At 43.0% G+C, this 143833-nt stretch overlaps 3 protein-coding genes across 4 annotated transcripts; all 3 read left to right on the plus strand.

Annotated features, from left to right (window-relative positions):
* The first annotated feature begins 11672 nt into the window (after positions 1–11672).
* On the plus strand, positions 11673–92688 carry MTHFD2L (methylenetetrahydrofolate dehydrogenase (NADP+ dependent) 2 like). 2 transcript variants are annotated; one of them, XM_074905347.1, is made up of 11 exons: positions 11673–11841; positions 20188–20372; positions 21674–21796; positions 26933–27085; positions 27845–27952; positions 33547–33639; positions 40101–40226; positions 90230–90313; positions 90767–90890; positions 91475–91621; positions 92628–92688. In XM_074905347.1, exons 1-11 carry the CDS (start codon positions 11690–11692, stop codon positions 92686–92688), a joined length of 1356 nt encoding a protein of 451 aa, XP_074761448.1. In that variant the 5' UTR covers positions 11673–11689. The 2 variants fall into 2 exon arrangements, with proteins under 2 accessions (XP_074761448.1, XP_074761449.1); XM_074905348.1 differs by lacking the exons at positions 90230–90313; positions 90767–90890; positions 91475–91621; positions 92628–92688 and adding an exon at positions 48451–50405.
* Positions 51801–62069, plus strand: EPGN (epithelial mitogen). Its single transcript, XM_074905349.1, has 5 exons — positions 51801–52460; positions 52971–53060; positions 58701–58821; positions 59574–59726; positions 60029–62069. The coding sequence occupies exons 1-5, from the start codon at positions 52424–52426 to the stop codon at positions 60081–60083; spliced, it is 456 nt and encodes a 151-aa protein (XP_074761450.1). The 5' UTR covers positions 51801–52423; the 3' UTR covers positions 60084–62069.
* Positions 92689–110242: 17554 nt separating the features above from the next.
* On the plus strand, positions 110243–117896 carry AREG (amphiregulin). The gene is made up of 6 exons (XM_074903950.1): positions 110243–110325; positions 110456–110623; positions 113203–113386; positions 113833–113991; positions 115741–115843; positions 116751–117896. Exons 1-5 carry the CDS (start codon positions 110283–110285, stop codon positions 115826–115828), a joined length of 642 nt encoding a protein of 213 aa, XP_074760051.1. The 5' UTR covers positions 110243–110282; the 3' UTR covers positions 115829–115843; positions 116751–117896.
* Positions 117897–143833: the final 25937 nt, after the last annotated feature.

Raw genomic sequence — 143833 nt, forward strand, 5'->3', positions numbered from 1 at the left:
GATAATGAAACAAACAAGTTTTAAAATATCAAGAAAAGCGTGCCAGTTATAGCGTACCTAGCTGGTGCTGAACACTGTTTAGGTGATCGATACCTGTGTTTTTTGGAAATACCCACTGTGGTCAGATTGTGTAAATCAGGTTGGTAATTTCAGAGTGTCTCTAACTCATTCTCAGAAGGCATTTAAAATAAATGTCTCATGTTCCCTCCACAAGTAATATTTTTAAATCACACAGAGAAGGCACACCCATGTAAATGTGCCTGTTCCTTATTTTTTATGCAAACTTATTAACCTTTATGAATATGAATTCTGCTGAGTTTAGTTAATCTACCCCAATATGCAACCTTGCCCCAAATTTACCATTACCATTCATATTTCTTAGTGGTTTTAGGCCTCAGTTTCGAAAATCCCAGCACTTCATATTTAAGCCCACAAATGGCACCAGATCACATGGTTCACCTTAATAGTACAGGTAACTCCTTCCCTGTATAGCAGGAACAGTCTTTAAGGAGTTCAGCCAGTCTCCACAGCAAATTCCCTGCTGTATTTGATGGATTATTCCCACCCACACAAGTCAGTAACCACAGACAGCAAAAGATCCAGATAACTGCTTATATCCAAATACAGTCAAATAATTTGTCAACATCCTTTGTAATAAAAAAAATTAAAATTTCATAATTCTGTTTTCCACCTCACACCAAGACTCAAACTTAGAACAGGCTAACATGACTTATGTTCTAACTTTTGCCTCAACAACCATTTTTATCCTTGACATTCATATGGTATAAGTTTGTAGCAGTGACAAAGTATCCTGGCTTAAGTTCTATGCATATCTCACAAATCTTTCTTCATAAACAGGCAGTAGCTAAGTCTGTATGGTTCACATATTTCAACATCAGCTGTCTATGAAATGGCATCTAATAATACCATCAGATTACAGGCTGCCATTGATTAGGAAATCATTATTTAAACTAAAACCATGACAGTATGTTTTTAGAACCACAGCTTTATTACCCTGTCTGCTCACCCTTCACCTACAGCACTGAGGTGAGGACGGAGGTACAATCCTAGAGCACAGAACTGGCTCCCTATGAATAACACCAATATTTTCGAAAAAGCTGACTATCCATCAGTTCTTTCCGAAGTCATAAGAATCATGTGAGAGCCAATATTCAGGCATGTCACTTCAAACCTTGGCTGAAGTGACAAACGCTCTTTAAAATTTAACAGGCCCTCCGCATTTTGAACATATTTCAGAGATAAAATCAGGACAAGATGAGCATTAAGGCAAGTTCCTCCTGCTGAACAGCTAGAAGGGCTACTCTATAGTTCATTCAAAATCAGGCTTTCCTCAATCCAAATGCAGCACATCTGACTGACACTGGCATGAGGGGATATACAGGCAGAGTTGCTTAGGACTGCTCCTCTCACAGCATCTTCACTAGATGAAAACACTTCAGCAGTAAAAAGGAAGAACCCACTTCCTCAGCATATTAGTATTTGAACATTATTGCACAGAAACATAATCAGAGGACTTTTTTATAATGTTAACAGGGTCACTTCCCTATTCTGTCCCATTTGTCTACTCCAAAGTGGCTTGATTTATACACAGAATGTCCAGCAGATGTGGTTGCACACCAATTGCACACACCCTAGGTTAAACAGACATAATGAAACAGAACAGGCCCCATTGCTCTAACTGGACAGTGCCAGTTGCATCATTACTAACTCCACTGAATCCTGATATCTTCATGTGTGGTGTTATGTGGTTATGACAAATAGAATATAGAAACAATAACAAAATAAAATATAGGCTCCTACTCTTTGTGTATCCTGCTATTGACTTATTTTTCATTTGCTTTGCCCTTGAGTGGTTTGCTTGAAGGTATTTGAGGTGTAATACAGCTAATTTTTTCCACATGGATTTACTATGATAGGGGCTCCACAGGGCATGCCAGAGGGGAATGTCCTCTCAGTTTATCATCTGAGGGGCAGAAAGGCCCAAAATCCAGCACTATAAACTAGAGTGACAAATAAGGCTCTCCTGGGTGAGCATTGTGACACTCCTAAGAGACAGGAGAAGGAAGTGCATCCTATTTAGAGCAATGCTACATGAAGGTATCTATCTGAAAAGCCACTACACTAAGTGACCCACATTTAATCTCTTGCATGTTGATGCCTCAGCAAACAGGCTGGAAACCAAAAGCGGGTGGTTAATCACGTAACTTATAGCTAAGTCATAGCAAAGGATGTTGTAAATATTAGGAGCTTGCAAGAGTTTCCTAGAGATAATGTGAAGAGATATGGAAAAAATCCCAAGACTGTTGCCTAACTCAGGCAGTCCATGAAACACAAATCCCTGGCAGCACAGGAGCAATTCTGGGAAACTACTGCCAAGTGACCAGTCTGGTTTTGTCTTCTTTCCTAGAAATAAGTTTTTGGCTACCGTCCAGGACAGGAAGCTGTGCTAGATGGATCTTCAGTCTCATCTGGAGTGGCTGTTCTTATGAAAGCCACATGTACTTCACTCTGCAGTCTACCACTATTAGGAGAAGTTGGATTTATCCCTTACCCTCCTCATCTCTCTTGTGGAAAATAGGCACATAAATGGGTCATGACTTACTGCATTGCAATGACAAAGCACTCTGCATTCTGATGAACCAGGACAGGGCAAACTAAGATATATGGAAAACTGTCTCCTTCACTAGCACTAGGCAATTGCTGTAGGTAACCAACCTCCATCCCCGACCTTGGCAGTGCCAAAACACACCCATGGATAGATGGGTTCCCTTTCCCTCCTGCCATTCCCTTCCTGCCATTTACAGGTGACCTGAAAGGGCTGCTCCCTCTCTACAACCTTGAGAAAGTCCTGCCTGCACTGGCCACCACTCAACAGACTTTAGTCCATCTGTACACATAATAGTTTTCCTCCAGGGGATGGTGTCTGTCAGAAACCACTGTCAGCGCATTGTCCTGTTGCAATATGTCTGTCTAGGGAATAGCATGGATTCCAGAAAGAGCTACATCCAGCTTCATTTGATCAAAGCAGCAGATATTTGCAAAATCCCAAGTCTCCAAGGCAGAATTTTCACTCTCCTTGCCCAGTGCACACCAAAGACTGGGACTAAAAGACGGACAGCTACCAGCTTCCCTCAAGAGCTGAAAGACATAAATTATCTCATGGAAGAAATGTCTATTCTATATGTTATTTCTGCAAACTGTGGATCGGTGAAGATTGTTACAAAATTCTTCCCTCCTGTTCTATGTCATGTATGTCTTCAGATACAAGTTAATCTACTAAAACAGCAATGGAAACATCTTCTTGCGCAACTCTGGGTTTTTGCCTCCCACCCAGTTTTCAGCATGGAAGTATATTGCCCAACAAGAAATGCTAGTAAAACAAGACATATTAAAAGCCTCTTATTTTTTAAAAGTCCTCATGGGACTTAGGACTTTTTGTCATTGGTTCTTTGAAATTCTTAAAATGCTAAGAATGAAGAAAGTTAAGCCTGACAGTACCCTAAGAGCTTCACATAGATGCCTACAGATAGTCAAATGTACGCAGTCACATTAAGCCTATAGTTGCAACTTAAAACTGGATTTAACCCTTGGAACTATTTTTCTTGGCATAAAAAGTGAACCGGAAAGAAGGTTTCCATGTAAAGGTGCAGCTTTGAGCAATTAGCATAATAGCCTTTGTGCTGTATTGTAATAAACTTGACAAACTGAACACAGATATTTAGAGAAATGTCTAGGAAATTGCTTTGTTCTCCATAGCTGCAGACTGTGGAAATGGAATGCTTTCATGGAGAAATTATAAACTGCTTACTCTACAAGGGTACTCAAAGATGATGCCTATTACCATCTGAATAACATGTTAGTTGTTTGCAGTGACCTCTGTAGGGAACCAGGAGAATGTCTTGAAAAGTATACTTCGTTTAGCATTAAAAATAGAGGAACACCTACTTCAGCAAAGACACAACCAAACGTCTTGCTCCATGGATACAAGTTCACTATCGTCTTCCATACAGAAAGAGTGCACTAAGAAATTCACTTGCCAAGCTTGCAACAATTATTATGATTATAGGGTTTGGGAGATTTTTTTTGCCAGTACTATTTGAATAAAGGAGTTGAACACATTTGTCAGTGAAGGTACTGTATTTCAAAGGGTTTCCATATTCAGACTAAAAAACCGCAAGTTCTTATGCCCTGTGTAGAAATACCTTTGCACAAAAAAATAAATGGCATACAGATTTTTCATGTGAAACATCTGGAATCATAAATAAAGCTCACCTACTGACTTAAGAGATTTATCCTAAAGATAAATTTGTCCTTATGATTCCTAACTTGCATGTCAGCATAAGTTTGACTCGTCACCTCTGCCCAGAATTTCCTTTGTATTCTTACCTGCTAGCAGCACATCTTCACTTCTAAGATGCTGTACTTGGTACCTACATTTGATGCTCCTCTTCAATGGATTGTTGATATCTCCATATATAGTTCTATATACTCTCCATATATACTTCTGTAACTTTTATTATATTAGTGACCTTTCAATAAAGTGCTGATTTCCAGTCAGTTTCCAGAATAACTGTTTCTGTAACACCCAGACAATAAACATAATACACCCCATAGCAATTATTTTTATTTCAACAAGCTTGCTAGTCCCATCTTTCTCATTCAATATTACCTTTAAATTCCATCTGTAATTATATCCAAATTACAGTTGCGAAGAGTCCACCTTGCACAGCAAAGAAAATATAATTTTGTTAATGAAGTTTTTAAAAACTACAAGGAAAGCAAACAAATTCAGATCCAGAGAAATGCATTCAGCACAGGTTTGCTTTTAAAAGGCCTATTTTTTCTTTGTCAGACTATGTTTATGTAACATACCAGATTTTCCTAACTTTTAGCTGCACTTTCATTTTGACCAGCATCTTCTGCTTTCCAGGAACACTGCACTCCTCATCATAAGGGTCTTCTTAAACTATATTTTTACTACTACACCATCATGTAAAATGAACACTTTTTCTTTCTACACTTAAAACAAACTACAACATTTTGAGACATTTCTTTATAATTTTTGTCCAGTGCCATTCTCTCCAAGAAACAAGGCCCAAGATCAACTACACATTTTAACAGATTCATTTAAGTGTTTTTTCTGTAATTTCTCTGCTGATCCTAGGCAGTTGCCAGCACACAGGCTCTCCAAGAGTGACACACCCAAATCCCTTAGACCCTGGATACCAATTTACCAACCCTCATCAGAACATAAAGGTGCCTTCCAAAAAGGAGTGCTCAGAGCATCCTAATGCAAACCTACCTCTCTGTCTTTCAGCAGCCCCAGCCCACCATGGTATTTGTAGCTTTTCCCCAGGTGACTTTCAGCCCTTTACAGCCCTGCTTATAATGTTCAATCAGCTGCTCACCTCAACCATAAATGCCACTGTTTGCTCAGACCGAAACACCTCTTCCGCTCGCAAAACAAAAACTTGGGTAGGAACCATCTGTCCTTGCCTGAAATAAAAAACACAGAACAAAAAGTCAGTAATGAAAAGGTAGAGAATTTCAACTCTCTATTGCACAGAAATTTTGTGCTGTAAAAAAAAAAAAACGAAACCAGATATGAAGAGATGGGAACTTTGCACCAGTGGTACATTACTGCTGCTGTGTCTCTAATTCCCCACAAAAAAGGATGATGAAATTGTGAAGATATATAAGGGAATAGCAACTGTAATATGTAGATGACAGCTATTTTGGAACCTACATAACTCAGGAAGACTTGGGACAATATACATGTTTTCGATAAAGACAATGCCACGAGCTTAGAGTCTCATACACGGAACATTAGCAATACAACATCTTTTCTGAATTTTTAACATGAAAACCATATTGAAAATTGTGAGCTGACTTTATATAATTTCCTTTTTTTTTCAGTTATGTGAATGAACTGGAGAGAAATTACTTTCTGGGGTAGTCTATAAATGAGGGTTTTACAAAAAAATTTCAGTCATCTCATGAGTAGATCTATCAAAAACAAAGACAGCCAAAGAACAGTTTGGCAAGTGACAAGAATGAAGATAACTAGTATAGGTTGGCTGGGAACTTCAATGTGGATTTACTTTGTTTTAAACTCCTTAAGACATCTGCTGATTTCAGTAGCAGTGCTGATTGTATCTGCATACCAAAGTAAAAGCAACATAAAATGCTGGTTTTATGTTTTGCTGATGTATGTTATCAGAAAAATAATTTAGTTTGTGGTTTTCTTTTTTTTAACAGAATAAGCTTTAACATAAGATCCACAGGTAGATCCCTTTATCAGACATAATTTGCAATGTGTGGTTAAACTATATGCTAAAAGTCTCGGCACTGTTTATAATTCTTAATGATTATTGTAGAATAACCTAAGAGAGAATATAAATGCAATTAAGGTATGTCAATCAAGCTTAAGAAAAGCTTTCCCAGGCTGAAAATCCATGTTCCCTGCTGTGTACCCATAACAAAGAGCTCAGGCACCAACTAGATATCTCATTTTCACATGTGCAGAGTTCTATGAGTCACAATATTCAAAAAGAGTCGTGGCAGAGCAAATAGACCTACTACAAATTTAACTCATCTAAACTCGACTGGGAAATGAGGTACTTTGAGTAGAATCTGCTTAAACTTACAGCACATTTTACATTCCTTGCAATTCAAATAGACTACTTTGTTTGTTTGACTCATAATGAAAAATAATGAAAAAGTCAAAATATTACATACTTTTGCAAATGTATTACGGAATTTGGAGCTTGTTACTGTTTAGGAATAGCTGTCACTATTAGTAATAGTAATAGTCATTACTGTCTACCAATGATTTTGTAATAACATAAACTTGTTTCATTTAAAATCAAATCAAAATAATTTCCTTGTTTCTCCAAGAAAACGTGCATTTAAAGGATCCAATAATATTTGTGAAAAGCATTATAAATGTTTATTGCTGTGGTTAATGATTCCTATTTTACTTATTTTTAAAAATAATACCAGAAACTTTGCTCCAAGTTCAATCCCGTAGCAATGATGGAATTTTCTTTTTTCACATAAAAAGGCACTTCTGTGGATTCTACTGTAAGGTTCTTCAGCGTGAAATAGTAAGACAGGGTGCAGAGAAAACGGAAATCTTAATTTAATTTAGTTGTGCTAGAGAAAGCCAAGAAGAAAACACGTTCAATATTTAGGACCTCTATAGAATTACAATGCACTGGTACTGAATGCCACAATCTACCTAAATTGCATCAGTGCTTCCAATATTGTGCTCACTTAGACATTTCAGAGTAAGAGCATGCCAGACATGCAACTAGCATAAATGTTAGTTATTAATCAAAAATGTATCTATCTATAAACGTTAGCGCTCCAAAAGCGTTGATTTACTGTCTTGACATCAGTTGAAAGGGATGCCAAAATAACTAAGATTAAAAACTCTCATTAAAATAGACTTGGCTGGGTATTTATTTCTTCAGTTCATGCCTTAAAACTGCATATTTGAGCCAGGATTTTTCTAAACATACAGTGCTGACTACCGGTAGCCTAAGGACTCCTAATAGTTGTATGAAAAGCACAGGAAAAGTGTTTTTAAGTTTGCCTGTGCTTTGATGTATATCTTTCTCTTCAAGATCCTAAATATGAATTTCCATCTTGAATCTAGTTCTCTTTCACTTGCTACAGAACCATTTAATATGTGCTTTCCATTTCAGCTGACAGCTACAGTGAACAGAACTTGTGCTCCTGTTTGTCTCTGTTTCCTTGACACCATCATCCAGGAGCTGGTCCTAAGGGAAAATACTATATTAAAACGGGTGAAGTGACTGGAGGCTCTTATTTTCTGTTTCAGAATAATGACTACACAGTAATAGATGTAGTTAAGGCCATCACTAATGATCGTGATGACATTTAAACCGAACCGTGGCTTCCCAAATAGTTCATTTCCGAAGACGGCAGCAGGAAGGATCAGTGTAAGGCGAGACGTAACATGTGGGCTGAGTACCTCCTGGTGGCTTGCTTCCCATATGGCATCGCTAACCAGGGAAGGCAAACCCTTGCCTCTACAATTATCCTAATATAGTCACAGACTTTCTGTATAAACACAAGGTGAAGGTACAGTCTGGATCATCAGTGTGCACTTTAAGAGAGTCACAGTCCATGGTAACACATATGCACACACAGACACAATCCCAAACGTACTGATAAAGGAAAACCCCTCAGGCCTTAAGCACTGTTCTGGCCTGCCTTCTGTTCCTTCTTGGGAACCAGGGCTTTGGAACAAAAGTTGAGTGAGGTTGGACCAAGGTGCAAGATATGTATCTGTTAAAGAAATCAGTAACACATCTTTTCCCTTTTGTGTATCTTCCAGCTCCAGCAGTAGCTGTGACTCTCACTTTTGCTCACATTCCAGAAATTCCCAGCATCTTGCTGCCAGGGCCCAGGTTTTATACACAATTTGTTGCTGTAGAAAGCAGACTCTGCAGCAGGTGCTGAAAGTGCCAGATCATGGGATCATGAACAGAGTTTCTTAAAATACAGTAACGTGTTCATCCCAAATACTATGTTCATCACCAGTACTAGTGTCCTTTAAAAACAGAGGCTGTAGGTAGGGTGGGGGACTGCTAGAAAGAAAAAAGGCCAGCAAAACAATTTTCTTAAAATACAAAGCTTCACAAGGGTAACAAGTTTTTTTCTTCAACTCAATTTTTCTCAAACTAGTTTTCTCCCTAAACTAAGATTAATTTTTTCCTTAAACTAAGACTGCAAAATATGAGGTGGTTCACCTGTCTTCTCAACCTCTTTTGTCTCATACAAATGTACACCTTCCAGCAGCTAGGAAGGCAAAACAAAGAAGAAAAAAGTGGAGAAGGGGGCAGAAAGACATAATATTCTTCCAGGATATAAAAAGAAATTTTTAAAAAAATTTCCTGATACAGGTTTTCACAAGGTGAGAGAACCACACCTCTTACCAAACAAGCATCTTTGACTTCATCTTCACACACAAATAATTATTAAGATATAATTTTAAGTTGATGGGATTGTTAATGCCCAAGAGAGTATTTTGTAACTAGTCCTTTATAAATAAAAGTACTCCATTTATAAAAGACTCTGAAACATGTTAAGAATACCCACCTTCTTCACAGCTGTCAATGCCTAACTCTGCTTTAACTGTTATGAAAACCAAATTGCATCTTTTCAGCTTTATCCTTTGTACCAATTTCATCAGTGCATTTTTGTGGATCATATGCATACTGTTAATTATTACTGTACTATTTTCATAAGATTTTCTATATAATGTATTCAGCAGATCTTGCACAATAGTAATGTGTTCACTTTTTGTAGGCTATGTTCTGCAAACTATTAATCATAAATATTATTATAGCACCGGTGAGCTTTCAGATTTATCTTTTTCAGGAGTGATATGATTAGGCAGTACTTCATTTTGGTGTGAACAACTGATATTGGTAGCATTTTTGTGTATGTGCATTACTACATGTAGGTTCAAGGTCAAACCAGAGATTGCCAGTATGGGGCAATTTGGTTGGTGTGAAAGTTAATTTAAAATGTTGTGGTGTTTTGCTTTTCTAAAAAGTTGTGAATTTTAATTTCCAAACTCGAATGGGATCTAAAACCTAAGCAGTTAACTTAGGTCAAGAAAATAGGTTTCATCCTCGTGTTACTGAAAACCTGGTTTTATTTGTCTGTAGGGATCAGTATGAACAACAGGAATCCAATTGGTACAAAAGGTTAATTTGCATAAAAGATAATGGGTAAGGTTGGTTTTTTTTAATGTGTTCAGCATCACTGACTGTAAAAATATGTTCACCTACATTTGTTAAACATAACTGATGTACTTTTGAAGTAAAGCAGTTCTTCAGTCACAATTTGCATAGCAAACTTCATTGAAAGCCTTTATAATATAACTGTTTTTTTCTAGTATACTAATTCGGTAGAAAAATCTGTGGTGGACGTTCCATTTGTGGAAAATTTTATCAACAGCAATTCAAAGATTACTACTCAAGTATACAAACCTTGCATAAAAAAACATTAGTGGACCACCTTTTTCATCCTAGAAAAAAAGAAACTTTTGGTGGAATTCTCTTTTCTGTAAAACCAATTTTTAGCACTACTGATATTTTTTTCATTTTCCCATCGTGTTTTTTGTTATCCTTTTCAGCTTTTACTTCTTTTAGTATCTTGCCTGTTCTTTGTGATATATATATATACCTCCTTCAAGCAACCTACTCCCATTTTTAGGATTACTTGCAATTCATTTTTCCACCACCACATAAACTGTCAGCCTATCCATATTTGAACATCTGTTCTTATAGAACAATTGATATGATTTTTTTTAAAAAATAGCATACAGAAAATGGCTAGATTTTATACAAACAAGCTTAAATATTAAATTTACATTCATAATCTTCAGTTCTTTAGAAGCTGGATAGGGTCGATTAACATTTGAAGATCTTTGTTCTATCTTAAAGATCTTACCTGTTCAGGACTGTAAATTTTCACAGGGCTTCCTATATCCTCACGTGTTCATTTTTTGCCGAATAGGATAGTAAGAGGAAATAATCATGGGAGTAAGAATGTATGTAACTGTGTCAGTGAAACTTGGGTAAGTGTCCTTCTTTATAAAAAGTTTATAATTAATGCAGTATGTACATGCTAGACAGGGTGTAAATTTTGGTGTTGCTACTGTTTATAAAATAAGAGATGGCAACCGAAAGGAGATTTACATAGTATCTATAATACTGAAAGACAGATTCTAGGAAGACAAGTTATTAAAAAACAGTACACACACTGTTTGTGGAAGCACCTGAGTCATGTTCCTTAAGTAAACAACATGCCAGTACCATAGCAGTAAATGGCAGCCTCGGTAATCCGTTGCATCTTTTCAAAGCTTTGCCAGATTCATAAAGGAATTTGCCGGCTGTCAGTACGCTCAGTATTGCAGGTAAGGCTGCCGTTATTATTTTGGCATGCTTTGTATATGTTATTTCCGATCTCCTTTTGTTTTCTTCATCCCCTCTGCACAAACGATTTTCCCACGCTTCTTAGTGAAAAATCTGCCACAGAACATGACAGGAATCACTTATATGTGAGTTGTAAGAAAGTCCACGAGACTTCCCCTGGGAAAACACGAGAGTGCAGCTGAGAATTACGAAGGGCATCAATGCTTGTCTGCGTAGATCTGACTCGGTGTCGGCTTTCCCCAGAACACATTTTGGCGGGAAGAGGAGTTGATACGAACCACAGGATGCGAAGGAAGGCCGCCTTTTGCACCATCGTCTGCAGAGGTTCCTGCCACCACCCGCGAAGCACTGCAGGCTGGCGGGGGCAGGGGAGAAGGGCATAGGGGCTGTGCCTCGTCCTCTCAGCACACAATCGCGGCGGGTTTGCCAGCGCCGGGCCATCGCAGGGTGGCGGCCTGCCCACGGGAGTGCCTTCCCCGGAGGCGCTGCCGCCGCCCTTCCACCTCTGCCGATCGGCGGATCCGTCTCCCCCGCCCATGCCCGCTCTTCCCGCCACGGCGACTGGCGGCACCTCCGCCCGGCCTTCAGCGACGCGCCCCGCCCCGCCCCGCCGCGGCCCCGGGCCCGCTACTTGCCCTGGCTCCTCCTCTCGTCGCTTGGTTGCGGCAGCGCTTCCGTCCGTCGGGACCGATATGGCGGCGGCGGCGGCAGCCGCAGCAGCGACAGCCTTCTCCTCCTCCGTGCTGCGCCTGGGCTTGGCGTCGCTGAGGCGATGGCGGGTTCTCTCTCGGCCGGCGTCCCGGGCCGCCTCCAGCACCAGCAGCTCCCCTCGTAGCGCCGCCAGGTACGCCGCGCCCCTCGGGGCATCTTCATCTTCACCTCCTCCCCTACCTCCTCCCGGTACGGCGGGAACGTTCGGGGGAGCTGCGGATCGAGCGGGCACCAACCGCCTGAGGAGAGGAGACGGGACAAGGGCAGCCCGGCTCGTCTCCCTCGTCCGTCGCCTCCGGGGTGGCTGCGCCAGACCCCCGGCTGAGTGGTAGCTCTCCCCGGGAAAGTGGGGCTCCGCGGGGCCTGTGCCAGCCGGTGGGGTGGGGTACCGGGCTGCGGCTCCGGCGGTGCTGTCCGGTGGGGGTCAAAGGGTGCGCTGAAATGGGGGAGCCCTTGCGGTGCGGCCTTCCCGGCCTCCTCTCCCGGAGGAATCGGGCTGTTCAACGTTTGTTTGCACAGAATTACTACGTGTATGTGAATTTTCTGGCATCTGCGGTTATTTTTGCTGATGCCTGGTATTTTAATCTTTGCCGAAGAATATTGCTGCCTGTATGAAGGGACGTGATGGTGACGGCCCATCCCATGACATCTCACTGCCCTCAGAAAGGCAGGTGGTGTCATACCGTGGTGCTCCTTTGTTCTTGAATAAATAAATAATTAAACGCATAATTTTAAAAATAAAATAAATAAACAAAGCCCGTGTGGTCGCACTGTGTCTCATGTAGCACTGCAGTGGGCAGGGGTCTGCTGGTGTTTGCTGAAGGCCTGGATCACTAGGGCCAGCAGGACTCACTCCCAACGCAGCGAGGACAGGTTTCCTGACAGTTGTTACCCCGTGTGTTTCATTTAATGTGCTGGCTGCGCTGAGACTCTCGTGTTGGTGTTGCGGCACAGCAACTGCGAGCACTTGTCTGGGTGTGGATGGGAGGGTTTCGGCTCAGCTCTTGCTTGCCAGGCTTTTTATTTATACTGGAATCGTTTTAAATACTGACCTGAAAGTTGCTCATTTCGTTAGGTCACAAGTGGCCCACACTGAAAGCATTGTCTTTGCTTTGTGTTTGCAAACATGAAAAGATTAGTAAGCTCTACTGTGACAACTGAAATAAGCATCTGACCTTCTAGATACTCTATATCCTCTACAACAGAGGATTCAGTTCTGCCGGTTTTGGCACAGACAGCTGTATTTCTGGAACAGTGCATACCTACTTCTGTTCTCTGCTGCTAGTAACTGTTTTTTCCAGTTCTGCAAAAAGGAGAAGCTCCTGCAATAATGATTTTACAGAGGTTTTCATGTGGTATGTGTGGGATTGAGAAGATCCCATTGTGATGCCCCATATGATTTTGGGCTTTTAGTGTATAGGTTGATCTGAAATAGCCGCTGCTGTTTCTGTAATGTCCTGCGAGTCACTGGATGCACTAACAAGAAAGATTCAGTATGTGAGTTGTTCTGTTGTAAACTCACCTAGGGTTCAGAATAAGAGTATCCATGAGTGAGTAGGATGATAGCGGAACAGGATGGCATAGTAACACGTAATAAATTGGTCATTAGACGTGGTCAAGTTTTTAATGTGGTAAAATTTAAAATAATAATTCACTTCTTTGTTTCAGTGTCTTGAATAGCTTGCTGCAGTGTAACCTTCCTGTACAGCTGATGCTCTACTTTTTCATGTGGTTCCTGTATAGTATTTCCATCACAGGACTTAAACCATCTAGATTCTAAACCTGAGAAACATCAACATGTTATAATATTTGCTATTTTCATGTTTGGTAGTTGTGGAGAATTTTCTTGTTGAAAAGACTGTGTACAACTTTCTCAAGTAAAGAAAAGACTTGGAAAAGCATTACAGTGCAACTAAGGAAAATGACAAGGTATTAGAAGTTTCTCCTTAGCTATATATGTAAAACTTGCTTTTTTTTCTCCTGTGAGAATTAATTTTTTAACTGGGTGTTTTTGCTGAGACAAAGTTCCGAATGTCAAAATAAATAATATGATAGTATTTACTGAGCTGTATTAATATTTTCTTCTTGATATTTATTTCGTGTATGAAATACTAGTTGATGCATAGAAGGCAAGTGAAAGTTGAATTCAGGAAGTCACAGATGTTTTCAAGGTGACCTTTGTTTTACTTAAATTTGTTGCTCAAGAGGTTGCTAGAATTGGAAGGTGAGCTGCATATTTTATGCAGCAGGTGTGTATGTGTATGCCGCTGCTTCATCTTTCCCTGATAAACTCTCAGCACCTTATGTATCACACCTAGAGAAACGCTCGAAGTTTTAATGGTTCCTGAGTAAATCCAGAGTCTTTTAAAATGTGGTATGAATAGATGGTGACTATGTAGCAGAAAGCAGGTCCTTGAAGAATTGTACTTTGTAAAAATGAAACAGCTATGTTACATAAAAGGGGATGTTAATGCAACTGTTTTCTTACTTTTGGGAGGGTAATTTCTGGAGTCATGAAGGTCAGAATAATCTTGGAAGGAGGAGAACTAGAAACTTCTCCATTTGGAATGATAAATGACAACACATTGTCGCCTGATTTGTTTCCTTTTTAGTATTTGCCTTTAAACCCAGGAATGGTTTTTGCTTTTTAGCCACTGACACTTAAACAAGTCTCAGTAACTTCCTAGGTAGTAACAAGAATACCATGTTGTTGCTTTGGGTGCAGCTAAAATGTATAGACACTTGGGTTTTTCTCCAGAAGAGCTGGCAGCAGCTGTTTCTAAATATGATCATATTTAAGCAAAGAGTTCAAGAGATGGATGAACTGTGTTATGGGTGGGATGATGATCCTGGGAGTTTGTTTGTGCTTCTAGGATTACTTTTTTTTTTTTTTTCCCATCTTAAAGAATTTCTTCCATATGCTGTTGGGGTGATATTTTAAAATCCTTAATGTTCTACCATCCATGTGTCTTAAAGTTTCAGCAAGTGTCTCTGAAGAAATATGGTGTCTGCTGGCTTTTAGAGATATTCCCCATGTGTTGAATTGTTAAACATTTCTCATGTTTGAGTATGCTGATAAACACAACAACATACATTTTATTAATATAACAAAACATTAATCATATGTTATTTTATTCCAACTGTGTAGTTTCTTATAGTAAAGACAGAGTGCAAAACTGGTTTTAGACCGTCTCAGAAAGCGTGGGGTTTTTTTTCCTGAGTGTTATTCTAGGTGCAGACTTGTTAATACCCCAGAACATGGTACAGAAAAAAACGCAACTGATTGGACTTGCAGCACTTTGAAAACCAGTCCAATTTTAACATAAAACCAGAATGATATATTGTTTTTGCAAATGACTTTGCACTACTTTCATCATGGCAAACTGTCTCAGCTTGTATAAAACATCAATGTTAAACGCATTTGTGTACAGATATACATGGAAAGCTTCAAGCCTATGTATTTGCAGAGGATGTTGAAATGGTTTAGTTCTGGATGTTCAGGGTAGTCAGGCACAGAAAAAATTACTGCCGAAGGGTGTCAAGCTTTTATTCTCTTAATACCTAATCAAACATATTTTAATCTACTAGGGCTTCTTTTTTTCTCGCTTTGTTTTTTTTCCTCCTTCCCAGGGGAAGTTTCTTTGGAACTAAAATCATGCTTCTGTTAACACAATAGATTATACATGTTTCCATGTTATATTGAATTTGTACCATTGTCTTAAAAATCTAGGTGAAATTGTAAATGCACTAAACTAACAGTGATTAAGAGAAATAATAAATACTGCTGTCTTCCTAGAAAATAGAGGTAAATTACCATAACATACTTTGCTTATTTTATGTGTCAAGGGAAGTTCAAGCAACAGAAGTTGACATAGCCAAATACTAGGTCTAAGAATAAAACAATTAATTATGGTGATTAAATAGAAATATTAAAATCTTTCCTAGGAAGAACAGTATGTTGTGTTGCTGTAATGATGACCAGCTGAGTTAAATTGTCATCAAGACTGAAATAATTCATTTTAGGACGTTTCTAGATAGTCTTCACTTGTACCACCTATTGAAGTGCTGAGGTTTCAATTTGTGTAACTGAAATGTGTATGGTTAAGTGTAAACACTAAGTGTTCTTTTTATTATTGTTATTTAATGAAGTAGAGCAGCAGAATGGTAATGCAGGAGTAGCTGCTGATTTTCAAATATCTAATCATGTAAAATAACATAATCTTTATATTCCCAATAATTTAATGTTTGATTTACCCTTGTTTTTTGCCTTGGACTTGTAAAAATTTAGGTACTGGCTGATTTAGGGCAAAATTATTTGCTATATATGAAGGTGACATAAGCTTTCAAATCTATTTGAGAACTTCTGCTAGGAAACATATAAGAAATAATGAACATTTCAACCTAAGTGGTGGTTCTTTGAGTAGCAATATTGACAGCTCGGTTACAGTGGTGGCATTTTCAATGCATAGTTAACCTAGTGGATATGTGGAGTGCTTTTTAATAGCTCATTACTGGTTTCTGAACCATTATAAAAATTGTTAGCTGTCTTCCGAAAAAGATTTGCATTAGTGGCATCTGTAACATGACAGGCTCTTTATCTATAACTCTGTAAGATACAAAGCTGGCCTTTCACACTCCTTTCTGATAATTTGGTAATTTCAGTTGCTCGGTGGGTCATAGTCAGTCTCCAAAGCAAAGGCTGAAAGTTTTACCTAAAGATTTCTTTTTCCAGTACTTTGTCCTCATTGAGATTCTCCTTGAGACCTGGAGTCACTTTCATAAACATTTGCCACAAATGTACATGACATTTACCATCTCCCTTCCCAGCACCTTTAAGTTACGAATGTAAAAAATCGAACTACTTTTGGCATTGACACCTTCCTTAACTTCTTCAAAGTATCCATGTAGCTGTTGGAATGTCAAAAGAGGGTTTTTAAAGTAGAGCCATCCCATAACTTCTTGCTAAGATGTAATTGTACTTGTTTTTTTCCGTGTATGTGAACTCACCTGGAATCATTTTGATTTTCTATACCTTGGCTGCCCCAGAGTATTAATTTTTCAGAGTAGTGTTAACTTGAAACATTTCTGTTTTTCAAGCAATTTTTTGTCTTTTACAATTGACTTTCACTGAGGCTTGTAGAACTTACTGTTTGTTGTCTTCAGAAAGATCCAGGTGTTGAAGAAGAGCCTTATCACAGTGCCTCCCGCCTAGGATATAATTACATGCATTTTCTCCTAGATTATAATGTGTGTGAGGATTTTTTTCTTTTGTGTGTGTGTGTGTTCATGGTTTTGCATTTTTAGCACTGGTTTTCTGTTCATTTGTTTTGGTTTTGATCCTTGGATGACTGACTGAGCTTGATGGGGTGAGAATGGTCAGATTTAGTGAGTCTGTGGCTAGATTTTAAGGAAAAGACATGCACTTATAAATTCGTTTGCTTAAAGATTAGGAAAACTTATAATTTAGAGTAAGAATAGCATAGAAATGCAATACAAATTCAATATGGATTGAAAATAATTTTTGGCCCCAAAATATTGTTAAGTCCTTGTATTCTTAAATGTATATGGTATTGCTACGCAGGCAAGTATTAATTATTTATTTGGCATAATGAGTACATGGAAAGAACTGTCTTGTGCCAAAGGCATGTGTAGCTAAAACATAAATAATGAAGATGAGAGGAAGACATCTATGAAAATGAGCACATACAGAGCAGGCCATACAGGAAAAGAATAAAACCACATCTGTTGGCTTAATTATTTTTCTTTATATATATTTAAGTCAAACAGTACAGAAACTTGTATTTGAGAAGCAGCTAAGTCTGAGGTAACCCTGTGTAGTTGAGAACTGTCGGTGTTAGGTGGGTGGACTAGATGATCTTCAAGGTCTTTTCCAGCCTTGATGATTCTGTGAAGGAAACAAGTTATTAATATTTTTAATGTGCTAAGAATGTTTCTAATACTTTACTTTCTTGACAAACAGCTGGATAAATTGTTCTCAGCTGAGTAAGGTGGGGGTTTTTTTTAATACTAGGCACTATTAATTTTTTTAAAAAAAAATGATTTTTTTTTTTTTTTTAAGTTATAGGGACACCAACAATATGTCATTATAACCCATCTGGAGTCCTTGTTAAAGTATGTCAGTTAGAAATGGTAGTCATGTTGAATTAATTTATTCAATTCAGAGCAGGGGTTACAATCTTTGTGTGTGTTTTTGTGTGTATGTGTAAAGCTCTTCAGACAAGGAAGTGGAGGATGTTTGCAGAGGGGAAACCCTCTCCTGCTCAGGCTTACTTTCTAGTAAGATCAAGTAATGAGTCAGCAGTCTTTGGTTAGCAGCTGATGAACCAGGAGCATGTTTTTTCTTACAGTGCTGCACAGTTGTGCTCATTAGGAGAGGAGTGAACTTGTCCACTAGTAACTTCAACTCTGTGTCTGTGTTGGTAGCTTTGCTTCTGGGGAGTTGGTGTTATTTTACTGCATCTTTACAGATGTATCACATGATTGTGCCAAGAAACACTGTTAACTGTATGTATCATGTTGGGCTTCCTAGAGTTTCTTTGAGAAGATGAGAGATTCAAATAATGAAGGAGGTAGTGTAGATAAAAGCTTGAGCTGCGGTGGAATATGTTCCATGGACACATACAAGGTGAGGAGTACCTATGCTTGCTCACAGCGAGCAGACAGACAGGAAGATGGAGAAGACTCCATAAACAAGAACAACCAAGGTAAGATAAAGCTGACACTTAAAAGATCTGAATGAAATAGTACTTGAGGAAGTGCTGGTTAGTCGAGATGCACTTAATCTTTGAGCAGTTAGCTGGTGAGGTGAGCATGGGAAGTTGATAAGTGACATTAAGAGCTCTACCAGAGGATAAGCCTTAATATTATTGTCACCAAAATGTCATTCGAGGGTGGGGCTAGGGCTTGTAAGATTAAGTAAGGAATTTGACTTCTGTTCCATTCTGCCATACCTCTAGAACACTGTTAAGGTTTACCTTGCATGTCATTTGAAATAAACTTGTATTTTTAAATACATTTTGGGAGTTGTCATGTTACTGCTCACAAGTTGTTCATTTTTCTGGAGGGCGTGAGCAGTAGTAGAAGTCAGAAAGTTGGGTACTGTTATTTCCAATCCAGAAAAATGTATTTTCAGTTACATTTCTCTTCCCTATGTATCAGGGTCCTCATAGAACAGTTCTTCAGTAACCTAAAATGTAGACTGGATTTCTTCATCTATCAGTCAGATATGGAGGTTAAGTTTGGATGATTTCTTTCTGTAAAACCATAGATAGTCTGTGATTTTGTGTGGTCTTGTGGTTGTCCTGTCTTGTGTGGTTGTGGTGTCGCTGCTGCTGTTCCCTCCCCCACCTTCCTTTTTCCACACCCTTGTGCATTCAGCTTCTCTGATCATGAAGATTTTCTAAGAATGATTGAAACTGCACAGATTTCTGAAATGAGTAAAATGCAACTTGATCTTTTGTCTGCTTAAAGTTATGGTTTTCAATCTTATGGAATACCATGTTTTAAACCAGATCAGTGATGTAGTTTCTTGCTCTATAGCTTTCTTTCTCTTCCTGCTTTCTCCCCTTTAAGCACCACCACCACCAAGCAGTAAAGTCAGTATTTAAAGGCTGCTTCTCTGGTAGAAGAGGTATTAACATCTTAGCATCTGAAAGTTATACATGCTGGAGGTTTCTTGTTTATTGGGGTGGGGGGGGTGGGGATTTTCCACATCCTTGGTTGGGGTGGTGATCACAGCAATGACAAAGAGCGGGGCTGAGAAGTTCTGGGACAAGTTAAAGGCACAAGACTTTCAGTTTTCCTTTGCTTTTCTACATCGGTAGGGCAATGGTTGTGGGCCCTTTACCCAAGGAGGATATATGTCTGCTGTAGTGCTGGTTGAGGGGCAGAGGGAGGTTACTGGAAGGACTGGGAATTGAAAGGACAAAAGCAGAGAGGGCATGTCAGGCTCCTGAGTTAGTCACCACTGGCTTACATGAATTAAGTCCTGTGAAAGCTGGGAAATAGCATCCTCTAGCCTTGGACAAAAGAGGTATGAATAATCCCATACCAAATAGATTCTTTGAAGGAAATTTGGGAAGGGAAGTGGGTAAAAATCTCTTAAAACAGAAAAACTTAAGGGCATACAAACTCTCATGTTCTGTTCCCAAATGCAGGAGTTGGTAAATACATTCAACCTGGCTGGTGTTGTGTGTTGGGAAGGTGGGTTGTGGCAGGTGAGCTCTTCTTCTGTATGCACTGATGGCACATTCCTGTTCTTCAATTAAGAGAGTGGGGAAGCACTTCTTTCCACAGGTGGATTTGTAGCGCGGTAGTGTTTTTCAAAAAATATTTTAAATACTAGCAAATTAACTAATCAAAGGATTTGCAGGTATTTAACGTGGTAGATCACACACTTAGAAGTATCTTGTTGATGAAATTTTAGACCTAAATATTGTGTATCTTTTTGTCTCTATAGTGATGAAGCAACCATTATCTCAGGGGCAAAGCTTGCTAAACAAGTTTTGAAAGAAGTTCAAAGGGATGTAGAATCGTGGATATCCTCTGGAAACAAGAGACCTCATCTCACTGTCATATTAGTAGGAGACAATCCAGCTAGTCATATCTATGTCAGAAACAAGATAAAAGCAGCTGCAGCTGTAGGTATGTGGTACATAGTATGATGATCCTTTGGTAAGCACAAGATACTGTTATTTAAAAACAACAAATAAAAAAAGGGGGACAGATGGGCCCCTTTGTGTCTGAATTTAATTTTGCACTGTTTTCTTCCTTCTCTGATGAAATTAAAGAAGTTGCATTGACGTGAAGCAAGTAGCTTTAATGACACATGACTGGTAGATTTAAGATCAATTAGGTGTCTTAAGATGTTGTTAAGAAACAGTTTGCATCCTTAGTGCTAGAAATTGGAAACTAAAGGAGAACATTGGGAAAGCTTTTTGGCAGTTAAATGTCTTAACTGGCTTTGAGAGGCTTGGTGAATAACGATAATCAGAGAAAATACATCCGTTTGTAGTTGTTTCTGCAACTTCTGATTACTTTTGAATGTGAAATATTTGCTTAAAAGCTTGCCTCCTCAGTACCTGTTAGATTCCTGCCTTTATATGTGAATTTTTCAGCCCACCTCCAACTGTGGTAGCAAATCCTACTACCCCAGAATTGATGTGAACAGTGATTAAGTAACTGGCTTCACAGAAAGATGCGGAGAAAGAGCCTTTTTCTTCATAATGTCAATAATTTCTTCATGATGTCAATCTTCATGTGCATCTGCTGTATCTCATGGAATATCTTTCCTGATGAATGCTTTAGGTCCACAGTAGAGCCAGGCAAGCCAATCCAAAACTAAGTCCTCACAGTTCTGAGTATGAAGGGCAAAATTTCAGACACAATGAAATCAAACAATAAAGCTAAGTGACTGAGTATCCAGGGTAAAGCCCAGTCACTACAACATCTCATCTCCAAATGAGAGAGGATCATAGCCTAAACAGGGAACTTAAATCTTGTTGCTGTCAGTGAAACTGCAATCTTGTGACGTAACTTGAAAAATTTTCCTTTCTAATAATGAGTTTTGTTCCACAGAAGTAGAAGAGCTCTCAAATAAAATGCCAGTAGTGCTCATTTAGCTTTATCTGTTTAGTTTTAGTTGTAATTCTCAAGAACACATTTGTAGAAAAGTTACATTCTTTATTTTCCAAATATTTGGAGCTACTATGCCCAACTATAGATTTATATTTTTTTTTCTTGTATGTTTCATTGTAAGATTGTATTTGACTTCTAGAAATACAGCATTAAAGACCAGGCAACGAAAGCATAATTTTTAGCAGGTCCTACATGATTATTTAAGACAGTTGTTAATCATCGGACAGATTTTTAGTCAAAATTGCTAAGCTGTCCATAGATAAATTTCCTGATACTAATATATGTCTTCTGGTTTTGATTTTTATCAGGCATTTCTAGTGAGATCATACTGAGGCCTAAAGATGTTTCTCAGGAAGAACTCTTAGATATGACGGTAAAACTGAACAAGGATTCAACAGTTACTGGTTTATTAGTTCAGCTACCTCTCCCAGGTAGGTGACATCTTTTGTCCCAATCCTCATGTACAGTCAATGTACAAGGAACGAGTTTGACAGTTTTGGGTTGCAAGTATATCTTAGTGACATCAGAAGCTCTTGAAAGTGGACATACACAAAAAAGGCTTAGTTGAGATGTTAAAATCTTTGTTGTATGTTAGCCTGCAGTTCATTTTAAAACAAAATGCAAACTAAATCATGAGAATCATTTCATATTGTCAACCTTGCCTTTTTTATAAAAGTCAGAATGCTATTTCGAGGAATTTCCCTCCAGGCACACACTTTATCCAGTTGATTTCTCTTTTTTATTTTGTTTTTTTTTAACATGTGGCACTATTTTGCCTTGAACTCCAAGACCTTTGCCATATTTTCACCTCCTATATCATGCCAAGTTATGTTATCTAACCTACGATGCTGCGGCCTTTTTCCCTGTGATTCAAAGTTTTGCCTATATACATTTGTTCATGTTTTCTATGCTGTCCCTAATGTTCCAGGTGAGCTTTCTGTTAAGGTCCTCTACTCTTGTTTGTTATTTCCCTTATCCTAATTTGCAATAAAATCTCACTATCACTTGGCAGTAGCTGACAAAATGCTATTTTGGCAGTGATAAAACTTGCAGTTTTCATCTAAATCTATGTAAGTCAACTTAGTTAAACCACTGTATGTTTCCTAGTGAGGAGGTGCCTCAATTACTAGAGTCATTGTAGTAAATTGACTGGCATGTTGGGTTTCCCCTGTCTCTGTGTTTCCAAACATTGTCTTTTAACATACATTTATCCTGTATGCTGTGAAGGGCAGGAGCTGTCTTTTTGACATGTACAGGCATGATTTCTAGCACTAGCTGAGACTCCAGGGGTTACTGTTTATAAGTGTCTCTGATGATAATGAAGTTGAAGCTTTGTTTCTAGCTAAGCTCTTTGTTTTTCCACTCTTATTCCTAGTCTTGGTCCTCACTTTCAGACAGTTCTTGCTAGGTTTATTTTGTGTTTGTGAAACAGCAAAAATTGGGGCAGGTGCTGACTGTTATAGAGGAAGAGATTCTTGGTATTTTTAATAAACATCAGTGTTTATTAAACTTCGTATTATGTGAAAGCTAACTGAAATCGGCCACTTACTGAAATATATTGGCCACAAGGTGGAAGTATAACACAGGTAAGGAGAGTGAAATCTCGGACACCAATGGAGGAACTCTGGCAGCTGATAGAATGTGATCGGTTTACTTTGAACAAACATCTCTTCCACTAAGAACAGATTAGGGTAACAGGTAATGTAACAAATTTTCATTTCAGTAGTAAGAACTCATGCAAAAGATGGAGTACTGACAGCCTAGGGATGGAGATCTTTGTTAAATACTTCAGACAAAGGAAACAGACTCATCCACTGGACTCCCAATCCGTTGTTGTGTTCCCCAGAAATAAGGTGTCATGCGTCACTTGTCTTGCTTGTGTGTGTACTCGGTAAAATTTTTAGGTACTGCTTGCGGTAATGCATTTTTTTGAGGAGGATATAAGATCATTACTGTCTGGTCTTGAGCTGTCTGCCTTTGTCAATACATAGTTCAACAACAGACTTAAGTCTTGAAACTTAGTGAATTTAAACCTGTTTAACTTCTAAACAGAAAAAAACTCTGATGATAATTCTAGCTGTGTCAATTCAAACGTCTGATGCTAGTACACTGAAGTAATTGGTTGAAGATCCTTCTCAAGAACTTCGGTATCTCAAGAACTACCTGAAGACGAATTAGCTGCCTTCTAAACTATAAAACTTGTAGTTTGAGGCCTGGCTCTTTCCTGCTTTAGTAAAAACTTTAGAGTAATTTAATCATTAGCAGAACATTTTCAATATTACATTGTCTTTATAGTAAAGTTAAATACTCAAGTTATCATGAACTGAAAATGTTCAGGAAGTTCTTTCCATAATAGATGTCAGATACAACTGATTACTGAATTATTTTTTTTGTCTCACAAAAGAACTTCAGACACAGACAGAAAGCTGTGAGCTCATTTTTCAAAATACTTTTGATTTGCATTGTAATGTAAGAAGACAAAACCTAGAAGTTGTGAAAACTTTATCAGTGGAGGCTGTTTATTCCAGAGTTGAGGTTGTTGTGTGGGGTTCTAGGTTTTTTGTAGTGAACCACACACAGGTGTGGCTTTTGATCAACATTGGGATAAAAATAGAATCAGAAAACAGCTTTGTTCTCTTTCACTTTTGTGAGCTGGAGCAACTTAACTTTGAGGATTGTCATCTTTGCCTGAGGAAAACTTCCTTTCTATGCACCTTTTGAGTGCATTACATCTGATGTGGTAAGGGTTTTGTAGAGAGTTTCGTGTATCTTTTTTTTTAATTGCCTGGAAGATAGCTATGAAATGTTAGGTATTTATTTGAGATAGACTATGAAAACCTCAAAATTTTCTTAGTTGTAAGCAGCAAAGGAATATGAGACACATGAGCACAAACATGATATCCTTCTGTTGTGAAAGTCTGTGCCAGCCTAAGTGCAGCCTGCTTTGGTGGAACTGACTTACACTGAGACACTGCTGTCATTTTAGCTTCTCAAAGTTAATTCCAGGGAGCTCATTGCTGCTGCTCAACAGCTTCCTTCTTGCTCTGTGTCTGTATTTTTTGATGTATATGACATGTTTTTGAATCCCTTTTGTGCTATGTTTTTATTTTCATCAGTCTCCCCTTTTGAAAATCAGCCTTTAGTTTTTGTATGTCAAGGTTAGAGGCACATGTGTATTGCGTAAACAAGAGTTTACATGTGTGTATGTCAGAGTAGCTGGGCAAGTGATGCCTGGTGTCATCTTGCAAGTTTGGTTAACAAGTGAAAGATGAGTGCAGAGAGGAGCTTGGAATCACAGCAAGTATGGTTATCAGTTGAGAGGAGGTTAAGCATGTTCTATGAGACTGACAGTACCATACTTAAGAAATTACTTTGTTCTTCTGGAAAGAAATGAGGCTACCTGCAGTCAAGTGGAAACAAACCAAGAAAATACATTTCTTGAGGCAAATAAAATCTACTCATTAAGGAACATAATAACTGTCTATACAGTTTGAATTGCTTTTGTTTGTTTGTTTGTGGGTGGCCTGCCCAAGATAGTGTTTTAAAGTGTCTCTGATGAGGAAGGGAAAGTGTCCATATCCTCTTTTCTCAGGCCCATGTCAGCCTACTTCTCCCACATACAGCTATGCAGCTGCATTTCTTTCCAGTACTGTGTGCCCTTTTCTGAAATGCTGCAAATCAGTTTTGAGTGTGTGGGGAAATCCATGTAAAGCATGATTTCTTTCCCTTTTACATTAATGTATGTACTATCTGTCTATTTCTGGGAAGCTGAAGACAGACAGCAATGAGGAGGTGTATGTCAGAGCAGTGTTCTGTCCTATCCTAGGCACAAGGAAAAACACAGCTGCCAAGTTTTTGTTTGATGAACAAACAACTTGCCTAAGGTTAACAAGTTTTCTTCTGCAAAAACTGTTCAATAGGTTACTGCAAATTTCTTTCTTGGTTTTTTTATTCCACAAGTTGACATAAAAACAAAATTATGGTTGCCCTCAATCTGGATTAGGCTAGTTTGACTTCTAAGAGACTCTTTCATCAATGTACTTAACATCTTAATTCCACAGACCTTTCTCATTAGGATTCAGAGGGAAACCTTCTCCCATCAGAAAATGGAGAATTAAATCGTAAATCATGACAGTCTGATTTAACTCTAGGGGGGTTTTTTAATTAAAAATCTTTTAACAAGAGATTACCACGTTTTAGGTTTTATAACATGCATAATATCTTTTAATTAACTAGCTCCTTTTAATGCAAAATCACAAAATACTCCAGTAGAGCTAGTTGACTACTAAATTCAGAGATCCAATATAGGTCTATAAAATATTTTTACTGGGAATGTCTGAATTTTGTCATCAACATTCATTTCCCTTTATTTGACTTTTCAAAATACGCTGTTACGCTCCCTGAATTGGACTTTGCGATATATTGCCTTACAGTTGCAGAGTTCTGTTAGGGATCTAGCCTAGAATAAGCATTGTATCAGTATATAAAAGATGCAAAAGCCAGTAATTCTGGGATGGAAGTAAAGCTGGAAGTGTAATCCTGGAAGCGGTTTGGGACTTTATTAAACAATGAGGCAATAGACTAAAATGTCCCTGCTCGTTGCAGAGGGGTTAGACTAGATGATCTCTCTCAAGGTCTCTTCTAACCCAAGCTATTTTATGAGTTAAAAATTATGACTGAGGTACCACTGGGTAAATATATGTATTAAACAAAAGTTTGCTTTCTGGGTCAGTATGGGGACGTTTTGTAGACCTATCCCCCTGGACTGTCTTGGGTTTGTAACTTTTGCTGAGCTAGGACTGGCTAATGCTTTTTTTTTTTTCTCATAATCAGTAGCAGTGTTTATGCAGTATAAGCTTTAAGTAGTTGCAGACCTATCTCATACCAATAGTGCATATGAAAAATGTTCATTGCAAATAGATATAAATAATAAATTATGTGCAGGCTATTGTCATTTAAGCCAGTCTTAATGTTTTGAGCTCATCAATATCAAACAGTTTTATGCATTCTCAGAGTTTTCTGATTAAGTAGTATACGTTTTGGCCCTACTGATTCAAAGATTACTAGAAACAAGTTGTATTGTTGGAAAATGGAAGATAGACCTGCAAAATTATTTCAGCTTAGGGTTTCCATACACTTGTTTAAAACTTAGGTCACGTATCCTTTGTGATCTGAGACAGGTAACATGCACAATAACTTTTCTTCTATGATTTTTTTTTTTTAACCACTTGATAATTAACACTTCCACAATGCAGAAGTGACTCTGAAGTGTCTTGCTTAAACATTTATTTTTATAGTTACTAAGTCATCTTTCTCAGCTGAGTATTGGCCTCTCATATTTTGGCTGAATCTGTCACAAACGGAATAATTTAATTTTCAGTATATGACTTTAAAAAGTGAGGTTGTAACTGCTGCCTTTAGAGGGGGAGTGTAGTTTACTCATAGTGAATACTAATAATTACCCTGGCTAGACCAAACTTGTGTGTTTCTCTGTGTAATGATTCAGATAGTATTGATGACACCTGACAAGTGAAAGAACTGTAATTTGAAAGCAATGTGTTTCCTAGATCACATAGATGAACGAACAGTTTGTAATGCTATCGCACCTGAAAAGGATGTGGATGGATTTCATATTATGAATATCGGACGTCTGTGTCTTGATCAGCCTTCTATAATACCTGCCACTGCTGCTGCCGTGTGGGAAATGATAAAAAGGACAGGTAAGAAACTGAACTGTATTGAAACTCTTTTTATCTTGGAAGATGAATGAAGGATAGTCAGGTGTGAGTTAAAAGGTTTGGGTTATCTAAATGTATTGGGCTGACTGAATTTAAAGGATTAAATAAAAAGGACGTGCCAAATAGATGAGATCTTTTGCCAGTAACATAGCTATTAATTAAGTGTAGACAGTAGTCCACATAGAATACTTGGCGAAACACTTTGGTAACCTATTTTTGGCATTTCATAGTGTTGCAAGGAACTCTCTGTGATATTGCTGATCCCCTCCCGATCGTTTATCAAATAGAAGATTGGAATGCATAAATTCTTATGGGGGAAGGGAAGAAACAAGAACAAAAATGGGAACATTTAATTCCATACTAGAAGAGGAAAAGAATGCATATGTATTTCATACTTGTCATTTTATAAGTATAATGCACATGTTCTTATTGGTGGATATAAGAGCTTCTATTTCCCTTTCTGGTCAGAGAAAACAAATTAAGTCCCTCTGGATGGTGATTCAGATGACCTGAATGAGTTGCCAATTTTGTTTCTCTAAGGTGAAAGCTGAAAGTTGTTTTGTGGATTCATCCTTCAAGTTAAGCCTTGTGGATTTTCAAGTCATGTTGAAGTCAGCAGCCCACAACAGCAAATAATTATATCTGAGGGACTGAGAAGAAGGGTTTAGGGATACAGAAATAGCGGCATACTTTTTTTTTTATAGTTTGGTTTTGTTTGCTGCTTTTTTTTTCCCCTATAAGGAATACAAACATTTGGAAAAAATGTTGTTGTAGCTGGAAGATCTAAGAATGTTGGAATGCCTATTTCAATGCTTTTACATACTGATGGAGAGCATGAAAGGCCTGGAGGTAAGTCAAAGTATGTTGTTTTAATGTTTCCATTTGTGAAATCATTAAAATAAAGCTGACCAGAGGATTCAGATAAAAAGGGAAAGCTTTTGTCTCTTGTACAATATTGGCAACCAGAGGAAGGAAAAACTTGCTATATGTAGTTCCTGATGTGTTCTCAGGAGAGCAGTTTCTGGGCTTGACAACTTCTGGTGTGTTGTCATCATTTTGTCCTCCATTGAACAGCTACTCTTTAAACACAATTATCACTGAATGATGTGGCCTTAAAGAGCTACAGAGGTTCATGTGATGTTTATACAAAGTAATATAGCTATATGCCTTATACTCATGTTTATGTAATATTAATTTAAAGTTTTTCATACACAAACACACGCACACACATATATATATACCTACACATATATATATATACACACATATATAAATATATTACACTATTTCTGTGTTGTGCTGCATTATTTAGATGGTGACTATGAAAATATCCAAATGGCCAACAAGTAACTTTTCAGAGTGTGAGCTCTATGATATTACATGTTGGCCTGGGGGATTTTTTTGCAGTGCAGTTTCCCCCTGGAAATTGGGTGTTGTAATGAAAATATTTTAAAGTAATTCTAATTATAGAAGCATGCATGTGCTGCTGTAATTGTGCTGTAGAAAGAAAAACAAATATAATTTCAATAGAATACTGTCCTTCTGCAACTTCATTTTGATGTTAGAAACTGCCACAGTGATGTGCGCAAATGAGGTAAACATGAATGTTTAGTCCCAGGCTTATTTAATAGGAGTGGAGTGAAATCTGTTATTAATATAATAAAACACTAAAAGCTTCTTACTAATCATAGAGTTGGTTTTTCCATTCAGCCTCTGTGGGAAAGTTGCTATTTGAAATTTCTCTCAGTGCTGGAATTGTAATTACCATCAGTGCATAGTTCTGGTCTCTTCCCCATTCCCATGAAAATTAGTAGCATTTTTGCAATTTGCTGCAAATAGTGGGTTATATATATTACTGGCAGTGCAGTTTGGTGTTTGAAATAGGCTTTATACAACACAGAGTTATGTTGCAAACTACTTGCATGTTTCTCAGTTGGAAATGAGGAGACTTAGTGACCCATGATTCTTTCATCAACTTATTACAAAATTCATAGTAGTTGCATGGATGGTTTTTAGCTGTAACTAAATACTGTTTTGTAGCTTTAAGCTTTTCAGTTAGTTGGATTCGTGGCTAAGTTTTGTTCACTTGCATCCTGGGTTTGTAGTTCTTATCTGACTGCTTGGCAGTATGACTTGTTTTGGGGGGCTAGTCCATGAGTTCGTTGGCCTGTGAAGGAACTTTGTGCTTCACAATCAAGTGTGTATGCTCAGATTCCTGACATACTACGCGTTACTTCACTGGCAGCACTATTTACTGGCATTGTTATTGATGCTACGTTATGTCAAGTACTGTACGTAGGGACAGAATATCGTTTGGATATTCGCTTACTGACAATGATGCTGGAATCTAGATGTAGAAAGAGCTGCCTCATTGAAGTTGTCTTTGCTTATTCTGAAGAAAGGGATTTATTTTTAAAGTTATTTTTCTTGTTTTCCAATCTGCCAAGTGGCAGTATACACTATAAAGCAGTGGGCAATGAGGGAAAAAAAGAGGAACATTTGCCTTTCTTTCACAATAAATTATCATTAAGTATGTATTTGTCATGTGCATGGTGAAAAATGCTTTCATCGTTGTGGTAGTCAAGTATAGTTTTTATTCCTGACTCACAGATTGGGCTGTCCTTTAAGATCTGGTTGGCCTTCTGTAGTTCGCTTTCTGCTCTGCTCTGCTCTGAGCAACAAGAGGCTGGCCTGGACAGCATGTGGAAGGGAAGGCAGGCTAGGCGATGGCTTCAGCTTTACCTCAATGCTATCAGAATTTCTGAATGTATTATGACAGAAGAAACTGAAGGCAGTTGAGAAAGCTGAGATAGACAGTGAAAGAGAAATCATAAAGCTAAAGTATAAGAAGATAAAGGAGGTGGAACTAAAGAAAATGTGAACATAATAAAAATAATAGCTTAAATTGAATACTTTTTTCCACCTGTTTTCTTAGCAGGTAATAGCAGGGCAAAAATTGTGCATTATGATCAGAGACAGGAGTCAGGAGGAGTCAGGTAAGGTAGCTTTGCCAGGTGTGATAAGGTTCTAGGTGAAGTGTGTTTTGGAGTTGAAAATCACATGTCAGAGTTGCTAATTTTATATTTTACCAAACAAAGGCAGGCTTTCATCTTGAGCAAGTGTTTAGAACAATTTTAACCAGTTAATACAAATGAAGGATTTATTCTTTCTTTTTAGACAAGACCTACAGTTAAGTGCTGAAAAAGAACTTTTTCAGGTTATCAGTCAGAATAGGGTTTTATCAGCAACTGGGTTGATGTGATTAAATAACTTCTATTGAGAAGTGATTCAAGGTGTGTGTGTGTGGGTGTGATACTATTTTTTTTCTTTTGTTTTTGGTGTAGGTTTTTAGGTTTAGTTGGTATTTTACGGATTATGAACAAAACTGGAAAACTGTCGTTTGTCTTAATCTGTGATGTATGTAGAAACTGTAATGTCCTGCAGGTGGCAATATCTGATCAGATAGGAAGCTAACTGAACTCTTCCAAAACAAATTGTTTTGTGTAGGCAGGTCAAGAGACTATCTCTGTTTTATAAGCTAGTGAATTGACTCAGCAGTATCATGCAGAATCTTAATTGCTAAATATATTCCTCTTCTTTCAGCAGAAGTAACAGTGTAAAAATAGTTGTTTGTTTTCTGTTTTGGCATGATCACAAATAAATGGAAAACCTTCCTTTTTTGAGGTGTCTGTAAGCTTCTGGACTGCTATTCTGAAGGTAGGGGTTTTGTTTGTTTTGGTTTGTTTTTTTTTCCTCTTCCGTTTTGGTAGTGAGAGCAATTACTTGGTTTCAGGAGCTGACTACAGACACATTCCAATCTTGATGGGAAAATAACACTGATTTTATTTCTCAGAAGGTGTGAATATTTCTAACTTTGAGTTTTATCCATTGGTTTTTCTCAGCCTCTCTGTTGTGAACAGCATAAGAGGTCAAAAGAATCTCATTATGTGTATGTTTTTGGAAGTAATGGTTGTGATTTTGGGCAAGACATCCTTCTTTTGCTTAAAATAGATATCAGAAGACTCCTCTATTTTATTCAAGCCTTTCTTTCCAGAATCCAGTGATAAGTCTATTTGCCCTTCATGTGTGAAGGATGGCCCTTCAGAGAATCCCTAAGTTTTAGTATGACTGATAGAGCATTAGCCTAGAAAAGGAAGGTTTGTCACATCAAAGAATGGGCATGGTTCTTCTGCAGGGGGCAAAGTGATTTGTTAATAATATAATTATTAATATAATTTGGAGAATGAGGACTCCAAAGAAAGAAAAATCTGACCATCTGTACAGCCTGTATGCTGCTCACTCGAGTATGTACGTGGCCTACATACAAACGAATCAGCAGCTGAAGAAGACATGCTGCTTTAGATTAGCAAAATGAGGAGTATCAATGAGTGATACTTAGGTCCTGTCCCAATTATTTTGTCTGAGTTGTTATTTCATGATCCCAAAGGTATTCAAGGAAGGAAGCTGAAGGAATCTTGACATGCAGGCTTTATGTATTGGCTGGGGTGTTGCTGTCACAAGAAGGGTTACTGTGGAGAAGTTTTTAAGACTATTAGCTGTCTAAGCTCTTAAATTCATGGGAAGTTGGTGAGAGACTTCTAACTTCTGGCAATTCCCGTTATTTCATGGAATTGCTTATGCATATCTCTTCTGTTCTCATTATGTGAAAATGTCTTGATCTGCCTCTCTTTAGGAGACGATGTGCGCTGTAGATACTGAAGGAGATGAGGGAAAAGAGCAGAGAAATGAGAGCACAGACAGGTTGAAGATGAGATGCTTGAAGAAGAGAGTTAATGCGATGAGGGGCACAGATTAGATCAGTCAGTCACATTCCAGAAGGAGAAGCAGATGTGGTGATAACGTCTGAGATGGCAAATACTTTGAGTTTAATGATTAATAATGTGGTTTAGGAGTCTATGATGAGTGGAAGGTGAAGATGGGGGGATGTAACACCTGAACACTGTACAGTACAATAGTTGACGGTGAGAGTGTTGTGAGGAATCTCCTTTGATAGCTGTTATCATTGCTGTTTTCTCGGGCAGTCCTTGAGGGATCACCACACTTGCTGTTAGATGCAGTATGAGACTTCAGTCCCTATCCCCAATTCATTTTGTGTGTAGTGGTCTCTCCTCGGTATCTCCATCAAACAGCACAAGGTTTTTCATGTCTTACTAGGAGGGTTTATTTGTAGGTTCTTGCCAAGAAATATAGATACATGCAGCAGCAGGTCCCAGATCTTTTGAGTTTGCCCAAAAGGATGTGTGCATCTATTTGTGATAACTTCAAACACTTCCTACTCTGGTGTGAAGTAAGGCTTCAGCTGGTTTTATCTTATTGGGTGATACAAGAGATAGTAGGACACCTGCAAAAATTTGAGTACCTTTTTGTCCAGTCTTTTCCATTCCTGTTGTTGCACTTGAGCTACATAAAGCGATGACTTGGAACGCTTTGAGTGTGTGGAAAAGTATATGCATTGGATGTATTGATTCCTTAGGTGGCTACGATGATAAACCTTTTCAGATCCATTCAGTTGGAATTTTGTAAATACTGATGCTGCTGTTGATTGTTCCATATGTCTGTTCCAAAATGCCTCTCCTTGATGAAATCTGGTAGTGTTCCAGTCAAGAGAGGGATTTTGCTGTCTGACCCTTGCATGCAGTTATGGCAGGGTTTCTAAGCAAGACCCTTGGCCTAGGAGTATCCTTGTTTTCCTACACTCATTCCCTACACAGTCAGGCCCTACAAAGAGCTTCAGTTGTTGTCATCTCTTGTTGGCCAGATTATCAGCAGTGTTAATTCTTGAGAGAGGGAATATCAGTAAGAAATAGTGCCACTTCACTGAACTTAATTACCCGTTCTTCTTGAGTACTCAAAATCTTTCACAAACACAGGCCAAAGACTAAACTTTGACTTGAGGGAAACGTGGTCAGGTCACAGGTGCAGGGAAGGCTGTGGTCTTCCTTCCTGTCTAGACAACAGAATGTCAAGGGAAGCATCTAGGAAGCTTCAGGACAGATGAATAACAAATGTGGTTGAGGACAGAGATCCGAACGTTGTGATCTTGTACTTGAAACTTTAGTTTGTGACAGACATCTGAATCTTACGGCACAGTACACAAATCATGCTTAATAAGGTAGATGCTGGATTCCATGCTGGGTTTACTCTGTGTAATTCCACTAAATGTAATGAAGTCAATTAAGGAATAAGTCCATAGTGTATAAATTAATTCATCCTGTGAGAATTTTTAAGAATAAACATTTTTCATATGTGTGAACAGCATTATGAGTGTTTTGCCTATGCTGAAATAAATGATGCATCCCAATACAAATCTGATGATAATCTGTACTGTTGTTAATGTACCAAATTAATTCATTTTTGCCTGAAAGTAAATGCTATACAGGTGTTGTATACATGACAATTAATTGATAATCTCTTACTTTCAGGTGATGCTACGGTGACCATTACTCACAGATACACACCAAAAGAGCAGCTCAAGATCCATACACAACTTGCTGACATTGTAATAGTAGCTGCAGGTAATACCAGTTGTTGTTAATACAACATTTAAAACCTAAAAAGTAGACTTTGGTGTCTGTTGGTGGCTTGACTAGCTATTTCACGTTTCACCAAATAATTGGTGCTCATGCTTGCTGAGGGTGTTGCATTAAGTAGGGTTTCTTGTTGTAAGAAGGGCAGGTGATTTGGCTCTTTGTTCTTGCCCTTCACATTTGCAGACTCATAAACTGTTTCTCGTCACATGTGACACCTTTCCCTTAGGGAGACTTTAGAGTGAACTCAAGATTGGGAACCAGTCAGTGCATAGTTTATACAGGTATAATTATGTAAATTAAAACATTCTCTATGCAGTTCAAAAATCATGAGTCATTTAAATTTTGACAGGAGGGTTTCTTTAAATCAGCTGGAGGCTGCATTCATAAAACAATGCTATCATTCCCTCACTGTTGGAATTAAGGGCAACCTTGCCAAATGAAGTTTTAGTAGCATGTTATTAATGGATGAATTTTTCTTTTCTTTTTTTTCTTTTACAGTTGTCATGTAAAGAGGAAGAGAATGGTAATTGCCTAGAGGAGGGGGGTCTGAAAGATCAGTGTCTATATTCTTAAAGCAATGTAGAGTGAAATACTTGCAGTTTGACTAGTCTAGAACAAAGAAACAAGCAGAATTCTGCTTCTGAGCAACCTCTGATTTTTGTTTACAGATATTATAAATAGAAATATAAGTTAAAAAGAAAATAAAACAATCCAACATACAAAAAACTTTGGTAAAATTCTGTGTCCCCTCACAGCTCAGGATATCCTCATTCTCTCATAGCGTTTTGGAGGGGTACAAGAAGATTGTGTCTTTCCTCCTTTCTCCTCTCTTCCTCCCTCTTCATGATCCTCAAGGCCAGAGTCTTGCTTACTGATTCTCTAGGTGAAAACAGATAGGTACCTGTCTAAAGCTCATCACTTCCTGCTGAAGTGAGATGTCCTTTGCTTAAGGGCTTAAATGCACTATCTCATTCTCATGCCAGGTCAGGAACAAGGAACAGCTCAGTTGTCCCACATGTGATTACTCAGCTGCGGGCCTGACCAGAATTCATGCACTGTGAATGAAAGATAATAATGTGAGTGCTAACTGGCAATAAACTCATGACTTTTCATCCAAATTCACAGCTTCCAATTTAATCATCACTTCTGATTTTTCTGCTGAACATAGTTTGTCATCACTTATGCTTGTAGTTAAACGGTTCAGTAGCAATTCAGCCGTGTTTGTTCTTCACATTATTTTCCTCGTGTCATTTGTAACAAGAGCATGATAAAACACTCATTACACAACATGAGATATACTTGGAATGATGAAAAAACCTAGGGCTAGATTGTGCAAACAGTATGCAGCCCTGCCCCAGTGGATGCTCTGGGGAAGATTATCCTTCAGAAAGGTGGAATCCCTTCAAGTTTCCTCTTGTTACTTGAGAACTGTGCACATTGTACCTTTGGGATCACGGATTGCCTGGAAATGTGTGACCTGTTCAGTGAGTGTTGCAAAAAAAGGTAACTTGTACCCTGCCAGGTAGAAACAGCTACTGTCAGAGGCCACTGTGCAAGATGTGCAGATGGAAAACAGCTTTTTGTGTGTGTCTGCATATAAGAGCAAGATTTCTGTTCTCATTCTCCTCTTCCCATGTAATATGTCGAGAAGAGCCATCTGCATTCTGGCTCCTGGTTTGGTGACTTGTTGCAGTGAGTCTCTTCATTCTGATGTGGTACTCTGTTTCTGAGGAGTTTTCTGTTCACTTGCATTCATGGCTTTTGTAATGCTTCAAATCAGATGCTTGTGGTTTTACTCTTGAATTTGAGAATACCCATCTTCATATGTTGTCTCACATTCACCCCCAGCCTTGGGACCCCAGTTTTCCTGTTTACATGGATTGCAACTATCTGTGCAGTTTATTCCTTCACACTTGTTTGCTCCCACTTTCTTGCATCATAAGTTCCAACAATGCTGCTCTTGTCCAGCCTACCTCTCCCTAAAAATCTCTCTCTCTGCTTCCAGGTGGAGCTTCCTAAACTCTTTCAATACCATGCAGCTTTTTCATTTCTAGCCAGAGCATAATGTTTCCTCCTAAGCTCACCCAGCACTTTGTATCCCATGGTAGGCTTTCCTATCTTTGCCCACCATCCCTGCCTATACAGACATCCCACGGAGTCTGTTCTCCTTGTCATTGGCCCAGACCCGTAGTACAAGAATAAGTGCAACTTTATCTGTGGTTCTTGTGTAGCCACCACAGTACTTCCAGGGCAGTGATGGAGGCAGTAGGCAGTCTTTGACTAGTCAACCTGCTGCTTCTGCTGTCTTTTGGCTTACCAGTCTGCCTTGAGAGAGAAGACTCATCTTCATGCTAGGTTTGGAGAGGTGGCAAAGAGGAGAAGGAACGGGGGGTGCCAAATGCCAGATGAAATTATTCTGGGACTGCTTGTGCTGTCCCTTGGCATGTGATCTGTGGTCCTCTTGTATAGGAATTGCTGATTTTTCAGACCATTTTAGCTGGTTAGCTTTCTCGGGAGTTGGCTATTTTACGGTCCTTGTAACTAAGATGGGACTAGATAGGGTTTTGTTTCTGTTTTGGTTAAAGCATGATTCGTCATTTGTTACAAAAATTACCAGTGAAAGGTTTTCCCACATTCTTCAGTCAGTGCATTTTAGGAATAGTTGCTCTAACGCTTATCTCTTCCTACTTGGCATGTAAAGTAGGCTTAAGTAAATAGATCTGCTCATTTGGTTTGGGGGTTAGTTTATTTGTTGCTATTAAGTATTTGGCCTATTATCAAACCGTTTTACAAAGGGTGTAACTGTGCAGCTTCCGTTAATATGCTTCCATCCCTATCACACACAGATCATTTACCCCCATAAGGCTGGGGCATTATCCAATTACCAGCCAGCTTGCAACTGATTGCGTAAGAGTATGATGAAGTAGACGCAGCCAGATGTTATCAAGTGGCATAGGAAAGAATTTGAGGTCTTGGCTTGCTTAACATTAGAAGCAGAGTTTCAAGCTTGTGTCCTATGGGGGAGTGAGAAATGGCGAGCAAAGAAGGTTCTTGTATTGCCTGTATCTAAATGACTAAACAGGCTGACATCCAGCACTTTAAATGGAGCCAAAGCCCTTGTATACCAGCGCTTGCCTCCAGTAAAACTACAGTCTCGAGTGATATGAATTTGATTTCTTTACCTTTTTTTTATTCTCTCCACTGGAGAGAAAGCTGCTTTGGTGGGGAAGAGGGGAGCATAGATTCCCTCTTTGGAGATACTCTGTTACTAGGATGAACATTCCTCAGGAAACATAGAACTGACAGAATTGCTTAAGAAATAAGGTGAATTGTAATCTTAAAGTTGGAATTTCTTGTCACTCAAAAGTGGAGGTTGCATGGTAAGAAAGAAATTTAGGTCATTTAAAGTGAACACAGAGGAAAGATTGTTGCAGTAAAGGTATGATAGGCTAATGCACATGATGGGCAAGGACTTGATATTCTTGTCTCTCGGAGAGCATGCGTTGACTTTGGTCTCAGATACTGCTTTGCGTTAATATTCCAGAGACACTTCCTTTGTTGTGACTGTCCAGACATAAACTTTTGGTCATCTGGTCACACATGGTGCCTCTGTAAAGCAGTACTAGTACATTTGTTCTAAAAGATAGCATCTCCTGTAATTAAAATTGCTCTCTGCAAAGAGGGATCCTGCTGAACTCCTGTTTTCGAAAAGGTCTTCTCTGTGCATCAAGTTGGAGCTGTTGGCATGCCATAGAAATTTTACCTCTAGCTTCAGCGCATTGGGTAAGCTAGATGAGACTGATCTCTTTCAAGTAAATGTGTGGTGCTACCTGCAGTGTGAAATCCCATGCAGCAGTGATCTTTACAAAGTCAAAGGCATGTACTGTTCAGGACTACTGCTTTACAAAATGGTGTTTTGCCACACCCTTTGGTAAGACAGGTCAGATTTTGTGTGTAATTCAGTTGTCATTTTTGTACTTAAGTTCTTCCAATACCTAAATAACTGGTTTGGTGTCTCTTGCTATGTATGTAGATAGCTCAGCTGTGCTGAATGGAAACAGATAGCCATTGACTCAGCCATTTATCTGGAACTTGAAGTGACCTTTTAGGTTTTCTGGGTCCTGACAGTTGAACATCTTTGTGATGAATATCAAAATGCTTTACATTTAAAAGTGCTGAAGGAATATTGTGTACGTGAAAGAGCTGAGGCAGCTTGATGCAGCACTCTGTTTTAGCTGGGGATTCTTATAGCAAAAAAATTGTATCCCAAGACGCTACACAGATGTGGCCCACTGAACGATGATGAAGGTGTGTAGTGCTGAGGCCAGGCCCTCTTTGGTCAAGCAGGGGAGGTCTCCCAATTTGCTATAAATAGCAGGACACCGTGTTTTGTAGAAGCTCCCCTGTGAAAAGTCACTGTCACGCACTAGGGTTACCAGTAGCACAGTTAAAACTGCCTATTAGTCAAGTCTGTTTCTTGAACCAAAACCAATCCCATTGCACAGTTTTTGGTTTGGGTTGTTGGTTTGTTTTGGTTTTTTTTTCTGTAGTAGTGCTAAAAACTAACATAGAAAAGCCTCAGCTGTTCCAGATTCAGTCTCAGACTGCCATTCTCCACCCTTGAACAAATTTTGGTAGATGTGTTTGCCAAGTGTCAGTGGCCTCATTATCTAAGTAGTACAAGAGACAGAGCAGTGTCTTCTGTGCATCAGTAATGTTTGAATGTAGGAGGTTTCCCTGGTTCCCTTTTGCTATGTTTTATGTGGAAATGGTAGAAAAGCAGGGTGAGAATGGTCTTCTGAAAGCCCATCTAGTCGGTACTAGTGCACCAAAAGTGTTATTTTGTACATATTAGTTCAGTCTGCTTTTTCAGGCTTCCTTATTCTCTGCACACTCTCTGCTTCAATGTTTCTCTGTTCTTGTGGTTAAAAAGTTCTTGACAGTGCAGCAAGGGAATCAAATTTAAGTCTATTATTTTTTGTCACATTGACCATGGACATGGAAAAAAAAGCATTCTTGTGCCAAAAGTTTTTAATATCCCTGAAGGCTGTCATGAGATCTAAAAGATTAATTCTTTGCAAAATTTCCTTGTAATCCTCATTGTGCTTCGTATTTTATACAGATGTGAACAGGCAGATCAGAGAAGTCTAGCACCCACAGTGAGAATATGGTATCCCAGCTGATGTCATATGTTGAAGAGATTAGGGCTTCTACATGTGTTTTACAGTAGCATGATTGTGTCTGTTGGTGTTCAGTTGATCTAATCCCAAATTCTTTTTCTAAAACATTACTGCCTAACCAGTCATTTGCTGTCTTGTCTTTGTGAGCGGTAATTCTGTGTACATAAATGTGGTATCTTTCCTTCCTCCCTGTTGAATGTCAAATGATTTTTGCTTTACTCCTTTTTTCCAGTGGCACTTGAAATCTAAGCTAATCTGTTTCAAGTTCTTTCCAGCTTTGTGTCATCTGCACTTTGTGCCACTATTAAATAATAAGTGTTCTCTACTACAGCACTAGTGATATATAAACAAACACCTGGCCCTTCTGGTACTCCCTCTACACACGCTTTCATTTTCATAAAGTACCATTGGAGCCTCTTACCTGGGTACAACTACCTGATTTGTTTTCCATCCAGTATGCTTTTCTTGCACACTTATGAGAAGATTAGGTGGATAAAGTTTTACTTGAAAGTCAGTTGCTTCTCTCCTACAGATTGAGCTGATGTTGTTTATGATGGTTAAATCTGAGCTCTCCATTTTATTTTTTCTTGTTGTCTATCTGTGGCTTATAATTGACAGGAATCAAAACCAAGGTGGCAGGATAGATCAGATTCTCTCACCATGCTAGTTTTTTGGTTTGGTTTTTGGTTTGTTTGGGGTTTTTTTGTAGCAGTGGTATTTCATGTAGTTCACATTCATTATTTAAGTAACTGCTTGAAATGGTGAAGCTAACAAGTAAAGTATATGAGAAATCAGAGATGCTGAGTAACACAAATCCAATACGGGTATTAAAAAAGCAAAGATTAAAGAAAATACTGTGCAGGTCATATGCCTGGCTTGCTTCAGCAGTTGATAGTGCTTCTGGATCAGCAGACCTCTGACAACACTAAGGTTTCTTGTGGCTTGCAGAGCATCTTTATTGTCCAGCTTTTCTTTGGAAATGCTATGAAAGGGATTTACTGCCACAAACCAGCAAGTTCTTCCTTCATAGAGATCATGTTGACCATGTCTGTGACATCAGGTTTAGCTGAAAACATTAGTCAAAATGAACAAATATCACCTTTCCTTCTCATAATTACAAACAGTATGAAATTGAGAAAAATTCAAGTGAAAGAATTATCTTCTTTGTGCATATATACACGTGCCTTCACACCCCTTGATATAATTTGAAACTGATGACCTAAGACTACGTAGCCATGTTAACCAAATCTATCTTGATGATTCCAGGTATCCCAAAGCTGATTACAACTGAAATGGTCAAAGAAGGTGCAGCTGTGATTGATGTAGGCATCAACTATATCCACGATCCTCTCACAGGAAAGACCAAATTAGTTGGGGATGTGGACTTTGAAGGTTAGTGAAACATTCTTTATATGAACCTCTCAGATAAATATTTTGAAGTTTGTGGGCTTCATTCCTCAGAAATACTTGGAATAGCCAGTGTGTCAAATGAGATTACACTTGCAGGAATTTTTTTGTAATTTACTTAAATAAGAAAACAAAGTATATGTTCATGTATCTGCTCTTAAGAAAGGGTATGTTATTTAAGAGAGGAAGTGTTACTTTTAATTATACATACCAGCAACTTTTAAGAGATGCAGATAAGCTCTTATGGCAGTGTGGTGGCAGAAGATGCTTGTCTCCAAGTTTCTTTAATCATTTTTGAGTCTCTGAAGTGTTTTAAGAGTAAGCAATAAAAACAGTTTCTGCTCTTTCACAAGTCTAGGGTCTCCCACCATTCATAGCATGTATTATTATACCACAGTTTCTCAAGCCTTTTACACTCTCACTCTACAATTGTATGTGAAAATGTTAACTTGTGCTTTAAAAGTATCCTTTATGCTCAGGTTTAATGTGGGGTTCATCTTAAGCTGTTGAAAGTCTTGATCCAGGCAAGCCTAACAGGTGAAAATTGGTGTTACATATTGATCTTTTTATGTTTAATGTGTTGCAGGGCAAGTTCACAATGTAATTTGATTAAATATCTCTGCTCTGGAGGAGCTCCAGACTGGAATAGCAGGATTGTTGGAGTTGAAAATTAAAGCTTATTGGCAGAGTTGAGTGTGGGAAGCTTAGACAGCATTTACCCACATTATTAATGGTTCTCAACAGTTCCTTATTTTGATAAGTATGAAAATCACCCACAGGTTTTTTTCACAGCTATTAACATCTTGGCTGGCATAATGTCTCAAAGCTTAATTATATTCAAAATGTTTCTAGCCAGCTGTGTGTATTTGTAATTACATCACTCCCTTAGTTCCTGCTTCTTTTACTCATCACATACATGATACCTGTCTGTTAAAGTCAATTAAATTACCTGCACGAGTGTAGCTAAGCAATTGTCTTGGCTTGCGTTTGGAAATGTATAACTGTATGTGTGCAATAGAGCTCCAGTAGAAAAATAATTTTAGAGTACAACTTGAATTTTTTTTTTTGTTTTGTTATCCTGCTTGCACTATCACAAGTAAAAGGTTGTATTTTCTATTTTCAGAACTAAAGTACAAGGAATTTTCAGGAGTTTTTTGTTTGCTTTAGCAGGTACAGGAGGAAAAAAGCTATAAGTTTGAGAAACATAAAGTTGCATCCTTTTTGTTTGTTTTTCTTAAATGTGAGACCTTCTGAATGTAATATAGGTGTAGATTCAATGGCAAGGCCATGATTCAGAGTTTCAGCAATGCACTGTATATGTCTCATCATGTCTGCTGTGGGTTGTTCTCAGGATTTTACCTGGGGGGAGGGAAGATCCAAAAAAGAGGGAGGAACTTCAACTTGGATTATGCCATTACAGTTGCAAGTAGCATTTCACTGTGCATTGCCAAAGGGAAATTGTTGTTGGTTCATTGGTATCGGTGAAAGTTTCACTAAATCTCTAACAACAAAAAAACCCATCCCAATGTATACAGTTCTAAATACTAACAAGTAAATCACCCTTGCCAAGTATTTGACTTGGCAGTTAGGAAATGGATCAAGCTAGTGTACTCATGTAGCAAATAATTTTATCCTTTTCCTCCATTTGATCACTTGACTGAATTAATATTTAAGCCTAAATAAAAATTATTTTTGCAGGTTAAGGCCAGGTGCATAAATGGCTGGCACGATGTACAGCACCTGTTTAACATCATGTAGCCCACCAATATCTATTGTCTTATCATCCACTTCTTTAAGCAGAAAAATGTGGCTGTGGGGAGAGCAGAGATTTAACTGAGCAGTCACGGGTTAAATTTGATTTATAAGAAATAGATTAAAATTACTTACTTCACCCAGTCATCTGAGAGAAAATCTCCCATAGTGGAAATTAAGTTTATTAGATGGGTGGAAATTGTTTTGATTCAGCTGTCATCTCCTAGCAATACTTGCATGCCATCCTTTGATCTCTAGGGGTTAGGTTAGAGACTAAAAGTTTATTTTTATTTCTTTTAACAACAAAATAATGCCACTTGCATTTCTTTCTTTTTTTTTTTTAATGTTGTTCATTATTAAATTCAGTGTAAGAAATGCCTGGAGGAAAAAAATACTTATCGCAGGCCAAGAGAATTTGGTAGTTGCTCAAAAAAGTTAGTTTTGAAGTTTTGAGATCTCTTCTAATATCTGCGTTTGAGTCATGTCTGCTTCTCCTGAAGGCATCAGAGTTGCCTAGTCACCCACAGCCAGAGCACTTGCCCTTGACAGCACTTCCCACAGTGGACTGAGGACTGACTGCTGGTGTATGTGCGTACATGCTCTCAAGCCAAGGAACACACTGCGACTCTTCTTTAAATTCTGATAGATGACGAGGACCAACAAGATTGTTTAGTTTACTTACAAAAATTTAACAGTATCAAACTTGTGCATATCACTATTACTGCTGCTATAATGATTGGCTTGGTAGTGATGCCATCGGGGTACCTCTGTGCCTGTCAGGCTTAACCATTTATTTTGGGCAAAAATCCCAGGCTATATTGTGGAATGTCTTTAAACAGTATTTGTGATTTTCCCCATCTCCATATGTCTTTATTTTGACACTCCAAATTGTTTCCACATCAAAAAAGGGATTTATTTTTTTTTTTGTCCAGAGTAGTTTACTATGCAGTTCCAAGGTATCTGAAAGAACAAGACAGGAAAACACTGCATGTGGAGGTCAACGGCGAAGCATGCTGAGGTACTTAGCCTGATATTGCTAGGATATCTTAAACTGCGTGTGCATCTCTCCATATATAACCAGCACAGCACTTTCAGTGTACCCCTATGTATGTTAATAATTTGCTAAAATAAGTGGTCCAGGGAGGGGATGTTCTGTAGCTTCTGGGAGCCAAAAGAGAGAGGATGAAGTGACAGAGAGGAAGAGAAGCGGTGGCATCCTTAGATTATTGCCAGCACCATTTAGTTAATTTTGTGCAGCAAGTTTCAGTCGCAGAAAGGGAGATCTGTTTCTGTGAATGGGGTAATGCTTGTGTGGGTGTACTTGGCCCCATTTTATAGGGCTTTTGTTGCCACAGCAGTAATACTAAGGGGGGAGGAGGGCTACAAGGACCAGGAACATGAAATAAAGCAACAACTTACACAGAGCATTTAACTGGAACGACTTTTTTGGGTGGAGCACCATTTCCAGGAGTGACTGGTAGAGCAGGGTAGTAACACACTGATGTAGTAGCTAGCCTATGAAACTGGAACTGGAAATGCCCATGAAACCAAAGTGTACAGACATGTGGGATTTGCTCTAAATGCTGCCTGTATTTCTTTATGATTCCTCCCATATCTTTGACAAGCAGATGGTAATGCTGGTTTTTGAGTCTTTATTGTATAAGTGTATAGGAAAGAAATCCTTTATGCAAGATAGGTGGTATAGTCATGGTATCAGTGAAGGGGTTTATAAATGAATGTTGTTCTCCTGACCCATCTGTTTTACACAGCCTAGGTGACATAAAGGAGATTCTGGAAAAAGGGTGCCACTAGGAGCATAGAGACGTTCCCAGTACTGAATAGCAGAAAAGAGTGCCTCAACAAATGATCAATATGGTGAAGGGTGATGGGCATGTGTTACAAATTTTCTTTGAATGATAGATAATTGTACATAGTAAATGCAGGGAAACCAGGGAAATCATGTTGAATACTATTAAGATGGAGAATGGACCAGGTTCACATATTACTTCTGGATAGAGTAAGTGTACAAAAGGAAAGAATCAGTTGAATGAAAACCAGGGAAATGTATCCCACCTGCATCAGCTACAGGACTAATGAGAACAAAGTAATTGGGCAAGTTGACAGGTTTCTTGAAACTTCTTCATGTAGCTTAAGAGATTTACCACAATAATCTTGGAACCTGATTTCTTAATGAAAATGGTGGTCCTGCAGTTGTATCTTAGCTACAGTTTGCAGGAAACTCAGGCTTTGTGACAGCAGTCGCTTCTGACAGTCGTTTGCTGCCGCTTTGCGTTCATTGTGTTACCTTCCAGGCTGTAGACTTCTCTTCATATTATTGAATCCTTTCCAAATTATCTCTCTGTGTTGCTTTTCCAAACAGTGGTCGTGAAGAATGTAGACGTTCCAGCTGCTTTTGCTATAGCTTTATTTAGTTAATTTTTCAGTTGATCCTGAGCACCTGGCATTCATTCTGCAATTAATAGAAGTCCCATCTGTGTAATCGTGTCACCATATTGCTGCTCTACAAAAATCGGGGGAAGCGTTGCCTGTTGTTATGCTCCACTAGTGCAAGAAATAAATAAGAATGTTAGCACCAGGCTGTGACTGCCAGAAGGCCAGACTGACTGATTGCTCACTGGTGACAGAAGGGTGCTGGATGGACAAGTCTAGGTACTCCTCTGTAGAAGAGTGTCGTAAAGGGGTCGAAGTAAGTCATCTTTGGTATTTTGCATTTCTGCTGCTACTGCTTATTATCCCAAGGCTACAGCAATGTCCCATTCACCTGCCCATCCTCATTACCTGAATGCAAAGAAGCTGTTGTGCATAATTTTACATTGGATTATTTCCAAGGTGCCTCTGTTGCTTGGCTTTTAGAGGTACTGGAGGAGGAAAGGTATATGCACTATTAGAGTTACAGTAATGGACCATAATTCTTTGGTTTTCTTTTATATTGCTGTTAAAGTAGCTGCAGTAAGAGAAATAGGGATAACATGAAAAAGGAGGAACTGTGAGAAATGAGGTAGGTGCTTGCTGGTTGGTATCCCACAGTAAGAAGCATAGTAAGAAGAATCCCAGAATGTGTAGAGCAGAACATGGGATATGTACTGTGATTGCTAAGCACGTGATTCACACTTATGCAGTACTGCAGGGATGCAGTGATCCAGAGTAGCTTTACAGGGACTAATAAAGCTGTGTGGAAACAGTGCTTAGGCAGGAATTACTCTGCATCACTTAACACAGATGCACAAGACCCAGAACTGCCTTCAGGTTGAGACTTGCCCTTGGTTTGTGTGATTAACCCTATTAGGTGTCTGATGTCCTTAGCTTTAAAGGAACCTAGGAATGAAGGGCTGTTTCCAAAGCAGTGGATCCTGTTTTTCAAGGAAACAATCTACATTTCATTTCTTCTGAAGAATCAAAGGAAGATTTTAAGGTTCTACAGAAGCTGCAAACTAGCAGCTCCTCCCCCATAGGCACCTAATTTGCATACCAACATTTTCCACACTGGCAGAGAAATGCCTGGGAGAACAGCATGCATGTCGAGAAAGCAGAGTTAAAGGTAGGGATGAAGTTTATGCTATTACTGAGGAGCAGAAACAAGACCTTTTGAAGGAACCGACAGTGCAGCACCTTACTTCCCAAACTGAGGTCGGTCACACTGAAGTGCTGTCTTGGAACTGTACTTTGGCCTACTGCACTTGACAAGGGCAGGAAAACCTATTTACATTGTTGAGGCCCAAGTTATTTTTCCCCCTTTGGTCGCTGGCATTCATCTTGGAAAATTGCATTCACCATATCTGTATTTACCCTTACAGATGGAAATTTATCAGATGGTAGTTTCCCCAACATAGACACCGGTTGTGCATTTAAAAATCTGGATCAGCTTTTGTGAATAAGCTATCCAGGTGGTTTTATGCTAACTGATACAAAATATGTCTTCTGCCACACTGACCTACAGGGATTTTCATAATGATAGAGTATGGGTAGAGAAATTCCCCAACAACTTGTGAAAACAGTGTACTGTGTGTTTATTGCTGTGTTAACTGGTGAGTTACTAACACTAGAGGCAATGAATGTTGTACATGATATTCATTAGAAGGCTTTCTGTAGGTAAGGCATGGTCCGGTTGTGGATTGTACCTCTTTGTAAGTAAGATAGGAGTAGTTTGAATAATACCACAAAAAAAGGGATATAACATTGCCATGGAAACAAACTTCATTTTAAAATGCCTAAAATATTTTCTGTGTTAATTACTGTGTTTACTTCAGATGTGGGTACATTTCAATAATTATGACATTAATCTGGGAATTTGTAGCAACTGTATTAACTGTAAACACCATCTCAAATGGTAGGTAGTTCAAAATAGTATCATTATTAAAAAGACTAATTATTTGTGTTTGAGAATATTAAGAATAACTGTCGTATGAGATCTTAATTCATTTGTTACAATTTACATGTGAAAAAACCACGTTGCAATTTGTTTACCTATCCCAATATTTTAACAGTATATCTGGTGGTACCAGTCAACTGAGTAATTAAAACCCTCCCAGTTGTAATTACCATCTGTCCTTAATGGGGCTTAATCTTCTGTTCTTCACTTCAGTCAGATATTCACCATTAAATTCTCTGAATGCTCTGAGTGGGTCCCTGCCTTGAGGATTTCAGACAGTTTTTATTTCACTTACCATCCCCGCTTAAAATCTAATAAATATTCTGTCAAAAAAACCCAATATCCAGCTTCTCAAATTCTCTTGTAACATTTTTTTTTGTGAGACTTTGTTATTCTCAACAGTAAAGCACCACATACATTCAAGAGGAATACACTTAAAGCAGAAGCAAGTTATCTTTGTTCCAAAGTCATGGTGCCTAGTTTTCTGTCCATTGATCTATTCTTATAGTCAGGTATAGATTCTGCTCTGTAGTGACTTCACTGGGAATGTATGTGGTTGTGTCAGGGTTGTGCTTGTTCAGTTTTCTCCTGTGTATCTGTGTGTGCCTTTTTAAAAACAATACTTTTAAAAGTGGGGTGTGAGTTTCCAAGAAGTTATTTCTAAGCAAGCAAAAAAACCCCAAACTAACAAACAAAAAACCTCTCACAGTGGCACTTAAGAAAAAAAACTCTGTAGTAATCAGGTTAGTAATATGCTATTTAGACTAACCATTATTAGCAAATAACTGCTCATTACAGTTTGTCATGCAATGAATTCCCAGTCAGTTGTATAATTCCTTTGCAGGTAACCTACAACTCCAGTTGATTGTGTTTTGCACAGTAGATATCAATTCAGGATTTATTGCTAGGTTATATTAACTCTTTGTACAAGAGATTAACTTGACAGATGTTATTTTAAATGCTGAAAAAAAAATGTAATCCATATGTATTTACCTCGACATAAGTATTCAAGGTGTATACTAACTTTGGATAGTCTGATGTGGTTCATGGTTGGAGTTAATTCAGCTGTAACAGTTTCTCTTCTGTTTGAGACTTCAGGAAGATCTGTGCCTCTGGATTCAAGTTCAGTATAAGCACCTTGGTAACACTAGTTTAAAAAGTCTTTTCTGGAGGAGCTGTGTTTATGGCTGAAGTTGCAATGGTAATTTTGCCACTAGAATCTTTTCCTTGAAGACAGCTCTTGATTTTGTTCTTTTGTCCATATTGTGAAGTGGAAAAACATATCAACTAGGGAACTGTACTTTCTCCTTCTCTGTGGTTTTAAGTTCACTGTTGTGATCATAGAATGTCTCTGTTAGAATGTGCAAGCCAGAGTGGGGGAAAGAGGCTGAAAAGGCAACTTTAACTGCTGAAAGTGTTCTGCTGTCGATTTTGATAGTTACAGCAGAGTCCTGCTCTGCATTCTGCTCCTCAGGAACGCACACTGTTTGGGGGGGTCATCTTTTTACCTACAAAATGAGAACCCCACCTTCCATAGCTCTCGTGGATACTGAAGGTGCAGTATCGCCCTTGACAGATGGGGGTGATGTGAGTCCGTGCTGCCCTCTTGGCATCATCCTGCCCTCATGTCACCCAGACATTCCTGGGCCAGCTGGTCAGCCAGGTCAAACAGTCAAAAACTGCCACTTACCAAAAAGTTTTGCAGGATTAACTTTCCATCTGTCTAATCACAGGCTGCATGAATGTATGTTGCTCCCATGAGGAAAGGACAGCCTGCTGCAGGTGGATCAATTCGAACAGGTTCTGAAACCATGCCCCAGAACTAGCCCCTGGGTAATAATATTCAGCTGAAGAAAACTACCTTTCAGCCCTGGTCCTGACTGTGTTCTGTCACTATCATGACTGTAATAAGACTTCTGCCTTAACTTTTCTCGTATTCTGCAGTACTTGTCAAGTCTAAGTCCTTTATGCTCATTGCCAGTTAGGCATATGAGGGCAATTGAAGGAAGAAAAAAAAAAAAAGTGTTTGGAAACATTCAGTCAATACCTCTTTCTCTTTTCTCTTAGAAGTGAAGAAGAAGGCTGGCTTTATCACTCCAGTGCCAGGAGGGGTAGGACCTATGACTGTTGCAATGCTTCTGAAGAACACACTTATAGTTGCTAAAAAGCTCATTTACTAGAGCAAGTGGTCTACCTTGGAAGAAGAATCCAAGTTGTTCTATTTATTGATACACAAAACATTTATTTTTTACTACAAAGATATTTATTTCTACATTGTATTTATTTTTTCATGTAAAATACACTGAACCCAATAGTTTACAAAATGTTTAAATACTTTGTGTTACCTCCTACTGACTTATTGCGAGCAAAAATGAATTGGAGAATGCAGCCTATGCAGATAATTGACCACCAACAATGTTATGTGTGTGAAAATGAAGAATGAAGCATGAATTACAAATACACCTGCGTATCTGGGATGATGTGCAATTACCGAGATCTTCCAAGCACTTGGGACCTGTAATTTTGATCAAACAATATGAAAACTTAAGTTTCAACATGCTAGATATCTTTTTAAAAATATGGTTTGAATTCTAAGGTTATGGAGCACTCTGGGTGTAGTTTGAAGTCTTGAAATTAGTTTTCTTAAACCCTTGGAGATAGCAGCAGAAATCTTGAATCTGAAAGGAGTGAAAGACTGAAAATTTTTTTTCAGCTGCCAGGCAGTTATGTTGACATGAATGCAAATGTTCAGTACATGTTTTAAAACGATTGAGTAAACTTGAATGCTGGTGAATTTCTGACCTTAAGCATATGCAAGAGGTATGTATGAATAAGTAGCTAGAATTGAGGCCAGAATTATTTTCTTTCCGTGTCTGGATTTGTTTGACAAAGTGTTTTGGTGCATAATGCCCTCATCCCACAAAAAAAAACCCTGAATGGATGACTGGGCTGGATCAGACTTTAATTAGGTAGAATGTAGTTAAAACTGCTATGTATGTACATGATGTATAAGGGGGGCAGGGAAGAAGAGGATGAGAAAAGGAAAAGTTTATCCCTGATGAAATATTTCTGTTGGAATTTTAAGCCATTTAACTATTCTCTTTAATTTTCTGAAACTGCATGAAGGGGTTTTCTTTAGTCCATGATGTAAGGCTCAGCCCTGTGAATCCTTGGCTACAATGTTTTGCTGCTTAGAGAGGACTATATGGGATAATAAGATCAGTGTGTTTCTATTCCCAAAAATTTTAATTCCAAGATAGATCTAGAACAGTATCATACAATGTAAAAGTTGGAGTGGAGTTGCTGCTGAGATACCAGTTGAACTGAGTGTGTGCACTATTGAGATGAAGAATCTAACCCAATTTCCACTGAAGTCAGTGGGAGCCACTTGGGAATTTTATCTTCATGTTTTTATCTCAGTTGGGATAACTTTGATTTCATTGCATCAAGAGCCTTAGGTGTTTGCAAGTAGAATATAGATAACTTGAAAGGGGAATTTAAAAAAGAGTTGTGGCTAAATACTACTGCCATTAAACAAAAAAATGTGCTTACTGTAATAAAAGAAACAAGATGGAGCATCATTTCTGTGCTGATTGTTCTTGTGATGGACTTGCTGAGAGTTTTGTTTAATGCAGTGTTCAAAAAAGAGGTTGATAGAATCATTACTAAATACGTAGTGCAAATAGTGCAGACACTTAATTATCTCTTTAAAATTAAGTGGTAGTATAAATGTTAGGAGGATCAAGGTGCCTATGGAGATAATACTTAGACTGATCAACCCATCATTGACTAAGATGGAATAAAACTTGTTCACTGTTATGTTGGTCTTGGTGAAAAATGTTAATACAGTTTTGGGGGTGGTTGTGGTTTTTTATCAGTGTGTCAAGAGTGGAGCCAATGGATGACTTTTGCATGTTTAGTCATTAATTTTCTTCATCTGCTTACATTGCTGTCTGTTTTCTTTGATTTAACTATTTTTATTTTTTTTTTTGGCAGAATAACAATTTATGGCATTTTGCTTATGTCGCTTGAGTGAGTCTGCCTCTTATGTCCTACAAACAGTTTATTGTGCATCTTAAGCTTTTTCTTTTTCCACCTATGGTAAATGGGTTAGTGTTACACAAAAGCCAGTGAGACCGAGGTTTTGTGCAACGGCATACTATTTTCAGACCTGCCAGACACATCTGTGAGAGCATTCTCCACTGGGAGAACATCCAGAAGGAGCATCCAGAGGGAAGGGCCTATTAACCACCCCAGAAAGCATGCTCGTGTGCCAGACCTGGTCAAGTCTGGTCCAAGCACAAATGCCCTGTGGCAGACAGAGGCACGGCCTTATCCACCAAAGCCTTCTCACAGGCCTACCACACCCAGCTGTATTGCCTAATGACAAAGCCACCTCTCCGATTCAAGCTGGATTAAGCTCCCATTGTGTAGATGGGTGTAGAAAGCAAGGCTCATGAGACTTAGCCCTGCTCGGGACTGATTGCAGAGGTTATCCAGGTAGGCATAAACACTCCTGTCGATCTGAGGAGTGCGCAAGCTACACTCGATCAGCGTGCAGGCATGCAGCAATACAGGATAGCGAAGGAAGGGAAAAGCCTCCTGGAATGCAGTCCATGAGCAGGAGAACGCATAATTAAAATGTGCATAACTAGCTTGTGTTTTTCCCTTTACATGTGAAGTGGTTAGATTTAATCCTACCGATCACTGAGGAGAGTGCAGCATAGGGGGAGAACTGGAGCTGACTGGACTTATTAGAGCATTTATCACAAGGGTTTTGGTTTTAAAATGTAAAAATTGTGAAATGTTTTTGTTGCTTGGAGGTTACAGTTGAGAAAGCGAGAGTTGTTGTTGGGGTGAAGTGTGTAACTCTCCTTTGGTGAGAGTCGGGTTGTTGATGTGTGTGTACGTTATTGAACTGGGCCTTTCTGATGATCTGCTCCAGTATGTTTGGCTACATAAGTACCCTTCAGAGAGACCAGTCCTACTTGTTCCAAGCTGCCCGTGACCAAGGACCTTGGACTGCATCTGAGGCTCTGGAGACTGGTTTAGTATAAGAAATGTGTATGGCAGGTATGTCTCGGAGACCTACAAACACTTTATGTAAAAAAGTATGATTGTTCTCATTATGCATACCTATTTTCCTAAAAAGGTGGAGATGAGCTTTTATGGCAGTATAGTGGCAGTAGTAGTGAAGTGATCACCTAATACAGGAGGCAACAGCTTTCCTGCTCTTTAGGTGATTTCTCAGAGCCTGTGGTTTGCCAGCTTTCGACTTGTGCCCCGCACAACCATGCAGAGCTCCAGCCAGCAGTCTCAGGGTTTTGCGGGGCTGGTGGCCTGCCTTGCTTCAGTGTTGTGCACGTGGGAAGGCTGAACATAAAGTGATTAGCATGCCTCTCAGCTCACCAGATCAAAGGCCTCTTGCTGGCAGTCACTGATGGAGAACATCATCCATTATCTTTATGTCTGATCACTTCCTAATCTTGGCACTAACTGTTCTCCCAGTTTCTCTTCTGGATGACAGGGAAGGACCAAAGAAGGAACACGGGTAAAGCAGGGACTGATCTCTGGACCCTGAACTCCAGAGTAGCATCCTGAATGCCTAACCGTCAGTCCTCCTGGAAGTAACATAAGACCTACATTGCTAAGGGAAAGAAAGATCAAGTTTTTCACAATATGTCATTTTTCATTTTTCTCACCTTTGCTTTGCTGTATTTCGTGTATCTGCTCTGGCAGATACCAGGTCTCTCTTTAAAACTGTATCTTTGCATGCACAATTGTGCCCACAGGTAATAGGAAACCAGGGTTTCAAAAGAAAACCTGATCCCATTGCCAGATAATAGCAGTTTCCTAAATAAATGTGTGGTTGCCCTGGGGGTTGAGGTTGTTGCCAGATGCACCTTTTTTTGATTGGTGAGAACAGCAGATGACGCTTCATGGCATATAAGTGCAAGAGAAAACACGGGAGCACAGATAAGCAGAGCAAGCCAGCCATCTGGAAAGAAGAGTTGAGAAGGTGTTAAAGCAACTGCTTGCCATGGCATTTGGAATGCTAATCTATATTTTGCTGAAAGGTAGGTTTGGAGGAGGCTTTTCAATGTTGTAAAATACAAAGCTTTGTTGAACAATAGTTTGCTCTTTCTGAAAGTAGCAGTAGGGGTGGGAAGCATACAAAGACATTGCAAAGCAGAATTACTTTAGCAATTTTAAACCTGTCTGAAATTTTAACTGATAGGGTGTAATTTAGACTCTTTGAAGAGAAGCTACTTAGACTGGTAAATAGGTGTAACATTGTAGTATATTACAGGTATCTGTGTCGTAAACTGTGTAAGATAGTAGAATGGAGAAGAACAAGAGCAGAATGGATATGTATTTTGGAAATTTGCAAACAATTGTTTCCCCACAACCATAATTATGCTGTGGCAAAAGGAAGTTTGAGGCAAGAATGTTTTAAATCAATTGTTATTATACTGCTGCATTGTATAGAATTGTGTTAAGTGGCTACGTGTTTTCTGGATGAAATGGACCTTGAATAGATATACTGAGTTTTTCTGTTACAGTAAGCATCTATTTGCATTACACAGCAATGGGGGCATTGAGTGAAGAGTCAGCTATTACTGTTTCATCCCTCAGCACAGACTTATGGAATAATTGGACAAAAAACCACGCTGAAGGTATTTCTTTTTTGTTCTGTTTCTTTCTATTCATCTGTCACTTAAAACCAAACCAAAACAAAAACCAACAAAAAAACAACCAAACAACCCAAACCCCAAAAGAAAAAAAAAAAAGAAAAAAAACCCAAAAAACCACAAGCCAGCAAAATGTATTAGCTGCTATAATGCTCCTGTTAGGTGGAAACTGGTGAATTTTGTGTGTCGTATTTGTGAGATGAGCTGCTTTCTTCATGAACCTCTCTAAAGGTTCCACTGCCACTTAGCTGGGGTAGGCTTACGTTGACCAGCTAGAGGATCATTTATCCAAATTCAGTTATAATTTTAAGAAGATATTTTAAGACTGATTGGGATAGATGATCTGCATTTCTGATGGCAATTTCTGTTACTTTTAACTAGTGCTTGGTTTCTAGGTGTCTTCAGTGTGAATCTTTATGCTCACAAGTGGGAATGCAGCAAGCATAACTTCAAGTGATGCCTCTCATTACTGTTACTCAGTAGTTTCTTTCTTTGTTGCAGTTTTGCTCTCGGCTATCACAGCTTCCACAACCCTTCTCAGAGTGCTAGCTCTCTCCTTTCTTTTTCTTTTCTGACTGAAATGTGAACTCAAGCTATTTCCCTGCCAACATGAGACCAGAGCGCGGTGTTTATCCTGCAAGCTGCATTTTGATGTTACTTCAGGTGCTAGTGATGTCATTACTTGTGGAGAACTGTGCGATCTGGAACTGAGGTTTTGGCAGGTCAGTAAAGGAGGAAAGGATTTTAACTGTGATACTTATTAATGTCTTTGTACTTTAAAAAGAACATAAACATGCATACAAATCATCTTCTGTTAATTGTAAGTCATCACAAGATGTCTTAAAAGCTTTTTTAGTAGATCATAAGCTTTTTATTTTTCTCATAACAAGTCAAATTGTTCTTTTTTTGTCTCATTTGTCAAAGTGGTACAGTGTTACAGATATATATACATTCATCCATACATATATATGTGGGTTTCATATATATGTAAAATATATATGATATATACACACACATACATGTATGTGAAGTCAAGAAGATGTTGATTTTTGACTTTTGATTTATCAGTACAGCACAGTGGTCTGGTGTGGTACATGATTCTTCCAGAGTTGCGTACAACAAACAGGAATATAATGAAGTAGAAAAATGTTGTGACTTGTTAAGTACCCTGTTTGTATTCTTTGTAGAAAGCAGGAGTTACGGGTCATGTTTTAACAAATAAGAGGCTTATTTACAGGGACACAGCCATGTCTGTAGTTATCCTATGTACCCTTACGCTAGCTGTGGCTGTGCAAGTCAACTACATACAAGTGGTTTTAGTTGAGAGTGTGTTCCCCTCAAAGGCAAAAGCAAGTTCACAAACGTACAAGCACATGTTTACACAGGTAGCTAAAAGTATACTTTGGTGGACCTTTTACAAAGCCACTGAAAAGTTAGATAACTATAGAAAGTTAAGCATTTCCAGAAGATCAAAAAGACATGCTTAAAGAGTCATCAAAGAAACTGGCTGTATCTCTGATGTTTTCTTGTAGCTCCCATTCCCACATAAGTTAAGTTTATATAAAGGTTTATAACCAAGGTATAGTAATATTAGATCCTAAGAAAATTAATTCCTACTTAAGTATCACTGTAGGAACTGGCAGTTTCTTGTGAGATTGCAGTTCCTCTGAGGACTGAGGTGTGGTTTGTGGAAAACCATTAGTTTGTGCTCAGTCCATTTGTATCCTATTTACAAGATCATGTCCTATTTCCTTAATTTATGTTACATAGGCTTTACTTGTCACCAGTGCTGGGGCTGGCTCAGTGATCAGCCAGGTGGGAAGAAGGTAATGGAGAGGGTGCCTGGCTGGGAGCTGACACGGCAGGGATAATGAACTTCTGATGCTATTTGGGCTGAAGGGGAGCCTTTGTAGCAAAATGGGCAGCTACGAGTAGGAAAAGGCTTGGTTTCACTGGGATAAAAATGAGATCACTTCATTGCCATGAACTGCTTCTTCCATGCAGCCTGTAAGGGAGGCCCTGAACCTGGGGCTGACCCCTTCCCTCCCTCCCCTTTCTGACTCTCCTGTTCCTTCCCAACGCACCATACTTGAAGGTTGAGCTGTCGTGGTCTTAGTGGCTGACTCTTTTTGTTGCCAGTCTGTCAGTTTTGGCATGCCCAGGCTTCCAAGTACCTGTAGTTTTGATTTCATGTCAGATCTTGCCAAGTGTATCTGTTTGAATGACTCAGTTGCAGGCAACTGTCAAGTGCTTACACAGCATGCTTTTCTTTCCTCACGTGACATGAAAGGGCACATGGATGTGTTTATTCAACAGCTTATTCAGTATCTAGGTGGATAATACGATATGAATTAGCGTAATGCTCTGGGATGGGTTAGAAAGTCGTTCTTTTTGTTTTCAAGACTCGTCATCCTTTCAGAGCTAATTTGTACTTTTGCAGTGTCAGAATAATTAGCACTTAAAATTTTTGCGTGTACATTTAAGATCTGATCTTGCAACCTACAATGGACAAAGCTCTTGCTCCTGACAACAAGGGAGGAATGTATTGTTCATTTGTCACCTGTGCAGCAAGATGTTTGTCTCCAGCGCTTTCTAGGCAGGCTTCTGCTCTAGCTGACCTTTGTTTCTAATGACAGTACTAACTTTCACAGCACTCCTGGGTACGTGAAACCTCCTCCCCTGTGAAGTGAGGTTTCTTCCAGACATTGGTGGATGGAAGGGTGCCACCTCTCGGCAGTGGTGGGGTAGATGAGGAGGGATGGTCTGGCTGCGTGAATCCATCTGGTGGAATTTTGCATAGAGGTGGCTGGGGATTTCATGCCTCTGGTGTGTAGATTTTTACCTTTTTTTTTTCCCATCTGTATGACAGAGATACATGAAGAAATAAGTGAAATATTAAACCTGTGCAGTAGACATCTTCTCAGGGCCTGGTAGAAGAGTAATTCTTCGGGTGGCAAGAACACACATTAAAGGGTCTTGTTGAGTGGTTATGTCAAGCAGTTTTGTAGTGAATTTTTCAGCCTCCTTTGCACTGAAATGGTGATTCAAAACAGTTTGTGCTGAAGTGTTTGAGGAGAGGCACAGGGGAAGCATGTCCATTGCCTGCTTTCTTAAACTCTTCCCTGCAGTTTTGGTAGCTGGTCTGCAGGTACATTAGACTTAAATAAAAATGGGCTTTTGCAGGTCTCCTGCATCCTGCATCTCCTTGGCATGCTGAGCCCTGCAGCTGTGTTTACCACGTGGTTTGTTTTCTGTTGTGCTTTCCCCAGCAGTGAGCATCATACAGTCCTCCTGTGCAGAAAATGGTATCATCCATCTCATGTCATAAAATCTGTCTTGTGTTCCTGAAATCTGTCATTCTTAAGTTCTTCTTCTCTTCCTTAAATCTGTCCCTCAAAGGCCTGGTCCTGTGCTGACTGTGCTCTCAGCCAACAAGCCTGTCCCCGGAGCTTGTCAGCAGCATTCCCAGAGCCAGCCAGAAAAGAGCCGGAGCCTGATACTAGAACTCGTGTGTAGCCAGTGCCAACTTCTTCCCCTGCAGAGTGTGTGGTTCAAGGCTATGGGTGTGTCTGCCCTACACAGGGCTTTCTATAGCAGAGATACCACTCTGGTTTCAGTGTATGGGGACGACTTAGCAGTGGTAGCATAGAGCTCACTGCGAGGTGATGCTGCATGCAAGTCTGGTCTGCAAGCGGCTTCAGGTACTCCCCTGCTGCATCGTGGTGAGAGATAGGGATAAAGCCTCGGTCTCAGCATATCCTCCAGTCCATATGTATTGTTACTTGAGTGCTAGGCCAAAGGTGTGGATTTGGTTTGTAGTTTCTAAGCATTGTGTTTCTGGCTTTTAAATCTGCCATAATGTGAAGAACAACTTGTGATTTTTTTATTTTTTTTTTCTGTACAAGAGTGAAGAAGATGTCCTTTTCTCAGCCCAAAGAAGTTCATTTGAAAGCAAGACATGTTTTTTCCACATCTATAACCTTTCCTGAGAATGTGTAGTAAACCAACATGTTCTTTCTCAAGCAGACTTGAATTGTTACTTGTTCTCTATATGTCTCCTGATAAGCTGGAAGTCTGATTGCTCTGTCAGGTTTTAGAGGACACTATTTTCAAAGTAGTGTTGTTTGATCTGAATAACACGATAGCATCATAGCTCTTAGGTGTCCAAACCACATGATTCACAACTGAAGTTGTGAACTGCTCTAACATACAGACATAGAGTAGAGCAACTGTTTGCCATCAGTTGTCATCTCTGTGATGAAGCTGCATAAAGGACAAAGAAAAAAATTGCTTAGTTGAGTACACGGGGAATTTCTGCCATTAAATGACTCAAACTGGAATTTGATTGGGAATTTAGGGGGCTGGTGCTGTTACTCCTGAAAAATGTGTTGTGGGATCTCAAGTTCCCTGCAGGACAGCTAGAGGCCTGGTTCCATCAGTATAATGTCTCCAAACCTTGATTCAGCACTTAGTCAGAAAGGAAGGTTTCTGCTTGCTGTACCATTGTTTAGTCACTCTGAACAGACCTTGTCACCTTCCTGCATGATGATATTTTTCTTGTGGTCATAACTGAAAGCTGGTGTTGACACACACTCAGTTAGGAAATCACCTTCAGCCATCACTAAAACAGTGCCCTGAAATAGCAAGACATTGCTTGGACACCCCACCCCACCGGCGATTCCTGTGAGTGGGTAGAGAGACCAGTTCAAACAGATACTTGCTTTGATGGTGAAGCTTTTGAGCTTTCTCTTCACTTGCCGCACTCCTGCTCCTCTGTTCCCAGATTCATGCTGGCCTTTGCACTCCTTCTACACATCAGGGTGCCTGGCTCCTGGGCCCAGGCACTCTCCTATTGTTATGTAACACTGATGCAAGATCCCCAAGAAGAGTTTTGATTCCTACGTTATTCCCATTTGAGCCACCATGCTTGGGAATAAGATAGTTATGTTCTGTGCTTTCAAAGTAGAAGCATGCTTACTGACCTGCATGCATATAATTTTGTGCAAGTTCAGAAACTTCATAGTTGTGGACATGATTTTGCATGGCAAGGCCATCCAGGCAGTCTTGGGTGCTTACAAGCATAATTGAACACTCTGCTAACGTTAGACCGTGGAGAATGGAGGGAGAGAGGGAGCAATCCCACCATTCGCCACTCATAGCTGCAGAGCTGGCAGATGGGAGTATTAGAAATGCTGTAGTTTCTCTTGTGGTGGGGGAAAGAAGGAATTAACCAGTAATTTTAATTCAGACTGGAAAGCATACTGAGAATAATTCAGTGCTCTCATTGTGTCCTAAACCCTGATACTCCTGGGATGATTTTTCTGATTGAATTTCAGGTTGGATAGTGCTGATGTTACCATGGATGAATCTCCCATAATCATTTTTATAGACGCTTTTCAAGAGGAAGTAATACATTTACAGTTTGTTCTTTCTCTAAAGCTATGCTGGAATGTCCCAGAAGCTTGTTCTGCTTAGCAGTGCTTGAATCTGCTCATGAGGCATACAACAGTAAATGCATTTATTAAATGTCTTCTGCTAGCAATGTCTGCTCAACTTGAGTTGTGAAAATACATTCAAATGATTTTTTTTTTCCCAAATATAACGTGACTTTTTTCTCTTTCACAGTAGACTACACAGAGCAGCCAAAGCTCTTGAAACTCATGCAGACCTGTCTTGAAGAACACCACAGCTATTGTATCAATGGGCTCTGTGCTTTCCACAGTGAATTGAGGAAACCCATATGCAAGTAAAGAATAATGCTTTTAAGTATCCTTCTTAGAAAATAACAACAGTAGCATTGTTTCTTTGGTACATGTTATTAATGTAATGTGACTAATTTTTGGCAGAGCATAGATTTCAGGTGCCAGTCAAGTATTTGCAGGCTTAGTTCGGCACAGGTTTGAGTGCTGTGGTGGCTCAGGATTGTTAACGAGGCAGTAGTGCTGTGCTAGTGTAATACTAAGGAAGGGAAAGGGAAAAGTCACAGCTCTGTAGGTCACTGCCACTATGGCATCTCAAATCAGAACTGATGCTGGAGTAAATAGTAGAGGAATAAGTAGATTTTCACAGTGAGCACACTGAAGGGGGCAGGATCTTCCAAGAAGTCAGCTGCAACTCTCTTATTCTGTAACACATCATTCAGGACTACAGTGTCTTTAAAATTTTCTAGGGTCCTTACTGGGCAGCTTTGGCCTTTGGAGACATTATAGCAGCTAAGGATCAGCAGAGCACAGTGCTCTTTGTCCACACCCTCCATGATGAGGATATGTTTAGACTGCATTTGCTGCTGTGACTGCAGTATTTGAGCTCGCTTTAAACTAGATAGACTGGGGCAACTGGTAGTCTTGGTGAAGAGGTTCTGACTGAGCACCAGATCCAGCCCATCCTCATTTAGACTTGTTCTAAATTGTTTAAAACTGATGAAAACTGACGTGTTTCTGAAATAGAAAGCATAAGAAGTTCTGAGTAATGTTTGCTTGGTGTATATTTATTTTGTAGGTGCCTGGCAGGATATAATGGAGAGAGGTGTGAACATTTAACACTAAATTCATATGCACATAATTCTTACGAACGCTACATTGCTGTGGGAATTGGTGTAGGAATACTGACAAGTGGGATACTTGCTATCATCTACTGCTACGTAAGAAAGAGGTATGGGAGATATGCAACCTTCTGATTACATTAATCTGAATTACAGTGGGCAGGAAGAAACAGTATGCAGAGTTTTGAGGGCACTGGGAGTGTGTTCTTGCCTGCTACTGATCTGCGGTGTGATCTTAAAGGAGTTGATGCTGTATGCCTCTGCTTTCCAATCTTCCAGTCGGATCAAATGGTGTGATTGTCTGAAATATGGGTTTCATTGGGGCTGCTTAAATGAGTTAGGCAATTAGATTTAGGTTCTGCTGTGGTTTTAGATTTGTCTGAGTAAGATCATGTGATGTTGTCCATTTTAGATGCAGGAAATTGAAATCACCCTACAAAGTCTGCGTGGGCGAGACGGCGTTGTGAAGATGGGGCATTGGAACACTTACCAATTTGCCTGTAAATGAGAGGAAGTTCTGCTGGGAAGGCCACCCCGCGCCATCTGGCAGGTACCCCAGCCTCGCTGATGAGATGAAATAAAGGGAATGACAGAGCGAGTACATATAAGGAACTTCTGCAGAACTGGCGGGCTCCATTCACTGTTGAAGAAAGACTTCCTCCTTTTTAGTAAAGGTTGCTAGATGAGCAGGTCCGAACAGCTAAGGATACTTGCAGCCCTCTCAATGCTCTCCTGTGTTTGGTATTTGCTGAGGGAAGGACTGGTTGGTTTTAGCTGTTTTCAGTCATTTCATGCCATAGTACAGTGTTCTGCTCTGGTCTTTTCTGTTGTCTTTTTTTCTTTTTTTTTTTTTTCCCTCCCCTTCTTTTTCCTCCTCTGGAGGAAAAGCACAACCTGTCTCACAATGGAGTTGTGTTCTGAACATCATATGCTGACAAGAAACCATTTGGGTTCTGATTTCAGTGTCTGCTGCCTATGTGTGTGGATAAACAGCCCTCTTCCAACGCAGCAGTTATCTTCAGTGTGCTAAGCAAAGTATAGGCTTCTGCTGACCTAAAGGACAAAATCATAAAATGCTTTGGACTGAGGAAAATGGATGGTTCTCAAAAAGCTTACTTGAGCTTAGGAATAGAGAGTAAGCAATTCCTGGAAAATTAGATCATGACACCTCTGGGTATGGCAAGTTTTCAGAAGCAACAGAATTGGACGTTTTCTCAAAATGGATTATTGAGTGTGCTCATGACCAAGAACTCTACTCTTCCCTAACATCATATAGCAGCTCGTCAGATTCACAGAACTTCAGGCAGTACATTACTTTGCTACACCATGATTTCAGCACAAGACTTCAGTTGAAGGAGAAACTGAAATTTTATTATGAAACTTCAGTATAGCTTTGCCCAGGAAACAGACTTTATTTATTCTGTTCTCACATTATGTGCACAATGTGACCACTCAAATAGGAAAGAAATTACTTTAGGAATTTTGTTCCACCCTGGATGAACAGATTTACATATCAGATACTTGGTTTTCTTCATCTTGTCTATGAAGAATTGCAAAGGTAAAAAGATTTTGTTCAAGGAAAAGAGAAGAAAATTGGTTTTGGAGGCCGTGGCACTAACTGTGACTTCTCACTGACAGCTGAGAGTGTTTGCCAGTGCTGATAAGACTGGAGATGGCTCTAAAAGGTTTTCATTTCAGCTGTTGTATGTTGTAGACACATCTGCTATGCTTAGTCATCTACAAGAAAAAGGCAGTTAGGTATTTTGTGATTTTTATGGGATGATACAGGCTCCTACGTTTAGGTGCCCTGCTGAAATGCTCAATTTCTTTGTTACGTGAGTTAATTTTCACAATAGGATGCATGTCATTTGTTGAAAAAACCCTGTGTATTTGTGAGACTACAATGATAATGTTGAAATGTGTCTGAAAGACTGGGCTTTGAAAGGATAAATATACATTTCGCACTCAAGTGGTCTGAAGTTCAGTGGGCTTCTCACACAGAGGCATCCTGGTCAGTAGCTGAGTCAGCTTGGCTCTCTGATGCCAATAAATAAAAAAACATGTCACACACTGGTTGGTTGGAGTCCCTGTGCAACAGCCTGAAGCAAGCAACATGTGCATGCAGAGAAAAGATTGGTGAGGAGCTGGATGGAGATGGACACCAGTCCTTTCCTCTGTGCATTGACATGAGCATTTTGTAAGAGGCACCGAGCTGATTTTCCAACTTTTTCAGCCTTTTTGTTTTCTTTATCTCAAGTTAAATCTTCAGATCTCTGTATTGTTCGCTCATTTCTATTATTCTGACCTTTTCTTAGTATCCAGTGAGAGACAACTTCTGCTTTTCACAATTTTCAAGTCAGCTTTCAGTAGCTGCCCTAATATTTTGTTGCATGTATAGAGTGAGAGTGCAATTAGATGTGAATTACAATCTGCGAATCTGCACATTAACATACAAAAACCACCCTTCACCCCTAGCACACACTGGACAGACTGAACGGAAACACCTATTAGAAACATGCATGTTGTCGGGGAAACACAGGTGAGAGATCTTTCTTGTTGATCTCAGAGACGATTTTAGAGCTAGATGAGCCAAAGGATGAAAAGCCTCAAAGTTTTTGTCATGAGTGAATTTCCTTCTCTGCAGTGAGTAGTCTCTTCCTGCATGCACATGGGGAATGTTGCATTCACTTCTAGAGGACCAGCCCTTCTGCATCACAGAGGCTGTGTCTTGGAGCAGACACGCACAGCAGCACAACTTGTGCAGGGTGTACATGCAGTTGTTAAAGGAGTTCTAAGGGCAGAAGTTTGAACAACTGAACTTTCACTTGTCCAAAGAAAGCTGTTGGAGGGAGATGGGTTTTGTTTGGTTTTAACCATTTGCATGTCCTCTTACTGACGTTTTTGACACCTTTTACATACCAGTGGCCAAGCAGGTGCCTTGCAGGGTATGCAAGTGCTTCCTCAAAAGTATTTACTCATTGCAGTGAAACACTCTGTACCTGTAGAAACGCACATTGTCTTCCTTTTTTTTGATGTAGGTTAAACATAATGAGAAAAGAAGGTTTATTGCAAGGCTATGATTTATCAGGAGACTAAATCATGAAATTCTTTTTCTAGTTTGCTTTCTGGTCCAAGGTAGATTTGGAAGGACTGCCAGTGAAAGCTTGCTGGGATTTTTCTGCTAGTGGAAGAAAAGCTCAAGAGTGAAACACCAGATGAGTCTGTGCATGCAAGATGAAACTTTGTGTAAGGACAGAAAGAGAATAAAATGGAAAGACAAAGCTGGGAAGAAGGAAGGAAAAGGAGGTCTTTGCTTTAATTTAGTTTTCCAAATGGCATTGAGGTTTCCAGAAATGGGTTCCTCACCACCTGGGTTCTGTACACCCTTTGTGCTGAAGCACAACCTTGGAGCAGGCTACCAGCTTCTTAGACAGCAAAGGCTGGTGGCACCAACACAGATGACGGCTTTCTCCATTAGTCTGCAGTGTTTACAGGCTGTACCCCATGTGGGAGAAGAGTGTTGTTACTGCAGTTTTAAGGGATTTCATCAGCCCCAAGCTGTGTTTGAGCTATCACTGCATGAATGAATCACTCTGCTGTTTGATGCAGTACCTGGCTGAGGAAGTCTACGTCGCCTCAGATTGCTTCGTGGAGTCAGCTGTGCTGAGCCCTGCCTTGATAAGTGACAGATGCTACTGGGCTAGTATGGTGTGTTGCTGCTTACGGTGCTGAATTTCCTGCAGAACTGGCCTGTCAGAGGATCAGGATCATCTTTCCTAGCTCATTTATCAGGCTCAGACTCCTTCTGTAATGGCATAATTAACAGAGTCATAAGCTTCTGCTTCCTATTAGCTGCACATGCCAAAAACTAATTTCAAGAGGAGACCCTGTGTTTGTGTGACTTTTAGGCCATTCTCCATCAGCTTTGTTGGGACACCAGCTCAGTAGGGCCAAGAGAGAGACATTAAAGACTAGGACCTTTCCAAAGGACAGAGCACTTGCCCTGTGGATGGTCCTGGCTGCAGGAATCACACTGGCTTTTCCTGCAGCACATCTGTCAAGCCTAGTTGCCCTTAAGCCACCCAGCCCTCTGCTTGCTTCACTAGCATCTGCAGTCACCATGCAGTTGTATGTTGTTGCTAATGATTGACTGTGACTTGAATACCTCCCCTGAATTCAGCACCCATTTTCTATTGAAGTGTGTGGGTGGCCTGCAGTTCACCTGATCCCAGCAAGGTCTATTTAAAATGGCAAGTGGCAAGCCTGTGGAAAAGATGACTGTCCTTTCAAAATACTGCTTTTAATCTTGGAAGTGTAAGGAAGTGTATTGATGGCTAATGTTTGGAGCAGGCAGAGTCCATGTCCTGCCACTGTTGATTAACAGCAGTGCCCATGATTGCACACGGCTGATTCAGCAATCTGAGCTGCAGGGGCACAGCAGCAGCCAGGCCACTGGCCCATCTAGTCCAAAAGCCAGCCAGCAACTGCAGACAGTGCCAGAGGCTCCTGAAGAAGGTCTTGGAGGTCTGGTGGCAGGCAAGTAGGTAGGAGAGAGTTTTCCCTCAAAGAAGGTTTTCTCTTATTCTCAGTAATCCCGAATATGTTTTGTGTGATAACACAGCAGAGTTTCTTGTCCTTCCCACTTAACATGGCAACACAGCTTCTTCTAGTGCATATTAAAAGCAAAAAAGTGATTTGTGCTTATGTGGCTAGCACAAGGCTAACTAGCATATGGCATAAGTACTGGGTTGTGTCCTAAGAACTAGCTGTGAAACTGGTTACTTGCTAGTGACTTTGGATTTTATGCAAAAAAAAACCCCAAAAGATCAAACAAAACAAACAAAAAATCAACCCCCCAAAAATTATGTGGCTCAGCAAAACTGTATAGCTTTGTCATTCTTTACACCCATTAAAGGTTTTATTTAATTTCTGGTCCATGAAATACACTGTAGTTGGGAAAGCATCCTGCAAAGAGAAGGCTAATTGGGCAAAATAACTGATTTGATAACAGAATAGCTTGCATGACCCCTGAAGCTTGCAGTCCTTAATGGATTTGTCTTCAGAGCATCCCTGTGAAGCAAGGCAGTGCTTTGGGGATGGTGCGCTGTGGAGAACTAAGACAGGGAGGGATTAAAGTCATGTGAAGGAGAGGCAACAAACTTTACAAACCTGCTACTAGTGCTGTAGCTGATAGATCATTCTTCTGCTCCTTTGAGTTCTAAGAAATGGTTCTCCAGTAGACTGATAACACACAAACAGTATTGAGAGAGGTCAGTCTTGGTAAAATGAAAGTTTGATGGCAAACAGCAAGAGTTTAATTTTGAATGTTCATTTCTATATCTTGTATGACATGAGTACAATTTTGTGTGTGTTTTAACTTCTGGAGCTATTCAGAAGTATCATGACAAAATATGTTTGAAATAAGACAATTTCCATGATACAGATAAATAATCTGAAGGCTGTATTCAGTCAAGTCCAGACCATCGTAGGTAGGGCCTTTAATAGCCCTGCTTATTTCTGTAGCTACTGGCATGGAACCAAACAGCTTCATGGCAGTGGTGTAGCTTGCTCCAGCCTCTAGGGGGGAAAGAAAAAAAAAAAAAAAAAAAAAAAAAAAAAAAGCATGAAAAACACGGAGTGGGGAAAAACTCACTGGTTATTGCTTGCATTTGAGAGTGTCACTTCGGTGGCCTGAAGGTGAGCAACTTGACCTGCCGACTGAGCGACTGAGAGCGCTGTCTGCAGAGCTCCGCGCTCTGTGGTGTCCCTGCGCTGCAGAGCTCTGATGGCATCTGCAGTGATGTGTGGCTGCTCATACAGGTCATGTCGTTAGCCTTGCTCTGAAGAGGGAAACGCCTGTAGAGGGCCCTATCGTACCATAAATCCAAGAAATCATTCGGGACTCCTTCTTTACGACCTAGTTAACAAACAAACAAAAAGTGCAGGTACTTATTAAAAGCTCAGTGTAAGTAGTCATTAATTATCATGACAGCAATAAAATCTTGTATTATGACTAGATTTTGGGCTGCTCCTACTCTCCCTGAATTGAATGGGAGCAAGAGCAGGCTTTGTAAGAAGCAGCTCTTAGCAAGCTGAAGGAGGTGTCACAGCACAGCCTACGCCACTGATGCGTGCAGAAGAAGAAAATGTTTATTGTGCTATTGCTCGGAGCACTGTCACGCCAGGCCCCTTTTGCTGGTGGCTGCACAGATGGGAAGAGCACACTTTCACCTCGCTGCTGGAGTTAGAAGCTGGGGCACAGACTAGTTTTGGATGAGGGGAGTTTGACTCTGTATGTAAGCCCATTGCCTATGTGGGCAAGTAGACTCCTAAATGAGAAGTTAGATAACTGCAGGGAGAAGAGGTGAATCCATCTTTTTTAGGAGGCCAGATGAAATGATACAAGAGGAGATAGAGGCACAGAAAAGAGCAAGTTGCATGAAGCTGGAGATTGGCATTAGACCCTGGGCTTTTGGCCTATACCAGGAACTAGGGGACTGCTTTTCTTCTGTTTGCAAACCAACATTTTGCCTTTATATTTAAGGGAAACAGCAGAGGCCTGAGGCCTGGAAAGAGAGCCAAATTGCTGTTTGCTGGATTTGGCAGATATCTTGTTAGTGGAAGAATAGAAATTGGTAGCACCTAAGTCTAATCTTTTTGTTGGGGGCCCCACCTTGCCGGGGCTTCAAAGTGATGTGTTCACATAGAAAAGGAAGTAAAAATGTAAGCACTAAGACACACACAAAAATAAGAATAGTACTCAGAAGACTTCTGTCATGGAGTTTTCCATGTATCTGATTTTTAAAGATCATAAAGAACATAGAGGCTGTCATGTAGCTGGTCCAAACTGATTGTTGGTTTGATTGAATTTATTTTTTTTTTTAATATAAACATAAAAACCACCCGTGATACAAAATTTCATAGACAAATTAGGGTAAAATCTGTTTTAAATGCTCATTCTCTGGAGCAGTTCAAGATGAGAGCTGAACTTGGCAGTCAAGGCATGTCTTGCGTAGCCATTTTGGGGGAGTTTGTGATGGTTTGGGGGGGTTTTGCCATATTGTAGCTCTGGGCTCAGTTTTCCAGCTCATAAAAAGGTCAGTTATCCAAATGCGAAGTGTTGATTCCATGTCTAACATTGAGTCACTTAAACACTAATTTTTAATGAAAACTTCATGTTGAATTTATCTGGTGAATGTTAGCAAACAAGTTTCCTTGTAAAGATTCCCTAGTGATGTTTCTTTTTAACAGTATTTTTAATAAGCAAAAATTATCCTTTAATAGGCAAAAATACAGTTCACTGTACTTTGAATACCTGATATTCAAATGTCAATCTGTGTTTCCCAATCATGACTGACCAGAATGCAGCATGGCAGCATTGCTGTTGGCTGATGAGAGACAGGCTGATGGAGAGCCAGCCTGAGGTGGCCAGCATGGGAAAGTGTCCCAGTCTGTGAGCCTGGAGCTGAGTGCCCGTACCTGCTGCCTCAGACCTGAATTGCTCCTGGAAGCCCACTCTGTGTAGTAGCTGCTGCTGTTTGCAAATTGGTCTGCCATCACCTTCAGCTTCCCAAGGCAAGGAGCCACATTATGATGCAGTGACAGGAGTGTTAGAGCTTTGTCACTGTCACTCTGTGAAATGTTATGCTCTTTGCTTTTTTTTGATCATTGTTTGGGTTTTTTTGTTTGTTGGGAGAGTGGGAAATGCAAGAACCCTTTCTCTGTCTTCTGTGTTTAAGACTGGTGTGCAAAGATGCCTTTATATCTCCATCTGACACATAGCATAACCAGGGTTGAGACATGGAAGGAGAGGGCTGTGCTTTGCAAGAGTGTCTGACTAACTCAGGCAAAGCTAATTTGTTTGACATCATTTCTATATGTAAGACAAAGTCTGTTTGTGTCCCATTGTTATGGCAAATCCCATGATGAACTGCATTTTATTGACTTCTGCCAGCTGTTTGACAGAGCCTGGCAGCAGTTTTGAATATGAGCGTTGTTCCAGGAAGCTGTCTTAATAGATATTAATTCAGAATTTAAAGGTTGCAGGGCAACAGATCAGCCTCACAGGTAGCTGTGACAGCTTTACGTAACAGGGAGGACCTGGGCACTTCAGCGCATCCATGCTTTGCGAGCAGCCACCCATGGGCTGAAGCAGGCTGAGATGAGTCAGTGGTAAGCAGGGACAGCGAGGGGGGACCTCAAGTTACAGGCCATGCCGTGTAGCCATAACATGCAGTGTTTGGCTAGGAGTTTTGTGCCTTTTCCCCTCTTTTCAAGGCTGCAGTGTCACATGTTCCTCTGTGTTTATTGGAGGGATGCTGTTCAGGAAGAGAAACACAAGGAGGCCCCCCAAGAGGCCTTAGTTTCTGTGTTTGTGATTTTTAGAAGCTCTTAGCATCTAAAGCGTTGGTTTCTTTAGGTGCAAGACTTGGACTTCGACAGCTTAATCTGCTTTCTGTGTCTAGCAGTGCAAGCACTGAAGCTTGGTAAGCTGGGATTTGTCATCGTTGTCAATGTGGGCAGGGCAGGAAGAGGAGCTGCTGGCAAGGATGGGAAGGCAGATGCTGCATGTGGACTTCTGAATGGGACGCTGTGTCTGACCTGTCCAGAGGAACAGGACTTAGGTACATGTTGGTCCCAATCTTGGCTGCTTTCAACAAATGCAGCTTTACTGATGTTAGCAGTGTTGGTATTGATCTGTGAGTGCTGAGGATTTCCATTGCAATGGATAATGCGGGTCCTGAAGAATAGCCAGCCTGTCTTTATACTATCATTTTTCTTACCCAGCAAGGGAGATAATTGGATGCACAATTCCCATTTGATAAGGCTGTGGGGCCTCGTCTTTCTGTTCAACTTGAGATTAATCCTGGATCCACACATAAGAGCAAATCCTCTGATACCTGATGGCTGTAACAGAGTGATGACTGTAAAAACCTTCAGATAGTAGTTTCCGCTAATTTCTATTGCTGCCTTATTCTCAGGGTGGTGGTGAGGTGCAAAAACATGAATTTCAAGGTAAGTGTGAACAAGAAGACAAAGGCAAGTTGAGTGTGGTGAAAGGCCCTTTGCTTAATGAACCGGTAAAATCAGTCACTTCCAAGGTGATCCTGCAAAACAAGTCAGAAGAAGTAGGATAGAGTATTACAGAGCAAAACCAAGTTCAAGACCCATAACTACATTTGGGGAGAGATGACTAGTTCAAAGAATGGCAAAGTAAGATCTGTGGAAAGTCACAGGAGATACATGCCTCACTGCAGTGCCCTCTGGTTCAGCTTTGTTTCAGCTTCCTGCTTAGGCTTTTACATCCAAACCGCTCGTCATAGCCCCTGTGCAAGCATGAGCATGTGCACCTCGGCTTACATAGCCTAAAACAATAGCACTTAACTTTCTCTACCAGATGTGTGGACCCCTGTTAAGTGAACACAGGTGCCAGCAGTAGAGCTGGCTTTGGTAGTTGTGTTGCAAACCCCTTTCCAGTAGTCCACGGGCTGGTGGTGTAAAGGATCTGACTGAACAAAGGCACATGCAATTTTGCTCTAGGCGCCAAGCAGGCAGAAAGTTAGCCCTGTGTGCTCTCATAATTGGGTATCACTTGCATGAGCTCCTGTGTGTGTACAACAGCTAGAGGTGTTTTCTCATTTTCCACCTATAAGTAATTTTATAGTTCTAACTGCCCATGTATGACTTCTGTGGTGTCTGCTGCCACTCAGAGCAGTACCCTTTCTAGCTGTCAGCATTTGCTGGAGTGAACAGGCAGACTGAAAAGCAGGCAGAACTCCTGAGTAGCTGAAAGATGGGAAATTCCCTTGCCCTTTCCCCTTGCCTTAATACTTCTCTTGACATTTTTGGTGGCATGTTCACGACTTCTCATGTGTGAATACATTTGAAAGTTCTCCTCCCTCAGGCACTTCTCAGCCATCTTCTGAATTCCTTCTTCCATCACTAACTACTTTTTTCATCAAGATTACAGGATCAAAAAAATGTTCTCTATGGGCTAGGTGCTCCCCTGTGCATGAAAAATGTCTGCAGGAGCCAAGAAACACTAAGAGTTTCTTCCTGATTGTTCCCAAGAAGAATGGGGAGTGACGCAGGCAAAGAGCATGACCTTACACCAACACACACACTCTCTGAGGCCTGCACAGAAATGGCCATGACCTCAGTGAAGCAATAAGGAGTTTGGGAGCAGTCAGACCGAGTTGTGTGGCCCCTTGCATTCCTCTCTGACCCATTCCTTCTGGTCCAGGGCTGAGCTGCACCCCGCTGAGAAGAAACTGCAAGGTCTCATGAAGTTGGGAGAAAAATGGAGCCTGCTGTCCTTGCTTTCCTCTTCTGTTACTCAGGCATGTTTGCGCCAGTTTGACCTCCTCAATTCTTTTAGGCAGAGGGAAGATACGCCTGTGTGGGGTACCACTGTAAACTTGTCCAATGCCCTCTTGTAATTCAGGTGCTATATTCAAACTGGAGCCTTTAAAGTGGTATTTAAGGTGATTCCAAGTAGGGTTAGTTTGACCGCTTTTTAAACCATTAAATATTTGGGAAATGTAGCAACTGAGTGCCTTCAGTGAAGGTTTTTCAAGAGAATTAATCATAAAGTAGGGATCTGTGATTTTCCCGATTAACTCCAAGCCCTGCTGCAGGCTATAGTAAAACATCTGTTGACTTCAGTGGATGCACAGTTAGGCCACTTGCACCATCTGGATCGTTGGGTATTTAGGCATATCTGTTTTTTGAGAACCATGGAATTCTTAAAAGTTCTCATTTGTTTGTGTTGTTTTCTTTAGTAAGAAGTACCACGATATATAAGAGCAAGGTAAGAGATACAAGCCAACGTGCTGTTCAGTAACAGTAACTCCTAAATGCAAGTGAGCTTTGAATATTACTATAAAGCTGAAAAAAACCTGGATGGAGGAGAAAATTTGGGGACAATTAACTATATATGAGCACAGTTTAGATACAAAAATGCCCAGGATTTCCGCTCTATCTGCTTCATTAGGCTTTGGAGCAGGCCGCAAGTGGCTTGTGGTTCCTGTGACTCAGAAGAATCTGGGGGTGTCCATCATCTTTGGGGCCCTGCCTCTCCTGTTCATGCAGATGAAATTGTAGCAGATTTAACATCGTTGATTTTGAGCAGTGACTTTTGAAGAAACACCAGACAGTGGGAATTAGACTTTGTGTATTTTCATAGGATTTTTATATCAGCCATCCATCCATTCTTCATGCCTACCATGGATCTTCTGGAGACTGTGTGCAGGAGACTGTGTGCATTATCCATAATTTAAGTGAATTAAAGTGAGTGTACTTCTCTCCTTCAATACAAATAGTTGTATCTATTTGTATTGAAAGAAAACATGACACATATGAGCCAAATTCCCTTTGTCTTCAGAACATTTGAATACATTTGTTTAATAATGTGCATTGCTCTGTTATTTGCCCATTCTTTCTTCAGCAGTCTAGCTGTGTGCTGCCACACACAGAGTTTCTGTTATACCAAATGGTATTTTCAGTGATCAGTGTCTGACATGGAAATATATAGTCAAATGTTGACAAAGGTGTCCTGTGTGTATTATAGAAAATCTCTGACTTGAATGTGCATACCATTCCTTGTGCTGATGCAGAGCTGAGGCTCTGACTTAGATTTCAGGTGTTCTGGTAATGTTGAACAGCAAGTTTGTCTTTTATTTCTCATAAAAATAATCTTAGTTAATCTAGAACTCAGGTTCATGTAGATCAGTACACGTAGTAAACATCCCATTATCCTTGAAAGAACTTGGTTAGGAAAAAAAACCCAAACAACCAAACCCAAAACCCAGCAATGTGGGGGAGAGTTGGATCCCATGTGTCCAGGGCCATGTCCCTCCTGAGCAACATATGAGTGTTTGGAGCAGGGGGCTCTGCTGTGGCACAGTGGCAGATCTGTATGCAAAAAGATGCAGATCAGGGCCTGCATGATCTTTGTATTCCACACAAAATCTTTAGTTCAGTCCTTTCCACATGTTAAATTCCCCTAAAGTTTATATGGTCCTGTGCAGAACGCAAAAATCATAATTAATATAAATATAAAATTACATCCATATGATTTAATGCAAAAGAAGTCTAAGCAAAGGCTTCCATGTATCATGAGGACTTAGGTGGTACAAAAGAAGCTTGCATGTGCTTCAAGAGGCCTGTTATTTCAGAAGCCTGAGCACAAACATGGCTCCATCTCAAACTGTAGACCTTCTAAGTCTCCTGTCTATTTTGTAAAGCAACAAGCTACCTGGGTACAAGACATGAGCTAAAAGTTTATTTCACCTGTTCTAAGGGTGAGGAAGCAGCAAATGCAAAAAAAGCGTGGGGTGATTCACTGAGACCACTGTGCATGGGATCTGACATGTCCCAGCTTGCAGGGACATGTCAGGAGGCCAAAGGGACAAAGTAGTCATCACATTTGAATATAATGACCTGACAGTTTTGCCACTCTTAAATCTCTCTCCTTGGTCTGCTTTAAATTTTCATTCTCTAGCAGCATGGATCAGGGCTGTAACATCAAGAAAAGGAGTCTGGGAGGCAGCCAGTGCTACTCCTCCTCACCATCCATGGAGGAAGCGTTCTGTGAAAAGGGCAGTAGTCTGGATTCTGGGAGATGCAGGTACAGGGCTCTGCCTCCACACACGCATTCGGTATGTTGCAGATGCTGTGTGTGCCTCGATGCTACCATCAGAGAAGTATCAAAATAGCTACAGAGGTGCCACAGGGATAGAAGTATTACAGACTGTAAAGGTTTCCCGTAGGTCCTGGGGTATGGTAAACCAATACACTTAGTCTTTAAGTAACATTTTGCAACTGCAGGTTGAAAACCAGTCTTGCCCTCATCACACACTGTGGGGGAAGCAGGCAGCATTTCAGCAACCAGCTGAAATTATATGGAGACTCCCCTGGCCTGTCACACTGCAGAGAAAGTGAAGGCTTCTCTGTCTCTTCTGCTGCTGCTTGCCTCCTTCAGCCCTGCCATCCATAAACAACTGGGGGGAGTTTCGGGTGTTACTAATCTTAATAAAGAGGTTTTAGGAATGTTTTGCCTCTCTGGAGCTTTCATAACATATACTAATAGAGGCTTTTGGCAAGAGCGGTAAAGCAAATTGCTCCCACCCTCTCTTAGCATGCGGTAAGCAGTGTCTATCCCAGCAGCCACGTGACTGAAAGTCTGAATGCAGCGCAGCACCTGGTAAACTGGGAATGCCCTTGTGAAACACCCAGGCCTCTGTGTCCAGCACAGAAGCGCCAGCCTCTGCCCTCCCACGCTTACTTTGCCGTCATCTCTGCCAACTCGGGCAGTTCTCGCGAGCCGCTTATTTTTGAACTGATGGGGAATGTTCTGTCATTGGGGTTGCACACCCTTGCACCATGGTTGCCTCTAAGCCTTAATTTCCTTTGCTTTTGAGGGCTTGCATCAGACTTTCAGGCACTATTGAACAGAGACATTTGTGTTTATCTGCCTACCTGGTAAGGGAAAGGTAAGCAATTTTTATGCTTTAAATGCCTCTCATATCTCCCCAAGGGCATTTAGTTATCTCATTCCTTAGCTGTAGATACACTTGTAGTGGGTGTAAGTTACAGTTTCCTCCTGCTTTATCTGCAAAGCAATCTGAAGCCCAGCTGAGTTCATAGTGCAATACACAGTGATTTACCTTAGAACAAGTAGCGTCAGGACTTCACACCACTGCCTTTTCTTCATTGTTTTAAATTAAAGAAAAAGTTTATGATCGTATCATTTACAGCGAACACCTTTTTCAGATGCGCCTGTGTTCAGGTGGTGCGAGTGATGGGTTAGAGGTGTGAAAAACAGGCCCAACATTTCCCACTTGTGGTGGCAGCAGGAATGACAGCAGAGCGGTCTGTGCCCCCACCTCGGTACAGCCAAGGCAGCTGTTGCAGCCAGAGCACAGGCTGCTCTGAGTGGCTCAGAGTATGTCAGGAGCAGTCTCTCCTGCCCTCCCGTTCCTTTTACCCAAGTGACTGGCCTAGGAGGAGAGGAGAAGAAAATGGGGTCCTGTCTAAGATGGTTTTGGTGACACTGGCCCCACTGAGGTTATTCTGGGAATTGGACTGAAATGAGACGTGTTCTTGTTTTTTCTTGCTTGTGACACATCATATGACTCATGTCCTTTTTACCAAAGTCTGGGGGAAGTGTGTGTGCAGGGAGGAGATGTAGAATGGGAAGGTCATGAAACATAGTAAAGCTTATCTCGGTCTCCCTGGAGTTTTGTGCAGGATGAACATGACTTGCAAGTCTAGTGCCTTTTTTGATATAGACTGAGGATTGTTGGTAAGAAAAATCATTGCAAGACCACCAGGTGCCAGTGTACATTTTGTGCCAGACAATCTTGGCTTTATGTGCTGCTGTTCTGCCCAGTTGCTGTTCAGGATTGTGATCAGACAAAGAAGCAAACAAGGGTGATGGCTGTAGAGCATTGGAACTGATCAGTGGGAGAGGATGGAAGAGTGCTGGTGACAGAGAAGATGTGGTGGGAGATGAGCTATACAGCATCCAACTGGAAGCAAGGAGAAGAGAAAGGCTGGGGTTTAGAGTGGGCCCAGCTAGCAGCCAACAAGGATTGCTACATAGCACTACGGGAATGGGACTGCTCTGCAGAAGAAGAGCCCACAAGGCTGGAGAGTACCATACAGCCACAATTCAGGGGCAGAGACATAGCTAAGGGGCTGTTGTGGCCCTTCGAAAGAGGCCAGGATAGTAAACTCTCTCCTCTTCACCTTTAGAACTATCTTCAGCGAGGACAGTAAACTGGCCTGGCTCAGACAGACAGCATTTACTGCAGTGCATGGCTTGCCTGAGTATCAGTGTGTGAGAGATAGCATCTTGGATGGGAGGCCTTACATGTCTTCTGGTCAAGGGTATGACAGAGATAGGAATGTGGGAGCTGGGGGAAACCAGCTTGATGCACAGAGGCATCAACACAGAGAAGCATTGCTTGATGCAGAGGGGAACAGTGTTCGGATCTGTGTAATGTGCAGACCCCAGAGGTTTGGTAAGAAATGGCTCTTAACTTTAAAGGGCACCAGGTACCTGAGACAAGATCTCTTTTAGATGCAACATGTTTGGAGACAACAACAATACACATTCTTACGAGGACTCCCTCACCTGCCCAAATAGTATTTAAGGTTGGGTCAACTATTATTTCTTGAACGCTTTACTAGCATCTGACCTTATGCTAGCACAGCTGTAGCCTGGAGTTATAGTTCTTTAAGGCACTTGGTTTGGAGTTTAGGACGTACTGTCAGACTACTTTGCATCAGTGTGCTCCCAGTAGTGGGTTATTCACATGTGGATTAGGAGTAACACAACTTGGTGCTCCTGCTTCTCCTACACCAAGGGTTCTTACTGTTGTTGTTCTGTTAGCTTCCAAGCTGGACCTTTCCTCTGCATGAGGGCAGCTCCTCCATTCCCTAGAGCTAGCTACCTAGTTAGTTAAATATGTGCCAACCGAGGTGGGCATGCGTTGCTTTTAATACAGTATTTAGCTTAGAAGTAACAGCCTCTCTCTAACTCTGCTGAGAGGATTTGTCCTGAGGTGGACTGCTAAAACATGAGAGATTAGTGTTACAACTTCTTTTTGAAAGGTACTTTTAGATTTACTGTGGAAAATATGCAGGATTATGGACAGGTATCTAATTATTGACCATCAAAACACCGTATTTTGCAACACTGAAGGAATTCTTGAGAAAATTTTAGATTTTTCTGTGTGCATGTGTCTGTATGTACAATTGTGTGTCACCATCTCCGTTCAGTTGGAGCAGAAGTTTATATGAAGGGGGTAAAAACCCTACCTTTAGGTAAGATGTAGCAACAAGAATTCAGAGTAGTGTCATTCCCTTGCTTTCTCTGCCTGAATGAGCACTACATAGTATAAGCCTATGGAAAAAGATGACAACAGTAATGTGTTAGTTATTTGATTTATAGTTTCCCAGCAAATACTCTAAAGATGTACCAACTCCACAAACAATTTGTAAAAGCCGTGAAGTAGAACCATTGGTACGTACAATTAGAGACAATTGTTGTGGTCAGTAACAGTTGTGCAATGTTACCAATGAAGTTTAAGTAGAGAGACACTTATAGCAGATGGGCATATATCAAACTAGTCTATGGTGAGCTTGCAGGCACAGCTGAGGGATTTCCAACAGGATATTTACAAATTGTTAATATCCTGTTTATGAAAACGGTGTAAACAATCGAAGGCCATTGCCCAAAGGCTCTGATGTTATTTAGATCTACGTAAAAGACAATTCCAACATTTGCAATGTAATCGGCAGCTCTGGTGATACGTGACACGGTAATCAAAGCTACCCCAATGTAATCAAATGCACGCAGCAGTGCGCAGCATGTTGCATAAGAGTGCTCTAGGAGAAAGAGGGAAGAGACTTGCAGAGAGACCTCTTTTAGTTTAGTTAACGTATGCGCCCTTTAAAGTGGTTGATTTGGAAAGATGAGTAATTAGCTTTGCATACAGCAGCCCTTCCTGGAAATCTCTCTCCAGGTTCACAATGGGGAATGTTACAAGAACAAAATGGGGGGAAGGGTTGAACAGCTGGGATGGAGATGAAAGAGCAGGGCCGTGTTCTGCATGGGCTCTCGTGTCCAGCGTGGTTGACCTAAGATAGGCCATCTCCTGCACTAACTTGATGGTCTTTGTTTTGATTGATGTCAGGCTGCTTGTGTGCTTGGTTTGGGCAGGGTAGATTAATCTGGGTGTGGAAGCTGGAACGTGAGTGTGTTATGTATGAAGGGGTGACCTCTGCTGTAGGCATGCTGAAAGTCAGTAGCCAAAAGTGTCTCATCCTGAGCATCTAATGTGCAGCCTTTATTTGGATGCCTATTTTCTTTGGAAGTCCTGTAGACGGACTGTTGTTACTGAGAGTTTAACTAGATTCAGAGTCCTAACGTGTTTGGCAACTTTGACTAATTGACCCTTTTCATGTATGAAGGACAAAGACCCTGGCTGCAAGAGCATTGATCAAGAACTGCCAGCCCTAGCTTAGTTCTGTTCTTTATTTAATAACCGACACCAATCTAATTAAACCCAGCCCTGGCCTTTATCCTGTCCCACTTGATTTACACGCATGCGCTCTGAGTGTCATAAAGGAAATCTCCTTGCATCTCTTAAATAACATCAAGCTGCAGGAACGAGGATGAGGGGGTGGATGTGTAGATACCACACAGAGGAGTTATCCATGGAAGTGTCACAGTCAGCCGATCGGGTGCTGTCACCTCTCCCCCAGGACATCCAGTTGTAGATTCCTCTCCTTGTCCCATCTCCCATGCACACAGCAGGCGACCAGCACGCTCCCTACCCATGGGTGGGGAGGTAGATCTATGAGTTCCTGAAGGGTAGGCCTAGGCCTAGGCCTTTGCCTTTGCCTCTGCTTGGCCCTTGGGCAAACCCACAACTCCTTGCTGAGAGAGCAGAGAAGCATGCAGGGTCTGAATACATTTTGGTTTGCTTCTTAGTCAGGGAAGAATCCAGGCTGCTCTCCTGAGTCAGGCTGGGGAACAGCCAGCTCTGACTAGAAAACTGGGGTCTGTCTCCTTTTCTGATGGTTGACAGAAACCAGACCTGCATACATGGGAGGAAAAATGTTTCAGGCAGATGGTTTCCGCCTGTGCTGGAGCTATCTCTGCCCTTCTCAGCCCCGCAGAGGCCTACAGTCTTTCCCTGGGGCTCCCTGTTGGTGCCCAGTCTGTGGCTTCTTCAGTCTGTGACCTAGGAACAGTGTCTAGGGAGGCCTGGATACCTGAGGTGATGTTCAGACCATGGATGGGAGGAGAAGTTGAGTAGATGATTTCATATAGTCTTGGTCATTCCCAAACTAAACACCAGAGGTTTCCACATACCATGTGACTCATGGTTGGCTCTCAAGAGTTGGTGGTACTAAATTCACTGGAGATCAAAGAATATGGAATTTTATAGCAGGGCCCAAACAGGGAGAACACAGAATGGGAACATCTTGTTGAGTGTTGCAACCCCAAAGTATTCCTGATCAGCTTCTTCCCCTTCTAGCTGCATCTCAGCAGACAGAGAGCATGATATGAGCAGCCTGGCTCCAAGCTGATGCGAGCTGGAGGGAGTGCCGTGGCTTATTTTAGTGCGAGTTGTAGGGGAGCTTCATTATGGACCACAGTGTCCTACTTTGAAATATGACTCTAGTGATAAATTGGGCACCCATGTTTATAGGTTCCCTGGGGCAGGCTGTCTCATCACCTCTGCATGACAACAGCCAGCACAATAAAGGCCTGATCCTGACAGCCTTTTTTTTGGTCACTTCAGTAATAGTAATGATTAACAGTAATTATCAGAACAGTAATGGGAGTGTCCCATAATGCTAGTGGATGGGGGAATTCCACTAAGTGCATCTGCTCCCATGCCTAGCGCTAGTTACCGGGCCAAACAAATACACCGTGGACCCATGCCTCTTTCCTAGATTTGGTTTCTGGAACATGTGCTGGTTAAGCTGGTTTCAGGTGAATTGCTGTTTACTCCATTATCCCTAATGACACATTCCTTGTGTCGAGGGTGCCCCAGCTCCCCGTGCGCATGGCTGGCGTGCAGGTGACAGTCACCACTAAATCACAGCCAAAATGTGGAGTCTGCAGATGGCTGAAGTCCCGGTGGTAGTGCAGGGCCTGGAGCACAGGGCGAGTCACAACTCAGTGCTTCTTCCAATTCAGCAGGCCAAGCACAGGAACTCTGAGGCTAGGAAGTAGTCTGCAAGTCAGCCTTTCCTCTGTTCTTGCCCTGCTTTTATCCCCTCACCCCCTGCAGCAGTGAAAGGGGCAAAACACACTTGCCAGAAGGCTTGGAGCCACTGTAGGTGAGGCCTGTATAACTACTCAGGTGATGGCCAAGATTCCCAGATAGAGCAGATGAGAGGCAGAGGGTTCTGCTGATCCCGTGTGTGCATCACGTACTGTTCAGCCTTTAGCACAGGCCTTAGAGGCTGGCCTTGCTCCAGCCTCAGACAGGTCTTTCCCTCCCTCTGACAGTGGCACTTTTATACAGTGTCTTCCTCTTGTCTTCCCCATGCTAGCACCAGCTGTTCTGGTGGAAGATACAGGAAGGTAACGGTGGAGAGCCCATAGCTGGGACTGGCCGCTGTGGTGAAAGCCCGAGAGGAGCCAGTGAGTGCCTGCTCAGTCACACCAGTGCCCACAGTCGTGGTTCTTGCTGTCATTTCACTGTCCCGAGATGGATGATGCTCTCAGGGCAGAGCTATTGAGCAGATGGGCCACACAGTCAGCTGCCAGGAACACGCTTTCACGTAACAATTTCAATTACACCGGCTATTGGTCAGGGGTCTAAATGCTGCACCCACATGTACACATGGTGAACCATCAGAGAGGGCAGTCTTCATGTTTGCATGTGTTCTATCTCTCAGTGGTTAACTCTCATCTTCCTGGAGAATGAAAAATACTGAAAGATGTGCCTATGGACAGAACAACACACAGGACTGATGGCTGGTGTTCTTCTTCCAGCTTCCCCAGCTTCCTTGCAATCTGCTACATGCTGCAGGGAAAAACACTTTCCTTGCACCTTGGTCTTTCTCATATTCCTAACAAATCACTTGGAGCAAGGAGAAACAATTACTAGATAGATGGGCAGTGATACAGGAGAGACTTGTTTTGATGACACCCTTTACAAGGGTACAAATAAAATGCTCACTCAGGTTTGTTCAGCATCAAGTAAAGACAGAAGCCATTAAAAGACTCCACAAATGAAAAAAGCTACAAACCCCTTGGAGGCTAAGAAATCACTTAGCATGGAGCTCTGAGCTGTAATTAGGAAAGGGAAAACACCAGCTGAGCATTACTCCTGCCAGTGAGATCTGTTGAGCCATTCAGGAGTTGCCCAGGGGAGAGTAATGGAAATGTCATACAAGCCAGAAGAATGAAGTTTTGAAAACTGTCCTGTAGGGAGCAATCCAGCATGAACTGGCAGATCTGTCTGCCTTTTCATCTCCATCTTTTGAGACACATTGAGATGGGTTGGAAGTAGCTGTTTGGGGTTTTTTTCTTTCTTTTTTAAATTACTAGTTGATGCTGACCCAAGAAGCTGGCCAAGAAATCACTGGATTTGGGGGATTGTTTTTTTCCTAAAACAGCAACACATCTGTGTTGTCCCATAGCTTTGACCTCACTCTGCATTTACAGGAAGAGGCATCAGCCACTTTCAGCCTTGGGGGCAGCGTTTTGAACTCTCATAGTTTATAGGAAAACCTGGTTGTTTAAGAACATTTGACCTAATTAATCCCTCACATGCATGGCAAATTTTAAACTGGTCTTTATATGGAGTAAGTTTGGCTCAATGTTTTTTCTAACTCCATTTCCTCTAGACTCTCTTGTCTCTGTATCCCAGTTAAATATATTCCCTTCTTAGGGCATCTGTGTTCACATGTGAGCCCCATACTTTTTACCATTTATGATTTGCATACTTAATTTTCTGTAGTTAAATGAAAATGCTATCAAGAGAGCTGCACTCCAATTAGCTATCTGATCTTTTGAGAGTATTTCTTGAGGATCTCTCATGCTGTGCCATGAAAGCTTGCTGTATATAAAAATTTGTCTTACACACATACTTCTGTAAGCACTCATGCAGTTTTCAGAAATGCTATCCGATTTTTCCCAAGAATTTATGGCAATGCTGCTTTTTGACACTTTTTGTTGTGTGTGTAACAGTGCCAAGTGCTTTAGTGCAAGACTAGGAATTATTTTCGTCCAGATTCAAAAATGCTTTCTGACAAAAAAATGTTGATTTTGCAAATAGGTCTTATTCTTGACCTATGTAAAAACAATGTAGATCCATCCCCACAACGGCAACACATGAAACTGGGTGCAAGTCCTACAGAAAGCAGATAAAGTAAGTGATATAGTCACTTGTCATGTATGGTTTTAGTTATGTAAAAACACATAAAGTGGCAGTTCATTGCTGTGAACACATGTATTCTTCTACAGCAAATCACCATGAGGAAAAGTATTTTCAAGCACAGAAAAATGTACATTTAACCTGCATTTTTTCCTCTCTAATTTGAAAAGGGTATGTTGTTCATAGAAAATCACCTGTGCCATCAGTGATAGATAAACTAATAGACAAAGCTCAATCCATACCCTTGAAGTAATCACTGCTAAGAATCTGCTGCTCTGTTCAAAAAAGAAGACAGATGAATAAGTGTAACATTGAAAGAGGATTAAGCACAACATGGACTTGAGTTGAGCCAAGGTACTTTGTAAATAGAGGTTTTCTTTAAAGATAGTTATTAAGCCATTGCAAGGTAATAAAAGCAAGTAAGTCTTTTGCACAAGTTCTTAAGGCATTTCCTCGTATACTTGTTACACTTTGTAAAGAAGAAAACATGGAAATGTCAACATATTATGGGGGCTACTTGCTGGTCTAGTGCCAAGTGGCATAAATCCATCACTGCCTTGATTTGGGCGTGCCAGTTCACCCCAGCAAAATTGAGGCCACTAGCTGAAATGCACCCGTGATGCTCTGTTGCCCAATCAGTGCTCCCTCTTAGCATTGTACAGACGTGTCACTCTGTACTCAGATCTGTGGGATGCAATGAATCTACTTTACAATGAACCTATCGGTGCAGGAAGGCGCTACCTAGTGTGAATAGCCTCTTGGAAAATTGGCTCTTAAGGTGTGTATCAACCTTATTCAAAGAGGCAGCCTCCACGTGGAGGAGAGGATGGTGAAAGCCGCAAGCGGGGGTGCCAGGTGCGGAATCACATACCATGAGGCAAAGAACATTACAGAAAGATGAAACAAAGATGTGTGCATGATACTTGTTTTCCATATAGTCAAATCTGAAAGAGGAAATTCCAATGAATTGCTCCAATTGTGTCAGCGTTACTTGGTATCTGGATACCAGTACAAGACTATAATTAAATGCTCTCTTTCAGAGGATAAATCATGCAGGAATTTAAGGATGAAATTAATTATAAAGTGGAAGTTCTGCAGTGATGCTGCTTTTTAAGGCATCTGTATGCCCACAGACAGAAATGCTTTACTAATCATTGCAATTCCTTCCTTTACTCATTATGATCCCTGAAGGAGCAGACAATAAAATCCTTAATAAGGAGGATCAGCCCAAATTAAAGAAGCAATGAAAACAGTCATGTGGCATCAAAAAAAGCTATCATCTGCTAATCTTAGAGCAGTCTACTGATTGTATAGGGGTAAACCATGACCCTAATGCTAGAGAAGTGAAAAAAGGCACTTAGAAAAAGATTCCAGCTATATCATGTCCCACTTACTTGTGGAGGAAAAACTTATAAACGCTACTTTCACACTCATCTTTACCACATTTATCTTGACAACTCTTATACCATTCAGATAATTAATAAATGGTGCTGACATACAGTTCTCTAGTAACACACTGACTTTTTTCAGCATCTCCACACTTCTGTAGATCTAAGAAAATGCTCTCAACATGAAGAGGACTATGATTTGTAAGTACCAGATCTATTCCAGCTCCCTGAATTAACGTGCTTATTACTTATAATTGCAATCTAAGCATGGAAGTGTAGTATATCGTATTCTGCAGTATCTTCTACAATTAACTCTCTTGTACCAATAACCACTTACAAAATGGAGAAACTATGGGTACTTGAGTCACCAGCTATTAAACTGCAGCTCACTATCAATACTCAAATTCCTTACACTGTGAGATAGGCTTATCAGTTCTGCAATAAATTGGATATCACCTTGCCTTTTTTGACGATGGAAAACAGTAAGACACAGGAAGAAGGTTTTTTGCTTTAGAAGGAAAAGAAATAACCACCATTGCTGAGCAGCTGTTTAGATAAAACTCAACTGTATTTCAGGCAAATGTGTACAGTAGGTTTTATCTAAACAGCTGCTCAGTGGGGTATCCCTCAGCTATCTGGAGACGGAATGTAAGCACCAAGTGAGGCCTTGCCTAACATAGTGACAAGAGTGTGTGGGCTTCAACAAGACACTTGAAAGGAATTTTTTTAGAAAGTGGCTGTAACTAGTTGACTGCTAAGTAACAGAAAGCTCTGTTGCTACCAAGAATGGCCCCTGACTGTGGTGAGGCCAAGGGCTGGAGGGGCAATGCGCCTTAAGCACACGCTGACCTTGAGACTGTTGTGGCTGGTCCAGGTGCTTGGTGAGGTGCTGGCATTCCTGTGTCCTGTGATGGAAATTAATAGACCATTTCTGCCCGGAGTGCCGAGGCTCCCTGGCAGCAGCATGTGTGTGCCGAGGGTCACTTCAGAAATGCCAGGAGATGGGAGATTAGGGAAAGCAGCCAGTTTCTGGCTGCCCACCCTGAGGTCTTTTCCAAACCTTGGTTTACGCTTGGGCAGTGTTCGTGGCTGTGCAGTGGCCCAGTGGTCCTTTGTGTGCAGGCAGAGCCCACCGGGGCAGCGCTTGGCTGGGGTCCACACTGCACCGGCACAGTCTCACACCGTTACGCCTCGCTCTGATGGACCGAGGGCAAGCAGAGGCAGTGGGGCCGAGGCCGTGCGGTCGGTCAGCCGTGGGCATCCTTGCCCTGGGGAGTCCCGGGCATCATCAGTGCCTGGGCCACGTTGCTCAGAGGGGACAGGCGATAGATCGTATGCGGGCTTTTAAAATTTGCAGTAAAGCGTGCTAAAATGGCGAAAATCAAATGCACCCGGACAGCAGCCACTGGCCAGAGGGCTCAGGCAGGAGTGTGCCCGGCCGGGCCCGCCCTCCCCTGCCCGCGGGGGCAGCCGGGCCGGGGGCCGCCTCCTGCCCGCCGCCGGGGCATCGCCCCCGGGCGCAGGGGCCGGGGAGGGCACGGGCAGGGCCCGGCCCGGCCCGCCGGGGGCGGTGGGGCAGGAAGCGAGGCGACCGGGGCCGGGCACCTGCCCGAGCCCCAGCCAAGCCGGGTTTCATCACCGCCGCCCCGCCTCTCCCGCCGGCCCATAAAGGTCCGGGGCGGCGCGGCCGGCACCCACAGCGCTCCTACGGCTCCGCCGCTGGCTCTTCGTCCACCATTTCTTCCTCCTCCTCTTCTCCCCGGGGACGCGAGGGCGATGGACGCCGGCTGCCTGCGGGCCCGCAGTCTGCTGCTCTTCCTCGGTGAGTGCCGCCGCCGTGCCCGCGGCTCCGCGACCCCCCACCCCAGGGCAGGGACCCCAGGGCAGGGACTGCCGGGGCCCGGAGGGGATCGGGCATTTTCCAGCTGCTGGAAAATCTCTGGCAAAACGGTAAACTCAGCTTACCGTGTTTCTTCTGGGAGGTGAAGTCGCGGGCAGGGATGGGTGTACCGGGGCGGCTGTGTGAGCGGAGGAGAGGAGCCCGCGGGTCTTAGGCTGCGGTGTGCTGTTAAGGACGGTGCCTGGCTTGTGCGGTGCCCAGGGGTGCCCTGTGACTGAATGAAGGTGAATGTGCATTCCCCTTCTCCCCAGCTCTGCTCCCAGCACAGTCTGCTCAAGGCAATGCAGTCTGTTCTCTTTCACCTTGTCCTGCCTTGTTAATTGTCCGGTCCTGCTGCCTTCATTCACCCCGGCTGTGCTCGGGGTGAGCTCAGCAGGTGAATCCCCAGGGCGGCAGAGACTTCCTTATGGTAACAAAACAGGTTGTGGCCTCCCTCTGCTTGACACTTCTCCACCTCCTCACTGGGAGTGTGTTACTCTGTTGTATGACATAAGCTACCTTATAAGTCCAAAATGAACACGTGTATCCTTAGAGCATCAAGAGTCCTGGAGCCTGGGTGCGCTGTTGAAACAACAAGGGATCCCTGCCGCACACCTCCACTGGGCGCTGGCAGTGACTGCTGAGAGCTGACCCCAGGAGGTGACTCGAACCATGTGGGCAGCAAACATTTGAGGCAGGACCGAGACCTGGCACACTCGCACGCTGCTTTAATGGCAGAGTGTATTCTCACACTGAGGGTCACAGTCAATGGGAAGGATCACTTCCCAAGACTCTCTTTTTGGGGCTCCTAAGCCCACTGCAGCATGAGTTTCTGTCTTTCACCTTGGCCAGGTACTTCCATAATAGCTTATGGATCAGCTGCTGCACAGCATCTTACTTGCCAGGACAGCGGGCTAAACGTCTTGTAGTCTGTGACTCAGCCATGCTTTGCACAAAACTGGCACTGGAAGGAACTGGTATGTCTTCATGGGTTTGTATACGGATTTATTTATTTCCGGGGCAGGCACAAAATCTAATAGTAGGGGATAGATTAGTCATAGCTCGATGGCATCATAATAAGTGGCACAAGCACTTTATTACCTTTCCCTCCCAGGTCAATAGTGTAAGCAGAACTTGGTGCCACTTGCAGAAGCTGAGAAGACTGTCTGTAGCCAGCATTATGCCAGACTTTAAGAGGTTCCCCGCTGAACAGCTAAAGCTTAACTGAAGTGACAGTCATTGTCAGCTTCATATCCTGGCTATCATGGGCTTGGGAGAGAGCCATTGCTTACCCCTGAGGAGCCACGGTGCTGCGCCAGCCATGCGGTGATGTGGCAGGGATAGAGCCAAGCCCAGGGCCTGCCTTTTCCATGAGTTACTGCAGGAGCCTTGGCACTGGTCTCCTTGCAGTCACTGTAATGCTCACTCAATGGGGAAGGCAGGCCCTGGATCTGAAGTTTCAGGATCTGCTGACCTTATGTTTTCCTGTGGCACGTTTGTCTGGCCATCAGCAAGTGGGCTGAACATAAACGTCACTGATTCTGGAGATGTGGAAAAAGTGGCTAATGTGTCTGGCTGGAAGGAATAATGGATTTCTGCTTCTTCTGTGGTGTAGGGACCTCTGCTCCCACACATGTAGTGGAAAGCAGAGTGGCCCAGGCACAGGGGTAGCATGTGAATAAGATCATTGGTGTGTAGGTCTCCACAGGGGTGGAAGCAGTCCTGAGATGACTGGGTGCACATAATACGTAATTATCTGCATTATCTCCACTTAAGGGTAAGTCCTGACATAAAGTTGAAGATGATCATGTGGGCCTGTAGCAATTATGGAGCGACGGTCTTTCCATACAGGTTGGTGTTCCCAGGGGTGCCCTAGAGCTGCTCTGGCCTGGTCCTGGGCACCCGTGTCTTTGAGGTGACAGTTCTGAAGTCATGAGTACAAAACATGAGATGGGGAAACCTGGACACTACTTCCCAGAAACATAAAAAGACACTTCTGTCCAGTTGCCCTGAGGGTAATTTATTTGAGCTGATCTCTCCCAGTACCACCATGTCTGGTGCCTCCATTTAGACAACAGGCCAGACATCCATAGACTGCAGGGGGATGACGGGTGGAAGGGGCTGATAGCATCTCCTTTCACTTGGGTGACAAGAGCAACCTGTACATCTTGTATGTCTTATCTCAGGAAGAGGAGTGTTGGGCTCCTGCCTTGATGGGCATGGTCAGGCAACTAGGCACCAGGTACATCCTACCCAAAACATCAAGAAGCAGCCAGATGGTGCATTCTGAGTGCAAGGATGGGGAGGTATGTTCTGTCTGAGGTTGCTAAAATTACCTTGAATGACCATTTCCCCTTTCCCAGGAAAAAATGCTCAGCCTGTGTGGATGACCGGAACTTGAGAGATGTTGTGCTTGAATGAGCACAGCCAAGTCCTAAGTAAGCAGTTTGCAAAGCTTTCCTGGATAACTCTACATTTCTGTGATCCTCTGCTAAAACACAAACACCCGGCTAGCCTTTATTGCCAGAGGTGCCTGCTTTGTCTGAGATGGCCTGCAAACTTCTATGGCTAGCTAGGGAGGTTAGCAGCAGAGTGGTACTAAAGGCGATGCACTTGAGTTAAAAGATGGCAGTAGCAATGCTCACAAAGCCAGTAGGACAGACCGGCTAACTTCTATGTTTCCTTCCTGCTTAGCCTACACAAACAAGGCCTTAGGCAGTCAGACATGCTCTGGGTGTCCAAAATCAGGTGATAGGGATCCATCTTGATCTGTCTCTAGAGTTAAGATGGGCTGAGATCTTCCAGGTGCATGTCACCTGGACACCTCTGTGCTTGGCATGGCTTTGAAAGTGCAACCCATGTGAAAAATGTAGACACTACTGCTGTGGCAAAGAGACCACACAGAGGCCCAATGTAAAGTAGCATCATGGAGTCGTCTTCGGATGAACTAGTACAAGACTAGTGATCTTGGTGCCAGGCAAAGTCAACTCAAATGATGGTAGACCTCTCAGAAACCTGACAATTCCCCTTTAAAATGGGTATAAATCTTGCAAAGAGACTAATTCTCAGTTACATGTATCCTGTCTGTGCATCCTTCATCCTTAGTAGTTATCCTGTAACTGGAAACTATAGCTGGCTTTCAGTGAGTAAACTGATAATTAGCCCTTGCATGTCATCTCTGATGAAGGCTGCAGGAAGGGAAGGCAGCCTGTCTCTGCCCCTCATTTTCCTTTCGTCCTTTGTGGAAGGACAAGGAAACAGCAGCATTATTCCTGTTCCAGTAATAGCCACTGCTGTCCGTGTTAACCTTGCAGGAATACCTGCAATATCGGACAGTATTGCACATGTATACTAGTGGTATAGCACTCGCATTCCTGTGAGGCACAGGAATATCCACCATCTCGTTACTGTTATCTTATATCCTGTGGAGTATTTGCTTAGTGAACAGTGAAGAAATAAAAATATAACTACCTCTCCCAGGTCCTATGTTTGGTATACATCATCTGATAATTATTCTGGGAAAGCCTCTCCTTTCCCATTGTGGTGCGTGGATCCCTTATCCTCCTGCAGGATCCCCCTCCCATTGATGTCAGAGGAGAAATATGTGCATGGGGGAAAGGGCAAAATATAACAGTGCAGAGCAGGAAGAACTTTGCCCGAACACAGAAAATACTGCTGGGTGTCAGCAAATACCCACACCTGTACTCCGTCCTTTCCAGCCTGTGTGTCTGCAGTCAGGCGGAGGAGGCTATCAGTTGTCGTGCATGGCTGGAATGGGGCAAGCCTTTGTTCAGTGTTGTAGGAGGATTTATCCCTCACAGTGTCTGATTTTTGGTCTTTTCTCTAGCTGGAAAGTGAGGCCTCCTTCTGAAGCAAAGAGAAGAGCCAACCTGTTTCTTTCATGTACCTAGGTTTGAGCTTCTCAAATGCAAAAGCGGGTTTCTGGTAGCTCTCGAACTGGGAACTTTAGATTAAAAAGCAACTGCTCAGGTTATGCTCAGATTAAGGAAGTATGCCAACTGAAACATATAAGTAGACTAAAAGTGATCATCAGCTGGCTTTATCCTTCTACTTAACTAAGTACAATAGAAGTGGATATCTCAGGTACCTCTAGCATATTTTTCCTTGACTTATGTGCATTGCTGCACATCACACAGAGATGATAGCAGCAGTCTGTGGGGAATAGGAGGCAGCCTCATGTCACTAACTCTCACTAGTCTCAGGATTTCAGCATCCCTTGTTGCAGTGACATGGTGTATACTTTGTGGGACAGAGCTGTCCTGTGCCACAGCTGCTGCCTGACAAGGGAGCAGCTTAGTCCATGGAGCACTTCTGAAATGTCCCTCTAGTTCCTGGGAAGAAGAATTGACTTAGTAAATCTTCTTTTCCCAGCATCATTTGGGACACCAGGTCCCTGGCTGAAGCTCAAAGCCTACTGCTCTAGCAGTAACTGAGCTGCCACCATCTGTCAGCTGGTGGCCTAATCCTTCAAACACTTAACTTTCTGTTGTGGCAACTCAAACTGGCCTTACAGAAGTGTTAAACTGCTTCCCCTGATGAAATCTATATAACCAGTGCTGTTTGAAAAAAAAAAAAATATCCCACCCTGAAAGTAAATTTGCTGGTCCTGCCCCATTGGAGTGAAAGGCAAACCCTGCTGAGTCATTCCAGCAGGCACAGATGTCTCCAGCTTAGTCTCCTGTACAAGTCAAGATGCTGGCCAGCATCATTGGCCTGTTTCTGTCTCTCACTTTGGCAGGCCTTGTCTTTGTCCTTTCTTCTAAAACTTGGTGGAAACCTGGCTTGTTAGCTTGCAAGGAATGGTGTTTTTCAAGGAACACAAATAAATGCAAAAAAACTCCAGTCCCTCTAAGATGGATATTCCTGCTGTTCTCATATCTAGCTGGAATAAAGCTTAAAGGAAGCCTGCTGATCACCCAGGAATAGACAAGCTGCAGGAAGTCTATAAATCACTATTAGATTTAACTCTGAGATGTAATGAAACTTTCTAATAACTGGAGTTGAATTAGAGTGATCAAGAAATTATGAAGGCACACTCCCTCCATTAGACATGCATGACCTGACAAGTTAATAGAGGCAAACAGCCCAAAGACACAAATTACAGACTTCTGTGGAATGGTGATGATGACTAAGCAGTTCATGAGCAGGTTAGTTTGTGACCACAGCAGGAGTGTTAGCCAAGTGGATTTCATGGCCAGCTGGGGGCAAACACTGACTGTTCCTGATGGTCTAGCCATGAAGCTACAAGTACTTGTGTTCACCTTCAAATTCTGTTTGGAAATGTTCATTTAACTAGTAGAATACCTGAAAGCTGTGCCTGTGCAGCACCATACAGCCTGAAAGATGTCAAAATTCTTTATAAGCTGAATCTCTGAGAGAAGGGAAAGGAGGGCCCTTGCTCCCCAATGAAATGCAACCACTGCTCCACTAGCCGAAATCCACAGGCAGCATGGTGCAGTCTCCTATTATGTCTGGTATCTGCCTGAAACCTGCTGAGCTGCATTTTTCTTCAGTGTGGATAGAGAAGGAAGGACAGAAATGTACCCATTTTCTTCTGGGGTTCCACTGAGATAAGTAGCACTGGTCCAGGATCCATAAAGTGGTCAATAACCTCTCTAACCCAGTGACCAGATGAAAAGGGTTTGGTATCTCTCATTAGCTCTGTCTGCAAGTGGGCTTTTAACTGGAAAACTCCAACACGAGAGTATTAGTGGAGGAACTGTCCAGCCTTTCAGGCTCGTTACAGCAAGTAGAGGGCTGAGGAGGCTCTTTGCTGATAAAGAGCAGCTTTTGTGTTAAGCCCGCCTCGAGGAGGAGTAGTCTCTGAAGCTAGTGCTGGGGCGCTGATCCTGGCTCGGCACTGATCTGGTGAGCTGAGTCACCAGCTGCACTGACTTGCTGACTCCTAGGAAATTCTCTCCCCATAGAGTGTTCCAACTCCAAGACATCCTGATTTTGATCACCAGAAGAACTCCTCCCGTGATGAATGCTGGATTGTCATGCCTAATTATGGAACCCTGGCTGTGCCCCTTGCACAGGTGTCATACCAGACTATTCAGAAACCTAACATAGTCAGAGTTCACCTAACTTCTGCCTCTCCTGTGCAGTCTTTCCAAGCCTGTTCCTGCCTAGTCTCACTCAAAGTGTGGGTCAGAGTGGGTCACAGACACAGAGTTTCTGTTTGATCTCTGTTCTATAGTAAAAGTTTGTATTTCAGAAATGTTTCTTTGGGCTGCCTTATATAATAGAGGCAGCAGATCTCCCATACTTTATCAGCTTACAACACTGGGTTTTTCCCACCAAGATAAAAAGCTTCTGTTCTACTTGTATTAACTTAATGAGTACACCAGCTGAAGTACTTAACTATACTTGAAAAGCATCTAGTTTTGACGCTTCTTTTTATTCTCTTATAGGTTACCTATTGCAAGCAGTCCTGGGTACAACAGTGATCCCATTATGTGGGCCTGGTGAAATGGAGAACTGCACAACAGCACTAAGTAAGTGTACTGCACAGCTCTCTTTGTAAATAACAAGTGTTTGGTTCCCATCTTCCTTGGGCTGGCAGCCTCACTGAGGTGCCCTTAGAAATCATTCTTCTGTTGAGCAACATTGCCAACATCCTGCAAAGTGCTCAGTGTTGTGGAACAAGAACCATTTTTTAGCCTGCATTTCCTTTAACATTGCTTCTTCGGCAGAAGAGCTCTGTCTGAGGTGACAACTCTGCTGTGAAAGCAGAAGTAGCTTATGTGGAACTCCCGAAGAAAAAGTCAATATAAGTCTAGCCTGGGAAAATCCTCTCCCTGTTCAGAAGGCTTGGCTGCTTTAATGCCTGTGGCATTGGAGGTCTCTTGGTAGCAAGACTGTTAGTCATACTTGTAAAGCTTGTATATTGTTTGGGAAATACAAAGGGAAAATAAGGCTGATGAGATGATAATAAAATCTCCTTGCAGTCCAGACAGAGAACAGTCCACGTGTGGCTCAGGTTGGGATAACTAGATGCAAGCCTGAAATGAAGGACTACTGCTTCCACGGACAGTGCGTGTACATAGTGGACTTGGATGAGCACTACTGCAGGTATGGACAGGGCACAATGTGTCCTGCAGACCTCCCCTGAGGTGGGCTTTGAAATGAACCATACATGGCCTTTGATCTTGTTGGTGTTGACACTTAGCTGGAACACCAGTCCACCAAAGTATTTAAATGCTCGCAAGAACTTAAAGAGGAGCAGTATATCTATAATACACCTCAGCTGCATTTAAGCAAGTGTTAAGCACATGTGCTGGCCCCAGTGAAACCTGGGTGAGTCTTAGACACCTGAAATTAGTCACCAACCCAACTTAAACTTGAGACACTCATTCTGATGTGCTTCCCTGTTCATTTGTATTTACAGTAGTAGTGTGAGATCCAGACCTCAGGCAAAGCTGCAAGGTCTCTCCTGTGGTTTAGCCTACAAAATAAAGATCCTCTAGGCATTCTTAAGGGTATTCCTCATTTGCTTGAAGAATTTGTGACCATTTCTAGGACCACATGGGCTTGAGTTATGTCAGTTCAAATTGCTTGTCCCTGGGCAAACAGCAGGCCAGCAGTATAGCATGCTTTGTGGACTGCTAAAATGTGACCCCACAGTGAGTCTCTAATTCTGCATCTCTTATCCGCAGGTGTGACGTAGGCTTCTCTGGTGTCCGATGTGTGCATTCAGAACTTGTCAGACAACCCCTCAGTAAGGAGTATGTGGCACTGACAGTTATTGTTGTTCTGCTTTTCCTCACTGCCATCTCTATTGCAAGCTACTACATCTGCAGAAGGTAAGAGAGATTTTCTTCGTGGCTCAGGAAGGCGAGTCAGCTGTACATGTAGTGAGATGTCCACCGAGTACCTTCAGATAGACTGGGATACCTACACTCATTTGACTGCAGGGAGATAGTTTGGTATATATAGACCCGTTAGCCTGCACTTAGTGAAGTGTTCAAAAAAGGAAGTAAGCTGACTGCATAGCATAACCCAAATTGCAGGCTAGGCAACAGTACGGTCAGATGCCTTTTAACCCTGATGTATGGTTATATGTATAGGTTAGTTCACGTCTGTCTTAGAGGGTGTGTTGATGTAAAGGAGAGAGCAGACACAGAAGAGGAAAATTCTAGTTTCTTTTCTTGGTAATGCCATTTACCCAGTCATCAGGAACTGGAGAGCAACTGTATTAAAACTAGCTAATTTGTTTATCTTCTGTGTTATTGGGGTGACTGTGATGTCATGAGCACTGCCTTATCAGCTTTACCATGGAGGACAGTAGTCTTCTCCATTAACAGACCCACAAGCAGCAGGAATGGTTCTTCAGGCTAGTAACTAACTGTAAGGAGCTGTCAGAGAGCCGAGAAGGAGGAACAACCCCCAGAGGGAGAGCTCAGCTTCACAGAACTAGATGATAACTACTGGAATGCCTCTTCCCTACCCAAAGACTCAATGGCACGTCATCTCAAACAGAGGATGGCCTAGTTGGTTAGGGTACTCAGCCCTATTGCTGGGGAGGGTCCAGCAGGATTTCTCAAAGACAAACCTAATACCAGCAGCAAGACTTTGATGTGGATGTGAAATCTTCAGTGAAGAATTGAGAGATTAGACTCTGCCTACAAGTTATCTCAGGCCTGGAAGTAAGCATAGACAGAGCCTAGCTGCTAGAGATTTAAGACAAACGTGAGGAGGTCATACTTTTTTTTTTTTTTTTTTTCCCCTCCTTCACCCCCTCCTCTCCTCACTCCCAAAAAGCCATTTGGAACAACTGGCTTTCCAGAACTCACTCTTCTCTGCTTACAGGTACCGAAACAGGAAGAGACAAGCCAACACCAGTGAATACAAGGAAGTTGGTGCTGTGTAGAAGAAACGGTGTCTTCCTACAGTGTTCCATTCATCTGGCTGGATTCAGTAGCTTCCCATCTATTTAAATGTTATTTTATTAATAATATTTACAATATTTATATCCTTTTAAAAATTTCAATTGTTTGATGATCCAATCAGTATAGGTCAAGCATTTTATTTTCAGTGTTTTATTTTTTTATTAAATAATATTTCCTAATGAGAACCCCACCTAAGTGGTTCTGTGGGATAGAGATATATTTTTATAAAAGCTCATCTTCTTACTCTGAAGAGTAATTTTGTATTTATTCTTGTGAATATGCTCAAAACAATTCTATTCCTTGAAATAAAAGTTCTAGACAACGTCAAAATGTCTGTGTGGTTTGACTGAAGTGAAACTTGGCATGGCTTGACTGAGCAGGATGTTATTTTTGAAGAGAGAAACCATAGTATCGTTAATAATATATATCAATGCACATTAGTTCCAATGAATAGAGCTATTAGCTGGCATAACCAGAGGAAGACTTAAAGGAAGAGAGAGCACAGCTCCTAGTGCAGCCTATCCATCATGTACTGCATGAGAGCAGCGTGGATTTCAGCTCATCCATGCCTTCAGGAAAGTTGTGTTGGGTCTATTTCGGATTACAGCAAGGAGGCAGGAGCACAAATTGATGGGTCTCTGCCGCTGAACACAGTAACACATGGCAGCGTGAGTGTAGCTGCAGGAAGAATGCTTCCTCAGAACCAGTACCAGCACTTGAGTTCTCCCCATAGCATTTCTGCCATAGTGTCTATCGTAGAGCTGAGAGCAGCAGAAAACAATATTTTTAAGTCTGGACTTATAGATAGCTTGTTGGCTTACAATAATGATAGAATAGCCACCTGGGTTTAGCTGCACCCCAGGTGTGGCTCCTTGTGAACAGGAAGGATTCTTGTAGTATTTAAATCATCCCTGTTCATCCCATCACTTCTCACACTTTCAGAAGATGTGAGAGAAAGTACAACCTTTACATCATTCCCTGTCTTTGCCAGAGATCCATGCAGGCTATGTTGGCCTGTATTGCTTGGTTTTTATGGGTGAGCCCTAAGATCTCTTGACCTGTGCAACAGGATCGTTGTAAGGGAGAGTGGTGGAACCTGAGACATTGCAAAATGAGAGTGCTATTTCAGAAGCTCTCAGTCAGCCAGAGGCCCCTGTGGAGGAATAAACCAGCTCTTTCCCTCTCTCCTTAAACTGCCCTTAGATACTCTTGAGATCAAGCAAATGAAAGGGGGGATTTTATTCTCACAAGTGGCTTTACTTGCCTTTCTGCTGTGTGTTGTCCATAGTGGAGCTTAAATCTGCTCTGCATCATCCTATAGAGTAAAGCCTGTCTGTGACCTGCCATGAAAGGGAACCTGCAAGCTGGTCCATGCAGACGCACAGCAATCTGGCAGAAGGAGGCCAGCTGTGGGAAGTCATTTGGCCAGCAGTGGTCTTCGGGAATGTAGCTGTTGGTCTCCTCTCTGGAGAGCAGAGGGGCTTTGAATGGGAACTGAGGAGGGTCCCTGTAGTTGGGGCTGGGAGGCAAGGTGGGAAAGGCTTGCCTGAGTACTCTGCCCTGGCCATTTGGCCTATACCTCTTTCTTTGGAGAAGATGAGTCATGTGAAATGATAGCTCTGCTTCTTTCCCAGCTCGGTACTCGCTTTCTGACTTGGACTTACTTTCTCTGCTATCTTTCCTCTGACAAGCACCAACCACAGCAAAGGTCTGGTCAGGCAGACAACAGGTCAGGTGTGTCAAAATAGCTCTGCCCAGAATCGTCTAGTTTTTTATGGCTGCAGGAAAGCTGGCACTCACTGTTTGACTTGAAGTCTATCACAGAACAGCCTGTGTTCATCTGACCATAGGACATCTTGCCCATCTTTTTCAAACCCTGGGTTATCCTGTAGGGTTCATGATCAATGTGCTGGGTCTCTGCAGGTAGCTTGTTGCTACCTTCTGCCATCTTCTGAGATGACTTAAGAGCTCATTTTTGGCAGTGCTACAGACCAGTCCTTAGCAAGCCCTCAGTGTGGATCAGTCAATGTTTAAGATGGGTCTGGTCAGTACAAATCTTTCCCTGGTCTGCCTGATCCTTTGTGTCTGCCTTCAGCAGTTCGAAGGGGATCGTTGGTCGTTCCCAGTTAACTGGGTTAACTCTGTGTCACAGGGCCCTTATTAGCTGTTCAACTTTTTACTTCCTCTCTCCTTTTCCTGTAATCCAGTTGTCACACAGGAACCTGTTCTGCCAGGTAACTGGTGACAGCTAATGGCAACCCCAGCCACAGCCTTGTTGTTAGCACAGCCTTTCCCAGTGGGAAGATAGGGCAGAAACTGATCCTTGGAGCCTCCTTCCCTTCTTGCTGTGACCCAGTTAGGATACGTGTTGGTACATCTTTGTTTCCCCCTCAGGCTTCCCCACCTGTCTGTGAACTGCTCTGGCCAGTCCCTGGTCATCCTCCAGAAACTTTTCCTGGACTCTCCAGAGAGACTCAGCCCAGAGGCACACACAGCCTGGCCACACTTTTGCTCCGACTCCCACTCGCTGCCCTTTACACTCCTCTGCTCCACTTGGCAGAAGCATCACAAAAGGGGACTCTGTCCTCTCACCACACCTTTTGTAAATGGTGACCCCGTGTATTTGAGGTCCCATTACTAGAGCTCCATTGGCTGAAAGGCTTCAGACTCTCTACCCCTGCCCTGCTTACCACCAGCCCCTCTGCACCTGAGCAGCCACAGTAACTAAAGGTGCATCTTTCCATTGCAGCACTTGGGTCCACATGCCTTTTGCTGCACTTGCAGAAGTTTTAAATTGCAGTAGTGGCAACAGCCTGGGGTTTATCATGCCTTTAACTATTTGGGTCAGGCAAATCTAAGAGGAATAGTCCACTTCCAGGCCTGTGCAGGATTTGTTTGGTTTTTTCTATCTGCCTTAACTTTTAGCTGACTGTCTTGATTTGGCTTGGGCTTTCTCCACCTATCCTGTTGCTCATCTTATTCCCAGCCCATAACAGCCCTTCCAGACCCTGTGTTTTTCTCACTCCTGCACATGATTGAGCAACTGAAAAGCTTGGGGGCACATACCAGCCTGCCACCTCAACAGCTTCTGCCGGCTGGACGTAGATTGCCAGTCCAGCAACCACGCAGCCAGGTCCTGATGACACACCCCAAATCATTTGTCTCAAAGAGTGAACCTCCTTCATTCTTTCCTGGTTTCTGCTGGCACCACCTCCATCCCTCTAGTGCAACAATTCCTCACCCTCAATGCCCACTGTCAGAGTCACCTTTGGCTGCAACTCTCTGCTGGTGAAAGCGCCTGCAGTGTGCCTCCAAGATTGTCCTGCCTCAGCCTTCCTTACCAAATGGCTTCAGCTTCTGCATGAGTGTTAGAGGCAGTTCTCCCATGGCTGTGTCAAACTGCATCATGGCAGAGTAGCTGTGTGAAATGGTGGGATAGGAACTAGAGACTGGTATTGAAGAGACCCACTGTATACCGCAGCTATCTACATGTCCTCAGGGCCACCAACATACCGCTCTGCAGTTTTTCTGCCTGGGACACTTTTACTGGCAGCCCTCTGGAGGACTGAGCAACCACAGCCCCCACCAGCTGCAGCGGTGCTCCATTTGGCACCTCTATCACTTTAAAACTTACCCTATCCCAGACGTGCCCTGTCAGTAACCCTGCTGTGGGGTTCTTGTCCACAAGTCTGTATACTTTATCTGAAACCCATTCCAGCCTCTTGGGATTCAGAAAAAGGATAGCTGATGCTTTCAAGCCTGGGGCTGTCTGACCTAGAAAGCAATGGCAACAACTCCTCCCTTGGTGCTCTGTGGGAGGACAGTGCTTTTTTGAAGTAAGGCTTTAAACTCTTTGAAACTCTCTGAAATGCTATGCTTCTGTGCAAATGTTACTGGTGTTAATATTTCCCCTGGTCACAACATATCAAACTTTTTTTAAGAGGACATTAAAAAAAAATCTTTCCAAAAGCAGCACCCAGCCACAAAACTGCAAAGAGATCAGAGTGGGGGTAGTCACAGTAACTCAAGCCATCTGTCACCTTATCCCTTCTCGAGGGAGAAACTTTTTCAGCAGCTGTGGTGTGCCCACTGTTACCAAACCTGGAGTTACCATCACCACAATGTCCATGGCTACTGCAGAGGTTAAAACCAAACCTCCTTCAATACACTCTTCATCTGTGGCCACACAACGGATGACACAGCAATGCATTTAACTTGGGAGGCTGACCTTTCTCTCTCCAGATGCCGTCTTGCCTGTTGCGTGCTTCATGGTAATGTCACTAGAGGTGCTTTGGCAATCACAAGCCTTTGTGAGTCATGTGTCCCCCTCAGCGGGTTTCCTTGGAGTGCGTCAGCCAGTCATGTCACAAGTTTGCCAAGAGCTGGAGGAAGCCTTCATGATGGTCTTGGGTTACATCACAGAAGCGGAGGACGTTTGGACAACTGGTCCTAGTCCCCACTGAGGCAAACCTCAGATTGCACAGTGCATCTGGCACCTTATCTCAGGGCTGCTTGTGAGAAGGGCAGGTATGGAGCACAGGGAGGAGAGAGAGGAGGTTAAATGGGCTGGAATGACTTACAAGTTACACACTTGTTGCAAATCTGGTCTGGGTCAGGAGCAGTCATTCTTTGTGTTTATGATGAAGAAAGGATGGATGGATGGACCAAGGAACAGATGGAAGGAGGGAAGAAAGGATTGATGGAAGAAAGGTTGGATGGAAGGTGTTCCATCAGTAAATGTAGAGGTTTGGTCTTGCACAAATAGTCATCATTATTTTAATAAAGCCAGTGCCAAACCTAAATTACTCCAACACTCTCATTATATAATTCCATCCTGTATGATTAAAAGCTTTCCCAGCAAACTGGGAGATTGAAACAACTGATCAAAAAATGTTGAGAAATCTCTCTGCCCTACTGTGATGGATGCCAGGTCTGATCCTTCTGACCCAGTCACCAGAGGGCATCAGCTTCTCGATAGGAAAGCCCAGTAGGAATTTAGGAGATGAGATGCAATAGGGAATAGGCAGCAGCCCCAACTGGGGAGCACCATTTGTCCATGGACATTTGTCAGCGGTCCCCAGTGGTCTTATGGTCCTATGGTGGTGGTTCTTTCTATTATGGTCTGTCAGGCTGCTTGTCAATGCCCTTCATTATAACGGGAAGCTGGGGCAGCTGTATAAGCCACATGAATGAGGAAGAGAAGACAGTTTATCTGCCTATCCCAGAACTGCTGTCATTTAGGTGGTAAAGGCATGGAAACAAGGGTTACTTTCAGGAGAGAAGACTATCTGAGTGGAGGTGGATATCCATTGGAATACACACAGCAATGGGGGAATAAGCCTTCAGGTCACTACTGAGACAGGGGTGGTGAGAACCAAACTGAAAAGTTGTAATAAGAGGATGGAAAATCAGGGAATAATAGAATTTAGATGAGGGCAAGAAAAGATGGTGAGACATTTGACTGTAAAAAGGACACAGTGTTGAAGTCAGGAGGAAACACAAGAACTCGGTACCTCACAAGATCAGTGCACCTGTGGCCTCCCAAACATTTGAAGCTCATTCAGGAGGTCTCCCTGTTCAACCCACCTATGCCAAGGACAAGCATCATTGAGAGCAGAGCAAGGCACAGCAAATTTCAGACCCTGTAGAAAGCTCACCAAGAGGACAGAAGCATTTAAATAGGGGAGGTCAAATACCAGAAATCAGACTGGATTTACAACACCTGGAAAAACCCAGCAGGGTGAGTCCACGCCATAATTTTCAAGTGGCCTGGTTTCTAACCAGCTTGTCTCCTTCTCGCTAGTAACATTTTTGTCTTTGAAACGGGAAGAACCCCCAGAAAAGGGCACTGCCAAGCCCACCTTCAGCAGCTGAAAAGGCTCAGCCAGGAAAAGGTTGCTGTCAGAGCTCCCAGTGCCCAGTCAGCACTTCAGGCCTCCCCAGCCAGCCTCCCACCACTCTGAGCAGTGCCCCTCTCTCAGGCGATGCTGTGGTCACTGCTCCCTTGTTCTGACTGGTGGAATTCCTCCTCAGCCATTGCCTCCACAAAGACATCCCTGTGCAGATAGGCTGACACAGCCAGGCAAGTCAGACCCTCTACTCGTGGAGATGCAGGGCTCTCTTTTTGCAGTGAAGTTTCACTGAGAATTTTTCCACCTGCAGGATTTTTCTGGTGGAAAATATGGGTTCTGAAACAGTCAGGTAATCTGACTTGGGATTGTTTCTTCTCCCAACATCTTCATCTATTTATTTAGTTTTCCTTTCCGCTGGGATAACTGAACTGGGATATTTCATTTCAGCCAGTTCATCACTTGTCAAAACTTGTTGTTTTTTTTCAATTCACCCAAGTTGCTTTGTTTCAATGAGCTCAAATCAAGCACAAGGGGAGAAAATCCATTAATCGGTCAATATTCCTGAATGGTTCAGGGTCCCATGACAGTTCTGGCACTGGTTTCTTTCCCACATAGTGGTCACCTCGAAGACTACATCCCCCACTGCCAGATCATCATGTCTTTGCATGGGGCACCATGGGTGTCATCCCACGCTGGCATGCATGGGGCTCAGACATCGGACTTGGCACAGTAGGGGCAGAGGAAAGAGGGAATGCAGCCTCCCTGCCACATCCTGCATGGTGAGTTAACTTGGAAATTTCCTGTGGAAAAGCAGCGTTTTGTGCTCATGAGCTTATGAAAAGTTAAATTTTTGTATGCATCAAAAAAAAGTGGAAATTAAGGCTTTCAGCATCTTCTTAGTGCAAAATTTGGAGCACTGCCAACACCAACATGGAAAAAGTAATTATGACATTTTTGGCATAATGCTGTGTTCTGGAACAGAAATGGAAGCTGGAAAGCCAGACTTCCCCAAAGGGGCAGACACGTGCTTTTGGTCAGTCCTAATCTGAAATGCATGACATCTCTAGAAGGCTCTCCCCCTTCCTTGTGCGTGCTGTCCTTGGAGTCATTAATCATTACTGCAAGGCTCAGTTTCCTGATATTTAACAGCAAAGTCTTCCTTTCTTTCCAAACCAAAGGCTAGCATCATCTGCTGAAGAGCTATGCAGCCACCAAGAGTATTTTGTCAGCCTTGTCCCTCACAATCACAGGTACCCTGAACCTTGGCCTGCCTTTGGCAGACCCTGCAAGCAATGCCAAGTGATATGACAGATTTTATTTACCCCAAAGCTGCCCTTCCTGAAAATTCATCAACTTCAAAATGAGCTTCTCAAGCTCATGGTCTGAGAATGCCAGAGTCGCCATGTCCGCCCAGGGATTTGGCAATGACCTCAGCCCTGATGTATTTAGCCCACAAACGAACACCCAAGATGGCAAGATCTCTAATTTGGCAGTCATGGGTGTCAAGGAAATGGCACAGGTGCAGTTTGTGGCCCTCCTAGCGTGGAGTGCAGAGCTGTGTCAGAGAAAGCTGTCCCTTGGACTCCCCTCTCTTTGCTGATGAAGCGGTGCTTTACCTGTCTGTCTCCCTTGCAGATTTTCACCTGTGGTGCAGCAGGGAGTCACCGTTTCCAGCAGCAGAGCTCAGGGGTCATGGAGAGGCTGCCTTTATCTGCCACTTGCTGCACCCAAGACCTGGCTTCTGGGATCTCCAGGTGAGGGACAGCTGGTTTGGCAGTGCCATGGAGCACAGGGACAGCAAGATGGGTACATGGCATTTGGCACATCGGCCTGTCAAATCCCGATCAGTCTGAAAAACCCTGCAGAGAGCTGGGTTGGGCCATGGGGATGAGAGCGGCCACCCCAGCAGGGCTAAGGGCACAGGCATGACAACTCTGCCTCCGTGGGTGCACGCTGGGAAAATATTGACTCTGCATTTAGCAGTGGCGATGGGATAGAGCCTGTGTGAAAATCACCTTTGCAGAGGTACTTCTAAAGTTGGGTGTGAGGCTGCTTGTTGTTGGTTAGTAGTGCTCTGAGCAGCCTCGGCTCTCCTCCTTTCAGCCTTTCAGTTTCTTCCAAAATATTTAATGTGTTTACTTACTGTGTTGCTTAATGTATACCATGAAACACCTGCCTGAATTTGGCATCCACGGGGGTCAGGATACATGAAACGTGACTCTTGAATTGACACTTCGTTTCTGAATTTTCGTACAATGTCTTGTGCATTTTTTTCAGCTCAGCTCCTTCTTTTAAATGTTTTTTATTTTATTCACCACACTTTGCTAACATGGGGGGAAAATCAATTTCTGGCTGAAACGCTTAGTGACCTCTTTCGTGCATGTTAAGAAAATATGTCCTTAAATCCTAAAATAATTTTAGTCCAATTGCATTGAATTTTCTTTCTCTTTTTTCACAGAAATACATTAGTTACAGGCAACTTGAGCAAGCTTGGGAATAACTTTCCAGAGTTAAGAATGAATGACATTGTTCATTATCAGTGACGCAGGTAAATCTTGAATAAAGATTTCAGAACACACTGGGCAGGAGCAGAGGAGCACAAATTCTGTTACCAAAAGTTTGTACATTAAAGGGGTCCCTGGGGCAGATAAATCCATCCTGCCCTTCTGTAACTCAGAACAGCATCACCTAGGTGAGAGGAAATAGAGACAACAATCCCTTTCCCTGCCAGCCAGCTGATTTTGATAAAAATCCCTCTCATTACCAGGATCTCCTTGTAGCATCTGCTCTCTGGCACTAGTCCAAAACCAGTCTACTTCACCTGCTGTAGCTGAGTTACCTCTCACCATGGCAAGGGATCAGAGCTGAGGTCTACCGTTTGAGGAAAGCCTTGGGTGGTGGAGACCAAAGTGCTCAGCCCTGCATTTGCAACCTCCAGGTTCCTCCCTCCCCATTCAAAGCAGCATGCTGCTCCCACTGAAACCTCCAGGGTGAAGCCCACAAGGAGAGAAGGAGCCATGCAGATGCATGTGCATCGGTGACACTGAAAAGCCTTTTAGGAGCAGAATGAGACCTCTTGTCAGCCAAGCTCATGCAAGCGGGATACCTGAATCCAACTCAAAGAGGAGACTCAGTTTTGCTTCAGAGGGGCAGATTGTGCCTTCATGCAGTCAGGCTTGGGTGGACCCAAACATGCCAGCATGGCGTTGTGGCATGACAATGTAAACTGGTTTCTGTCCAAGGACTTCAAGAATAGGGTTTTTCCTACATGAAGCCAAACCTACTTAGAGAAGGAAATGAGACTGTGCCTAGGAAACCTCCTTCACAGTGTGAGTGTGCAATCTTTATGCAAACGAGACCTTACTCATACGGTATGTCTCAGCAGTCCTCTCCTGGGAAAGCACTGGCCTCACGCTCCAGCTTGCCAGGGACACACGCAACATGCAAAGAAGCGGGGACACAAGGTCCACTGCCTGCACAGGTTTCACTGACGGATGGATGTGTGTGACTGGGAGCAGCCTTGCAAAACACTTGCTCAGTGATCCCACTTAAGCATGCTGAAATGTATACCCAAACTGCCAGGATTGACTTATTCCAGAAGCACCTTTTTAGTTTGCCAAATTTCATGCTTATTTGCTAGCACCCTGTCACAATTAAAAGCAGCCGGCGTCACAAGGGCACAGCACTTGTAGCCAAAAGCAGGCACTACCAGCAAACAATGGGATTTCCAAGGAAGCATAACAAACATGCCCGTGAAATGGAGTGTTCCTCTGAGCTTCTTTGCTTGCTCATGGCCTGTGAAAAAAACAAAATCCAGAGTGATCTACGTAATCATTGTTGTGCGTAGGAAGGCTTGCCTGGGCTTTGTTCTAGGGAAAAAATCTAGCTTTGGCAAAGGTGAGAGGAAAGGAGTTCCTAATTGCTGTAGGCTTCTCTTTGTGATTCATTGTTTCTTCACATATGAAATGACTTCAAATAGGTAAAGAAAATTTACCACCTGATGCACTGATGGGAAGACACTAGGCAAAAACTCAGTGGGGGGTAAGGCAGTAACAGATGTTCTCCTCTTCTCCTGATGGAAGGGTGAATCAGAAGGAAAAACCATTCACATCAGGGGAAATACTGTGAGTCTCACTTATGCTGAAGCCTCTTTGCTGTGTTCCAGCTGCGGGGACCTCAGCAGCACACACCTGTGCACAGCTTGGGCTGACAGTAAAGGGTCCCTCCAACAGCCAGGCAAAGGGCTTTTCATGGAGAGCCAGTGATCAGCCCAAGGTAAAAGTTGTATTGGCTCAGAGAAGAAACAAAAACTTCAAGGACATTGTAGAGAGGTTGGTGCTGGTCTCTTCTCACAGGTAATTAGTGACAGAACAAGGGGGAATGGCTTTAAACTGAAACAGGGGAGGTTCAGACTGGACATTAGGAAAAGATTTTTCACAGAAAGAGTGGTCAGACAGTGGAATAGGCTGCCCAGGGAGGTGGTGGAGTCACCATCCCTGGATGTGTTTAAGGGTTGTTTAGATGAGATGTTGGGGGATATGGTGTAGGGGAGAACTTTGTAGAGTAGGGCTGATGGTTGGACTGGATGATCCCAAGGGTCTTTTCCAACCTGAATGATTCTGTGATTCTTTGTGCACTATTTCTCCTCAGTTTGCTCCTACCGGGCCTGAATTTGACCTTTGCCTCATCCTGCTCCTGTTAATCTAATCTAAGATCAGAGAGAGTTGGGTGCTCTGGATCCACTTGCCGTTAGGCAGAAGGTGGTCAGAGTGTGTGGCCCCCAATGACTGCAGTGGACATGATAGCAGGGGCATGTGTTCATTTCTAAAATTTGTGTTTGATTCTCATGTCAGATGATAGGACTTGAGCACCAACAAACCAACAAATGTAGCAGAGAGGAGAAACAGGCATGCAGTGGCAGAACAGCAGCCCCTCTCTTGTGCCGTGGGCTGTATGCCTCTTTGTAAAGATGCTGAGACAAAAAACGTTCAGTTTGGATGGGAGAGGACCCTTCTTGGCCAAGCGGGTTTCCCTGGGTTCCTGCAGAGGACTGATCCAGGCAACTCACAGCATTTTCCTGCTGAGGTGAAATCCTTTCACACAGGTGGTCTTCCACACTCTGTTCATACATGTGCATTTACCTGCTTCACCAACTGCTCAACTTGGGAATCAGGTTAAAAAAAACATTGTGCAAGGAAGATTATAAAGTAAAAAGCTAAGACTTTAGCTGTATTTCCAGGAGAAAATTCCCAAACAATCCTCACATATCCTTTATTTCTCTGTTACTCTGGATGCAATTGGAAATAACGTGCAACACAGAAGGAAAACATCATGCTATTTCTGTCACATGTTCCCAGTCCTTATGTGAGGCTGCAATCCCTCAAAAATGTGCAGCACTGTATAATTTACTCACATGCTATGTGCTCAAATGAGCTGTGATACACATCTCCAAGGTGACTTCATACCCAAGTCTCTAACGTGAGGAAAGGGATATGTAACCAACTCAGTTAGTCGAACTATCCACTGCAACTTGTATTGGCACCAACATGCTTTAGGTCAGCCAAACTTTCATGGCCAAGATCCTCTTAGGGGATCCTTAAAGGTAACCCCAAATTGTTGCCAATGCATCTGTATGAGACCATCTCAAGGAAGTTTGCCTTGCCTTGTGACTACAAGAGATTGTTCCTCCACTGTTAAAACTAGCTGTTGTCCTGACTGTAGTACGCAGTGCTCCTTAAAAAGAAGGCCGCAGTCAGCACTTGATAACTAAAACCCACCTGTGCCTACAGAAAGTGACTTTATTACAGTAAGCAAAAAGTGGTTGCCCAGAAGTTGCATGGAGTGAAGAAGAAAGAAGATTCACAGCTAACATTCCAGGTATTAGAGGTAACCATGTTTTAGCTTTTAAAACCACCATGCAGTGACATTTTGGTTTGGGAAAGCTTTTTTTAATATGAAGATTTCTGCTCTGGCCTTTTTTCAGCTAAAACTCTAAGACACTAGAGGGAAAAAAAAGCCTACATTTTCTCAGGTACAGACATCCTTTTCCCAACAGCCACACTGTGCACATAATTACACACATTCTCAAAGTCCAGTACATTCTGTGATTGAGCTGGGAGACCACCAAAACTCACTGAAGAGCAGCCATACAGCTTTTGCTACCTTGAGTGCAGTTTCACGTTTAAACATTTTTTTCTCTTCTTTTTAGAAGGAACAATTGCAGAATGATCCAGTAGCTACATACACCTTTGGAAAGCAATGAGCTGGGTGTTCTCCTCTGTAGGGACCATGCTGAGCCTGTGTCCTGGAAATTTTATAGAGAAGAGAGATGATCTGATGATTATGTACATCTAGCAATGATATGGTATGATGAATATATAAAATAATGTGCAGTGCAGGAAAAACACTATCGTACTGAAGGTAAAGGGCCCCAGTAATGTTACTGGGTAAATCAGTGTAATGGCACAGACTGCAAAAGCTGAGCTCCAGCCTCGGTTTCCTTAGGGATTCCTATCTAAAGCACCTACCCCTTTGTGTCCCATGGGGCCAGGCAAGCATTTTCAGGAGGATGGTTTTGCTCTGGGGTACCGTGGGGAGCCTGCCTCGGGCTGGGGACATGGATAGGGCCCCAAGCCCACCCTGCCAGAGCGCTGGGGGAAGTTTCTGCAAATTGCCCAAGAAATGGAAGAAAAGGCAGCAATTTTCTATGTCTCCAGCATGGCGGGACATGGCATTATAGAAGGAGATTTTTAGCAGGGACAGCTCCCCGTGCTAGTGTAAATCCAGTATTGCTTCACTCAGCTCCCAGCTTTAGGCCCTTACAATTACTGCTAGGGTCAGGATCTGCCCCTGAGCATTTGCAAATTGAGCCCTTGCACAAAAACGAGTGGGTGAGCACTGGAGGATGTCTTTGGTCAATTGAGAGCTGCTCAGTGCATGGTGTGTAGAAAATAGAGCAGTCAAAGCCCAGGGCAGTGTGCTAACAGCAGGCAGCTTCCCAAAAAAACCTCCTAGCACGTGGCAGAACTGCTGTCCCAGAAAGGCTTGCAACACATTCCCCACCACCAAAGCAAAACTGAGCCCAGCAGGTCCTGCTCACCTGTGTCTAAAGCCAGTGAGCAGGCAACAACAGGAGCCACCACATGGCCCAGGATATTCTGCAAACTATCAGGCCTTTTTCCCCGTTGCCTGTCATTCATGAAAGTCTGTGGAAAGCAAGTGTAAAATTCCACCCCTGCAATTTGGTAGCACCACTGTATGTTTCATTAGATTAAGCAGGGATGGTTGGAGTTGCTGGAGTTTATGCTGTCTGAGAAGGTACTTCTTAGACTGTTTTTCATTTGTATTGATATAAATGAGAGAAAAATCCAGATCTTGTCATCATGGGGGCCAGCAGATTCTGTCCTTTTTGTTTTTTTCTTTAGACATGCTCTGAAAGATGTTGCAGTCAAATGCGGAGTGACTGAAAACACATGCCACTGGTCTGACTTCCACAGGATGAACAGCTGATGCAGTACAAGTGCACAAATTATTCCCTTTCTGGACAGCTTTCACTCATGCAATCCCTGCTTCAGCCTAAGCCTTGGAGAAAGGAGCAGAGCACAGGAAGAATGTCACCATCTTAGAAAAAAATTATGTGCTGAGGGCTTTCACAGCAGGGATGCACAGCCATCTGAATGCCTGCATATCTCAGAGGCTAGCAATATCTGTACAATTTCCATGAAGGCAGTATTCAGGCCTTTCTCCTTCCCTCCTCCCCAACACCCCAGCTACGCATCTACATCCTTTTTATTACAGCAATCTTGATTTACATCAGCAGGAACCGGAGTCACACATGCCTGACTTCAAAGCTCCCTCCCTGCCTATGAGGGAGCTGCTGATAGCAGAAGATACTGGCGTCTGCAGATCACAAGTGAAGTGAAAGTCTGGTGAGCTGCCCAGACAGACACCACTCCGGTTTGAGTCATTATCCTTTTCCACCTGTTCTCAACTGGATGGATGAGAAAAGATAACTCATGTTCAAACACCCAGGTCAGCTGTGCCCGCCCTTGCAAAATAAACATTTGATGTCAGTGAAGAAGATTAATTGGCAGGTATTTCACATACTTCCTTTCCCTTCACGCATTTCTCGGGGGTTTTATCAAAAGTAAAGAGAATGAATAACAAGATCGCAGTTGGCACTCAGACTCTTCTGGGAGACACAATGCCCAAGTGCACTCCTCCAAGGCCAGGCAGCTGTCAGCATCAATGTCACTTCGCCTCCGCGAGTCCCTGCCTATGTCCCTGATTGCCACAGCACAGCTGGGGAAGGGACGGGGCTGTGTGCTGGCCACCCCATCTGGAGTGAGAGCAGGCTGGCTTTTTACCCTGGTCCCCGGGGTCTGAGCAGAAGGAAGCAGAATTCAAATACTCTGCTGATCCGGAGGCTCCCAGTGCAAACCAGAGTTGCCAATGTGCAATTTCATGTCCTGGGCACATCCTTCCTTTTTAGTCATCTCAAGGGGACAGGCCATGGTCAGCGAGGAGGACAGCGGGTCCCAGGAGCTGTCAGGCAAAAGGAGAGCGCACATTAATGTCAAGTCAGCAAAATTTGCTGGGATTCACCACAGAGCGGGAGATACTGAACCGCTGCCTTGGGACATCAGATCCTTGCCAGGGTGGCCTTGTGGCCTTGGGGCTGCAGGTAGCAAGGTGATGTGTGAAACACAGCCACAGTCTTCAGCCCTGTGATGTTTTCTGGAGATGAGCCTCAGAGAAGAGGCAGACTGACAGAGAGAAACCTTCTCACTGATGTGGCCATATTCCACAGATGCAAACAGAGACCAGAGAGGGGAAATTTGGCACCAAGGCCACCTGTGCCAGGTGCTGTTGGGTGCTCTCTGAGCCTGGGCTGCACTGAAGGTTTTCAGTGCTAGCAAAAAGACAGTCGAGGCATGGGAAGGACCCATGTTTCTCCCGAGGTGTTCATTTCCACCACCAAGAGTGGGGCAGCTAGCCGGCCCATGGAAAACAAGGTCTGGCTCAGGGCAGACGCCAAGGAAAGACTCTGGCTGTGCCCATGTGTGCAGCTCCCTGCACAGGTTCCCTGATAATCTCAAAGGTGCACCCTGTTGGGGCCACCAGCCTTTGGGGAAGCTCTGGGAGTGACATGATGGACCAGCCAGAGTGGCCAAGGACACCTGGAGCAGCAGCCCCAGCCTAGGTGTCCTGTGGGAAAACCCCGGGTGCTGCCTGGAGCGGTGTCTCAGTAGGTGGCACTCTGCATCCACGGGGAGCCAGCACCTTCCCAAAAGCGAGCCCTGCCCTTGCTGGCCCAGCAGCCTGCCCCACTGGCCCAGCTGCAGTGGGGCAGCCCATGGGGGTGAGCCTTGCAGCCCCCTCGAGGCTTCTCCTTTCACAGCTCCCAGGGACATCCTCCAGGAGCTCAGCCTGGCGGCAGAATCCAAGTGTCCTTCTAGCTCTGGCCAAGCTTAGTGCCTCCTCCCAGGCAGCACACAGCAGAGCTAGGGCTTGTGGTGGGATCCCACCCTGAATGTCCTGAAACAGGTGGCCTCTGGAGGGTGTCCTCTCAGAGAAGAAGCCAAACAGGGCTTTGCCAGGACACCATTGTTTGGGATGCCTTGATGTCCCACCTGGACCTCTTCGTGCACAACTGGTGGCCATCATCACCTTGCTGCATTTTCTGCACGCTGAGGAGCGGTTCTGGTTGATGTCAGGCTGCCTCTTCTTCTTCAAAGAAGCAGGAGCGGCAGGAGGAAGTCGACAAAATGCCTGACAAATTTTAATCATGCCAAGCCAAATTCCTCACTGCTGCCCGTCAGTGAGACAGAGTCATCGGCTGGAGATTGGAGGAGAGAGGGAACGTAGTGAGTCAGGCCCTTGATATGCCGTGTTTGGTCTCTAAACAGCGCAGGTAACACGGGCAATTGCACTCGGGTCATTCAACCTTTCCCCTCCTAAGCTGCTCCTTTCAGCTGCTTAGCAGTTTGCCAAGCGTAGTGCACTGGGCTGAAATTTTCCATGCTCAGTATATTCCTCGGACTGAACTTAAAAAAACTAATTGAAAATGTTTCTAGTGAAGCTCTGATAAAAAACCTGGGAAAAATACTTCATTTTAACAGCTGCAGAAAAGAAAAATGAGGAGGGAAGCTGCGGTGCCTCGCTGAGGAAGCTGGCCTTGAGCATGGCAGGTGGGGGGGAAGGAAAACTCCCAGTCGACAAACGTCCATTCTCTCACAACCAACCCCACGTTTTGATGGGAGAGATCCCAAACTCCAGAGTCTCTGCCTTTGGAGAAATTCTACTCACATGCACTTGGTCTCTGCTAACGCCAGGCCCTGAGACGAACGGGGTCTTGTGGGAGGGGAAGTCCAGTCCAAGGGAGAAAGGAGGGCCCCTGAGGAGCCCCCAGCTGCCCCCACACGATGACTGAGCTGTAGCGCAGGAGCTGCTCAGTGACCGCCTCACGGTGCTGCAGCTGGACCGAGCGCTCTCTGTCCCAGGGCTGCAGCGGCAGAGCAGGATTTGTCTTTTCTCTGCTGTAGACACTATGAGAAAAGGCAGGGGAAACGAGGGGAAATGCGATGATAAAAAAACCTAACAGTAAAGTCATCCGCTAATGACAGTCAGTTTTAATTGCATCATGCACAAAGAGGAGGTTTGCCAGGGCTGTCTGTCACAGCTTAATGTCTGAGCGACCGATTTGGCAACTTTTTAGAGCTCTCTGGCATCGTTTCTTGGGATTGTCGTGACCTGGCAAAGACGGCACCGGGAGCCGTATATCCTCCACCAGTGTTTGTGGAAGAGCGAAGAAGGTTTAATGACTGAGCTACTTGGATCCCAGCCATCACGAGCAAAAGCTCTGTCAGCTTCCTCAGCTGTGAGTAGCCTTCCAGCAGCCCCTCTCAGTTGGAAGAGAAGGTCGCCCAGATCCTCCTTTCCCAACGCTCAGCAGCACTGCCCTCCCGCCCGGCCGTGAAGAGCTGTCGCGGAGACCGGAGCAGAGTGGTACCTGTCCCTTCATCCTCGCCCCCTCGCGGGGCTTTTCTGGGTTCCCACCCTACACCAGCACGTTACAACCCGCTGCCCTCATTCTTCTCCCCTAAAAGTAGGTCTACTTCACGCTTTCTTTACGCAACACCTCAGGAGTGGCAGCCGCGGTCAGGCACCCTCCGCTAAGGGCTACCGTGGCAATTAGGAGCCCAAGTGCCCCCGAGGGGCACATTTGCCTCGGCCTGGATGCGTGCCCACCCTCCTCCCCACGAGTTACTCAGCCGTTACTCATGCGCCGCTCAAGCGAACACCCCGCGGACTGCGGCGGAGGGCGATCACCACATTTATTGCGGAAAAATCCTTCTGCCGCAGCTCGCCTGCTGCCTCCCTGAGGAGCGAGGGGGGTGCAGAGCGACCCGGGAGGTGTGTCTGACCGACGCGATCCCCGAGGAAGGGGAGGGGGTGGGGGGTGTCCCCTCCCCGTCGCACCGGACTCTCCCCGGGTCCCCCCGCCGCGCTCCCGCGCCTGCGCCGCCCCCCGCCCTCACCTGCCCGCCGCGCCCCGCCCCGCCCCGCCCCGCCCCGCTGACGCCGCTCCGCGTCCGGGCGCGCGAGCGGCGCCCGCCTATAAAGCGGGCGGCGGCGGCGGGCGGCTCCTCATGGAGCGCTGCGCGCCGGCCCCTCACGCCGCGACCACCGTCGTTCTGCTGCCGCCCGCCCCGGGACCGCCAATGCGCGCTGTGGCGTTCATCGCCGCGCTGGCCGTGCTGGCAGGTGGGTGCGGGGCCGGCGGCGCGGCTGAGGGGACGGTGCGGGTCGTCGGTGGGGAGGGACGCGGCGGGAGGGGGGTGTCGCGCGGCGGCGGCGGTTTGCCCCCTGCCCACGGCGCCATTTCCCCTCGCAGCGTGCCGGCCTGCCGCCGGGACCTCGCCTAACGCCACGGAGCCGGAGCGGCACGGGGGCCCCGGCCAGCGGGAGCCCGAGGCCGTGTCGGGTCCCGACTACGAGGAGGATGAGGAGTACGAGGAGGCGCTGCCCGTCCACCAGTACATCGTGGATGACTTGATCCGGGGTGAGTCGGGGGACGCGGCTCGGGGTGAGGTGGGCTCGGCAGTGCCGGGCCCGGGGGCTCTCCGCTTCTGAGCACCCATTACCTTCCGATTTACCTCTTGTAAGGCTGCTGCGCTTTGGTGGTGGAGTATGGTTCAAAAGCGTGCTTCTGCTTGAAGCTGTTGCGTTAAAAATAGGCTGTCGGGGATGAAAACTTAGCGTGAGTGTGACTAGGGTGTGCGGGAGCTGCAGGCTAGCTGATTACCTGTGTACTGCTCTCCTGATAAACCTGACAGGCGGGCTGCGATGGGGTAGCTACCATCTACTTAGCATGGAAGCTTCGGTGAGGTTTATAGGTGCTGTTTGGCCCTAAAGATGGGTTTTACATCAGCTTGTCTTTCTTGCTTCAAGGATTTTTAGGCTGTTTTCTCATGATGGCTTCTTTGGATTGGAGCTGATTAAAATTTCCTGAGAAAGCAAACACTTCAACCCCTTAAGTGGCTGCAGGAAAGCTTGTTAAGTATTTTTCGGGCAATATTGACAAACTGTCAATAGCTATTGTGTGAATTTATGTGCGTGTTAAGCTGTGAGGAGATCAAATATGACTATCCTGACTGTGGGGATGTGAGGATTTTGTCGGTTCTGGCCTAAGTGTGATTGTGAGACAAGCCAGGTACATACAGGTGATTTGAATCTACTAACATCTAGTGGTATTGTTGCCCTCTAGGATGGATCTGGCTGCTATTTTTTGTATGGAAACACCTTGAGACTTGAATGAGACTAAAGGACCTTTTAAGTGAAGGGGGCCATGCACCAGATGCTCAGTCTAGGGAATTTGTGGACCCTTGCTGAAGTTTTTCATGAGCTGAACACCTTCAGGGGAAACAGGAATGTCAGAGTTATTGAGCAGTTCAGCCTGTAAAACTACTGGCTTGGTGGTTTAAGTGTTGTATAACTGCACAGAAACCAGAATTGTTACCAAAGGTGGTTGGTTTGTAGACGAGCTCTTCTGCTTGGTGTGAGATTTATCTGTGGAGCCTTCAAGCTGTTATGATTCAACTGCGGATCGCTTTCCTGGCTGTGCAGCTTGCAGACAGGGACACAGAGATCAGACTGACAAGCTGAGCCTTGAAGAAGGAAGAATGGAAACAGCCTCAATTATGAAAGTGTTAACCTAAATATCAAGTTGAACTGGACAGAACAGGGGCTTCAGCTGCTTAAGCTCACACTTCTAGGGACAGGAAACCTTGCTGCAGGAACAGGGTTCCTCATTTACGTATTAATATAGCTTATACTATTTGAATCAGACTTCTGGTTGCTGAAGGCATTTTTGCTTTTAAGTAACTTCAAGCCAGGCTTGTTGCTCTAGAAGTTAAAATGATCAGCTGTCTAGACAACGGTGAACTACACCTTGTTTCTTTGTGCTGGCTTTCTTTTTGTCACTAGAAATACAGGGTTATGCATTAGTCGGACCCAGCTGCATCCTATTGTGGTGATTGCCTGTGTGTGTAGTGCTCTGGGTAAAATACTAATACTCTAAAAATGATTTTCATTAGGTCTGCAGAGCACAATAGCAAAATTTGAGTGTTGTAAATAAGACTTGTCCTTAAGACTTCCTCATACTCACCTGGTTAACTCCTGAATAGCACAGTGTTGCACTGAGAAGAGTTGCTTTATGGCTAGCAGTGAAGGGATGGCTTTTTCAGAGAACCAGTCTTTTACCAACTTGATCTAAAACAATGCTATTGAGCTTTGACTGCTGTATGGAGGAGCTGCAGAGTAACTGGCTTTAGCTTGTTCTCTTCAACGAAAGGAAGATGATTGCCCTTGCATAAGTCCAAAGTCTACTAAGTCACCAGTGGTTTAAACCACACTCTTCTACAGGTTTGTCTTAATTGAGGTAATGAGGGGCAACAGTAAGCGGCAGAACAAATAACCTGAGTCTTGTGGACTATCCTGCCTTCGCTCTTCCAGTGCACCCGGCATATCTCTTGAAGTAGGAGAACTGGAAATGAGCTATCTTATGCTGAAGACAGCACTGCAGGTTATTTGGGAGAAACAAGTATGCTAACTGGGATAGCAAGCTGTCTTGCCTCTGTTAAGTGCCCAGGACTATCCAGTGAGTTATAATGCCTTTCATCACTGATGCAAATGGAGAGTTTAGAGCAATAAAGGCTGTTAGCCTTGTATCTGAGCTGATATAAAACTAGTGGATACCTTGGCTCAGTGTGAACTCCGTGTTCTTTACAGGTCTTTGCTTGAACCTGTGCAGTTTCACTCGAATATCTTAGGTTGTGAAATGCTGTGGTCCTTCAGCTTTGCTGCTCTACATCTCTGATGGCACTCGCAGCTCATCTGCTCATACTGCTTTTGATCTGCACTGCACAGGACTTAATGGTGGCAGAGTTGCGCTTAAGGAGCTTTGAGGCTTGCTGCTTTTGTACTGGATGTGAAATGCGCAGCTGCATGCTTACTTGCTTTCTGGTCACAGGTTCTCCTGCAATGACCATCCTGTTAGCCCTCACCAAATTCTGTAATTCAGTTTTCACAGAATCTAGCTTTTTAGCATTGCTAGACTGAGTCATCTTGTCCTTTTTTCAGTTGAACCTGTGGTTAAACCCAAGCCAGCAAAGAGGGGGGGTGAGAAGAATGCCAACAAATCAAGAAGGAAGAAAAACAAAGGGAAAAACAAAAAGAAAGGGACTCCCTGTGAAATGGAATACAAAAACTTTTGCATCCATGGTGAATGCATATACCTAGAACATCTCCAGATGGTGACCTGCAAGTAAGTTACTTGTACCTTGAGTTAGGTGTGATGGGCATGAGCTGGTGGCATATGAGGGCTCAGGAAAAATTAGTGTCAACTTGGCACAGAGCCATCACCTGCCGTATTTTGACTGAGAATCTTTCTGCCATGTAAATTAAGTGATGATGGAATCTGAGATACATAACAAGCCACTGAACTCATCAGTTGGTCATAAACTCAAACCAAAAGAATGAAAAGGCGTGTCATTCTGGAACATCACGCCCAAACTAATCTCGACTTGTTGAAATGCTGACAAACCTTGTGTTAGACCAGTGACTGCATTTCATGAACATGCTCTAAAGTGAACATCTTGAGATTCATGGGAAACTCTGAAGATGTCTAAGTCAGGTTTGAATGTGTGTGGGTGTCCTTGGCTCCAGACAGCACTGGAGCTGATAAGAACTTATGTTAATGTTTACTTGCAGGTGTCATCAGGATTTTTTTGGTGAGCGCTGTGGTGAACAGTTCATGAAGACTCAAAGGAAGAATGATGTGGCAGACTACTCGAAGACTGTGTTGGTAGTGGTAGCTGTCCTGCTCTCAAGCATCAGCTTCATTACTGTAGTTATCATTGTGATAGTGCAGTAAGTATTATACACTTTGGTGTCTGTCTAGCCTAGGTGTGAGCAGGGATTGTGTCCAGTAGCCTTGAAGTGTGCATGGCTGAGCTGAATTACCTGTGTGGAAGGCATTCAAAAGGGCTGAGTTCTTATCCCAGCTTGGATATGTCTTGAGGGTAGAAGCAAGGTCTGAGAAGTTCACAGGTGACTCAGTGTTCACTTATCCTCTCTCGCTATTGGCTGTGGGCAACCGTGACCCTTACTTTCAAACAAGAGCCTTTCTGCTCTTGCTGCAACCAGGATAGTTACAGTGCTGCAGAACATCAGCAGGAAGGGGAGGAGGAGCATTAATGCTGACATGGCAGCGCCTCCCCTAATCCTTCTGGAGAAGCCTGCAAGCAGTAATGTAGCAGCCTTGTGCATGGTTATTATCCAACAGTTGGGTACACAGCTGGAGGGAAGGAAATGGTGCTCCAACTGTCTGTTAATGGAGGTTACTGAACTTAAATACTTACACTGAGGGGGAAGCAAATGGGGAAGCAGATACTGTCAGTCCCAAATACTGTACATGCTGTTCAGATGGAGGGAACAGCCATGCCAACCAACCAACTGCTGCCAGTTCATTGTGGTGGGTAATCAGAATCTGGGATCCTGCTGTGAATAAATTAAAAGAGCTTTTCTGGGTACCTGTTTCAGGCCATATATCAGACTCTTCTTTATACCTGTTATAAATATACCAGCAGTATGTGAGCAGCATGTGCCTACCTGTGCCTTTGCTTCTTACTGGTGTGTTCACTAGGAATGTGTGCTGAGGTTAGATAGTCAGTGTGGGAAGCCTGTCTCCAGCATTAGTGTTGGAGCAGTCCTCCGGTTCTGACACTGCAGCTCCACCACAGTAGCACTTGGTATGTTGTAGGTGAAATGCAAAAGCTCAGACTAATTTTAGATCTTGATGAAGCAAATCAACTAAATTGGGTACGTGCTGTACCCTTTCCTGCAATTCAGGAAACAAGGTGTGCATTTGTCATTTCACTGTTGCTTCATACTTAGATCTGAACTTGAGGAATGCTGGGATGAACACTGCCTCATTCCTTGCTACTAGGAGAGATAGTCAGCACTGTAGTGCTGTAAGAACAAATGATCATCATTAGTTTCTGGAGTGAGCCGTGGAATAGGATTGCATTTGTTTTGTGGTCTGAACCCTCACAAGCTTGAAGCATATGGTTCATTAATCTATACCTTCAACCAGAGAAGCTTGATGCTATGTTTGGAACAGTCACTAGAAAAGACTGGAGAAACTGGGATAAAATTGGTTAGCAACTTGCTTATGATGTGTTTAAGGGACACATCAAGGGGACAGGGTCTTGGTATACGTGAAGTCCACAGGGCTCTGCTGTGGGGAGGAGGAAGGCAATCTGGTCTCTGCAGCTGTTTGCTAAAGCCATCAGGAAATCTGTCCCTCAAAGTCTCCTGCTGCTTTGTTCAGTTCCAGCAAGAAGCCTTCTTCATCTTGCTACCTAATTGGCTTTAAACCAAGCAGCCCTGGCTCTGTGAGGGAAAACTGGCAGTGCCTAACTTGGACTCCTTGATTTTATCAGATACTGCTTGATGTTGAATATCTAAAAACTGTCTTGCTTGAAACTTCCTGGTTCTGAGGAGCTGCTTGAGGATTCAAAGGACATAAGCCTAAATGCTGCAGAGGCTGTGGGGGCTAGTAACAACAGGATGTATGCCAGGGTTCAAAATGACCTCTAACATGCTGTAATTTCACAGGGTCAGGAAAAAGTGTCCTCAGTATGAAGAGAAAGAAGAAAGGAAAAAACTTCGACAAGAAAATAGAAATGGCCATGTTGGTGTGTAAATGAGGAGAAAGCAGGTATGAGAGCTGATTTGAAAAGCCTTTCAGTCCTTCCAGGCTGAAATTACCCATATGAGAATTACATGCATGTTTTGCATGCTTGTAACACTTGAAGGGCCTCAAAACACATAGGTTACATGTGAATGACTGGCTTGGTTTTCTGACTTCCCTAAACCACCCAAGTTGTGCAAGTTCTTCAACAGCTCTGTTAACTTTCTGGCTGCTGTCTTAAAGAAAAAGTGAGGATAGGAAGATGTACTGAGATAAGTGGACTTATGAAGGAAAAATCTAATACCTGGGCAGAGGCAGGTTTGGTTCAAGAAACCATGGTGAAGTTCCATCATGGAAGATGGTGCAACAGCCAAGTGAATCATCTCCTGAGCATTTTCATGTCTTATCTGCAAGGCATCAGGAAGTTTCTGGTGCTTAAAGGCTGTAGGCCAAGAAAAAGCTGCCAATTCGAAGCACCATAGATAGCCTCTCAGTCAAGTGTCATACTGTCACAGCAAGTGAGTGCTAAAGCTCCATGGCCTAGATGGACCATTCCTGGGAGAAATCTAGTGTATTTTAATGAGCAAGCAAGTTGGTCCTTTCTGAGCTAAAGCATACCTGATGACAGACTCAAAAATAGGAGTTATACTACAAGCTGAAGGAGGAAACTATAAAGGATAGTCCTGAGAAGTTCTGGCAGAAACCAGAAGTTTTGCTTTGCCACATGGAAGCTACAGGCTTTGTCCAGCTTTGTCCAGTGACAAATGGAGTGTTTTGCTCAAAGCTTGTTTGAAGCTGAAGAGTATCTAGCAGAATGTCCTCAGGTGTGTGCACATCCTTGACCTACCTGCCTTGTATGTAGGTTTGACGTGGTTCTAGCACAATGTGCTTATGTCATGGGTGGTGATTAACATGCCTGGTCTGCCCCTTACAGAACAATTCTGATGTGGCCACTGCTAAGCTGCAGGGTACCTCTGGCTGCCTGACACATCCACCTGGACACTGTGGGCTGGAGCTGTTGCCACTAAGCCCCGATTCATCAAGACAGAGGCTGCTGCAAGGAGATGTCAACATGCCACTTGCTGCTGAATTGCTTGCTGGGGAGGACAGTTACCGCTATATCTTGGCACAGCGATGTGGCAGGAGCTGCCACTGTGGGGTAGAGGACCTGCTATCAAGACCTGCTAGAGACTATTGCTACTGAGCCCTCTCTATCAGTCCTGGAGCTCCAGTCTCTGCTGTTGTGTGGATGGACTTTCTTCTGTTAGCAAGTCTCCTTTGGCTGCTCTGACTCTAAGGGAGAGAGCTTGTTGCAGCTTTCAGGAATAGGTGGAGGGGAGAAAATTTCCTTCTCTCTGCCAAAGCAAAAAGAAGAGTTCTGGATGGCTTCTATCCCTAGACCTCAGTGGATGGAAAAACCTAATTCTGCTGTCACTGTGCTCCCTGTTGATATCAGCTTCAAAGAACTTCATCTCTAGTTCTGACTTGCAGGGTGTTGGTGACATATCTTTGTCAGCCACACCTGGGTTCTGTTACTGTCTGTGGGAAGTAATCCCTCTGAACTCAGTAGGACTTGTGTGAGTGGAGCTATCCGTTGGTGTGTGTGCTAGCCTGAGTCAAAATTAGGCTTCTCAGGATGCTGAGACAATAAATGCAAGATCTGAAGCTCTGTATCTGAAGGAAAAGATCCATGATCAAACAAGCTGATAAGCCTGCACCCATCTGTTATAAATACAGAGCTACTTCTGTTACCCAGGTACTCAATGCTGCTTTAAGCAGCACTTAAAATATAAAATGCTTCACATCAGATCTAGTGAGTTGAACTTGACCGAGAATCTGTTCTTTTGAAGAATTTCATGCACTGACACTCTGCAAGTAGTGGTCTCTTGTGCTCTACTTTCTGGTGCGAAGAACTCGACTTACCTCAAACTTTTCTGACCCAAGTGTCCTTGGTTTCTTGAACTGTCCATGCAGTCTTGAGCACAGAGTATTATTTGAGTTCAGTTTCTTCTTGAAAGACTGAATGTGTTCTGTATAAACAGAGCAGAATTCTTCTGGTAGCAGAGAAACACCATTAATTGTCAAGTCCTATCTGTAAATGTGTAAATATTTATTACTGTATTTAATATTTAATGTTTCCATAACAAACTTATTTATTTTATAATTAAACTTTTTACATAATCTAATCGTGGTAAGATTTTTTTCTTGCTCTTGGGAGTACATGTAAACACTTGAAATTAGAGCTTGGTTTCTCCTCAAAGCAGGAATTTCAACACTGAAGAGCACAAAGTGTGGCTGTGAAGGAACTACAGCCATGTGTGAAGTCTGAGCTTGGTGCTCTCACAGGAGTGCATGTTGTTTGTAAACAAAATGTGCAAATGCAAGTACCTGTTTCAATAGGAAGTACATTTAATTCAACTACAAAGGAATCCTAGTTCCTGGATTAGGGAGGAGTTAAGTGAACCACCTTGTTGGAAGGAAAGGAGTACCTGTTTGTATGAGACTCAAGACCTGGGAGTATTGAAGAGGAGAGCACCTTTCATTTCCATGTGGTCAGAGAGAAATTGAACAGTGGCTTGAAACTTGGTCTTAAATAAATGAGGAAAAGCAGAATAGCCTGAGGCCAGTGACTCCCTAAACAGAAGGGGGAGCCTTGGCCTCCACAGTATACCCTGAATGTTTTTTCATTCCCAGGTACTTACTAGCTCAACTGTGTGCTGGCATTCCACATTCCCTTTAAACACTTCTAGCAGTGAGCTGGGGTCTAAGTTCAGAGTTGTCTGAAAAGACAAGTGTCAAAGGGGTGAGTTGGGCTTTAAAGCCACAGTTAAGATGGTTGAGAACACCTTGTTTTGAGGCCCTTTTCTCAAAAGTATCTTCCAGAGGTGTTGCTGTCTGTGGCTTAGCTTGAAGCAGAAAAGAAAAAAAAAACAACCACCACTTTTAATTAGGATGTGTGCTGTGTATCCAGTGTAGAAGCAGAGCATAATCCTGTCCAAAGTAGCTGAGATGAATTTACCTTGGTCTCCTGAGTTAGCCAAGTGGTTACCAGACCCTGAGAGCAGCCTGTAGAGTATGTAGCTGAGGTACAGGTAAATGTATTGCAACATCTCATGGGAAGATTGCAAGCCTTCGTTCCAGGGAACTTGTTTCATTACCAAAGTAAACAGCACTTTTCCAAGCGGCTTTTCCACAGACATTTGCTATTAGAGCTCTGGCACAAAAAACTGTTTCTGTCAGCCATGCCAAACTTTTTGCTTTGGAGTAAACAAGTTCAATCTCAGTGGTAACTGAGCTGTAGCTTAATGAGACTGGGAATGAACTACAACTCCTCTTTGAAAGCCATGAGACTCCTCTTCCAGAAACTCTTCTATCTCTAGTCTTCTTTCCGGAACAAATTCCATGTGTTTTACTTGATATGCTAAACCAATGCTAACATAGAAAACTGAGCTGTTTTCCCTCTTACTTCCCAGCTTGAAAGCCTAGCAGGAGTGAAGCTATGAGTGTAACTTGTAAATTCCATCTGTTGTGTATTTCTCATACTCTGATTACTGCATGGACTGGAGGGTATTTTCTGAAAAGAGGGAGTTAGGAACTGGAGAGGCCTAACTGAGCTATTTCTAGGAGGATGGACTCCTCAAAGTTTAAGTGTCATCTGACATTGTCCTGGCTTGGACTTGAACTTGTATCAGTAATCAGAAAGGAAGATCATTGCTGAGTCTCCTTAGCTGAAAGTTTGGAAACAGTCAAGGTCAGGCTTCGTAGAAGACTTGATCCTCTAAGGATTTAGGTTACAGCCAGGTTTTCTGAGAGGTAGGGCAGCCAGCAGCTCCCTTGTAGAGAGGACTTCTGCTGAGTTAGTCAATCCAGCATTGCTATAGTGCTTGCTAGCAGAGCTTTTCTGTGCCCAAGAGATGACTGCTGTCTTGTGCTAGACAGGGCCCTTCCCATGTTCCCTGTGGTGGCTTGCTGAGCACTGTAAAATGTTTTCTGTGTTTGCTGAGGGAATTAATTTTTGAGAAATTTAGTGCAGGGAGTTGAGGACAAATCTCCCTGTCCAGGAATGACATACATAATTGTAAATTCAGAACTGATATACAGCTTCACATTTTAAAAAAATTAATTCCCTTAATTATGTTCTTAATCGATTATAACTTATAGCAATCAGTAATATTTTTTTCTACTTGAGCTGTGGCCCTGACTAATAACAGCTTGCTACTAGCTTCCTAATGCACAAGCACCCTCAACACCTACATTGTCCTCCAGTGAGTTTGTTGCTTAAAAAAAACCCCCATAACTGATGGGTGGAACTGTATGTCTGCAAGTCTCTTGCTGTCCAAGGGTGCCACACTCGTGCGACAAGCAAATCTGATCTGCTGCAGGGCAAGGCCAAAGATATTTTTTATTGTTGATCCTGCACAGCCAGATCTGCTTTTCAGGATATATACATCATCTGGCTTTTAACCTGCTCCCCTCACTGTGGAGTTCCCTTAGTTCTACTAAGCATGCCTGGATTTCTGGTCCCACATCTTATTAGTAAGTTATGCCTTCAGATTTTTTTTGACCTTCCAGTGGCAATGTTTCTTTGACAGGAGAGCTTCTGCATCCTTGTCACTTAAAGCTGCCTCAGTTGAGACCTGGAAGAGTAGCCTGTTGTTCTTGCATGATTTTCTGCATACATGGCTGATTTTGCAAGGTATTTTTGCTAGCCAGATCAGTGTCCAGGAATTCTGGTAATATGAGGGTCGTATCTGCTTGTACAATTCCTTCCTCTTCCCTGAATGTTTTTTTCTCCATGATTACTCCATTTTGTAGAAAAAAAAAAGATAGCTCCTCATGGTGTTTTTCTCTGTTGTGTATTTATGGAGCTTTTGAGTGTTTGCAGTTGTCTATGACCAAAGTAGCTTCCTGTCTACTTCTGAACTTCGCTTCCCCCCTCCTGCCCTCCTCCCAGTATGCCCCTGTTCTCTCAGAGCAGTAGCAGATGCTACTTTGAATCTTGGCCTGCTGGGTATTACAGGAAGGCCACTTCTCTGTGGCAGTGAAAAGATACAAGTTTAAGATGTTTTCTTTTCCTCAGTAAATCCAGATATGTACACGGACATCTGTGAAGGTGTTTTTACTTGGCTGCAAATACATGTTGTGCAGTGGTGTCCCTGAATGTGCCTTTGAGCTCATTGTTTGATGCCATTTCCAGTGACTGGTATAAAGTTTTTAGTTCTTAAAATAACTGTGGGTGTTTTTTATATCAATATACTTAACTAGCCTGTTAGCACTACAAATACTGCAGGAAACTACCTGAGCAAACAGATCTGAAAGCAAGGTTGTTAACTGGGACAAATGCTTGCCTCTTTTGGAAGAGGTTTTCTTGATGCACTAACAGTATGTCTCACTTCAGTGAACAATCTTGCAGTCGCTTGGCTCTTGAGGCGTTATCTTTGATAGGAAGCGATGGCATCACGTTCTCACTGACAGCTGAATGCAGTGATGGAGTGTGCTCGAGGAGTATGGGCCAGTTGCTGATGTCGGTGTTGGAATCTGTTCTCATGACAGAAGGGTCAGACAGCCTTTAATAAGCAAATCTTGATTCCTTCTCATTTTGTGAACAAAGCTGTACATACCTATCGTTCCTCTGCTGGTTACACCTTCCTTGAGCGAGTAATCCTCGTTCACTGCAGGTCTGGCTTTGCCTATGACTCGTGAGTTTGCTTGGTTGAGGCAACTACGCCTGCGAATGTCAGAGGGAATCAGCTATTGTTTGCTTACTGTGGATCTAGGCCCAAAGCCAAGGAAGCAGGATTCCTGCCTTTTTCAACCAAAGGAGACCTGTGAGGTGGGACATATTAAGTCCAAGGTAAAGAAATGCTTTAAAAAAACATTTTCGTAGTAAGGAGAGTAGCAGGTTTTCTTGAGAAAAACTAAATTTTCATTCATATGCTTATTGTGTCACAAAGACATATCTTTTTGCATATAATTCAGAAAAAAGCCACTTCTCAGCTCAACATTTTTTGTCTGAAATAATGCAGCCTGTTCTCTTTGCATTTCAGGACAAAAAGCAAAACTAGTCAGAGAGTCTGATCTAATCCAGCATTTCTAATATGTCTTAACCTGGTCCAGACCTTGGAAAATATCTTCCTTCTTTGAGTGTGATTTTCCTTACACAGCTGGCAATGAATTTGTATTTGGGTATCAGGCAGCAGACACTTGCAGACTGAATTAGTTCAGGGGTGGTGCTTGAAACCAAGTATCCAGAAGATAAGGAACTACATGTTTTAGCATTATTTAAGTTCTTTTTGCCTAGGAAATGAAATCTCTTCAGCACTACAGGTAACTAGTTAAGAAATGGTGGATACAGAAGTAACTTTGAGGTATCTAAAGTGATGAATATATTTTAAAATGTCTCTATCAGAGCATTGACAGTTTCTGTCAGTGTAGGGTCTGAGCACCTCAGAAATAATCCAGATTGTATGATGTGCTGTCCGCTCTGCATTCCACTGCTTATTTCACTGTTGGGATGGTTAGGTGAATTGTTGGTGGTCGAACAAGAGCTGAACCCAGTAGCTGTCGCAAGCTCTAGGCACAGGACTTCCCGTTCTCTTGCATCCTTTGCCCTCACATTTCTAAGCAGGGTGATTTATGTTCAGAAATTACTAAAGGAGCACACAAAAAATGCAGATAGAAAGAGTTGCAAATGAAACTTTGAAATGTAATTACCATGGGCACAGAATCAGTGTGGCTCCCGTTGACATCTGTCTGCATTGCTTTCATACTGTATCTGCCTCCTGTGAATCTGGCTCCTTCCAGTTAAAAGTCGCTTTCCTGTCCTATGCCTGGAGATGATTACTGTCAGGGATGAAAGGCAGACACCTCTTGGGTGGAGCAGAAGAGAGCAAAACCAAACCAGGGTTTAGGGCAACAAGTGTCCTGTCAGGTCCTAGTCCCTTGCATTTATGATGAAAGCTTTTCAAGAACATGAACAGTAGGTAGGTATCTTAATCCTGTTTAGATGTTCTACACAAACACTAGGATATTGCCTGAAAAAGACAGCAGTAGTTGGGATGTCAGATGGAAGGGTGAGTGAGGTGGAAGATGGAGTTAGCAGAGTAGAGCAAAATGGGCCAGAATAAGTACAGGATTTTACATTATAACTCCCCAACAAATACCCCTGCCATGGAGAAACAGTAACTTCCCTTTCAGTTTAAAGACTCATGTAGGATAATTCCCATGACCTCTGCTGTCACCTATGAAGGAACTCTTAAAGTGCTAAGTTCAACCAATACCTAATACTTCTACAAAAGTTAAAGAAAGGCAAAGCAAGGAATAGTAAGGCATATTAAGGAATGGCCCCTGTGCTTCCTAACTGTGTACCGTAGTGCAGACATTCCAGTGCCTTAGTAGGCTCAGCAGTAAGCACCTCTTACCTGTCTGTGGTGGGGGAGAGGCTGGACGGGATACTGATGCAGTGATGCACACTCTGATGTGGATAAAAACAGAAAGCTTTTTCAGGCCTTTGAGGAGCTTGTATTAGCAGCAGCAATAAGAAAAGGATCCCCTTAGCATGGCTGCACATTATTTTTCTTGGTCACATTTATGGTCTTTAAGTTTGTGAGTCACCACATATAAAATATATGTTGCTATTAGCTGCGTAGCCATGCCTTTAAAAGCTAAAGTTCAGATTTGAAAGAAGACATGAGGTCCACAGACAAAAGTGCTCATCAATTTGAAATCTCTGATTGGGTGAACCGAAACTGCTGTTGTACATACAGGCTTGGTGACAGCACTTGCAAATAGGTAGCCAGGGGAATTTTGTATTTGAAGGAGTCTCTCTGCAGATATGAAGGTAATTCTGCTTTCAGCGGAAGGTAAGCAATGACTACTTCCATGGCTGGTCCTTGGTTTTCTATTTAAAAAAAAAAAAAAAAAAAAAAAATCATTGGCTCTTCTCTGTTCTATGTCCGTCCCAGCAGTGCAGACTGGAATTGAACTGGTTTTTCTGTGGGCTGGCACAATTTACATAAGAAATCACTTACTGCAGTGCTAATGAGCAAGCAGTGCAAGACTCAACAAAGTATGTCTGTTAGCAAAAATATTGCAAGAAAAGTTGAGAAGGAGTGGTGAACGGTGATGGTGGGGAGCACGTTAGCCATCAGTGCTGTCTTAATCTCAGTCCAAGTGGCTTCAGTATGAGTTTTGTCACTGATTTAGCGGGAGCTCAAGGAAAACAGCAGTGTTCAGAAGATCTCATCCTTTTGCAGGAGTCTGAAAAATTCTGCTTTAAGATGATTAAAGCATTTCATAACTCTCTTTGTTGAGATTATCTTGGCTTGTGCTAATAGCTGCTTTCATTCAGAAGGCATACATAGGTAACTGAAGCCTTCCTGGTGCATCTGGAATATAGTTTAAACACATGGTTTGAATTTGCATCTTTCTCTCTGTTACAACCCTGGTCCTGGTTTTACCTGGTTCTGGAGTGTATTTAAGCCACGCTCACCGTTCAGCTATTTCATCTCCAGGATGCATTTATGTCCATGCTCTGCTGCAGAGCCCGTCACATAAAGCTGTTACACACTGAATCCCAAGTGGGAGTAGGATGAGTGTTGCCACTGAAATATCTCTGTGCCTTACCGTCTCACAGCGATGTTGCACAACAGTCTCTAAATGAATCCCACTCATACATCCCAAGTGATTGCGCTACGGTTCAGCACTATGATTCAACATCCATGGTCTCGCTGGTGCTAAGGAGATGCTCCACAGAATGTTAAACTCACAGCAAAACAAGGCAGCTTGTGTTTTTTTGGGAGGAGCCAATTAATAACAAGCATTATCTTCATCAAGTGTTCCCAACTTTAATGAAGGCCAAAAGCCTTTTGTCCCCTTGCTTAAATTTCATCACAGCTATCCATGGTCTGGGCTCAGTGTGTGAGCCAGTCTGGAGGGAGCCCTTTGGAAAGCAGCCAGCTGCTCTGCCAGGAGATTGGATCCAGTTGCATCAGCATGGGAGCAGGAATGCTCCCGGGGCTGGCAGGACCAGTCCAGACTGGTTTTCCCAAAGCTCCTCCCACAGGAGCTCCTGCGAGGACATCCACTTACCTCACCAAAACCTGGGTGATCCAGGGATCCTGAAAGTAGAACAGCTGTTACCTGGCAAAAGCAGGGAAGGGATTAACCCTTCCCTGGGCTTCAAGCCCAGTGACAGAGTGAAATGATAAGTGAAACAGCACCAAAGATGCTACCAAGCTGTACTACCTTTCACCATCACAGCTACAGAACTATCACAGATGAACATCTACCAAAACAAGGATGAGCCAGGCCCTTGTTTAGTGGAAGATGAAATCAATTGGTCTGTGCTGATTAACAGCTGATGATACAGATAACTTTATGGAAAGCATTCTAGCCTTTCAGAAAGGATATCTCAGACCAACTGCTTTGTGCAGGGTAATCAGCGCTCGTGACTTCACTGTGAACCTTTCCATCAGCAATGGTGCTTCAAGGAGGAAACAGTTGTAGTTTTTGGTCTTTAACTGTGTTTGAGTTTGAAACTTTGGAGGAGCTTAAAGTATTTTGTACATGTATTTGTTCGCATGTACATCAAATCTAAATATCCACAATTGCCTGGTACTATGGAGGGCTAGACAAGGCAGTCCCTTCAGGGCCCCAGTCCCTGGAGATGCTTAGTAGTGTATTGCACAAAGGACTGGCTCCTGACGTGGAGGCATGGCCTGAGAGCCTAAATTTTCACATATTTTGGGCAAGGACATTTATGACCCCTAGAACCAGAAAGGATGAAGTTCAGTGTATGACCTAAATGTTACCCTAAAGACTTCTGAAAATAGCAAGACTTACTTTATTTCCTCTCCTGATTTTTAGAGTCAATGTCACAAGCTGTGAGGCCCATCTGCCAGCTGTAATGTGGCTTAAGCTGGGAGCCCGAGACCATGAGTGAGAAGCCATCTTGAATCTCAGTAGGTAAGTTTCCATCACCCATCCAGTCAGCATGAGAGTGTGTTATGGGCAGACATTCCAGCCCAGCTGATCTCGGGTGCTCTGAAGGAAGTAGGACAGGCAGCAGACAAACCCTCAGGCCTGTTTATGAAATATTCCTATGCAGTAGTTCCCAAAGTGAAATGTAGGGAGGCTTACAGTTACCAGGAGAGGAGGAAGCAGGTGTTGGGGAGAGGCAGTTTGCTACTAATGCCATGAGCTATGCAGAAAGAAAGACTATTGTTTCTTCACCCCCCTACCTTGCTAGAGACTCTTGGAAAAGCTGTCGCCAATGCAAAGCGTCTGGGATGACTTTGTAGCAGAGAGAACACTGATTAAATAGATGGTATCACCCATGAGCACAGCTAAGCCAGTGACCTTGTACATGTCTTGGGGAGCAACAGGATATGCCACACAACAGAGTGCTTTGCATTGGGTTGCTATGCTCACACACCTTCTGCTGTGGCCTGGCTGCCTGGCCTCCCAGAGGACACTCACTCGCAGCCCACAGATACACTGCTGTGGCTCACATGGCTAATTGCAGCTCAGAGGCCTGGCCGATGTGATGGTGGCCACTGAGCACAATGACAGAAAACTGGGCAGGTGAGAGCCACTGGAGGTATTTTTTTTTTCTCTGTGCTGCTCTGCCAGGAAGAGTTCATCCTGCCTCGAATATAGCCTCCTGGTACCTCTTGTTCCTCCTTGCTGTAGTCTTTCTTCTGCAGTCAGTGTGGTACTACTGTGTATGTGAATAGCGTGCGTGTGCCCTGAGTTGTGAGTTCCAGTGTGTTTCCCCAGGAACCCCAACCCTCTGCTTTCCCTTTTGTCAGACCTGTGAAATGTACTGTGACTTCTCAGAGAATCAGCACAACTAAGTGGGGAGTTTATCCCTGGCATGGACAAAGACCTGACAGTTGCAGGATCTTGCCTGAGTCTCAGCTCTGTGCATGCATTTCTAACTTCTCTGATTCACTTGTGACCATTAAGGGTTCCATTAGCATAATAGCACTGCTCTGATGTCCTGGCCCAACTGCAGTAGGATGGTGATGCCTCTCCTGGGCCTCTTTGCTGTCTCCTTCAGGCTTGTGCTCTCTAAGCTCTTCCCCATGTTTTGTCCGAAGTGGTGTGCTCTTGGCTATTGCTGCGAGGGGGAGGTTGGCTGGAGGTGCTGGCAAGATGCAGGCAGGTTTTGCTGTGTCTGGGATGTTATTTCACCCTATGAAGCCTACCTTGAAGAGATTAAGCAACCAAGATCTCATCACACTGGAAACAATAGCACTATGTGACCTCCTTTCGAAGCTGTAGGAAACCAGCAGCAGAGCACTGACCATTGCCTCATGCTTCCGTCAGCCCGCACAGTGCCTCAGATGCAAATGGAATTTATAACTTCCAGGGGATAAACCAGAATTGATCTGTCCTCTGTAAAGAATCTTAAGACTGATCGACTCTTGTCCATTGAGCTTAAAGGTTGTTCCAAGAAAATCAGAACATACTAGGAGTACAAGAGTTAGTCTGGATATTTCAGCCCACTCTGCAGCCTCCCAGAAGGGTTTGTTTCCTCCTCTAGTTAGGCAGAAGGGAGACAAATTCTCTGTTAGTGAGGTGCCCTAAATACAAATCTGTTTCTTCTCCACCTCCCAGCTGATGAGGTGTAAGCTATGGCTTACAAAGGGGGCACCAAGCCAGGCTTGGGAAAGCCAGCCTACCTTTTCATATTGGCTTCCTGATGCAATCTCACACCTGCCTCCCAGTGCTGCTGCAACCAAAGTGTGGCTCCTGTGCTCACTGCTGAGTCTAAACCGTATCAGTTACACCCATGCACAGTTCCAGCTGTCAGAGTTTAGCCCCCAGATGAGAGGGCCCTGTTGAAGGTCTCAGTCAAGTCAGGCCTTTCTCAGAGGTAATCCTGTAGGATTTTTGGTGAGTCACCGGAAAACAGGAGGTAAAGAGAATTTGCCGTGAGAAATGCCATGCAGTCATTTATTCCCAGCCTACTGCTGTGGGTTTGTTTCTTTCTGTGCTACCAGGACAATGTGTAGAGTCTCTGTAACTGGTTCTCACCCATCCACTATTTCAGGATCTAGGTGTATCTACTTAGTAGCAAAAATTTATATAGGTTAATTCCCACACTCCCAATGAATGAATCATTAAGGGAACAAAGAAAGGTGCCTCCTTTAAAGTATCACTGCCACCTGCATTATGAACATACGCCCAGGTTTACCTGTGCATATTTAACCCCTTATCAGAGCAAATAAATGACAGTCAGCTCTGGCACTGGCTGCACCTCTGATTTGGACAGTAGGAGGAAACACGTTCCTGCACTTGAAAGTGATGTACAAAACTCAAAAGAATGCTGAAAAAGAAAACAAAAAACCCCGTATGGACTTCATTTAACTACACAGCTAGACCTAGCCAGAGGTATGTCCCACCTCCCACACCCTTCAGTTTCCAGGCATGTTGAGGAGGAGCGATACCCTGCAGAAATGCTTAGCATCTGGCGAAACTGAGCTGGAAAAGTGTACCTCCCACTAGGAAAGCCCGAAAGCCTCCTTGCTAGTAATTGATGAGCCGTTTGAGTGGAGCAGCTGACAGTCAAAGCCAAAGGATGCAGTAGCTTCCAGGGTGAGCAAATTGTTTCTTCCTGAATGCAAGTAAGAACAGCATCCCTTTCAGCTGAGAACTGCAGATTGGCCTGAATTCAAGGGGGAGGCAGGGGGACGGCTGTATATCTCCTGTGTGTTTTCCCACTTGGTAGGGTTGTCAGTATACAGTCTTCGAAGAGGTGTGCCCCAAGGATGTGAAAGGAGATAAGCCACTGAACTGTATTAGCACATGAAAGAAAAAACAGTGGGAGCTTCCAAAGGATGGCAAAGGTTCAAAACCTGCTCACAGAAGCACATAGTTGTGGATGATTACGGCAGCACACTCCTCCAGCTGGAGGTGTGGCAACGTACAGTGAGATGAGAACATAGCAGAAAGTGAGTAATGCCAGTGCCATTCTTAGTAAGGAATCCTATTTTTAGTAAGGATTGGCTTGGAATATAAATGGCTTTAAAATCAAAGAGCCAGTGAAAGGAGAACTCCAGTGAAAGATGCTGACTGCAAAGATAAACGTACAGCCTCCCTCTGAAGGTGACCCCGAGACACGTGATGGCAGAAACCCAGCAGTGTAGGCCCTTTGGCCCAATGCTCTGTACTTGCACTGTCCCACTCCCCTTCCTTTCAGGCACCATTAGAGGCAGGATCCTGGGCTTTTGGTCCCTGCTCTCTGCAAGCACCCACTAATGTGCTGTGCAGCCAGGTGCTCCTCTTCATCCAGCTGTAGAGATAGAGGCATGACAAGACATCAAGCAGCAGACCTATGCAAAGAGGTGGATTGCTGTCCTTGTGTGGGATCTAGCTTGCGTCCAAAGGGAAGAAGGACAGTAATCCCATCTTTTGTTGCCATCCAGGAATTAAATATGGAGAGGAAGCACTGTGATAAAATTTTCCAATGCACTCCATGCTGGATACTCCAGAGGATTCAGTCGCCTCATACCTGCTGAGTCGCTGGCATTGAAGGGAAGATAGTGCCTAGTTCTTTTTGCATCCCAAGCTACTTAGAAAATTAAGTCACGCAGGAACAGTGGCCAGTGCTGCTATGGATTGATTTGCAATGCTTGTATCATTGTAAGCAATTTATTGTCCTTTGGGTGTCAAGTGTGTTTTACAGGTTGGCTAATTCTGGAGGGGGCAACAGGACGTTTGCCAACACATGTTGTGTTACAACAGCTGCAGTCTTTGCAAGGCCCAGCTTACTTAAGGCAGGAAAGAGACTGAGAGGAGTGCTGCAGAAGTTCCTTCTTTCTCTGGGAGGTTTGCTTTGGAAAGACTGTGACATACCCTATTTCCTGTGGGTGGTGGCTGGAAAGGGTCAGCTACCTGTATTGATCCAGCAACAGCCACAGCTGAGGCTGTTGAATTGTTATTACTATGCAAATACTGTCTGTGTGGAAAGCAATGCCACTACATGGGTTGCTGAAGTGCTGTGCCATTAGTCAGGGCTGTGCCAGAGGTAGCTGGGTCAAACAGCCATTCCCATCCCAAGCCATTCTCAACACAGCTGTTGAAAGCTAACTCTAGCAAGCTCTGCTCCCCCCGCTGCCCCCCTGTGCCTTGTGTTTGGGCTCCCACCATCGTCTCCCCAGTGCAGGAGCAGAGGGTCCAAAGTCTGGGAGCCCGTATTTGCCTGAAATGCGTCTTCAGAGGAGGAACAGAGATTTCAAAATACTTGGCATTGCCGCTGGTTTGAGACATCTCATGTTTGTAGCACGCCATACAGGCACGAGAAGTGACAGCCTCTGTGTCCCTCTGGGATGCTGGGTCTCTGCAGTGCAGCAAAAGCGAGACATCTCCAAATGCTCTGTGTAGGCTTACACAGACTTTATGCAACTGTGGCAGGATCCCAGATTATCCAGAGCTTTAAGGTGGCTCTGCCTAGGCCTTTTCTGTATCACCAGCTCTCCAAAGAACACCAACAAGGCTTTAAAACTCCAAAGCCTGTTATATTAGAACATAAATGCGAATAATTAACTTCTTGAGTAGAACCAAAAGTACAAAGAGCAGATTGAAAAATAAGAGCTGTTATTGGCAATAACACCTCCCCACTACCCACTACGTACCTTGCAGGGGCTTGCTTTCTGCTAACTCAGTGGCTCTGGATTGCAGTAGCTGCACAGTCTTTCTGCCCCACAGGAAGAGCAAACCCACTCTTTCTTATCTTTGGGGTCTAGCCAGTCCTCTGAGCAGTCTACCTTTTTTAAAGATCATAGCACCCAAATGAGAGCCAAATAAATAAAACAGATACTGTCTCTCGCCATGACTCAGAAATGGAACGTCTGGCTGGTGGTTTGTATGTGTGTTGCAGACATGGCTCTGATTTCTGGAGATCTAATGCCCTGACTCATCTGTAGGATATCTAGAAATCCTGGGCAAATATCCAGAGGCCTCACATTCTATCTGGACAACATTTCCTGGCGGAAAAATAACAAACTAGAGAAGCCCCAGCAATTTGTGGAACCTACTCTGTCCTGCATGCAGATCTGACCTGTGGCTGCTCTGGCTGTCACTTTGCCTTAGTTAACAGACATACGGCTGACTTAGCCCTTCTGGTTCTTCATAGTCTTTTAGTGTAAATAACAAAACAAAAATTCTCTCTCCACTGTCATATAGCAATATATCTGAGATCCAGGGCACCTTTCAGAATGGATTTTGCTTTCAGAGCAGTTGTCCGGATGTTGAATGTAGAGGGATCTAAGAGGTGCTTGAGAACCACTCTGGAAAGTCTGTGATGGAGAGGGAATGGGTTGGGGGCTTCTTGTTTGTTTTTTCCTTTGCTGTACAACATTAGAGGTACCATTTTGGACTTCTCACCTTTCCTAATTGGTGGGTCATGGAGCAAAATTAGAAAGTTTAATCTGCCGTGGCACTTACCAGCTTCTGGCTGGGCAGTAAGGAACCATAGCCTGACTGAGACCATGTTATCAGGAACTTGTTCCTGCATACATAAACTGTACATGGTTATTGCCATTCTTTTTCAATGACCTCTGCCCTTAGACAGGGGGAACTTCTCAGTGTGAGGGCTCTCATTAGGAGCTTGCAAAACAGCAACCGTTGTGTCAACAAAGAGATGCTTTGCTCTGGACTTTGCTGGTCTTCCTTACCTGCCTGCCATGAGCCCCACACTGCGTACAAGCCAGTATGATGTGCGGCACACAGGTTAGCAGCCAGGACCCCAAATGACCTTCCTGCTGCATGCAACTGCAGGAGATACTGAAGTTCACGTGAGAAGGTTCAGGTATGCGCAACAACGGGTGTGATCTGAAGACTTGTGTGTTTGTTTTAGAGGTGAAGAAACACAGTTTACTACTTCAAGTGCTCTCCTTTGATTAACATACAGTCTCACACAGGGAGACTCTGCAGGGGAAATTCTGCCCTAGGATCAGCAAACAGGCTTCTTGGTAAAGGGCCCAGCTGCTAATCTCTGACCATGATTACAGGTAGGAGGTATCTCATGGAGCATACTGCTTTTCTGTCTTCTGATCAGAATGGCTGTCTAGCAAATCCATGAAACTAGTCCAGGAAGAAAAAACTATTGCAGAAAGGTCTAATTTCACCCTTTTCAATCCAAAAAAATTTTATTTACTCCAAAAATGATCATTTGATTGTTACCAAAAAAGTATTTTTTTCATTTCTTGTAAAATCAAGAAATCACTCAAAGAAACAGAATGTTTTGTTCTGAGTAGAAGACAACATTTTGTTTGACCTGTAGTTTAGTCTTTGGGTGTGTTTTCATTTGGGCGAGAATGCAGGGGAATATCCACTCTGAAGTGAGAGTTCTCCAGGCTGCTCAATGGGGACAGAACACAAAACATGTATGCACAGGTACCTACTGCTCATTCACTCAGTTCTGCACATGATTTGAAGATGTCTTTGTTTACACTAAGGTGACCTAGGTGTATGGCTTTGTCCTTGCTGCTTATCCACCCAAACACACCTCTAAGTAAAATGCAAGTGACTATGAATAGTTTGGGATCCTTTAAGACAGCCACACTGTTTGGTCCAAGTTTCATGGATGACAGAAGAAGTCATACTGAAATCTACGGTTAATTTTCAGAAGCCTGGAGCACACCCTGAAGTCACTAACTGTGGTGTTTTCCCGCTGATCTCAACAGGGCAGAGTTGGGCCCATGCTGAAGACTTTTGAAAACACTGCTCTGCAACTGTGGATCTGGTCCCATTGCCTCTTGCAAACTCAGTAGTTTTTCACCACTGAAAGAGACACCAAGGTCTGGCAGCTCTACTCATCTCCAGTGTAAGTGCTTAACAGATACCGGTTAGTAACTAAATGTGCAGCATAATGGCTGAAGAGGCCAAAGCTCTTAATAACAAGTGTTGTCAAAGTTTTATGCAGTTCTTTTTCTCTGTTGTGGAGGCAGGAAAGTACAGGTATATAACTGCACTCATGTTGGAGCAGTTTGGGTTTGCCTGGGCAGTTTGCAGTGTATGGAGCCCTGATGTTCATGTGTTCTTTGCTTCCCCTGTGATTGTGTTTGTGTGCAAGTCTCTGGGGTTTTCATAAGGTGTACTCCAGGAGTGAGGTGAGTGAGAGGAGCAAGCTCTGCTGAGAGGACAGAACCAGGATACAAATGGGCTCTTGATTTCAGCAGGAGACAGTGAGGAACTGCCGTCAGTCTGGGTGTGGAGGAAGTATGTCAAGAGTCTGAGCCAGGGTGTGATGGCACTGAAAAGCAGGGAAAGCAGGAATAGAGTTGGTAGGGTCTTGGTGAAGCCACCTGGCAAGTACATCTGAGGTGGAGCAATAACAAGCAGTGTAAGGTCAGCCCACAGAAAAGGAATATGATGGTGGAGAAGCAAAGACTAAAGAGATGAGCAGAGTCAAGAATGATACCTCCTAGTGTCAGTGCAGGGCTGCTCTAGTGCTGAGGACAGATGATTTCGGTCCCATAAGCTGTGCTTTTGTGCTGGTTTAAACTCTAAGAAATGGGAGGGGGAATGGTGCATTGTGCACCAGCAACTTCCACTTGGAGATGCCAAAGCATTTAGTTAATGCTGGCCTAATCTGCCTGTGGCAGTGTTGCTGTGGTGCTGCCTGACCTTCCTCTGCTCTAAGGGATGAGCTATGCAGCTGGGCCATGTTTCTTACAGTGCTGCATCCAGACAGCTACAGGTGGTCTGAATGTCCTTCAAAAGGCACTGTGACAGCCCAGCTGAAGGCTGAAATAAGGCTTTGGTCCTGGTCAAGCAAAACCATTTGATTTGGCTCAAGCTAGCTCTAAATTAATATTCTGGGAATATTAACATTTTGTGAGGCAGTGAAGGAATTGCTTGGCTTCCTTTTTCCCCTCCCTCCCTGGTCTATTTACAGGAGAAGGCATTGCTCAGAAGAAAGGAATGAGGAAAGTGCAAGACATTATCTCTTGATATAAATGACAGGGCCCATCCTGTAGAAAGACTCGTGCTCTTCCATCAAGGTGGTTGTGTGGATCTTGGGAGAATAAGACAAGTTAATAATCATGGCTTGGGCTCAGCAAAGAATGAGCTCTGAAATACCCAGCCCCTTTCTCCATGTATGGGAAGAACTGGACATTTTTCAGAATGATGGAAAAGTGTTGTGAAGTGCAGGTCATTCTGAATACGGGTGATGGAGCAGGCAGGCCGTGTGTTCTTGTTTTAATGCAGGCATGTGTACAGGAGGTGGCCTTGGCCTCACTGGAACTTAGCCAAGGCATGCGGAGTGCCCATTGCTTCTGAAGGCTAACTCTCAAGTTGCACACAAGGCATCATACATTTTTTGTTGTGGTTTTACTTCCCCAAGCCCAGTAGATTCTGCACTGGCCAAGGACTCTGCATTTGTCTGGGTTTGGGGTTTTTTCCTTCTTCTGCATCTGAAATCTGTCTGCAGGGGACTTAAGCAGTAGTACCTGTGTATCTCAGTATGCTTACATGCACTGTCCCACACATGGATGCAGATGTGGCTCATCTGTGTCGCAGGCCGAACCCAGTTGAGGAAAAGCCCTGTGTGCACCATAATGAAGTGGACAGTTTCTTGCCTTGTAATGGTTCAGTTCTTCTGCAAAGGCACTTGGGCTTGCTTACAGAGAGAGAGAGCGAGGAGATGCTACCCCCCTAGGATGTCAGTCTCAGTCTTCTTGTGTGCTTGGGACTGGCTGGCCTCACCCCTCAGAACAGCACCCCCCCACCCCCCTCCCGGAAACCACACAGAACTGTTTCAAGCTTGAGCGAGCAAAGTGAGAAACAGGTCCCTTGGTTCCTTTAACCTGGCTTTACTGAGATATTTCAGGCATGCATGATATAATGACAGTGTGCTGCAGCCCAAAGGTGTGGTGGAAAATCTGGTTAAGCACGCTGGCTGAGCTGCTCAGTGGATCCTCAGCTGGGACATGCTGTAAGGCACAGCTCAGCACTGTTAGCACAGGAAAGACAAGAGCTGCTTCTCTCTCACTTCAGCCTGAAGAAACCGCATTTTTCCATTTTGATTTTTTCCATCAGCTCCTGCATCCCTACCCAAGTGCTTGCATCTGTGTTTGTATTTATAGCTGTTAGGTGCTATCTCATCTTTTTATTAGAATCATCTCCTGAAGCTCCATTTGGGATCAGGGCTGCCTGTTGTACGAACCCACTTGTTTCCTTCAGATGCAGCTTTTGGAGGCAGGTTATTCTCTCTCAGCTGTACAGCCTCGCTAGTGTGTATTCACAGTCCTTCTCTGGGTTCTCTGGCAAATTGGAGCGCTGTAAACATACTGTGTGATACTGTGAAAGCTCAGCGGGTCTGTCTGCAGGGAATTTATTGTAGGATCAGATGTTGTGCCTATGGTGTAACGTGAGCTGGAGACTCAGAAATGGAAAGGGTGATCAAAACGATGCTAGCAAGATACGATCTGCAGCTGTACCCTCAAAAGACTCTGCAGGCCAGCTGCCTTAGCATAGGAGGTCTGGATAAACATGGGTGTCCGGCTCCTCAAGGGAAAAAAAGGTGCAGCAATTTCTGCGAACACCAATATTGGTCCAGCCCGGTTCAGGCTTCCTTAGCACCCCATCCTGAGTTGGAGCAAACTGATGAGGGTGGCCTGGTCTGCTTGGGTCTATGTGGGCCTGCATGGAGATGTGACTTGGGATGAGGCTTTGACAAGCAGGTCTTTCTCCCTCAAAAAAGAATTGCACTTTTCTTGTCCCAAATCAAGTCCAACAGCTGCAGTTTATTTATTTAACACAAATTTCCAACAAACTATATCATGAGAAGGATGTGGGAATGCAACTCAAGACTACTCTGTCTCGCTTACACCAACCTGAAATACTTCAGCACAAGTCAGATAAATATTAAGCCAGGTTTTCCCACAGCAGTACATTGCTTTCTGAGCGTTGCTTGCCAGCCTGTTATCCTCCCTGAACCAAGCCACTGACCACATCAGTCGTAAGGTACCCAAAGCCATGTGTTCCCCAACAGTACTTTGCTGAGGGAGGTGGCAGGGCACGGTGGGGGACCTTGCCCTGAAGGGTGTATTATACAGCTGTTGGAGTTCAAAGAGGGGAATGAGGACCTAATCTGTTACTCAATTAAAACAAAGTCCAGCAGGGAAATCCAGTGGTGTATTTTGCTCTGTTGGTTAGAAGTTCAGAAGGGAAAAAATTCTGTTTGTTTTTCCTGAACTAATCAGTTCATGTATTTCTTGGAAAAATGGAAGCTTATGAATCTGCAGAAACTACATTTGCAACAGTGACTGCAAGAAGTTTAGGATTTTAAATGTATAACTGCTAAAAATTTTGGAACAAAGGGTAAGAAGGGAAATGGAGAGAAGCTGAAATTTACAGACCTCTTGCCTTGCTGTCAGAGTGTAGTCTGACCTAGGGATGCTAATGTTTCTGTTTGTAATGACTGCAAGTCCAGCATGGTTTGATGTTGGATTTGGGCTCTTCAGAGGCAGCTGCCATGGCAGGGTGTGATACACTTTCCTGCTCCTTTCCTTCTGCTGGCTGGCAGGCGGGGGCTGGCCCACAGAGGACACGGTGGAGGCACACAGCATCCCTGCAGACAGGGCTGTCTTGGCCCTGCAGCTGTGTGGGGAGATCAGAAGGACTCAGATAAAGATCGCAGATCTATCTGGCTTCATTAACTTTGTTAGGCTTCTTCCAAAGACTGCTGGATCTCTTTGGCTGTGTGTCTTTGGGCTGCACCACCATCTGGGAGTGAAAAATCCAAGCATCCTCTCTCCTGTGACTTGGAGGAGTGCTTCCTGTTCATGCTCCTGATTTCCCGAGCACAAAACCCTTCTGGAGGAGAGAAAACAAGACTGCCAGGCCCAGTGGCTGGCATAGGGATTGTTGGTCAGGGCAGCAGGTTTCCTTTCAGCTTCCTTGTCTGCTGCCTCAATTAACCCATCTGAAAAATCAGATTAGTAATCTTTGTCCTGTAATATCTTTCCTGGAAGAGAAGAAGGATGAGAGTGGAAAGAGACTTATGTGCTAGACCAACACACCTGGTGTTTCTAGTGCCTGTGTGCCAAGGAGACTGTTACTCACAGAGTCTGTACTGAGAAACAGGAGCAGATTACCTGCGCTTCCAAGTGTTGGTTTCTGATCCGTAGCTGAATTAGCTCTAGAACTGCACTTTTTACTCACTTGCACTGGAAAGACTGTCTTCCTCTTTGGAAACACATGTAAGTGCTTGCACAGGGGAAAATGGTCCACATCACCGTTCCTCACTTTGTGCTCTTTCGTTTCATGAACATTAGTATGTCTTTACCTTCATCCTCAGGGCTCTCCCAACTGGGTACTGAGAGCTGTTCTTGTAAATAGTCCCTTTATTCTGGCATGCCTTTACTTAAGCCATCAGAATAAAAATTTGCATGGGTGACATGAAAAGGGAATTACAACACCTAAGCTAACAAAGGAGGCTTGGAGGAGGACCAATGGCCCAACTTCCTTTAATTCTGAATGCACACACAGGGTGATCTGACTTGGTACTGGGAATCGAATTTTGTTTAGATTCTCTTTGGCAGGCAGAGGACACCCACACCTAAAGCATGCCTCGGGAAGCCCTGTTTTAATCAAAGGGCTTTGGCTCGGGCCTGATTGCAGTGTGTGGCAGGGCCTCACAGCAGGAAAGGCCAAGGCCAGCTGCACTGTGCACAGCCCCAAAATTTGCCTGTACTTGTACCTGGGCAGAAGTTTCTGCTAATGTGAGCAGCAGGGAGGTGATTAGCAATACCAGTCTTTGTGACTAGAGCCAAGCAGAACAAAAACCCAGGGTCTTCATTTGGAATCTATGCAGAAGAGGACATTTTCCATAGCTCGGGAGCTTGGAATGCACTTTTAAATCAAGCTCTTGATAAATTGACCGTTCAGCAACTTCAGCTGTAGAAACCTTGTCCAGAACTCTGAAACCATGGCAAAAATCTTAGAAATTTGCTTGTGTAACAATTGCAGGAAAGGACAGATTGACGGCCATCTGCTCATACATACCCTCTTCTTGAAGTCACAATTCTCTGTTCATGACAACCATTTCCATAGCAATGTATAAATGAGGGTTAATAGATTCACGTTCAAAGGGAAGACTATGAACACAATTTTTTTAAAAACAAATCCTGTGAAACAAGCCCTCTGAGCAACCACCAGTAGAAAAAGAAACGCAAAAGGTGGTTTCCCATTCAGGAGGTGGAATCATGGCTTAGGAACAAACTTTTTCAGATATATTCAGACTTTTGTGGGTCTGCCAAGCCAGACCATTACAGTTACTCCTTACCAACATACTTGTATTGCAATGCTCATGATCTAGATGTTTCCTGCACATGAGTTGGGCAAATTCTTCAGGAAAAATCTCATTTGGGGTGGGTTTTTTCAGTTGGGGTTTCACAGAGGGAACAGTTTCTGGGTGAGAGTACCATGGGACTCCTTCTCACTTAGCTGTTCATATAGTGCCTAGGTGTGAGACAAGGGAAGAGCCACTTGCTGCTTGTGACAAGAGTTTCATTGTGTTATTTACAGATGGCCAGAATTTGTTTAAAATTTGTGTCACTGTTTCCTTTGTCCATAATCTCCTTTATTAGGCTTAACAATGCAGGTATTAATAGATCATGTATTGCTAAGAGGAATAGTTATTAAAATCAATCATGGAATTATTATAGCCTCAACGATATGAATTATACTTGTGCATGGTACACCAATGTAGTATTTGCATACAAATGAATTTACGTTGTTTATATTGTGTTGCTATTTACTGTGAACAATGATAATTGCTGGGCTGGGCAGAAGCTGTATGGGTCATTTTCAGCTTGGATTCTGGAGGAGGTGAGCCTGCATGAGTATATTATCTGTCTCATCATTTGTCAGTCTCCATAACTTTTGGAGGCATTGACTAATTTCATCTACATTTGACACAGGGATAAAGGTTTTTGTGGTGGGGAGATTAAGGGACAAAGGACAGAGGTACCTGGTAAACTAGGACTCATTAATTGCACTGCTCAAAGAACAGTCTGTTTGGAATTAACCTCAGGAAATGCTCTTTCACTGGGACCAAACCTTCCTGCAATTATATAGTGATCGTGACAATGTTTTACTTAAATCATGGGAATTATTCTGTTTCAGTTTGCTGGACAGGGGCATGTGCATTTACCTTCCAAAACAGATTTTCACTTACATGTTTGTTACATTGTGGAAAGACAAATCAGATCAAAAATCCTGAGCTGATTCAGAGAGGAGGCACTTTCTTACAAGTGTAATGATCAGAGGGATTAGAGGGGAGAAATCAGGAAGAACTACTACTCTGTTCTTTAGAATAGGGCAACCGCACATAAATACAATTTTATCTTTAGAAATTGCAGATCCTTAGTGCTGTTAGTAGTTAGACAGAAATCGCAGAGGCCTCGTCCCTCAAGATTAAATGACATATTCCTCTTTTTCGGTTTGGAAGATGCAGGTATTCACAAAACCATGCCACAATCCTGTTACCTGAAATGGCTGTCACGACGGAGAAAGGAGAACCGGAGCAGATGAGTTACAGAATGGTGATGGATGCATTCCCAGCTGAGGAGACGGCATGTAACCATGCCTTTTAGCAAGGTCTACACCTGCGTAGAGTAGCTGTGACCACTGTGTGGACAGACGAACTGAAGTGAGATACCTCTGAATGTGAGTAGAATAGCCAAAATATGGCAGTTCATGTAGAGTAAGAGACTGTTTTTATCAGGTACGGGTTGCTGGTAGTTTGCAGCTCCTCCAGAGAGGTTCACACCACATTGCAGACCAGTTTCTCATCTCAAGACCACAGAGTCCTTCATGACTGTTACCATGACAGTAGATCATCAGGTCTCTAGGCTTTTTCCCTTTCTGCAACACTACAGATTCCCAAATAAATACGCAATGCAGTTACAGTCATGAAGTGGAAACTAATGAGAAGTGATGTGAAGTACTTGCTTTTAAATACCAGTGTCACGTGTTTGGAGTAATTTCATCTAGTTTTTATGTGAAGCCAAATTACTTATTGTCGCTGCACAAGCATCAGGTCTGTATCTGCAGGGAATATAGCAGAGTTTTAACTTCAGATGGCAGGAGCAGTCCACTCTGGAGTGAGCACTGCTCACAAAGTGACGAAAGGCCACTGTTTCCTCCTGTATGAACAGCAGACTCATTTATACTCAGATGCTCCTTGTGCACAACCACTCCTCTGCCCAGTCTCAAGGCCAGAGTGAAATAAAACTTCACTTGTGATCCTAATGTGGATGAGGGGGGGATATAGGTCATCATTGCTCACAAGCTAGTAGCCTTTAATTTCTCCAGTAAGTCAGTGTAGTCTCTTTTCCTCCCATTAGATGTGGAAATTGTCATTCTGCTGCAGGATCCTCTATTTATCTCTCTGTGTCTGTGGGTAAGTCAGATAAATGAATACAGGTTTGTCCACAATAACTTTAGTAAAAAAGATAACACCTGTAACAAAACAGTGAGTTTTTCAGGAAAACTTTTAAACATACACCTGATTAGAAGACCCATTATAGCTCCACTGAATAGTTCAAAGTTGCTTTTGTTCTTTCAGATTCAAAACATAAACTCACTTGACACTGTTTCTGGATTGCTGAATGTCTTTGAATTGCCAGTATAACCAGAAGTGTTCCTAGATGTAAATAGCAGGAGACCAGAAAAGATTAAAAACAAGGTGAAATTACATAAGGGGTGGGAAGCAAACAAGGGGGAAAAATGTAACTGAAAAAAAAAGTTGATTTTGTTTCTGTAAAAAATATTTCAATTAGGAACTTTTCCCCAGCACTTAGAAGATGTGAGGCAGAAAGAAGAAAGATAAATTTTAAAGGTGAAAGTCGTGTAAAATAGCTATTATTTATTATGTTGCTGCTGCTATCTTTGTGGATTTCTCAAAGATGAGATTTGAATGGGGGAATGTAACAAAATTAAATGCTCCCCGAACTGAGCCTTTGCCTTGTACTTCTCACTGAATACCATCAGCCTAATTCCAAGCGGTATGAAGTCTGTTATTTGACATCACCTTGAAGGCAAATTTTTATACCAAATTTGAAATAAGAGGCCATTATTTATATTTCCTACTTTTCATCAGAAACGTGGAATGTGTAAATTAAACAGAACTTCCTGTTTCCAATCTTTCAGCAAGAGCATGTTTCAGTTTGTTTCTTTCCCATTGCAGAAGGGAAAAAAAAAAAGATGCATTTGAAAAAGGATGGATCCTTGCCTTCATATTATGTCTGCAAGAATAAGTATCAAACATGTCTGGACACGACACGATCTTAGTAAGGTCTTTGATTCACAAGTGGGAACACTTTGTATTGGGACAGCTGTTGTTATTCCTGCCCGAGCTCTCTGCTCCAGCCCTCAGAGGATACCGCCTCCGCTGCAGGGGTGTCTCGGTCGGTCATGAAGCAGCTGAACTGCCACAGTTTATAACCAAACAAGTTAAAGTAAAGCCGCACTGGTTTCACCTACCTTACAATGTGACCAGATGCACGAGAACTTCATTAGTGTCAGATCTTTAGCTCATTAATATCCCCCTAAGACATCAAGTAGACACAGCTATTCCAGTTATACCAGGTGAATATCTGGCTCGTGCTGGGTGGCCCACCTGTGAGAAGCAGCGTTAGGAACCAAGCAGAAGTTAGTTGGTGTAACTCATAATAGAAGATGAGATTGTAAAAGAGTCAGCATTCTCAGCTCTCTGCTACTTCTCCACTGTTGAAGGGACACCACGGTGCTAGGCCTTTATTTTAAAGGTAGGTTACCAGTTAAAGTTCTCTTGGGAAAAGGCAGAGTGCTTGGACACTCAAGATTTAAAGCTGGCTGACTGGCTTTTGGAGTGCACAGAGATACAAAATATAATGGAGGGGACAAGTCTTGCAACAGCAAAGCAGCACCAGATGTGACCAGAGCACCTACTGGAAGTGGTGGGGATCGGCCTACATCTTGCAGTGGCTAGGGGTCAGCAGTGACTCTGGCTGCTTGTCTTTCAGGAGGAGCTGTAGGTGATGTGCTGCCTCTTGGTGATATTTACTGTTGTGGGCATTTACTGTTTGACACAGTCCTGAACTGCAGAATTTCTGAGGTGGAGTGGCCAAGCTCTTTGGTGTACCTTCCTAGCACTAGCCTCCGTGGCACACATGCAGTGGCTCAGAATGTCCCGTGATGCTCCCATCTTCCCCATAGCACTGAAGCAGCCACAGGCGCCAGGCCCAGGTCCCCCGCTGTTGCTCTGTGCCCTTTACAAACTCCAGTGTGATGCCTGAGCTGCCCAGCCAGCTCCAGGAGAGAACTTCCCTGTCAGGCTGTGCATTTCGGTGCAGTGATCAGCAGTAGCATGGCTAATAGGCTGGTGTTTAAATGGCTGTAATTAGGCTTCAAAGTAACCATTATGATGAAAGGGGGAAATCTCACATTCCTCTCCACACTATCATTTCAGGGTGTCTGGCAGCACCCCAGAAAGACAAAACTGCATCACTTGATACCACCAGAGCTACCTGTTTGCAAGGAGTGTCTCACCTTTGGTTTATAAAGACCTTTTTTTCAAGTGAAAAAAAAAATCCATGCGCTTTTGGATTAAGTATTCTGTTCTCTCTATTCCTGTGGGTTGTTATCTACCCAGTATGTAAGCATTTTGCAAATATTTGACTGGAAACGACAAGAGATAAGGATGGGTGATAATCTGCTAGTTCTGCAGCAGGCATGCCCCTACCAAGCTGCACAGTAACTGTAAGGGTATTTTTCAGCTTATCATATCCTAGAATGAGTATGGTCTTTACTGAGAACCTGCCTCTTCTATTTACTCATTTATCCACTGCAAATTTCATCTCAATATCTGAAATGCTGATATTTATTTATTGTAATAGTCCTTTTTGTCCCCCACTCCATGTTTCAGACAAACTGGGTTGCATAGCAGGAAGAATGATAAGGGTGATGCTGCTACTGTTAAATACCGGTACTGGTTTAGCACTGGCTCATTCTGGAAAAGGACCTCTTTCTTTCTGAGCCTCTCTGCTTTGGGAGGAAAACAGGCTGGGGAATATCCTTTCAAGAGCAGTCCTCTCTGCTGTGCTGTTACAACTCCGTTTTGAAGGATATTAGCAGTTTCCATCCTCCTCCTAATTCCACTGCCATAAAACATCCTTCTTACTCATGAAGTAGAATACCTAGATCCACCTTCTTGCCTCCTGGCTAATTACTGTCATTATCTGGCTAGACAAACTTGTCATGAGATTAGAATCTCTTCACAAAACAGGGTCATCTCAGGAAGTTCTTGCTATCCGGTTTTGTGTAAATCAGTCACCTCTGCAGCTAAAAGGCAGCATAGATTCTAGAGAATTCACACGCTCCCAGGAGGGGAGCAGAAGAGCATTTCCACATCGGAGCTGCTTCAGAAGGCACTGGGCGTTCCCACTGACATCAGTGAGGCAAAGACTACACCCACTCTTCTTGCACCTGCTCAAGGAGTTGTCCTTTAAAGATACTGAAAAGTACTAGCCCTTTGCATCAATTTCATTGCCTGAATGTATCATTAATGTAATAAAGTTGTTATATTCTACTTACTGTAACCTTCACCCCTGTGCTTTTGCAGTTTACCTCAGCATAACTCCACAACAAGCTTAGACATGCAGGGACTAAAGGCAGAAGCCGCAAACCAGACTGGTCATTTTTTTGTGTTTTTTAAGGCTTTAGGTAATTCCAGCTTAAGATCCCAAACTAAAAAAAAAAAAAAAAAAACAAAAAACATTCAAAAACTCGTTTAAAACAAAAGCTTAGCTTTGCACATCTGCGCTCTAGGCACCGGGTAGTTCACCCTTAACTCTACAGGGCTTTTACACAGTCTCTTCCGGGGCTGCTTGTTTCACTGTGTTGAGAACGTAGGTCTCCTCATGCTCAGGCAACTGAAGAGTCAAGCACCTCTTACCTAATTCCCTTCCTAAGTAGGCGAGCAGAAGGAATCCTTCCTCCCATAAACCTTTGGTG

The sequence above is a fragment of the Athene noctua genome, chromosome 4 (assembly GCF_965140245.1).
Source record: "Athene noctua chromosome 4, bAthNoc1.hap1.1, whole genome shotgun sequence".
Taxonomy (NCBI): Eukaryota; Metazoa; Chordata; class Aves; order Strigiformes; family Strigidae; genus Athene; species Athene noctua.

Coding starts and splice junctions, on each gene's coding strand:
- EPGN (XM_074905349.1), top strand. CDS start 52,424: ATGGCATTTGGAATGCTAATCTATATTTTGCTGAAAG. Junction 53,061..58,700: donor GACAAAAAACCACGCTGAAG/GTATTTCTTTTT, acceptor TCTCTTTCACAG/TAGACTACACAGAGCAGCCA. Junction 59,727..60,028: donor TACTGCTACGTAAGAAAGAG/GTATGGGAGATA, acceptor TGTCCATTTTAG/ATGCAGGAAATTGAAATCAC.
- AREG (XM_074903950.1), top strand. CDS start 110,283: ATGCGCGCTGTGGCGTTCATCGCCGCGCTGGCCGTGCTGGCAG. Junction 110,326..110,455: donor CGCGCTGGCCGTGCTGGCAG/GTGGGTGCGGGG, acceptor TTCCCCTCGCAG/CGTGCCGGCCTGCCGCCGGG. Junction 113,992..115,740: donor GTTATCATTGTGATAGTGCA/GTAAGTATTATA, acceptor GTAATTTCACAG/GGTCAGGAAAAAGTGTCCTC.
- MTHFD2L (XM_074905347.1), top strand. CDS start 11,690: ATGGCGGCGGCGGCGGCAGCCGCAGCAGCGACAGCCTTCTCCTCCTCC. Junction 11,842..20,187: donor TCCCCTCGTAGCGCCGCCAG/GTACGCCGCGCC, acceptor TTGTCTCTATAG/TGATGAAGCAACCATTATCT. Junction 90,891..91,474: donor TTGGATGAGCACTACTGCAG/GTATGGACAGGG, acceptor TCTTATCCGCAG/GTGTGACGTAGGCTTCTCTG.